Here is a 133,037-nt window from a genome sequence, read left to right as displayed (position 1 = left end):
TTGTTGTTGTTATCCTTCACTTTGTCTAAGATAATTTTTTCTCCTTACTAGTTGTGAGCTTTGTGTCTTCCAGACTCTAGGCTGTGAACTTCCCAACCTAGAATACCACTGGTTACTTAATCCTAAAACTCAACACCCCCTGGATGCTGCTGCCTTCATCTTTAATTCTCCCCTTCTCAATCTGGATTCAGAGAGTCAGGGCTAGCTCTACAGCCCTTGCCAGCTCCAGAAGAAGATGACCTCATCTCTTTGCCCCAAATGAATTTTGGTTTCCATTACTTGAGTGAGGAAAGATGAGGTTTGAGAAAGTTGCAAAGCCTGAGAAAACCTAAGGCTATCTGTCCTTGGTGCCACAAACAATGCTGGCCAATCTGTGGTCAGTAAACTGTAGAACTCAATGATGGGAATACCCCACCCCTACCATTCCTCAATTGTACCTCCAGACTATCATATTAGCATATAAACCTAATCTTTGTTTTTTTTCCTGCAAAATTATCCCTTTGACCTGTATGTGCCAAAATGTTTGTGGCTGCCCTTTTTGTAGTGGCTAGAAACTGGAAAATGAATGGATGTCCATCAACTGGAGAATGGTTGGGTAAATTATGGTATATGAATGTTATGGAATATTATTGTTCTGTAAGAAAAGACCAACAGGAGGAATACAGAGAGGCTTGGAGAGACTTACATCAACTGATGCTGAGTGAAATGAGCAGAACTAGAAGATCATTATACACTTCAACAACAATACTATATGAGGATGTATTCTGATGGAAGTGGATATCTTCAACATAGAGAACAGCTAATCCAATTCCAATTGATCAATGATGGACAGAATCAGCTACATTCAGAAAAGGAACACTGGGAAATGAGTGTAAACTGTGAGCATTTTGTTTTTGTTTTTGCTTTTCTTCCCAGATTATTTTTACCTTCTGAATACAATTCTTCCTTTGCAACAACAACAACAAAATTTGGTTCTGCACATATATATTGTACCTAGGATATACTATAAGATATTTAATATGTATGGGAATGCCTGTCATCTAGGGGAGGGGGTGGAGGGAAGGAGGGGAAAAATTCGGAACAGAAGGGAGTACAAGGGACAATGTTGTTAAAAAAAAAAAAAAATTCAAATCACTACTGATCGGAGAAATGCAAATTAAGACCACTCTGAGATACCACTACACACCTGTCAGATTGGCTAAGATGACAGGAACAAATAATGACAAATGTTGGAGGGGATGTGGGGAAATTGGGACACTAATACATTGCTGGTGGAGTTGTGAAAGAATCCAGCCATTCTGGAGAGCAATCTGGAATTATGCCCAAAAAGTTATCAAACTGTGCATACCCTTTGACCCAGCAGCGCTACTACTGGGATTATATCCCAAAGAAATACTAAAGAGCGGAAAGAGACATATGTTTGTGGCAGCTCTTTTTGTTGTAGCTAGAAACTGGAAGATGAATGGATGTCCATCAGTTGGAGAATGGTTGGGTAAATTGTGGTATATGAAAGTTATGGAATATTATTGCTCGGTAAGAAATGACCAGCAGGAGGAATACAGAGAGGGTTGGAGAGACTTAAATCAACTGATGCTGAGTGAAATGAGCAGAACCAGAAGATCACTGTATACTTCAACAACAATACTGTATGAGGATATATTCTGATGGAAGTGGAAATCTTCAACATAAAGAAGATCCAACTCACTTCCAGTTGATCAATGATGGACAGAGGTAGATACACCCAGAGAAGAAACACTGGGAGGGGAATGTAAATTGTTAGCACTAATATCTGTCTGCCCAGGTTGCATGTACCTTCGGATTCTAATGTTTATTGTGCAACAAGAAAATGATACTCACACACATGTATTGTACTTAGACTATATTGTAACACATGTAAAATGTATGGTATTGCCTGTCGTCGGGGGGAGGGAATAGAGGGAGGGGGGGTAATTTGGAAAAATGAATACAAGGGATAATATTATAAAATATATATATATATATATATATATATATAAAAAAAATAAAAAAATAAAAAAAAAATAAAAATAAAAATGAAGGAAAACAAACAAAAAAAAATTACCTATGCATATGTACTGTCAAAAGAAATGTTATAATTATAAAAATTAATAAAAAAAATTATCCCTTTGATTCTGCCTCTTTGCTAAACTTCTTTGCAACTCTAGCCCCATGTCAACCATCAGAATAAATCTTGGAGAGTGACTGAGTGTGTGAATTCTTTCTCCAAACCTATGTTACTCATCAAAGGGACCCTAATCTTGTTGAATTGTCTTTATTTATTTATTTATCTTTAATCAGAAAACCAAGTTATAATGTCAAAATCCAGAAGTTATATTTCCCCAATAAAAGTACCCCTATAAAAGATACTGTACACACTTTTTAATTCTTTTTAGGGTACTAATCCCTTTAAGGATTTGTTCACCAGTCAGTAGTGTGATCCTTCTCCCTTACTAACTCCTTTTTGGTGTTAGTGCATTTGCTAAGCTATCACAATAGCTAATGCTTATTAAGATCCTAAACTTCTTTTGATGTGTTGAATGGTGTTTTGGACTGAGAGAAACTAAAGAATTGATCCCTAAGGCAAAAAGGGAGAAGGCTCTGATAGAGATCAATTTAGCTCTTTGGTCCCACCCTCTGGGCAGGTAGTCCTGTCTGAAATCCAAGTTATATCAAACCCCTGAGACCCACTCTGAAAAGATTTCAAGCAGTCTCACTCTATCTCATGTTTCTCCTTCCCCCATGTCATATGGTATTTCCTAACTCCACTATGTTTCCACATGTCCCACTTCTCCATAGCTAGCTAACTCTTTTGGGGTGCTGTGTCCCTTTCAGGAACTTGTCTTTCATATGCTCTCCCAAATCTATTTCATATTTACTGTTCCTAATGTCTATTGCATCCCTGATACAGAGCTAGTGGTATGAGACTTGGGATAGGGAATCTCCTCTGGTTGACACAGGTCCAATGTGAAAAAATCACAAACCCAAAAGTTTGAGGCAAAAGGAAATTGCTACCTCAGTGGCAAGGTTATTCCTGAGAAGGGGATATCTTCACCATGGGTAGGCGTCCTGGCAGGCAGCCTTGCCAAGAAGAGAGCTCTATTGGCAAAGCATAATCTTGTTTCGGGCTTCTGCAGAGATTTGGAGTTCAGAATTATCTTTTTTTACAAGTGTAAGGCTAGGGTTTCCATTCAAAATTGAATGAGAATCCCTTAATATTGTCAATGACCATAGGCCTAGATTTCAAGTTGAAAAGAGAGTACTGGGAGTTTCAAGCCACTCAATAGGAATATCAGGCAGAGATCTCCAACTGAATAAGACCACTTGACTGGGAGTTCCAGCTACTGGGAGTGGTCCTATAGAGGGTGCAATGTACTCTTGCTAACATGAAATGGAAAGTCATCCAATTTAAAGTAGAGGTTCTACTAAAATAGCAAATGCTGTTAAAATTTCAGATTTTATTATAGCTGTTTTCCCTAAAAAGTTGCCATTTCTGATGCTTTAATATTGATTTTAAAAAAATTTTCATTGCTAATTGATTCCTAAGAAATGATAGATGACAGATCCATTTTTTTAAGAATGGAGAAAATATAAGAATATTTGCAAACAGAAGGAAGCAGCAGTCACAGAGAGGTTGAAGATTAGTGAGGGTCACTCTGCTGGAGAAGGCATGACAGATGGAATCACTTTTATATGTAGAGAGGATCAGCTAGATAAGGAAAAGGGATACACTTTCTGAAGAGCAGAAGTAAAGAAGAGATAGTGATGGAAGGTATTTGATGATGTAAAATGAGCAGAAAGGAAGAAGATCTGGGAGCTCTTAAAAAATGGCTTCAATATTTTTTAGTGAAACATGAGGCAAGATTATTGGTCCCCTCTGATGGGGAATATTCCAATAGTGATGAGGTGTGAGAATTGAGGGTAAAAGATCCCCTAACAGCAGTGGGATCCCCTTGGCCAGTGGCAGGTTTTGTGAAAGAATTCGCAAATCCCAATAAATACAGGTACGAGGTTTGTGGCAAAGAATGTTTTTTTTGTTGTTGTTGTTGTTTTGTTTTGTTTTACTCTAAGAAAACATTTCACTAAGAAGACAGTTTTCTTATTGGGCAAATTCCTGATTAGCAATTAGTGAAAATAAGTTTACATTGAGAAGAAAATATTTTCATCAGTGGGCTAAGTCCAAAAGGACATTTAGCAAAGATTGGTTGACAAATCCTTGATTATATTGGGTTAGTCCTGGCCTGGAGCTGGGGAGCAATTTGAGTGACTATGCCCCAGGCTGAAATTTCCAGAGGCTGGGAGGGTTTGAGAGTCAGGACCGCCCTTCCCCCCCAAAGGGGACACAGTTTATATCAATAGAATGTTTTAAAAGATTTGGAACAGCTGCTGTGGAAAGTGAATCCTTTAGGGAGGTATTTGCCTTACTGCACTGAGAGCCCAGTTTGGGTGGTGGGCCTGGTAAACTGGGTTTCATGATTTTTTCTAGTTTCTTTTAGCACTATGTGAGAGGAGAGGAGTAAAGGCAGCAAATAATTAAAGTAATCCAAGACAGAGGCTTGTCAGGACAAGGGATGAGAAAATTGGGGGGGGGGGAAAGATAGTGTAGAGTTGAGCTGATTCAACAAGGAGTCAACATTAGGGAAGGGAGAAAAGTTGAGGATGGCACCAAGATAGCTAAATAGTGCTGTGGAGATATGTGCACACATGCTTGTGGCAGCCCTTTTTGTAGTGGCAAGAAATTGGAAACAGAGTGGATGCCCATCAATTGGAGAATGGTTGAATAAGTTATGGTATATGAATGTTATGGAATATTATTATTCGGTAAGAAATGATCAGCAGGATAATTTCAGAGAGGACTGAGCAGAACCAGCAGATCACTGTACACAGCAACAGCAAGATTATATTGATATATTGATGGGGGCGGTAGCCCCTTTAAGATTACTTTTCTGATCTCCAACTTCCTTTGGGACCGATCTTTGATTTACAAGATCTGGTCAAAACCACCCTTTTGTATTCCAAGGGGAGAGATCCTGATCTGAGCTAATTTGGGCTGTACCCAGCCCCCATTCTAATGATCTGCTCAGGTTTCCCAACCCCCACCTCAAGGAATCAACTTGGACTCCACCCATAGGCCTCTTCAAGCAAATAAAAGAGCCAAGCTGGAATCATCTCTTTGCAGAGAGTTGAAACATGTAAGCACCATGCTTTGCATCACAGACTCTCTGTCCCCTGCTTTTGGTATATTTCTTCTTCTGTCTAATACCTTTTACTAACCAGACTTTAACCTTACTTCCAAACCCTTACAATAAACCTTTTTTTTTTTTCTTTATTAATCTAGGTTTCTGGGCTTGTAAATTCATTTACAGGGAACTCTCGATGACACTAGACCTCATTTAACTTTGTATCCTTACCCCGAATCCAAAGGCGTTGCAGGGGAATTCCATTTGACTCCCTGTACTCCAAACCTGCCACTAGACCACAATTAATACTAAATTTATTTAGGTATCCCTTATCTAGACCTAGGACATTTGGTTAAACCTCATCATATATGATGATCAATTCTGATGTACATGAATCTCTTACAATGATATGATTCTGACCAGTTCCAATGGTCTTGTGATCAAAAGGGCCATCTACACCTAGAGAGAGGATGGTGAGAACTGAATGTGGTTCACAATATAGCATTCTCATCTTTTTGTTGTTGTTTGCTTGCATTTTATTTTCTTCATCATTTTCTGGTTTGATTTGATTTTTCTTATACAGCAAGATAGCTGTATAAATATGTTTGTATATATTGAATTTAACATATATTTCTATCATATTTAACATATATTGGATTACTTGTTATCTAGGGCAGAGGAGTTGGAGAAGAAGGAGAAAAACTGGAACACAAGGTTTTGCAAGGTCTAATGTTACAGAATTATCTATGCATATGCTTTGAAAAATAAAAAGCTTTAATAAAAAAAAAAATTAGTCCTGTGGATAGAATATTAGCCCTGGAATCAGGAAGATCTGAGTTAAAATCTGGTTTTATACACTTTTTAGATTTGTGACCCTATAAGAGTATTTGCTTCAAGGATTATTGTGATCAACAAATGAGATAATGTATTTAAAATTTTTTCAAACCTTAAAGTTCTATATAACGTTTCCCTATTATCTAATTCAGAGGATAAAAATCAGTGCTCCTATGATATTCATTGGTACCTCTTTTCTCTATTCTCTTGCAAATTTTTGTGCAATCTGCATGGATAGTCAAATGGTATCAATATTGTGTTTTAGCTGCATCCCGCTAGAATTTTGAAAAGGTTAGGACTAGTTCCACTGAATATTGAATATTGGAGCATCTAAACATACCTACTTTTGCTGTGGGAGAGTGTTTGCTTCAGAGTCATAGTGTGAGAACACTCACACAAGATTCTCTTTAAGTCAAAGCTTTAATTCGTAAAAAAAGTGGGCAGGTCAAGTAGCACAGGTTGGCAATTAGGTTTGGGGGAAAAAAGCTTATAATAATATTGCTGTAGAAATGCAGAGGTTGTTAGAAAACAGTATCTTTTTAGATAGTAGCCCAGCCTCAGGACCTACTGAAAGCAAAAGTACTCAAAACATCAATGTGGTTGCTTGAAAATTATGGAAGCATTCCTTATGTGGCTTTAGAGAGTCTAAACATGATTCTATCAGTGATTTTATCTTATTTTATTTTATTTTTTCTGAGGCAAACGGGATTAAGTGACTTGCGCAGGGTCACACAGCTAAGAAATGTTAGTGGCTGAGGCCAGATTTGATATCAGGTTCTCCTGACTTCAGGGATAGTGCCCCATCCACTGCGCCACCTAGCTGTCCCCTCTATCAGTGATTTTAAAAATTGCTTATGTTAGTAATTTTCATAAGGTAGCCTAGAATCTAAAGTCAGGGTCCACCGGGACCTCTACACTTTCCATCAACATCAAGCTCACCTTATTGTATTCTAGGCATAGATAGTTTTTAATCATTCAATCTACCATATCAAAATCCTATCAAAAGTTTTCAAGTATTGTTAGGAAATATCTTATAACACTTATTTATTTATTCATTCATTCATCCATCCATCCATTCATTCATTTTTTGGCTTGTTTATTTATTATTTAATTTTTATTCATTCATTCACTCATTCATTTATTTGCTTATTCACTCATTTATTTGTTTGTTTGTTTATTATTTATTTTTGCTGAGGCAATTGGGGTTAAGTAACTTGCCCAGGGTCACACAGCTAGGACGAGTTAAGTGTCTGAGATTAGATTTGAACTCAGGTCCTCCTGACTTCAGGGCTGGTGCTCTATCCACTGTACCACCTAATTGTCCCATAAAATTTATCTATAAATGGATGTAAATGATGTAAACTTCAGATATACTTTCTTAATTTTTACCATGTCCCTTATAGGGGCATGATACCTCCTAAGTTCCAGGGGTTCTCAAACTATGGCCCGAGGGCCAGATGCTGCCCACTGAGCTTATGGGCTGAGGGGCGGAGACAGAGTGTGAGCTTTTGTTTTTACTATAGACTCCAACAGTCTGAGGGACAGTGAACTGGCCCCCTATTTAAAAAGTTTGAGGACCACTGTGAGATGTTGAGAAATCCTGAACCTATTTATCCATCTTCATATTGTTCACTTCTTAATCCCTCACTAGGCAGAACCTGTATTGAAATTTGGGTAGTTCATTTCTAACTCCACACTACAAATCCAGAAGACTCAAGATCTTCATACCCTGCATCATATCATATCATTATAATAATATGTATATTAATTATATATACATATCCATATTATTAAGTCAATAGCATATGCTTTAGCAGTTATCTATAAAATGAAATCAGTCAACTAGCATTTTTTTTTTATATTGAGAAGATGTAACAGTAAATCTATTTAGATTGTTCCTTTCTCATGATTCACAGTATCTTGTCCCCTTTGATGGAGGACTCACCTGATTTTACCAAAGGGGAAAACTCTTACAGGCTCTAGTCACTTAAAGTCTCCCAAACCCAATTCACCCAGGCTTCTCACCAGTTCTTGCCAAAGGAATAGAACTCTTATGGACTTGAACCCCTGGAGTTTCTTGCTTACCTCACACAACTATTTGAAACTCAGCAAGTCCAAATCAGAACTCATTTCTTTACCCTTAAACACATTTTTCTATTTCTCTTGAAGTCACTACTATTCTTGCAGTCACCCAGATTCATAACTTCAGAATCATTCTCAAATCTTTAACCTTCTTTATCCCTCAAATCCAATCAGTTCTCAAATCTTGTCAAATCTGTTGAGGGCGGTAGCCCCTTGATATTCCTTGTTCTTCTGTCCTTATCTTATTTACAGCACTCTCAGGAACCTCCTTACATCACTGCATCTGAATGATTGTGCTCTTGTATAAAAGAGAGAACTCAAAAATCTACTCTTTGCAAAATGGGCCTTGTACCATGCAGCCATTTTGCCCACTGGCTCCCCGGTGTTTCCATTCTAATCAATAAAGACTATGTTTCCATACAGCATTAAGTAGCAAATTCCTTTGCTGCCGAACCAGCCCTTGGTTACTTTGGGAAGGAAGGAGAGAGAGGAAAAAAGGAACTGACCCATCTTTGTTTAGACCACAGTTTACTCCTCATCAATTTACTCCTCATCAAAATCTACCTCCACAATATTTTGCATCTGTTCTCTTTTCCTTATATACATAGCCATAACCCTAGTTCAGGTCTTCATTATCTTTCTCCTAAACTATTGCAATATCCTCCTAATTGGTCTCCTTAGTTCTAATCTCTCTCTTTTCCAATTTATCTTCCCTACAGCTGTCAAATTAATATTCCTAAAGTACAAGGTCTAAGTTAAAACTCTTCCATGATTTCATCAGTGCATTGGGTATCCACCATAACAGATAAAATTTTTTTCTAGGCATTATCGAAATACATAATCTTCTTGGAGGTCTAAGAAATTTTCTCCAGGTTTTTATACCAAAGTAATGTGAATGCTGAAACCAGCTTATTCTCTCCCCTTATCAGGAAATGCTAAAACGCTTATGCTGGAAACTTAGTTTCATAGACTGTCTCCAAGGCAGTCTCAACATCTCAATACATCCTTGTTCCCCCCTTTATTCCTCGTCTTCCAAGGTTATATTTCCCCTATAAATAAGATGTGCTTATGATGAAGATTTTTGCTGAATCCTTTCCAGGACTAAACCTGTTATAGGGTACTCTCCACCTCACAGTATCTTTCTTTTAATGGTTTCTTCCTCCACTTAACTGTGAGTTCCATTCCCCTTTGTTAATTCGCATAATTTTGTAATCTGTGATGGATGTCTTGTCATGATTGTTGCATGTCTAAAACTGAACCTCTATTATGCTATTTTCAGATAATATTCTTTTTTTTTTTTTTTTTTTTTTTTTTTCAATTTATTACTCTCCACTCATTTCTACTTACCACTTCTGGTACTTATTTTACCTCATTCAAAGGCAATCTGATTTTTTCCAAATTCTTTTTTTCTTAATTTTTAAAAACCAGTTAACATGTACATTTTATTTTAAACACATTTCCTTATGAATCACGTTGCGAGAGAAAAATCAGAAAAACAAAACAAAAAAAAGTAAGAGAAAAAAAATAAGAAGAAAAAGAAAAAAAATTTGATCATAGCATGTGTTGATTTACAGTCCATCTTCATAGTTCTCTCTCTGGATGCAGATGGTGTTTTCCATCCAAAGTTTATTGAGATTGCCTTGGATCACTGAATCACTGAGAAGAAACAAGTTTTTCATAATTGATCAACACACAACCTTGCTATTACAGTGCAGAATGTATTTGTGGTTCTGCTTGTTTCCCACAGCATCAGTTCACGTAGATCTTTCCAGGCCTTTCTAAAATCAACTTGCTCATAATTTTTTAATAGTAATATGTCATTACTTTCACATGCTATAACTTATTCAGCCTTCCCCAATTGATGGGCATTTACTCATTTCCAATTCTTTGCCACTACAAAAAGAGCTGATACAAACATTTTTGCACATGTGGATCCTTTTCCCTCTTTATGATTTTCTTGGGAACCACATCCAATAATGGCACTGCTGGGGCAAAAGGTACGCATAGTTTTATGTTATGTTTTTAGGCATAGTTCCAAATTGCTCTCCAGAATGGTTGGATCATTTCACAACTTCACCAATAATGTATTTAGTGTCCAAGTTTTCTCACATCCCTTTCAACATTTATTATTATTTTTTTCTGTCATCTTTGCTAATCTGAGAAGTCTGAGGTGGTATCTCAGAATTGTTTTAATTCACATTTCTCTATCAATAGTGATTTAGGGCATTTTTCATATGATAGCTTTAATTTCATCATCTGAAAATTGTCTGTTCATATCCTTTGACCATTTCTCAATTGGGAAATTACTTGTATTCTTATAAAATTGACTCAGTACTTATATATATATATATATATATATATATATATATATATATTAGAAATGAAGCCTTTATCAGAAACACTAGAAACATGGTGTATACTTCCTTTTTAATCTTGTTTGTATTAGTTTTGTCTATGCAAAAATTTTTTACTTTAATGTAATCACAATTATCCATTTTGCATTTCATAATGATCTCTACTTCTTCTTTGGCCATAAATCCCTTACTTCTCTGATGATCTGATATGTAAAATTATCCCTTGTTCTCCTAATTTGCTTATGGTCGCTCATTATTCCCAAATCATGTACCAAATCAGGTATGATGTGTGAGATGTAGGTCTATGCCAGTTTTCTGACATTATTTTCAAGTTTTCTGTCATTAAAAGTGGTTTGCCATTTCTTTTTCCAGTTCATTTTACAGAGGAAGAACTGAGGCAAATAGGATGAAGTGACTTACCCAAGGTCACCCAGCTAGTTAAGGATAGGAGGCCATATTTGAATTCAAGTCCTTCAGGACTAACACTTTTATCTTCTATACCACCTAGCTACTAAAAGCTAAATATCTCTGTATTGTCAAAAGTTCTGATAAAGGCCTTATTTCCAATATAGATAGAGAATTAACTCTAATTTGTAAGAAATCCAGCCATTCTCCAATTGATAATTGGTCAAAAGATATGAACAGACAATTCTGAGAGAAAGAAATTGAAATTATTTCTAGCCATATGAAAAGGTGCTCCAAGTCATTATTAATCAGAGAAATGCAAATTAAGACAACTCTGAGATACCACTACACACCTGTCAGATTGGCTAGAACGACAGGGAAAGATAATGCGGAATGTTGGAAGGGATGTGGCTGACTAAACTGTGATATATGAATATTATGGAATATTATTGTTCTGTAAGAAATGTCCAGCAGGATGATTTCAGAAAGGCCTGGAGAGACTTACATGAACTGATGCTGAGTGAAATGAGCAGGACCAGGAGATCATTATACACTTCAACAGCAATATTGTATGATGATCAATTCTGATGGACGTGGCCCTTTTCAACAATGAGATGAACCAAATCAGTTCCAATAGAGCAATAATGAACTGAACCAGCTACACCCAGCAAAAGAACTCTGGGAGATGACTATGAACCACTACATAGAATTCCCAATCCCTCTATTTTTGCCCGGCTACATTTTTGATTTTCTTCACAGGCTAATTATACATTATTTCAAAGTCCGATTCTTTCTGTACATCAAAATAACTGTATAGACATGTATACATATATTGTATTTAATTTATACTTTAACATATTTAAAATCTATTGGTCAACCTGCCATCTGGGGCAGGGTGGGGGGAAGGAGGGGAAAAGTTGGAACAAAAAATTTTGCAATTGTCAATGTTGAAAAATTACCTATGCATAAAAAACTATAATAATAAAAAAATCTCGGTATTTTTGTTATAACATTCTTTCTGTGTTAGGGCTAAGAAATTCTCCTTTATTAAATGTTCAGTGACTTGTGTTGTCTACACACACACACACACACACACACACACACACACACACACATATATGTAAGTATTCCCCCCCAACCCAGGCAATTGTGGTTAAGTGACTTGTCCAGGGTCACAGAGTAAGAAAGTGTTAAAGATTTGAACTCCTGACTTCAGGGCTGGTGCTGTATCCACTGCGCCATCTAGCTGCCCTGTTGTCCCAATATTTAACCCTAACTAAGGTGTTGGCCAGTTTAGATCTTAGTGTGCACAAAAAGAAAAAAAATGTGTAATGATATGGGAAAGGTAGGCTGCAGTCAGGTCATGAAGGGAATTTACATTGGATCTTAGAGGCAGTAATAAGTCAGTCCATTAGAAAGAAAGAAGTCATGGATAGTTCGTTAATCAAATTTTGAGGAGAAAAGACTGCTGTAGAGAGACCATATGAGCCAAGCATTAATTCAAAAGATTATTTCATATTAAGAAGACATCATGAAAATGCAGAGAGGACACCCTTAATCTATCTTTCTATGGAAGTGAGAAGTTTATAGGTATTACACATTACATATATTTTCAGACTTTTTCTATGTATTAAGTAGTCGTGCTAACTCTTCTCTAAAAATATTGTTTTATGGAGGCTGTCTGGGAGAGGCAGGAGGAGGAAAATTTTAGATAACTTTGATCATTCAGGAAAAACAAGATATTAATGATATAAATTGTGCTCCCCTTTAATCTTTGGAGGGCCCTGAAACTTTGGCCCCCTTTGGGGGAGAATTCCTGAGTCTCAAATTCTCCCAGCCTCTTGGATGGGAGATGTTGGCCAGGGGCATAAATCATCACCCTCTCTAGAATTGGAGATTAATCCCTCAAACAGCTCCCAGGGTTCAAACTTCTAGTTAAGTAACCTTATTCAATTGTGAATTGAATTGAAGGCCCAGGCCTCAGAATGGTAATAAAAGACAACTCTGAACCCTAAATCTTTGCAGAAGTCCTAACAGGATCTTGCCCACTGCTGAAATTATTTTTTTCTCAGTGTTATATTCCTAACAGAACCTTGCCCACCAAGAAGGCTGTCTTCCTAGCAAGCTGTCTTCTTGGTGTAAATAAATCCCATTCTTTACCACAAACCTGTCATTGGAATTTGTATTCACAAACTTTTTTCTTTCGAAAAGCCTGTCACTGGTCAAGGGAATCCCATTGCTGTTAAGGAATCACTCACCCTTCATTCTCTCTCTTTTTTTTTTTTTTAATTTAGAATTTTTTTTTTCACAGTATATATGCATGAGTAATTTTTTTTTAATAATATTATCCCTTGTATTCATTTTTCCAAATTATCCCCCCCTCCCTCTACTCCCTCCCCCCCCATGACAGGCAATCCCATACATTTTACATGTGTTACAATATAACCTAGATACAATATATGTGTGTAAATACCATTTTCTTGTTGCACATTAATTATTAGCTTCCAAAGGTATAAGTAACCTGGGTAGATAGACAGTAGTGCTAACAATTTACATTCACTTCCCAGTGTTCCTTCTCTGAGTGTAGTTGTTTCTGTCCATCATTGATCAACTGGAAGTGAGTTGGATCTTCTTTATGTGGAAGATATCCACTTCCATTAGAATACATCTTCATACAACATTGAAGTGTACAGTGATCTTCTGGTTCTATTCATTTCACTCAGCATCAGTTGATGTAAGTCTCTCCAAGCCTCTCTGTATTCCTCCTGCTGGTCATTTCTTACAGAGCAATAATATTCCATAACCTTCATATACCATAATTTACCCAACCATTCTCCAATTGATGGGCATCCATTCAACTTCCAGTTTCTAGCTACAACAAAAAGAGCTGCCACAAACATTTTGGCACATACAGGTCCCTTTCCACTCTTTAGTATTTCTTTGGGATATAATCCCAATAGCAGCAATGCTGGGTCAAAGGGTATGCACAGTTTGATAACTTTTTGGGCATAGTTCCAAATTGCTCTCCAGAATGGCTGGATTCTTTCACAACTCCACCAACAATGTATCAGTGTCCCAGTTTTCCCACATCCCCTCCAACATTCATCATTATTTGTTCCTGTCATCTTAGCCAATCTGACAGGTGTGTAGTGATATCTTAGAGTTGTCTTAATTTGAATTTCTCTGATCAGTAGTGATTTGGAACACTCTTTCATATGAGTGGATATAATTTCAATTTCATCATCTGAGAATTGTCTGTTCATATCCTTTGACCATTTATCAATTGGAGAATGGTTTGGTTTCTTATAAATTAGGGTCAGTTCTCTATATATTTTGGAAATGAGACCTTTGTCAGAACCTTTAACTGTAAAAATATTTTCCCAATTTGTTACTTCCCTTCTAATCTTGTTTGCATTAGTATTGTTTGTACAGAAACTTTTTAGTTTGATATAATCAAAATATTCTATTTTGTGATCAATAATGATCTCTAGTTCTCCTCTGGTCATAAATTCCTTCCTCCTCCACAGGTCTGAGAGGTAGATTATCCTCTGTTCCTCTAATCTATTTATGATCTCATTCTTTATGCCTAAATCATGGACCCATTTTGATCTTATCTTGGTATATGGTGTTAAGTGTGGATCCAGATCTAATTTCTGCCATACTAATTTCCAGTTTTCCCAACAGTTTTTTCCAAATAATGAATTTTTATCCCTAATGTTGGTACCTTTGGGTTTGTCAAATATTAGATTGCTATAGATGTACCCTTTTTTGTCCTTTGTATCTAATCTGTTCCACTGATCTACCGGTCTATTTCTTAGCCAATACCAAATGGTTTTTCACCCTTCATTCTCGAACCTCATCATTAACACTTTTTAAAAAAGAAAATGAAAAAAAAATGATGCAAAAATAAGGGATGTTAAGCATTTTCTTAAAAAGAAAAAAAAAAACACAAAGGAATCATATTATTCCATACTGTTAGGATTCTTACAAGGTGCTAAGTCACTGGAATGAATAGAAACAATAATTATCTAATTTAGCATGGTTGATCTGATCATACAAGGAGATATTATGGGCCAGAACTTGAAACAAAGTGCTTAGTGGAATTGAGGAGATGATGGTTAAATCTAGTTTAGCATTGATTTAATCCTTCAACAAATAATGGTTTCTTCATGATATAATGATTGGTAAATACTCAGTGTGGGGCATGTAATCGAGGAGAGGGATTTGGAGGAGGACTTTGGGAGATTCAGGAAGTCTCAGGGGCAAGGAGGACTTAGGGAGAACTTCATGGAACTTCGGGAGATTCAGTCAAGATTCATTCCCACTTCCACCTTTGTGCTGGGTGGAGACATTGGGAGGATGGAAGGCTGAAGCTGGTTGGAGACATTCAGACAAGAGCTCTCAGGAACCAAGGAGAGAGGAAGGCCTCCAGAAAACTAGCTGAGCCCCAAGTGAAGGAGATAAGATTTTGGAAAAGACACAATAAAGGACTCTTGGCTGCATTTGGGATTATTGAACTGAACTGAAACTAAGGTTTGCCTCCCAGAAGCTCCCCAAGAAACCTGCACCCAGAGAACAATCACAATTTAGAGAAAGAGAACATTACACATACTAACTTTACCTCAAAATGAAAGAATTTAGTTTATACGGGAAAAAGAGTGTTGACTTCAAAAATACCTCCTTTTATGCCTAGTGCTTCTGCTGTGAGGACCTTTAGAGCATACAAAGGCAAAGCACATTGTATTTAAGGATGCTAGTAGCCAGCCTTGATGAGGGCAGGGTAGCAAAGGAGAGGTGTGGCAGGAATGGGTGAGAGTTTCCTTGTTCTCCAAGGCCCTAGTCCCGGGAAGTAAATTCGCTTATTCAAAGGCTGTGATTAAAAAAAAAAAAAAAAAAAAAAAAAAAAAAAGGCTTTTATTGTTAAAGAGACACCAAGATAAAGGCTTTCTTGGCAGGCAGTATCATTCTCAAGAGAGAAGTGATTTGCAAAGAGGCATTTTCTGAAGGCTTATTTTATACAGGAATCTAAGAATAGGCAAGACCATTTGAGTTTGTATATGGAAAGAGACATTCTCTGGAGACTCATCTTCCTGTCTCCAGAGGATGTGAAGCCATTTGAGTTTGTATAACTTTTTGTAGGTGATTTTACATATCTTTTTTTTGTTTGTTTGTTTTTCTGAGGCTGGGGTTAAGTGACTTGCCCAGGGTCACACAGCTAGGAAGTGTCAAGTGTCTGAGACCAGATTTGAACTGGCGTCCTCCTGAATTCAGGGCTAGTACTCTATCCACTGCATCACCTAGCTGCCCCTGATTTTACATATCTTTATAGGGCTGTCTCAGGTCAGAGTTTTGTTCTCATCAGCCTGTCAGGTACAAGCTCAAGTTCTGTAATGCAGGCATGTCTACTTGTAGGCCAAATATAAAGTGTTTCAAAGGTCTAAAAAAGCAATGGGCACACACCCAGCTAAAAAACACCAGTTTTTGGTAAGTCAGCCCTAGATCATTTTGTCAGAGGCTTCATATGGGTCCATTCAGTGGCTTTCAGTGGTAGCAAGAGGCAGACAGTTCTACCCCTTTGCAATACTCTGCTGGTGATATTCTTATCTCATGATGAAGTTAACTTTGTTGTTTCCCTAACCCTTTGTTTTTTTCCAGGTGTACATTTCATCTACAATTCCATTTCTGACCAGGTTTTCTGTAGGCTATAACAGACTCCCGGCCTTAAATTTGCATTGCCATTGGAAGTCAGTTTCTTGCTTTGTGGTCCATCTGTGAAATGTTCCAGAGTTAGCTGAATTTGAATTTGTCAACCTGGCCACTCTCTGGACTCAAAATCAATCTCACAATAGTTTTTTGCTCTACATTCATTCTGAATTGCTCCATGCTCATTATGAATCATCTATTTCTTATTAGCTTTAACACACATGGGGGGCCACTTAGAGTGCCAGGCTTAGAGTCAGAAAGACTTATCCATCTCAGTTCAAATGTGGCCTCAGACATTTACTGGCTATATACTGGCTATGCGACCCTCAGTAAGTTTGCCTGTTTCTCACCTATAAAATGAGGAGGAACCAACAAACTACTCCAGTATCTTTCCCAAGAAAACCTCATTTTTGAACAACAATTGTTATAAAGTTTCTTTTTAATCTCACAGTCCTTTGCCCATGGGTTCCTTTCTTATTTTGTCCATTTCTCCAAGTTATACCTCTCCTTTTTGTACTAGCAAATATAGTAGGTAGAGTCTTTATCCAAATATCAAAGTCACCTTGCAATGTCTGGCCCCTGCTAAAATTGTCTCTTTAGTCTTCACAGGCATTCTTACCATGTGATCTTGAAGCAGGTTGTGGTCCCTTTAAGAAATTATATTTCCTACAGATCTATGATCCTTTTCAGATTCTCAGCTTCTCCTGGGCAAGACATATTCCCCTAGATAAGTTATCTTTCTAGGTTGCCAGAGCCTTTGATTCAATTAGAAATCCTGTTCAAAAAGCACCCCTTTGAAGTGTTGTTAATTTCAATGGAGATCCAGGCTGTCCCAGCCCCCCACTGGGTCTAACCTGTTTGGGCTCTCCCAGCCCCCACCAAAACACCCAATATAATAGCTTCCATCAACGAAGGTCTTTTACAGATGGGCCTAGATAGCTCACTCAGCTATCAGGATCCTTCTATGTTATGGGCCAAAACTTGAAACAAGGTGCTAAGTGGAATTGAGGATACAGTGGTTAAATCTAGTCTAGCACTGATTTAATAATACAACAAATAATGCTTTCCTAATGATATAATGATTGGTGTGTACTCAATGTGGAACATATAAGGAGCTCAGGGTCAGAAAGAAAAAGCGCACTAAAAGCTTTTGGAGGCTGAGACAGATTCATTCCATCTTCAACCTTTGTTGTGGTTGAAGGCTGAAGCAGAAATCCTTGGGAGTCTGGGAGATTCAGAAGCCAGAGAAGGCAGTCGGGGAGAATTAATGAAGACAGAGAAGTGATGGCGGCTGTCCTGTGGAGAACACTGAAACCAAGATCCGGAAGGCCTCCAGAAAACTAGCCGAGCCCCAAGTGAAGGAGATCAGATTTTGAAGAAAACGCAGTGGTCCTCAAACTTTTTAAATAGGGGGCCAGTTCACTGTCCCTTAGACTGTTGGAGGGCCAAACTATAGTAAAAACAAAAACTCACACTGTCTCTGCCCCTCAGCCCATTTGCCATAACCCAGCTGCTGCATAAACGTCCTCAGCAGCCGCATCTGGCCCACAGGCCATAGTTTGAGAACCCCTGAAAGGATTTGGACTTTAACACCTGGCTGCTCTTGTGGTGATTACTAAACTGAAACGAAGCTCCCAGAGACCCCAAGAAAACCCCAACAAGAGAATATTACATTTTAGAGAATGTTATACTTCTGTCCACTGAGAACTGCATTCTCAGTACAAAACTTCATTTTCCCATAGAACTGCCACTATAGAACTCAGTCTCTTGGTAAAGTAATTTCTATCTAACAATAAACTTTCATTTTTGCAACTAATAATTCGGGAATGAGTGAATTCTTTCACTCCTAGGAACGTGACCAATTTAAAGGGGATTCTTAACAACTCATAGTCTCTTTTATAATAGGAGCTTTGGCTACAAGCTGAATGAAGGGGGCTAGTGGGTGGAGTTCTACAAGCTGGTTTCAGCTTGAACTGAATTTGAATAGAATTCAATGAGTTTTAGGACTGAACAGACCTCAACTAGATAACTGAATGAAACTGTTTGTCCCTCAGGTGGGGTCCCTCACTGAGACAGAGTTGAAGATTTTCTCCAAGGATTTTTAGAGTTTCAGGGTCCCTTTTTCATGCTGAGACTGACCAAACAGAGAGATGCACATAACTAGAGTAACCCTAAAGATCAATATCAATTACTCATGTCACCATTGCCTCATTACTTGTTATGCACATATAGTAATAGGTACTGGATCTGTAATATATATCCTTGATATAGGGAGCTCCTAGGTGAGAGAATTCCCTTTACCAGTGCAGGTTGACACCTTAGTCTTAAAGAATGGTATACAGAAACAAATGACTACTAGACTTCCTTTTGAGGCTAGAGGATAGAAAATATGAAAGATCACTCTACTATGCTGTCACTCATATAAAACAATTTAAAAAACTAAAACCTTGCAAATGATCTTTGAAAAGTAGTTATTCATCTGAATGATGTCAAGTTTACAAATTATTTATAATATGCCATTACTATTTGTGCAAAGAACTAAGGATTAAAAAGACAAAAAATAGTCCACCATCCTCAAGGAGTTATTTCACAAGGGTAGGGGGACAACATGCAAACAACTAGGTACAAACATTATAAAATTTACAAGCTAAGTTGAAGCTAATTTTATAGGGAAAAACTATAAGATTAAACTATAAGATAAAACCTATAAGATTAGCTTCAACTTAGCCAGCCTATATATATTTTTTAAGTAGTGGGATTTTAACAGGGAACCAGGAGGCAGAGATAAGGAGCATATCAGACATGGGAAACCACCAAGGAAACTATAGTTGTGTAAGGAGATGAAATGTCAAGAACAGCAAGGCCATTGCCATTGGACCAGAGTATGGAAAGTAGAGCTGGAGGATAGAACTCCTCCTCAGATGTTCTTTTTGAGGAGGGGACCACTAGCCATCTCTTTCTTTTCCCAATTGGCTGCACTTCTCAGCATTTTCCTTTCATGGCCAACATTTCTTCATTTTGCTAGATCTGGATGGCCCTGGAACGAACACCTCATCAGGATTCTGCCCCCAGGGCCTCTTCCTGATTTGGAGGATGAAAAGCTTCTCCCAAAATATCAGGTACTCCCCCATCTCAGAAGCACCCCCAACTCCCACCCCTTCATTTAGCTCCCTTTGGTGTGTTATTAGATTGTAAGCTTCTTTGGGCAAGAAGCTTACATTTCTTTTTAATGTTTGTACTCTTAGGATCTGGCACACAGATGCTTAATGTTTAATGATTGACATGGGAGATGTAAGAAACCTTAAACTGTAGGAAGGACTCAGAAAAGTTTTAAAAGCCAAGCAAAGGATTTTTGTATGTAATCCTGTCTTAACAAGGAGACATTGGAATTTACTAGATGGAGTGACATGGTCACACTTATGCTTTAGGAAGATCTCTTGAATGAAAGATGAACAGAACTGGAGTGGGATAGAGATGATAAACTGGCAGTTTATTATTTCTGCCGATAGAGAAGACCTAGAAATTATTCTAGACAATAATCTCCCTATCTTTTAAATGTTACCTTCAAATGCATTACTTAACCTGAGCACAAATTTTAATGTCAAGTATTAGGTTAACATTAACATGAGTTTGCATTTCTGAGATGTTGGCACTAAGTAAACCTTTGGGGAATGTGCTAGGCGAGAAAAAAGCCTAAGACTAACAGCTATGATGGTGCACATAGAAGTGAAACAGCTAAGAACTCCCATTTACCCAAATGATTAAATTTTTAAAAAAACAAAAAACAAAACAAAACAAAAAACATTTATGTTGCTGCTCAGATGTTTTTGTCGGTTGTGTTTGACTCTTAGTGACCTCATTTGGAGATTTCTTGGCAGATACTGGAGTGACTTCTCCAGCTTATTTTACAGATGAGGAAACTGAGGCAAAGAGACTTGCATAGGTCATACAGCTATTGTGTCTGATTAGATTAGAACAGTCTTTCTGAGTCCAGGCATGGTACTCTATCCCCTAGAAACCACTCTAGGTATCCAGGTTTATGGGATCTGCCAAAGACTGCAAGTGATTTTGTATTGAAAATATTGGATACTAGGAATTGAGAAACTTGATCAATAGTTCCAATTCTGGAAAACCGAAGTGGCTTAAGTGGATATATTGTCAGGCCTGGAGTTAAAAATCTATGAGCTCCAATCCAGCCTTGGATACTTGCTAGCTGTGCGACCCTGGACAAGTCATCCTATTTGTCTCACTTTCCTCATCTATAAAATGAACTACAGAAGGAAATGGAAAACCAATCCAGTATCTGCGAAGAAAACCCAAATGAGGGCCACAAAGAATCAGACATGACTGAAATAATTCAACAATGGTAAAAATAGTAGTTCTGCCACTAATTCTACCACCTAACTCTAGCCTTTAAGTCTTTTCTGGATTTGTTATTTTTTATTATAGCTTTTTATTTACAAGATATATGCATGGGTAATTTTTCAGCATTGACAGTTGCAAAATCTTTTGTTCCAACTTTTCCCCTTCTTCCTTCCTCCCACCCCCTCCCCCAGATGGCAGGTTGACCAATACATGTTAAATATGTTAAAGTATTAAGTTGTATACACAATATATGTATACATGTCCATACAGTTATTTTGATGTACAGAAAGAATCGGACTTTGAAATAATGTACAATTAGCCTGTGAAGAAAATCAAAAATGTAGGTGGACAAAAATAGAGGGATTGGGAATTCTATGTAGTGGTTCATAGTCATCTCCCAGAGTTCTTTTGCTGGGTGTAGCTGGTTCAGTTCATTATTACTCTATTGGAACGGATTTGGTTCATCATCTCATTGTTGAAAATAGCCACGTCCATCAGAATTGATCATCATACAGTATTGTTGTTGAAGTGTATAATGATCTCCTGGTCCTGCTCATTTCACTCAGCATCAGTTCATGTAAGTCTCTCCAGGCCTTTCTGAAATCATCCTGCTGGACATTTCTAACAGAACAATAATGTTCCATAATATTCATCTACCACAATTTATTCAGCCATTCTCCAATTGATGGGCATCCACTCAGTTTCCAGTTTCTGGCCACTACAAAGAGGGCTGCCACAAACATTCTTACACATACAGGTCCCTTTCCCTCTTTTACTATCTTTTTGGGATATAAACCCAGTATTAACACTGCTAGATCAAAGAGAATGCAGTTTGATAACTTTTTGAGCATAGTTCCAAATTATTCTCTAGAATGGCTGGATGTATTCACAATTCCACCAACAATGTATCAGTGTGTCTGTTTTCCCACATCCCCTCCTACATTCTCATCTTTCCCTGTCATTCTAGCCAATCGGAGAGGTGTGTAGGGTATCTCAGAGTTGTCTTAATTTGCATTTCTCTGATTAATAATGACTTGATTTGTTATTTTATTGATAAAAAGTTTTGAGGTGAAACAAAGAGGCTTGGATGAGATGACTTCTGAAATGTGTTCCAGTTCCAAGATTCGGGAATAAAATTTAATGTCCAGTGAAATTTTAATATTAATTTTTTTTTCCTAGTCCAAATTCTTCCCACCCCTTCTAGACTATTACTACTTAACCACTAGATGTCAGTAGAATCCCAAGGAGTTAAGTGAGTATTATTCATTTTTAGGCAGTGAAGATGCTATCCTCATTTTTAAAAATTCCTACTCATTCCTGTCATCAAAGAAATGTTTCCACACATTTTTTGGTCAAAATTAGTAAAACTTTTATTTAAACTTTAATAAAATAAACAGACAAAAAGCAGCATCATGCTGCCTGAAAAGAGCATGTGACCCCCCCATGGACAAGTAAGATCCCCTCCTCTTCAGGTTTTACAATCTCTTCTTTCCCCACTTCTACCAAACAACCTTAGGGCCCCCTCCTGAGGACAGGGCTAGGGGCAAGTCCTGGGTCACTCTTTCTACCCTCAGTCTCTAAGGAACCGGGTGTGGGGAAGATCAGAACAAATAGATGATACCAAGAAAGCACAATCAAAAAACCAAATGGAAAAAATACCCATCTAGAATAAGATTAAAAATCAGGGTAGGAACTGGAAGGTCATTGGGAGTCATCTTGGAAGTGGCAGGGAAAGAGTGAAAATAACTTGGTTTTGAACTCTCCCATCTTCCAGCTTCCAGCATCTCCAACACCCCCTCAGTTTTCCTCATCACTGTCGTCGGGGCTGATGGCTGGGCTGGTAAGGCTATAGGTAGGACTAGTTGGAGAATAGCCAGGTGAGGTGGGAGAGTAGGTAGAACCCTTGGGAGAGGTGGGTGAATAAGTTGGGCTGGTTGGCGAATATTTGGGGGAAGTTGGTGAATAGGTGGGGGAGGTAGGGGAGTACTTGGGGGAGGTTGGAGTATAGACTGGTGAGGTTGGTGAGTAAGTAGGAGATGTAGGTGAATATTTTGGGGTGGTAGGAGAGTAAGTAGGGCTAGTGGGCGAATACTTGGGGCTGGTGGGCGAGTACTTGGGGCTGGTGGGCGAGTACTTGGGGGATGTTGGTGTATACTCTGGAGAACTGGGGCTATAGGAAGGACTGGTTGGGGTATACTTAGGTGAAGTGGGACTATAGCTGGGGGAGCTGGGGCTGTAACTAGGAGAGCTTGGAGTATAGGTTGGGGACTGTGGTGTATAGCGTGGGCTTGAGGGAGAATAGCTAGGTGAGGTTGGAGAGTAACTGGGGGAAGTAGGAGAGTAGCTGGGGGAGGTAGGACTATAGTTGGGGCTTGTAGGGGTATAGTTGGGGCTGGTGGGTGAGTAGCTAGGAGAAGTTGGACTATAGCTAGGTGATGTTGGGGTATAGTTGGGGCTGGTAGGTGAATAGTTAGGGGAGGTGGGGGAGTAGCTGGGAGAAGTTGGGGAATAGCTGGGAGAAGTGGGGGAGTAGCTAGGAGAGGTAGGGGAATAGCTGGGAGAAGTGGGAGAATAGCTGGGAGAGGTGGGAGAGTAGCTGGGAGAGGTGGGGGAATAGCTGGGAGAGGTGGGGGAGTAGCTGGGAGAGGTGGGGGAGTAGCTGGGAGAGGTGGGGGAGTAGCTGGGAGAGGTGGGGGAGTAGCTGGGAGAGGTGGGGGAGTAGCTAGGAGAGGTGGGAGAGTAACTAGGAGAGGTGGGAGAGTAGCTAGGAGAGGTGGGAGAGTAGCTGGGAGAGGTGGGACTATAGTTGGGGCTGGTTGGAGAATAGCTGGGAGAGGTGGGTGAGTAGGAGGGAGAAGTAGGAGAATAGGAAGGACTCTGAGGGGTATAACCCCCTGGAGACCGGGGCTCATAAGCTGGAGATGTTGGTGAATAGCTGGGAGACATGGCTCCACCTGTGAGAAAGGAAACAAGATAGATGAGCATAAACAAAATGCTGACCCAGAATGGATATATAAAGATATAAACTTGGATCCTGATGTTCACTCACCTGGTGAAGGGATATAAGGGCTTGAAGGGCCTGGAGATCCTGGGGAGCCAGGTGTAGGGGACCAGGCTGGGGAATATCCAGGGCTAAAGCCACTAGCATCTGATGCAGCACTAGGGGAGAAGCCAGCAGCTCCAGGAGTCATCCCACTCCCTGCATGCAGAAAGAAACACACCGCCCCCCCCACAAAACTGAGGTTAGGGCCAAACAAAAGTAAATTCCACAAATTCATTCATCAACCACTGCTTCCAGGCCTCTTTCCTCTCACAATTACCTCTCCATTAGCTCTCTCCCATTACCATCACTTTCCTAATTCATTCAAAAATAGATTAATTTTATATAGGGATCTATTAGGGTGTGCACAGCCTAGAGAAATTTATTCAATCCTTTCTCTGGGTTAAAGGTACTCACCAACACTAGGGGACCAGGCTCCATAAGCAGGGGTGGCCCCCTGGTTCCAGGGAGTCATGGCAGGAGACATCCCCCCCATAGGACTGGGGGCTGAGCCAAAGAACATGCCAGTAGCTGTTAAGAAACAAAATAAAAATGTCAGGTTCTGAAGGCCTGATGTCACTTAGGCCTTTTGACCCAAATTCAAGTGTTTTATGGCACCTCCAATGGAATGGCCCCAATACTTACGTCCAGCTGCTCCCAGGCCAGGAATGTTAGTGGGGATCTCCATGCCATACTTGCATTTCTCAGCATCCAGTAAGAGATCAAAGCAGCCTGTTCCAGCAGGGGCCAGCTGGCCAAGCATGATGTTTTCAGACACACCTTTCATGGGGTCACTCTCTCCATGGGCTGCAGCCTCCATCAGCACATCCACCTGACAAAAGGGCAAAGAGAAGGTTAAGAGCACAGGACTGCCAGCATTGTCACAAAGCATAGGCCCCAAGTCCAATCATCTCCTCTAGACACTAGGATCTCTCTTCTTCCCTTTTCACAACCCTCTCACTACTTTCAAGACTTCTTGCCCACCTTTCATTCTACCTTTCCCCAGAAGTATCGGCTATTACCGTCTCTTCAAAGGAACACTTCATGAGGGGTCCTGTATCTTGTCGGTTGACGCCATGCCGGGTAATGGCCATCAAATGCCCACGGCAAGTCATGGTGTCACAAAGTAGGGCCAAATGGCGGTAGTTGACATATGACCCATCAAAGGAAATCACATGATAGAGTTCCCGCTCTAATGCCTTTCTCACAGCCTCAATGCCTAGCACCTGTTAAAAGACAGACAGTTAGGATTAAAAATTATACATCTTGGGACAGTTAATTAGTATAGTGGATAGAGCACCAGCCCTGAAGTCAGGAAGACCTGAATGATCTGAGTAAAATTTGAAATTTGGCCAAAGATACTAAACACTTCCTAGCTGTGTGACCTTGGGCAAGTATTTAAACCCGCCTGCCTTAGTGCCCTCCCCCAAATTATTTATCTTCACAATTTACCATTTCACTTGTATCTTTATGTCCCCATTATCTTAGTACAGTGCCCAGCATACAGCAGGCCATTTAATAAATGCTTTTTGACTCATCAGCTACCTGGCTCTGTCTTGCCCTCCTTCCAAAGTGGTAACAGGAGACTCAAAACTAAAGAGACTCCTATGTAAATAGCAATAAATGACAACTGGAAAACTGAGTAGTCACAGGAGTGAAGGAGAGACAACATCTATTTCATACCTCTTCTTATCATGAAAGCCTTCCCTGAGGCAGAAGTAATGGGGAAGTATGAAATAAAGGAGGAAGAGAAATAAGACCATGAAAACCATTTGTAACAGGAGAAAAAAAAAGTTTCAGCCATGGCAAAGAGAAAGATTAGACTTTGGATAACTATCTAATGTAACGACATAGTTTGATATCTTTCCTGAGCCAATACCAACAGAGGTCCTTACCGTGAAGATCTCCACAATATCATTGGATGTGGTGCGTACAGGATCCACATCCTTCTCACTCAATACACGCATCAGACTCACTCCATCTGTTTCTAGAATCCATTCCTGCAGTGCTTTGAACTCTCCATCTTCTGTGATAATGATCTTCTTCTTATTGTCTGTCTGAGGCAAGTGCATATATACCTAGAGAAAGAGGGCATGAGATTAAAAGGTGATCAGCAAGGAAAAAATAACAATAAGAGGTATGTGCCTAGGTTAGAACCTTGCTGATTTGTTCGATGCCCTGCAATGTCATATCCGTCAACATATTGGACTCAATGCAACGGAGAAAGACGTCATCATCCATCTTATCCACCACTTCTTCTTCCTGTGGAAAGTATAAAGAAAAAAGATAAGTTAGATCCAAATGTTCTGGTGTTATTCTAAACTGCAATCCTGATATCCAACTTTCTAAATCTCCATGCAGGCCCACAGAACCCTTACCCTACTCAGAAACCTAGAGTTTCTTCAATCCCTGTTACCTCTTGCATCTTGTTTTCATCACTGTTCATGATTCGAATTCTGAGTACCAGCTTCTCTGCATTGTCATCATTGAAGATGCAGTTTAGGTCATCACCAAAACCTGTTAATATGAAGTTTTTTGCCTCTATTTGCTTTTATTAACAGAACTCTTTGTATCTCTAGTTTATTCTTTAAGTGACTCATTTCACTCCTCTTCCTGTCCCTCTTTTTTCACAGAGCACGTATAAAATTAGGTTTTCTTTTACTTTCTAGAATCCCATTTCAAATGAAGTAAACAAGTAATTGTGAGAAAAATTGGAATGGGGCAAAAAACTGAAATAAAGGGTAAGAAACTAAAGAGTAGAAGAAACTATTTTAAAAAGAGCTGAAGAAAGAGATAAAACTAACATTTCAATTCCATTAGCAGGACTTGTAAAATAAAACAGGAAGATTAAACATCTTCTTTCAGACTAGAAGTCAATGCTCCAGGATCTCAAAGATAAGGATAATGTCTTCTACTTGGAAGGGTCTAACCAGATTTCAGATGCCAGCAGCTCTAACTATGAAAGGTGACAAGGCTGAATTGATCACTGCTTTCCAAGCTTACCTGCATTTATTTTCTCAGCAATCTGCTCCATAGTCAGTTTTCGATCTGTCATGTGTTTACGGTCCAACTCTACTCGAAGTAACCAGGGTGAAATTCGGGCAACATCAAAGTCAGGCATTTCATAGTAGACATTGACCCACTCCTGATCCTCTGCTACTACTGTGCTTTGGGGATTAGGATCGTAGTAGATGGCAGTGTTAGCTGTTACCTTCCTCAAAGTTGTGTGTTCCAGTCGGCACAAGATATCCTGGACAAAGTGTAGGCACATGCATGACTACCATAACAGAATCAGTTTTATCTACCACCAATGTGGAAAAAGAACCAGATACTCAAAGCCTAGAAATGTTATTACACAGAACCCATGAGTGAAGCCAATATCACATTTGATAAGGCCTACAATGGCCACCATTGTTGGAAGAAATTCCAAATGCCTTTTATAGCAGTTGGATTTTGCCATCCCTCTAATGCACTCAATGGTTTCCCTGGATTCCCAATCCTACCTTGGCTCTCTCAGCATCACGGGCAGATTGACCCAACAAGAACACAGTGAGTGAGGGTGTCTTAGGCTTCTTAGAAATGTTGATAAGTTCCTTGAGTCGGGGCACACCCAATGTTACATTCTTGGCAGACACACCAGCATAGTGAAAAGTGTTCAAGGTCATCTGGGTGGCTGGCTCCCCCAGGGACTGGGCTGCCAGAGCTCCCACCATTTCTCCAGGATGGGCCTGATGGATGAGGAAAAATCAATGTGAACAGGATTAAATAAACTAATCCTTCCTTCATATCTCATTAGCAAGTGAAGCAAGAGGATGTAGCTTTTCACTCCCTCTTCCCTAAATTCTTCAAGAAGCTGGGATAGAAACAGAAAATGTGAGGGGCTTAACAAATAAAAGCCTTCATAGTGTGTTCCCCAAGCACATTTTTAGCACTTGATCTTTCTAGATAAATCTTCACTTTTAAAGTTGTTTGATACCCAATTGTAAAACTTTACATGTAGTCCTACTGAATATCATATAAACAAACTCAACCCCATGCTTTAACTTAGTTAACACTATCATCCCTAGCTTAGCATGATTTGTAAATTTAAGAAATATGCCTGAGCATATTTACTCTGGCCTATAACCTATTTTTGGATAGCCCTCAAGCTGGTTTTAAATGGTTTCCCATTTTAAAATAAAAATTTTATCATGAACCATACACTAAAAGGGGTTGTGTGTCAGATTTGGGCATGGCCTACAGACTGTCAACAGTATTCTCCTTACCTATCCAAACTTAGTATTAAAACAAAACAACAACAATAACAAAAAAAAAACAAAAACAAAACAAAACAAAAAAACCCTCTTAAAAAAAGAAATAATTTTATACTGTCATGAACTGCTCTTGATGAAGCCATGCTGGTTCTTTGTAGTCATTGCTTCCTTTTTAGTATGTTTGCTGACCTTGTCAATTATCTATTCTAGAATTGTCTCAGTAAATCTAGTTTCCTCTGTTCTCTTCCCCATTTTGGAAATTAGAACACATGTCCTTTTGACAATCTTGTGATATACCTCTCTAGTTTTCCAGGCTCTTTCAAATATTATTGACAGCTACTTAGCAATTCCATTTACATGCCTTAAGTACATAAGGTGTCCCTTCACTTGATTTAAATATTGCTGTGTATTCTTACTCCTTATTTATTTTAGTTGTTGACAGACATTTTTATTCTGTCATTTCCCCTATAAATGGCCATTTTCCTTAGTAGAGAAAACAAGCACAATAAAAATGAAACCACCTTTGTTGTTAGTCATATATGCATACTTATTTTGGCATATCTTTGATCATCCAAGATTTTTTTTTTTTAAGCAGTCCAACAAAAGTGACCCAACATATTATCCAAATCAAACAGCATATGCACTATTCCATCAATCCCTACTTTGGTTGGGGGAAGACAGAGGAATATATTGGGACATGAAGACAAAGTAAAAACAAAGGATCTCAATTTTTAAAAAAAAATCCCTTAAAATGTGGTTAAAGGAAGCCTTTGTCCTAGAGATCCCAAAGAGAAGGGTAGCACTCACAATAGCCTGGTTGAATTTGGATTCAATCTCCCCTAGTAACCAGTCGAAGGCTTCCCCGCTGAGTCTGAACTCCTCTGCCATGCGCCTTGAGCACAGAGTGGAACGCAAGTGAATATTGAAGAGCAGTGTGGCATTTTCCTGTGCCTGACGGCTCAGAGGGTCTTCTCCATTGACAATCACCAATTTCTTACTCAACTCCTTCACACCTGAAGTTAAGAAAAAAGTAGATCGAGACTGGGACACCTGTCTTCCAGTCCCCAGCTTAACTTATTTATCTCCATTCAATATCCCCATTTTTTGTTTCATGAGTCTAGACATCTGGTTTCACTACTCACCATCAACAACCTTGATTGGGTGCAGATCCGAGGGGAGGCGGGGGTTTATGTGGAAGATTTTCTGAGCATTCCAAATCATCCGAAGTAAGTTACACGGAAGAACCACCTATGAAGAAAAGGGTGGTAGTAGCAAGATTGTCAATGAACTGAGCTAAGATTAGTTGCTAGCCCTCAGCCAGATTCCTTCATGCCGTATTTCCCCATTTCAACCTCTGCTCTCACCAAATGTACCATGAAGTCACATCTTACCTTGCTATCTCCAGTAGGGAAGATGACTCTCAGTACTTCCCTGTCCTCACGCATTCGCTCAAATTCACGCTCCAGCTCATTCTGGATGTGGGCATTGCTCAACACATCCTTAACTAATTCTTCTTGCAAAGTACGCCGCAATGCTCGCTCATTGGTATAGTCAAAACGGAACCTGTGGGGTAAAATCAAATACAAAGAGACTAATGCACTCTAGTGCTCAAGGAGTTACAGGGCAGCCCATCCTAAGAGATGGGAAAACTGGCATTATCAATACCCTGAGCATTCACTTAGCAAATTACTCTGCCTCTATGGATATGGATAAAAATTTTTTTGTTCAACATCTTCCTACTGCATAGTAATGGCATGACAAACTGGAATTATCCTTATGCCAAGTGAGCTGCAAAGTATAAGGCATAAAGACTTAGGATTCCATAAGGAGACACATCACTCAAAGAGGAGGTTAAATGCACAGATTGAAAGAAATTTTAAAATGCTCTTTAGAGAGAATGAACAGAACCAGGATGACCACCTGGTCATACATCAATATAAAAGAAATCAACTGTAACACTTCAGAACTCTGGTTAATAGTCAATCTTCACTTCAAAAGACTGATAATGGATCATGTTTCATGTTATCTAGAAAAGAGTCATAATAGACTAGAGATATGAAATGAGATACACTTTCATACATAACCCAATATATTCCTTTTCTTCTTGACTACTGCTTATAACAAAGGAATGTGGGGATTTGTTTGTGACTGGACTTATATTTTGTTGTTAAGGGGAGCATCTGGGTGAAAAAATCTCCTTTACCACTTAGATTCTCAAAGAGCTGCCACTGTGGCTAAGTGATTCAGTCCAGTCCCTACATAATGGTGGAGATACACTACATCATGCTGTCTTTACTGAAAGAATGATAGTGACGTGTTTAAAAAGTGTAGGGAAGTGAGAAATTATTCATAAAGAGATAAACACACAGAAGAGTTTTATTAATATTGTTAAAATACCTTTAAAAAAGTGAGTGTTACTTCAACAATAATGCTATATGAGATTTTAACATATTTTAACATATATTGGTCTACCTGCCATCTGGGAGAGAGGGTAGGAGGGGAAGAAGGGGAAAAGTTAGAACAGAAGGTTTTGTAAAGGTCAATGCTGAAAAATTACCCATGCATATTATCTTGGAAATAAAAAACTGTAATAACAACAACAAAATCCAATACTAAAAGAGGATCAATTCTGATGGAAGTGGCTATCTTCAGCAATGAGAGGATCCAAATCAGTTCCAATTGATCAGTGATGAACAGAACCAGTTATGCCCAGCGAAAGAACACTTGCAAATGAGTGTGGACCACAACATAGCACTTGCATTCTTTCTGTTGTTCTTTGCTTACATTTTTGTTTTTCTTCCAAGGTTATTTTTGCCTACTTTCTAAATCAGATTTTTCTTGTACAACAAGATAAATGTATAAATATGTATACATATATTGTATTTAACTTTTAACATGTTTAAAATGTATGGAACTGCCTGCCATCTAGGGAAGGGGGTAGAGGGAAGGAGGTGAAAAGTTGGAACAGAAGTGTTTGCAAGGATCAATGTTGAAAAATTACCTATGCATATGTTTTGCCAATACAAAGATGTAATAATAATTTTTAAAAATGGATATTAATACAAGTTTTTTCCTATATAATCCTCTTTTCTCTTGGACTTTGTACATTAAAATGTTCATCATGTTTGTTTAAATTCAAAATAAAAACAAAATAAAACAAACAAACAAAAAAAAAAACCCAAAAGGCACTCTAATAAAGCATTACTTCATTCCATATCTATTCAGGAACATTGGAATCCTGTTACCACTAAGACCTTCATTTACTCACTTTTTTTCAAAAGCCTTATTGGAAGGCTTGAGGGTTGCTAGATTCTGGAACTCAACACTTTCACCAGCCAGTCCATCTTCACCATAACGTAACTGTACCACTTGGTTGATAGAGTTGCGTACTGTTGCATCATATTTTACCATCACAGACTCCATTGATTTGATCAGACGTCTCTGGATGTAGCCTGGTCAAAAAGAGATTTTTCTTCTTTACTACTGCTTAGGAATGTGGGCAATTGTTGGTGACTGAACCTGTTATTTTCTTGTTAACATAACCTGTATGTTGTTGTTTGTTGTTGATAAAAAAGGCCTAAGGTAGAACCAGCCTTATGTGCTTAGGGACTCAATTAACCAAGCCCAGGGTATGATAGTGTGTCTATCACATCTTTACATTAGGCTGAGATTAGAATAGAATATTCATCCTCAAGCCTCCCCAAAGTAACAAAAAGGGCATATTTTTGCTCTATGTTGTTATATGAAATCCACAGTTAAGCAATAGCTTCAAGTTACCTCTGAAATTTTTCTTATGGGCTGCTGGGAGCTAAAGTCCCTGGGTAAAAAAAATTAAAATTTTTCATGGGGAACTTTCAGTCTGCCTCAAGATTTCTAGATTAATTGAAGGACTCACCAGTTTCAGCTGTCTTGACAGCAGTGTCAATAAGCCCTTCACGCCCACCCATAGCATGAAAGAAGAACTCGGTGGGTGTGAGACCAGCCAAGTAGGAGTTCTCAACAAAGCCTCGGCTCTCAGGACCATAATCATCTTTGATGAAGTGGGGAAGGGTCCGATGTTTGAAGCCAAATGGAATCCGCTTGCCTTCTACATTCTGTTGTCCCACTACTGCAATAACCTGAGGATTGAGTAAAAAGAGGTTACCTTCTTTTAAGAATAACTATGTTCCCTGGGAAGCGAATGTAAATTGTTAGCACTAATATCTGTCTGCCCAGGTTGCATGTACCTTCGGATTCTAATGTTTATTGTGCAACAAGAAAATGATATTCACACACATGTATTTACTTAGACTATATTGTAACACATGTAAAATGTATGGTATTGCCTGTCGTCGGGGGGAGGGAATAGAGGGAGGGGGGGCAATTTGGAAAAATGAATACAAGGGATAATATTATAAAATATATATATTTAAAAAAAAAAAAAAAAAAAAAGAATAACTATGTTCCACTTCTCTTTAATCCCAAATTTCCCCCTTTTTCTCCAGCTGCCTATATTTTGTCTCTTTCCCTTATATCAATACAGTCCTGTCACCTATGAAGAGAAAAAGTATTTCCTCACCTGGGAGATATTGATTTTGGAACCCTTTGCTCCTGATACAACCATGGATTTGAAGTTATTGTATTCAGACAGGGACTTCTGGGCAGAGGACCCAGTTTTATCTCTTGCATCGTTAAGGATTCGGTTCACCTGATTTTCAAATGTTTGTCGAAGAGTGTTTCCTGGTGTTGGTTCTAGTTCATTGTTATGTGCCTTCTCAATCACCTAAGGAAATTTTTTTAGGATTTGGGGAATAAGAAAGACAGGGAATTAGGGATATGAAGAGATGCCCTGGCATTAAAACAAAACAAAAAAACCCCATTTATCTTTTTCTCCCTCATTTTTCTTCTTTTTTGACTCAAATGCTTAACATCCCCGTCATTTCCAAAGACTCGCTTCTTCCTTCGACTTTCTCCTCTTACCTCTATCACATCTTGCTTGGCTTTCTTGATGGTGTTTTGAATGTCCTGGTAAGTCTTGGCATCAGCGATGGAGTCCCCAATGCCAATGGTATGACCTAAGGTTCATGAGTAATATCAGAAACAGTTTCCCCACATGGGGTAGAAATGAGCTATACAGTCTGAGGGGTCAGTATGAAGGATTCTTTTAAGACTTCAGATGGGTATGGAACCCAAGAAGAAGCTGAGAAGAAAGAGGTATATAAAGAGAACTAATAGCAAGGAGTGGGAAAGATAACATTAGATAAAAAAGCACTGGTTGGAGCACTGCCTCCTGCTCCCCATCCTTACCTTCTATGAGAAGCCAGTTATTGATGACTGTTTGAATGTTGGAATAAAAAAGACGGGTAGTGTCATGGCCCATCTCTAGGTATGAGATGTGGACAAGTGAGCCAGCTGATGTGCCCAGAGATTTCTTGCACAGAATACCCATGATGAGCTCCCCATTCTCCACTACCACCTAGGAACAAACCAGTCACTTAACAATTTGGTCTCCCAACATTTTCAAGCCCCACACTTTTCATGAATCCCAATATACTTGGCCTCACCTTAGTGTCCCCAGGAGAAATGTGCTTGTAAGGGCCACTGTCTTCATCATCAGGATGAGTGCTGTGAGTTCGGATACAATTGATGTGCCCAGGCACTATAAGGGAGAAGATCTGTTTTCCTGTCCACAAAGGTCGGGGCTTTAGGATGGCAGGTTGGGGTACCTTTCCATCCCATGTTGAAAGGAACATTAATAGGTTCATCACTTCACCCTGTAGGAGAAGAGGAAGATCCAAGAATTATCTAAGGTTTTAATCCACAGGTCTAGAACCCACAAGCTTTACCCCAAATTTCTGAGCCTTCCAACTATATCAAAGACAGGCATTCTGAACAAGGGCAGTAATCAAAAGTAATAAATGTCTGCTGACAAAAAGCCAAACAAGAAGGGAAAGAAGAAGCAGTGATAGTTTTAAACTCAAGATCGATTCAATTATTTTAAATCCAAGCCTTATATTTTCATGGCAGCTCACCCTCTCTAGGAAGACATCTCTCTTGGTGAACTTTCGCACTGCTGTAAGGGTATCTTGCACAATGCCCATTACAGGTCGGTTGCTCTGGGGTGTAACAATCATTCGGGGCACCATGGCCAATTCCTGGATTTCTGCTCTTGTCTCTAGAGACTGTGGTAAGTGCAGGTTCATCTCATCTCCATCAAAGTCTGCATTGTAAGGCGTTGTCACACTGGGGAAAACAATTGGATTAGGCCCTAAGCCTAACTCTAACATTTTTCACCATTCCTAATGTCTACTGGATTTAAATATCTGATCCTTGGACTGACCTGAGATTCAGGCGAAACGTGGACCAAGGTAAGATGCGGACTCTATGACCCATCATGGACATCTTGTGCAGTGTTGGCTGCCGGTTGAAGATGACAATGTCCCCATCACACATATGACGCTCTACCTGAGGAAGAAGATGGGAAATTTGTCAATAAAACAGTTATCATTCTCATCTCTACAGACTCATACTTTTTTCCTTCATTGTACTTCAGTTCTGTCTCCTTCATCTCTATCACCCATTACTCATAACGACCATCTAATGCTAGAATCTCCTAATATGCCTAATGTGTCACTAGGTGAAACAAAGTAATTCTCAATAACCTTCTAGCACTATGAACTATGGGAATTAGGGCCATTTCTATAAAGTATCCCAGTTTTAAGTTGAGGAAAATGACAGAGGCATCCAAGTACCTTGTAGCCAGTTTGCAGGTGAAGGTCACTAGGCTTGGGGTGGAAGCGCAGATCAATGCGGTCACCATTATCTCGGATGATATATTTGGCTCCAGGGTACTGGCTGTTTCCCCTCCGTACCAGCTCTTGAAGTCTGAGAATAGGGGGAGATATGGCTCAGATCTAAATGCCTCTCTGTTCTCTAACAAATAAGATTTCCCTTTCCTAAGGATAAACCCCCCACTAACACCTCCCTAATTCCATATGCTTCCCTATCCATCCTTGTTTTGCCCCTAAAAAAACACACTACGTAAATCACACTGGATATTGATAAGTTTCCTAACATGTTCTTAAGCATTTATTTTAAAGTACCCATGACCCTAATCTTCATAACTCCTATGATCACACCTGTCAATGTTGAAGGGGGTGACAATTTCTGCAAAGGTCATGTTGGCAGCAATAGAACGAGGCACGCCTACTTGGTCAATGGAAAGGTTAGGATCAGGTGTGATGACTGTTCGAGCCGAGAAGTCCACTCGTTTCCCCATCAGATTACCACGGACTCGACCTTCTTTGCCCTTCAAGCGTTGTTTCAGGGACTTCAGGGGCCTACCTGACTTCTGCATTGCCTGGAAGGAAGAGATCAAAGTAGGGGGAATGAATACAGAAATCCTTATTATCTCTCAGTTCCTATGTCCTAGTAGTCCTATGTTCTGTGCTTCCTTCCCCAATAATCAAGCTCTTTGCCAACTTCATCCAGTCAGTTATTTTCTAAATTCCTTTTCTATAGTCTCCCAAGGTGATGTGCTTTACTCACTCTGGGCAGGCCAGGCAATTCATTGTCCACCATGGTGGCCACATGGAACTGGAGCAATTTCACATCCTCAGCAATCACATGAGCTGCTGCTCCATTCTGTTCATTCCGCCTCAACTGATTGTTGATCTTCACAATGTCAGCCAACTTGTGTGTCAGATCATCCTGGAGAAAAGTAGTACAGGCTTAAGGCTTAAGGAGACTCAGGCATCAATAAGTTCTCCCATCACTTTTTTTCTCCCTGCTCCTCCTTTCCTATAACATTCTAACCTGGTTACGGGCAGAACCCTGCATAACGACAGCAGGCCGCACAGAAAGAGGGGGTACAGGAAGAACGGTAACAATCATCCATTCGGGTCGAGCATAGCGTGGCTCCATTCCTAAAACGAAACATTCTTCATCTGAGATTCGCTTGAAAATTTCATGTACACGCTCAGGACTGAGGAGGATTTTCTTTTCCTGTGAGTCCTCATTGACATGCTTCCATTCTGCATACAGCTCCAATCCAGTGCGCCGAATTCGAGGTTGGTATCTCCCACATCCACCATGGCCCTGCAGGGGGAAGGAGAATTAAAATGGGCCAGATCCAAGTAACACTAACCTAACTATCTTGGCTTTTCTTCTGGGCCTATGACTATCTTGTTTTGTTATTCACCAGTCTCACTATTTCCCCCCTTTCTCTCTAGATTTGTCCTTCCCTTATTCCTCATCATTTTCCTCCTCCATACACAATTAGCTACATTCTGTCTCTTCTCTTTTCCCAAAGTCCTTTCTTCCTTCGGGGCTTTCAAAAAGTAGTTGGTACCTTCTCTTTGGTCAGATCTTCATCACCTTCAGGCTGTTCTACTCCAAACTTATTGTCCATTTCCTCGCCTCCCTCGCAGATATTCTTGCCTTTGCAGAGGTCATAGACGTGGGTGAGTCTTTTCTTTGGTTGTCCTTTTGATTTACCCAGTATATCTTTGATTTTTGGATTATTCTGAGGGTGAAAAGAGCAAGGTAGTCAAGGGACTGCATTGTCATCACTCCTTTCCACCCTTGCCTTTGAGCCCACTCCCCTACTCACTGAGTCCACAAGCAACTTGGAACAGAAGAAACAGACACAGCGCAGAACTTTCATTGTCTTCACCAAGAAACCCACATGGAAAACAGGTTTAGCCAGCTCAATGTGCCCAAAGTGGCCTGGACATTCTGTCATGTTTCCTGTAGAACCAGATAAACTCAGCCTTTTCAATTCACTTTCGTCTTATAAAAGGCCTTTGAAAATCCTCAGCCTGTTTTTTCCCCAACAACCTATATACATACACAGCCCAGTAAGATCCCTTTTCTTTTAAACACCCAGTTCCTGATTTTCCACAACTTGCCTGCACATGTCTGACAACGTCCTGTCCGCTCAATCACTCCTTGTCTAGGATCCATCAGTCCCCCAAGTTTGGGGCGTCCCCCCTCTGTTGTCTCAGGATACTTGATGCCACCTTCTGTCACAGACATTCGTTTCTGGGGGGAAGAAGAGAAAAAAATAATTAAGATATCTGGAGTTCCTGAAGCAAGGGCGGACAGATGTATTAATATACAATTTCTGCATTAAGTTCTTTAAAATAAATGAGACCTGGGACCTGAGAGAAATGAATAAGCACTGATTAAAGCACTCACTAATTGCAAAGCACATAAAAAAAGATAGAAATTGGTTAAAAAAAAAAAAAAAAAAAAAAGGCAAGCCTTAGCCCCTTCTCTTTAGGAGAGAGAGAGCGAGCACTCTATCTAGGAAGGTCTCAATAAAATACCATAGTCAGAAACTATTAGTCACCATTAAACCCAAGCATTTGAACACATCAATCTTTACATTTATTGTCTCTTCCTTATGTTGAACCAACTCTGAATTCTTTGTTTATATGTAATCTAATCATATTGTACAATCTAATATAGTTGTTTTAGTCTATTTGCTAATATTTAAAATTTTTCTGCTAATAATGCACATTAGGATTATTGTTAAGGTTTTATTTTGTCTCTCACAGGTATAAATATATTTAACTATTACAGTAAAGACTTTAATAATTGGAATTCTTTTTAGACTGTCCAACTATTTTTGTAAATCCATGTAGTTCTGAAGTTTTCTCCCCCTTTGGGACTTGACTTGTAACTTGTCCAATTTTTCTTTAAATAGTAGATTTCTTTCCTTTATCTGAGCATTTTTCTTAAATTTTTATAAGCATGCATTCATTTCCCCTGAATTATCAAGTAACTGAGCAAAATAGTTTTACAATTTCATTTCCTTTTCACTTGTGAATTCTCTTTGTCCCGTTATATTTGCTTTTCCCCAACAATCAGATTAACTTAATCTATTTTATTAGGTTCTATTCCTCACCTCTAAAAGCTCCTTTAAAAAAAAAAAAAAAAAAATCAGTTCAGTGAGTTTTTTTGCTATCAATTTTATTATCACTTCTTTAATTTGCAGAATTTCTATTTTGTTCCTTAGTTGAGATGTGTGTGGGGGGGAGGGGAGTTGATTGTTCAAGTTTTTTTAAATCTTGTCTCCAAATCATTGATTTATTCTTCCTTTTTTTCCTAAATGAAACATTTAAATCTAAGATTTGTCCTAAAAAATGGTTTTAGCTATATTTATCATTTTTTGTATGACATCTATTGTTATTCATGACATTTTTCTTGTTTTTATCATTTTTTTGACCCACAAATTCTTTAGAATGCAAATTTTTATTTTAAATTCCTTTCAATTCCACTTTATAAATCTTAAGAGACTTACAATTTCTAATTTTTCTAACATTCTAGTCAGGTTATTTAATCTTGTAGTTAGGTTTGTTGAAATCTACAAAGAGATACAGCAAGTTTCCCCTCTACTATAGTTATATTTCTTCCAATTCCATTCATTTTTCTTTTAGGTACTTAGCTCTTATGTTATTAGTATTGTAAGTACTGATATAAATTCAGATATTTTTGCCTAGCCTTATCTGAAATCATGATTACCTGATTTTTTTTTAGTTCAGTTAAAACATGAAATGATTGTTTCAGTTGCTCTTTTTAACTATATATGAATCTTTTAAAGTATGTTTTATAAATACATTATCAAGATTAAAGTCCAAGATAAAGTCAATCTATTCAGATAAATGGTTTTGATTGTTAGTTGTCTATTTCTTCCATTCAGTTTTTCTCTTTGCTCCTACCCCTTTTTTTCACAAATAAAGTGGCCAACAGAATTTGATACTTATGAGCTTTTAAGTCAATTGGCTCTTTCTTGGTCTAATATAGCTCTTCTCTTTCTTTTGGCTTGACCCTGATCCCAGGTTTTTATTTTCTTTCTATCCTTGACCCTCCTCTATAACACTAGAGTTTGTTTTGTCAATGACTATTCCCTTGAAAACCTTGCCCTGTTATTCTGCACCTCTCTCCTGTTCTCTCCTATTTTTAAATATCAAGATTTTTACATGTATGGTAGCATGGGGATGGGGGGAGGGAATGACATGTAATTGTATTCAATATTCTTCACCCCCATGTACCTCTGTTATATTTTCCCTTCTTCCTTTTTTCCCCCTAGGTAATAATCTTATTCCTCCCATTTCTAACTTCTAGTATATTTTCCTTTTTCTATGATCTTACTGTATGATTTTTAGTATTCATTTGTTTCTTAATCCTCTAACAGCATATAAACAACTCATCCTTGCATAGCCCCTTCCAATTTAAAAAAAAAAAAAAAGTTTCTCTTGGCTACTATGTACTTACTCAGTTCTAACTTCATCAGGAATGTTTGGAAATCCTTTCTTTAAAGGTGTTCAATTTTCTCTCCTTGGCCTGAAGTCCAGATCAGTTATTTTTTAAAATATTACATTATATTTGATTTTCTCTTTGTTTTGGTTTAAGTAGTTTTGGTCCACTCTAATTTTCAATGTATTCAAAAGTCTGAAGTAAGTTTTCCTACCACTTATTCTAAGGTGTCAATTTTCCTAGTTTCCTCTCTTCTGGGTACTTTTATAATCTTCAGAGTCAGGTGTGGTTTTTTTTGTTTTGTTTTTCCTTAAGAGGTTCTACTGGGAATTGTGGGGTTGTTACTCCTCAAAGTTTACCCCCTGGACATTTTAGTCCAAGGGATTTCTAAACAGCAACCTAGGTTTTAAGTGATTCACTAATCTCAATAGCCTCAATATCTAGATTAGGGGAATCAGCTTCTGCTCCCCTGAATGGCAAGGACAAGCTCTGGTTGTTCCTGAATATGGTAGCTAAGACCAGACTGTCCCTCCTTCTGTATTAATTATTTAGCCTTGTCTCCTGCTGTGTATGCCTAGGTCCCTGGATGCCACTTAGGCTCCTCAGTCATTATTAGGGGATTTAGGTGTCTCTTTCACAAGGATCAACTATGGTGCATCTTTTTTCTTTTTCCTTTTGCTAAGAAACTTGACTCTTGCCAACTATCTCAAGGGTTGTTCCCAAGCTTGATTCTGCTCTGGACTTCCCTCTTGCCCCAACCTCCTCCATATTGAGTTTCTGCCTAACAGTTCACTGTCACTCCAGGATGATTGATCTCTGCCATTTTCCCATGCATGCTAGATGGAATCTAGAGATAATTATTATTTTTCAAATTGGTGCCTTAAAAAAGTATTTTATTTTTCCAAATACATGTGAAGATATTTCTCAATATCCATTTTTGTAAAACTTTGTGTCCCAAAATTTTCTCCCTCCCTCCCTTGCCTTCCCCCTCCCCATGACAGCAAACAGTTTCATACAGGTTAAACATGTGCACAAATTGGTATCTTTTTTTACCAGGATTGGGATGTGTATGCATACAGTGCAGGTAGGCAGTATAGTGGCCTTTTTCCCATAATACCTCCTGTTTGATTTTATCATTATTCTTTCAAGTACATTTTGAAAAAAAAAATATATATTTTTTTGTAAAGCAATGGATCTTAAGTGACTTGTCCAAGGCTACATAGCTAGTGTAATGTGTATGAGATCACATTTGAATTTGGGTCCTCCTGACTCCAGAGTCAGTGCTCTATCCACTGTCCCTTTATATAACCTATATAACCTTTATTGGATTATTTATGGGAGATCAGGGATACCCTAACATCCTGCCATCTTCTCATAATTCCTAAATAATTTTTAATTATAAAATATAATATACAACAAATATAAACAAACTGAATAAATGATCCCAAAATAGAACATTATTCAAATTACTTATTTTGATTAGAAAACAAATATAATTTTGACAGAATAATTTATTCTGTGTACTTATAACCCATATATGTTCATAGCTTTTTACTATCAGAAATGAAGCAGTTGTGACTAAAAACATTTGTATAGTTTTCCCTCTCTCCTGGAAATATTCTTTTGGTCATCTTGTAAGGAACATTTATAGAAAAACCATCATGAAAATATCTGAAGATGACAACATATGAGAAATAAGGCGGTAGAGAAATTTTTTGAGAAACTTAATTAGAACCTCTAAATTAAGTCAATATGTATTCTAATACTCAGTGACTTTCATTCAAAGCAAGACTACCAAAAATATGTGGGAAAAGTTAAGGAATAAGAAATCAAAGAGGTCAAAGGTTTCTAGATGATAGAGAAGGAATATAGAAAGCTCCATACCTATATACTTCGATATCTTTGAGAAGATAATTGGAAGGTACTAGACATGGGTGAACACCAAACATCACAAAAAAGGAAACAGATTATATCTTGACAAATAACTAGTTACTGATATGATAATTATTTCCTATTAGCTATCTTTATATAGTTGGACCACCAATTTAGAGCAAAGATTAAAATCTATTCTAAAGTTCATGAATAAAAAAGACAAGTAAAATAAATTCTAAAATTCAAGAATAAAAACAGGTGAGGCTGAGCTGACTAATTTGACATATTTTTCTACTAAGAAAAATGTGAAATAAGAATAGATATTGCTAAGTTTAACCAATGTAAATCAATTAGCACTAAAGAGCCTAGAAATTGCCTCAGATAACAAACATTTGATTTCCTTGCCATGCAGATACAAGAGTAACATTGGCTCTGAATAAAAATATTTTAAGATTCCATGGAGGAAGGTTGTAAGTAGCATCATTTCTTAAAACTACAAGAATTAGTAGAGGGGAAAAAAGTTTACAGAAAGTTTGGAAAATCAATGCAGAAAAATTATTTTAGGGGCATTATCAAATGAAAAACTAGAAAAACAGTTTTTTATTTTTTTAAATGGGAAAGATTTATAAAGATTTTTATGATAAACGATTTTTTTCATCAAAGAACCTGGGTCCAAGACTTAATGTAATCACTACATTCCAGCACTTCTGCTTAAGGAAGAGAAAGGATACTAACAAAAACAAAGTCAAGGAAGAACACTTAGCCTGGAGACTGAGTATACTCAGAACAGGAAGAATACAATTCAGAGTTGAAGATCAACACCCAAGCAAAAAGTAGATACCAAAAAGCTAGAAAATGATCTGAGGTCTTGTTACCAAAAGAATGTGGGTTAATTACCTTTAACCTATATATACAAAAGAATCCAAATGGAAGAGGGAGTCTCTCTATACACTATGAGGTCACACAGATGTTTCTGTTTGCTGATGACATTGTGCTAATTGTGCAGACTGTGGAGGTATTTTCTAAATGAGATGATCCACAATTCAAAAAGTTCACTCTACTTATTCATAAATAGGAAAAAACAAAAGAGTTGATCAGTACACACACATAGTGTACCGATCATTGTTCAGTGAATTGGGCTAGAAATTAACAGGGGAGAAGACTGAAATTGCAGTCCTTTAATAACTCCAAATTCCTCCCTGAAACCAGTGTCCATCTTTTTAAAAAACAAGATGATGATACTGTCTGATTGGGACAGGTCCAAAGAATTAAAAGGGGGAGGCCTCAAAAGGTAACAGAGATGAGTAGGCTACTTTAACATTATCACTAATTGAGGAATAAGCAGTTAAGTAAATTACTTAAGTTGTTTACTTTTGATAACACCATTAAATTGTATTATGTTTGGCTTTCCTGCCTCCATGTTCACCACATTCCCTACAACTGAAATGTCCTTTATTTTCCTTCCTCCTTGTCTAAAATCTTTTTTTTTTTTTAAATCCACATGCTCCATGAAGCCTTCCCTGATCCCCATCCCCAAACTAAATTTCCCCATCATAATTAGTACTTTTGCTGAAACCTCTTAGTTATTTTATATTCTAGAAATTCCTACCATACTCCCTTCACAAGAGTGCACTCTTTTCTCTGAAGAGCCGCAGCGCTCCTTTATTACTAAATAGTAGCTTGGAGATTAAGTGATCTACCTATGATTATAAAGCCTGTGTCAGAAACAGAATTTGAATCCAAGTTTTCCTGTGCTTCTCAGATCTTGCCTTACTTAAACTTTAAATCTCCCTCACAGATAACTCTGCTCCACCCACAATTCTTATATAGCAGGTACTTTATTAAAGCCCAGCAATACATACACACACATATTGTCTCCAACAGCATGTAAACTCTTGAGGGGCTTTATGTCCTGTCCTGTCTTCCCTAGCTTCAGTTTAAGGATCCCTTTTTCTAAGAGACTGGAAAGGATAAAGAATTACATTTTTTTGAAACTGTTTGGATGCTACAGAGCTTTTAAGGGTCTTTGGGGATTTCTGGTTAGAGAAGGTTCTAGACTTTGCCCCTTTCCTATTTATGAGAACATGGCCTCCCCTCCATCTCCAAAACAGATTACTGACTAAACTTGTAAATAAATTGGAGGTGCATGAAAAACATTGAACATTGGAGGGAAGCAAGAAGACACATAGGGATGAGGTGAAAAACACTGACTAGGATCTATCTATACATGAAGTCCAGAAAAGATGCTGGCACTTTAAGGAGAGGAGAGTGAAAGGAGAAAGAGAAGGGAGTGTGAAAAAAAGTTTGAATTCAAGCTCAAACGTTCCCTCAACATCAATTCAGGCAGTTATCAGTTATGCAGATCTGTCCATCCTTATATAGCACTTGTCTTTCCATTAATTTGAGTTTGTGACATTTATGAGGATACCAGAATTTGAAATCCTGCAATTGGGCCACACAGATCAGTCTAGATTAAGAGATAAAATAGCATATTAGAGGACACCTAGACCTTCTCATTTTACAATGAAGAAACTAAGTCATAACAGTTAAATAATTATCTAAATAGATCTGATCATGCCATTTCCCCATACCTGAAAAATTCCAGTGGTTCTCAATATTTCAAGGATCAAAAAGTAAAAATTTCTGTTCTGCTTTTTAAAATCTTCAAATCTGGTCCCCATCTATTTCCAGCTTTCTAGTTATTCCTTTCCTCCGGAACTCTTCAATCCAACAATCTGGCATTCTGTTTTTCCCCTCCCAAAGGTTATCATTTCTTTCCTCCATATTTTGGACTGGCCATCCCCATACCTGGTATGTAATCTGTCTTTTAATTCATCTCAGAAAAATCCCCACTCAAGATAAAAAGTTCAAACATAAAGCCTTTCCTAATTGCCTTCTCTCTTTTTCACCATCTTTTTTTTGCCACACACTTGCACATGTATTTGTCTCCCCTATTAAAATGTAAGCTCCTTAAGAGCAGGGATTTTTTTTTTTTGTTATCTATTTTCTAATAGCACAGAGTAGGATGTTAAGTAAATGCTTGCATAAATAAATAAAGTCTTCTGACGTTCCCACGAGTCATATAGCCAATTATTTCTAGTGAAAATTGAATAGATTTTACATAGTTTAAAGATTTACAAAATGCTTCATATTCTTTAGTATCTTATTCTTGCAACAATCCTTCAGTAAATAGAATATCTAGCCAAAATATCAACTCTATTACAATCTGTATCTTAAAAATTTGATTGAAAATAGATAATTGACTTGTCCATTATCACAGTTAGTTTAAGAGGCAAGGCTTATGAGGTCTTTTTCAATTACATTATAGGACAGGAACTGCCCTGACCCCAGAACAGTGCTAGTGGCACATAGTTAGAGCTAAAGGAATTGATTCTTTACTCCAAAGCTAGCCTTCTAGGTCATACTGCCTCTCAAGAGGGAAAACAAAACAAAACAAAACACAACACAACACATTAGTATTATTCCCATTTTAGAGAAATCATTCAAGACCTGGGATTCTGAGCAACCTGGATTCTTGGAAAAAATAACTTTATTAATGCTTGAAGAAGATATAGACCTAGAATGCCTCCCCTTTAAACTCTCAAACATCTCAAAAACAAAAATTTCCACCATCTGAAGACCTTCTTATATAAGTCTCTTATTAAACAGGACCAATGATGCCTCCTTGATCTTTTGGGGGCTCTGCTCCAAGTACAAACTCAGCCCCTGACAGCAGTTATAGTTTTATGGATTCAAATCTCCATCATTTTCCTAAACCCCAATTTACTAACTTCATCACACGATAATCCCTTTCCCCAAAAGCTAATCAAATAATACTAACAGATGCGACATGAGATGTAATGCAACCCAGACACTCAGTTCTGAGAACGTTTCCCAATTTAACAGTTAACTTTACAAGCACTCATCCCACCAATCAACTTTAGAAGAACTGCGCTTGATCAAGTCTTTGATGCAATATTTCCTGGGCTAAAATAAAACTACTTTTATGGCAACTCTCGTACTTTGCAGAAAGATATATTAAGGTTTCCATAAAAGGCTAAAACATGTTTCGATATATGCCCCGCCACAACCCGAGGCTAAGTCCCGAGTAAGAGGTGTTGCTTACCAGTTCATCTGGACTGAGGACTCCGAATTGCACGCGCTTGATAGTTCGTAGTGGGCATGCGCTATCCCCAGAGGGAGGTCCCCCACCGTGCATGGCTGAGGCAGGCCCGCCGCGCAGGCGCAAACCTCCCTACAAAAACCCGGCGCTGCCTCTGCCTCGGCGCCCAGTACCCGCTGGGGCGGCCACCGGGTAAGACCTCCTGGGGTCGCGAGGAAATGCCAGCAGGCGAGGGAAGGAGGACGAAAAGGACCTAGGAAGTACGAAAAAAAGCAAAAGGAACCTTCTCTCCTTCCCTTTTCCAGGGCTTTTACCTCCCTCCCCCCAAAAAATGCTTTTAAGGGGCTAAAGAAAAATCCTTGGGACAGAAAAAGGAAATATTAAATAAGTAACCGGGCTCCTTAACGGCCGAAGCGACAGCAGTTTGTCTCTTCGCCTTCCGGGAGACCATTCCTCACCAACCGTCCCAGCCGCGCTCTCAGCGCTTCTGAAGAGAGCGCCCCAGAGCACCATCCTTTATAGACTCGGCCCCTTACTTCCCCCGCCCCTTCCCTTCCCGCCCTCCTTTGCGCCAGGAGGCCGTAAGCGCGGATACGTAGGGGGCACGTGCTTTGGACGTTAAGCCTCTCTTTCCGGGCCGCACGTCTTCCTTCTGGATAATATTAAATTGGAGGGGGAGGAAAGAACTTTTTGTAGTCTCATTGTGGCTACCTCCATCCCCGTCCCCGCTTCTTCTTCCCCTAAATATTACACCCTCCATTGTTACAATATAAAAGACCAATGGATACCATTTTTTTCCTACTCTGGAACATGTTTTATCTTCATTGAATCGCACCTACTTCCTCTCACCATCAGGACCGAAATTGGTCTATTCCGTGAGCGCTAAAGTAGGCGCGGCCCCACTCAAACTCCACCCAGATAAAAAATGGCCAGGAAGGCTGTAGTCGCCTCTCTTCCCCCTGCCCCGCCCACCTCACGCTAATGAATATTTAATGATTCGGTAGATGTTTTGCCCGAGATGGCTGGGTTGATTCGGCAAGTCCGGAAGTTGGCGGCTTTGGCGTAGGGGCCTCGGAGGACAAGCGAGCCATCGCTACCTCGGTTTCGCCTGGAGACGCGCGCGCCGAGCCGGATCTCCCAACCCCTTACGACACCAGGAAAGGCCCGCGGCTCTGGGGCCTGTTCCACAGCGAGGAGTCCAGGCCTATTCTACCAAATGTCCTTTCCCATAACAGTATATGAATCCTGAGGTCTATTATTAGGTGATGGAGATACCCCAGGGGGCTCCCTTCTGTCACTAATAAATTTTATTTTTAGGAGACAGCGATGGATTTGCGATCCACAAATAATCAGGATCACCTGGAGAGGGGTTGGCTGATTCCTCCCACCCCCACAACCCCAAAGCAGAGATGACGCCAAGGGCTCCCCTAGATTTTTCCTAATTTGAGGTCAGCATTGTGTCTCTCCCACTCGAGTTTTCCAGGTCAATCCGTAGCAACTCTCTATCACACATTCCCCACCATGACCTGTCATTCTCCCTTTGGGTTCTCTCTTCCCCAGCCTCATTGGAAATCACCTGCCTATTTTCATATAGAAAGTGTGCCTTTCATCTCTTATCCTACCTGGAAAACCCAACTAATACTTGCCTTCTAAGATCCTTCCTATTTACCTCCCAATCCTACTGTTCCAGGTCTGCTTTGTCCCTTATATTCCTTTAAGCCTCTCTTCCGAAGGTCCTCCAGAGTCAGTCTTTGGTTTTCAGTAATTTCGATCAAGTTTCCAAGATTGTCTTGTTCTTTGACTCCCAATTACTAGTGTAATTGAGAGTTACTTTCTCCTCTACATTGAGTCCTAAGCCCCAACTTTGTACCCCCCAACACACACACACACACACACACACACACACACACACACACACACAGCCTCATTCTTTAAGACCCTCTCCTTCCCGATCACAACTGAGATTCTGAGCAGTGATGATGGCAATGCTACCTAATACAACACCTGCCCCCATGATGTCAAATGGTGTCACAGCCTCACAGAGTACATAGTATTGCAGCATCAGTGCCACCACCACCTCAGAATGTAGCACAGCACACACCAATGCTGGGTGGGCCATGGTGACAGCATAGCTGGCACATACAAATGAAACAAGGGCCAGAACCCCAACAGCCCAAACACAGCTCCAACTCAGTGGGTCATGGGGTATCACAGGTGTCTGCAACAGGAAAAGCCCTGGCAAGGCCCCCATCAGCCCTACTACACCAAACAGAAATGCCACAGTCAGTAGGGAGGAAGGGAAGTCCAGGGATCTGTAAACCAACAGCCCCAGGGCGAGGGCAAGGCCACCCAAGACAGCCAATACATAGCCGAGGGCTGTGTAGACCCCTTCTGATCCCTTCTGTAGAGTGCCCAACCCTGGGCCCACAATGATAAGTAAGCCCAGAGTGCTGCCAACCAGGCCACACCAGTCATAGCTACTGAGTCGCTGACTCTCCAAACACAGGGCAAGGAGTGTAGAACAGACGGTGGAGGAGCCTTTTCGGACAGTGGCTGCATTGCCAGCAGGCACAACCAGGACAGAGGTGTAGGCACAACCAATGCTGAGGACGTTGAGGAGGGCATGGAGCCAGGCTCTCTGTCGATTACCTGCAGGCCCCAGCAGTGGACAGCCTCGAAGTCTGAGGAGAAAGGCGATGGGAAGGTGGAAAAGGCATCGGCAAAGAAGAAGTTCAAGGGAGGGTAGATAGGAAGCTTGATAGGCCATTCTGGAGAAGGGCCCCACAAAGCCTGCAGGAAGGCCTCCACCCAGCAATGCCACAAGTAGCCCCTTGGTGGCATCTGTGGGGCGGCATCGTTGGTGCCAAGGTAGGCTTTTGTTCCTTTCCTCCCCTGGTGGAGAGGGGGATGGTGATGGTTGGGTGAAGTCATCCAGTGTCAGAGAGGAGGGGCACATGGCAACCTGTGGGAGAGGGGGAATGGAGGGGAGACAGGAGAGAGCAGGAAGGATGGAGAGAGGCAATAGAAAGGTCCTTGGAGTACATGGAAATAGTTAGAGTTAAGACCTTTTTGGACATGGAGAAACCAAGGAGGGCAATTCTTCCCTTCTCTTCCCCACCCCCAAATTCTCCAAGGTCTATGGCAATAATGCTGTAATTGTTGTATTATGAAAGCACTAAGGGTTGGAGTAGGGATGGGATAAAGTTTGGTATCCTGGGGGACTCTAAGAGTTGGAAGATCCTAAAGGATGGAAGGTATTGTGATGCTATATGATTCTGATTATTATCATGAAGAAAATTAAAAGGATGGTCCAAAATGGTAGTGCATTTTGCCTCCTAAAATGAGTGGCATGTTCAATATTTTGCTGTCTTGGTATAGGAGGGGTCTGGATGTCACATGTGTATCTGTGATGTCGTATGTGTTCCAGGGACATCTTGTGTCTGTGTACAATCTGATTCAGGGATATGTCTATTATATTGGAGTCCTAGATAGTAGAAGAACTTAGGACTGGGGGAAGAGGGAAAGCAACCCCAAAGGTGGAGATTAGATGTTAGCATGCACCCTACTGGGCCCTCAGACTCACCATGGCTCTCTAGACACCATAGTTTGCTTTCTGCCTTCTGCTGCTCTTCCTGGCTTCTCAGAGCTCCAGCCATTAGCCATTATGACCTCAAGGAGGGGATCAGGTTCTCCCATGGAATCTTGGAGTGGGAGTTGGGGGTGTCATCCCTGAGAGACAGGGTATCTTTTGTCTCTCTTTAACTCTGCTCTATTCACTATTATTTCCTGTGTTTTATCAGGTTTGTTTCTAATTGTGACTATCTTTTTTTGTGTCAATCTCTGAAGCGACTTCTCATCTCTTGTGTATTGTCATTTCTGAACTCTAAATGTTGTAGATCTCTATTTGCTGTCTTTCTCCTTGAGACTTCATCAATCAACAGAGTGCTGCTGCTTTAAGTCATTTACTGCTGTTCCCAAGTTTCTGCAAGAATGAGTATTATTACCTGTCTTTTGAAGACTACCATTGAGTCTTTTACTTATGCTGTTTTTCAGCTTCTGACCCTCTCATCTTTCTATGGCATAATTTTTACATTTGTATAAGTTGATTTTTTTTTTTTTGGCTTGGGTATTTTGAGTTTCTCAGTCGTCTAGTATATTGATCATATGTATGGATACTTATCCTGGTATATGTTGTGTGTAGACACACATGTGAATCTTATATTTTGTGCTTTGGCTGACTGGAAAGTTGTTTGGAATCTCACTATGTCCTGATGTTAGGAGGAATATATAAGTGTCTTGGTCCAATCTTCTAGTTTTCCCCTCCCTCCTCCACCTCTCACGATGTGGGAGTTATTTCCTATTCCTATTATGTCTTTCTGCCCTGGCCTGTGAAGCATTCTTAGAGTCCTCATTTATTTTCTGTGGACTGCATACCAGTGTTCCTCAGTAGTGATATGTATATTTCTAGAATACAGCTGATTACAGTGTCTCCTATACCATGTGTGTGTGACTGCATTGCTACTCCATGCATCTTTCTCCTTTTTTGTGCATTTTGTCTCCCTGGCAGAGTTGTATTTCCATTCCTGCTGGTGGTGCATTATATGAATCTTGTATTATGTATTCTTTCTTCTGTCTGCCACCCCCTTCCTTATGCTGTATTGTGGCCCCCTTTCAATACAGAACTGTATTCAAGTACTTTGTTTTGCATCCACACAAGTGCTGCCTGGTACATGTACCCTTTGCTTACTGGCCTAGCCTGGTGGAGAGCAGTTACTGTGGGTATTGCTGTGTAATGTTGTTAGGGGCACAGCTGTCTGTCATCACGAGTAACATGTTACATTTTCCTCCCAGTTGTAGCACTGTGTCCCTGTGCTTGTTGTTGCTGACCCAGCTCGCTGGGGTGAGTGTGTGGGTTGTGTATGCTCAGCGCCCCCCCCCCCCCATCCTCTCTCTCCAGGCCAGGCAGCAGTGTCGGCGGTGGGGGACGGTGTGTCTGAGGGGGGTGCTGGGGGGGTGTTTCCGGGGGGAGGGGGACCGATGATGTCAGCGGCGGCGGTGGCGGCAGCGGCGGCAGGGCCGGGGCCGGGCCGGGCACTGGGGGGGGGTGGGGGGGGTGGGGGGGTTGGGCCGGAACCGAAGTCAGAGCAGGAGCCGGAGCAGAAGCGAGAAGTGGCCTTAGCCGGAGTGGCCGGGAGCGGCCAAGGCGATGAACTGGGCCTGGCGGACGAGGCGCCATCACAGTCAGGTGGGCCGGAGCCAGGGACGCCTGGGCCCCTTTCCCACGTCCCGCCTCACCTTACCCCGACCGGCCTGGGCCTCTTTCCTCGGACGCGGACGCGCACGGCCGGCCCTTCCCTAGACTCAAGGCCGCGGGGCGCTGAAGGATTGTGGGCCCCAGATTAGGGGGGTCCGGGCGGGGAAGACCCCGGGACCCCCTCCAGGCTCCGCCCAGGGCGGCGCAGAACTCTTGCTGCGAGCCCGCTGAGAGCACCCGCCTCCCTTCCGGGGCACTGCCAACGTAGACCCCGAATTAGTGGCATCTGGTGGGCAACCTCTCCACTGGGAACGAACTGCAGGGATGTCTTTGTGCCTAGGTCGTGGGGGCTACTGGCCCTTCCACTCAATAAGGGGCTGAGGAAGGGTTAATTATGCAACCTAGTCTCTCTCCTCCCTCTTTCGTCCCCCTCCTCCAAAGGGGATAGGGTGGGGGTGGGGCGGGGCCGAGTCTAGGCTCTGCTTTCTGCTGGGAGTGTGATGGCGTAGTATCCGAGAGGGAGGGAGGGGATGCAGAGTTAAGAGCCTAGGATTGGAGTTGTGATGTAGGGGGATAAAAGGCTAGTAAGCTGTGGGGGTCTTTTCGACTGGGATGTTAAGGATGTATGGTGGCTGGGAGTGTACGGTGACTCTTGAGTTGTTTTCTTCTGGGCTCTTAAGATTTGTTGGGTTGGGAAGAGGTATAGGCTGGGGGGAGGGGTCTATTCACCCTCTTTCCTACCTCTCGCTACGAGTGGGGAGGGTGAAGTTGTGTAGAGTGCTTCGTGGCTATATTACGTGGGTCAGTATAAGTGACGTTATCAAACATAGTTTGTTATAGAGAGACTATGATGTTGCTATATTACCATGTATATATATATGTATGTCTCATAGCTACGTGTTTGACTGACTGCAATGTATGCCTTGTTTGATTTCTCTCTCCGTGAGTACATAAGTACATAAAATCAAGGATCTACAATTAGAAGGGACTTTAGAGGTCATCTAGCCCAACTTAATAATTTTCAAATAAGTATACCTAGACTCAGAGAGGTTAAGTACAGTATCTGGCATTTAATAAAGGTTTATTGATTCAGATAAGTTGTCCAGGATCAGGAAATAAATCAACGAGTCAATATTCAAACAACTTCCTTTAATTCCACCATAGTGCTTTTCCTGGCACTATATGATCTCCCTCCTTGCTCAGTGTCTCCTGTTTTAGTCATATGTAAATATAAATCTTACATATTGTAGTCAGGAAATTGAAAAACTTGCGCAAAGTAATACTTGAACCACTTTGGAATGTTGGATTATGTCGTGTGATATTCTGTGTGATGAGATAGACGTGTTGTGATTCTGTGCTCCTAGGAAGTACGCATTTATTATTTGTTGTGTTTGTGTGTTCTTATCATATATGTCCCCTTGTAGTATAATTGATATACCTAGGATGAAAATAATGTTTGCTAGGTACACAGAACTTTATGGTTTGCCAAGTGAGATAATATATATTATTTCATTTGCACTTCTCAGAAGTTTAATGAGATATATAAAAGGGTTATTCCCAATTTATAGATAAGGAGACTGAAGTTTAGAAAGGTGACTTATCCCAGTGAGTTTATTTTATTTTACCAACTCAATCAACAAGCATTTATTAACTATCTCTATGTGCTAAGCACATAGACACTATCCTCTAGATATATATAGAAAAAAAAAAAAAGCTAGTCTGCCATCGAGGACCAAAGAGAGGAGATAATATGTATGTTTGTGTAAGTATATATAAAATATATAGGTGGCATTTGAAATGAATTTTGAAACTAGAGATCGTAAGAAGTGGGAGAAATGAGGTGGGGAGTGCATGAGCAAAGGGGATAATAAAAGAGTGTAGAGAAAGGAAATATCTTGTGGGTATGGGACAGCAAAATCAGTTAAGCTATAGTTTAAGATTTGTGGAGGGAAATAATAGGCCTGGAAAAATTGTATGTGAATGGAAGAGTTTTAAAGCAGATAGTCTGGCTAGAAAGCTATTACAGTAGTTTAGGAGACAGTTGAGGAGGGCCTGGACTAGGGCTACCAGGCTGTGGGAGTGGAAAGAAAATATAATGGAGAGATATTGTGATAACACAATGATTCTTTGCAACATTTTGGATATGTGAAGTGAATAAGAGTAAGAAGTTGGACACTGAGGTTGCATATCTGAATGACTAGAAAGATAATGTCTTCAACAAAATTGTGAAGGTCAGAATGGGGATGAATTTTGAATGGGAACTTGGAAGATTATGATTTTGGACATAGGTTCATAGATAGAGAGCTAGAAGTGACTGTGAGGCCATTAAAACCAACCCTTCTCATTTTACAGATGAGAGTTCACTGAAGCAAGAGCTCTCACAGGGTCACAGAGATAAGTAGTTGAAGTAAGATTTGAACCCAAGTTTTTCTTGACTTCAGGTCCAGTATTCTACCATTATACCTTGCTCCTGAATAGGCTGTGTTGCATTTGAGATATCTACTTAACATTCACTTTGAAATGGCCAGAAGTTATTGGCATAAAATTAGAGTTCAGGAAAGAGACTGATATTAGAAATAGAAACACAGATCTGGAGCTTTTCTAGTTAGAAATGCCACTTAACCCCTTATATGCCTGTAATTCACTCCTTCCTCATTTATGATGCTTCAATCCTTAATTTGTTTCAAAACTCAATTCAAGTACCACCTTCTATATTGTCTCATCTGACATGGAAGAATGTTTTTAGGCCAAAAGACAGACATTAACTTGTACTCCCCCTCCCCCCCCCCCGCTTTATTTTGTATGTTCTATATGGGTATAGTATCTCCTCCTATTAAAGTAAACTTTTTATCTTTATATCTCCATTGTGGAGGTAGGTGCTACAGCACAGTTCTGATACAGAATAGGAATTTAATAAATGCTTGTTGGTTGATAGATATTCATTTGGAGAAGGAAAGTAATTAGGTTGGTTTGGGTGTGTGCTTCTTTGGGAAGTGCTTTTTGGGCTAAGTTTTGTATATATCTCTTTGTTGTATTATTCTTTCCTTTTGGTGTGAGAATATGTGTGTGTATGTTTTTAAAGAATGCTGTTCAAACATAAGATATGTGTATAAGGGAAACAATGAAATAGAGCTAAGTGTTATTCATGTGACTATAGTATTACCTTTGTATATAAAGTGCTCCCAAACTTACCTGTGTACATACTATTGGGACTGTTATGTATATTCGGGCCTCTCAGCTGGTGAAGACCAGTGGATTTTGGAGAAAGAAAGTTGGAAAGGAAGTTTGAGGTTGGGATAAGGGGGAGAGATGGGGGAGTATATGTGTGCATGTATGTATGTATGTTAGTATTTGTAGGCCTCTGGGTTCATAAGCATACGCAGTTTATATCAAAGTGGAGGACACAGAATTGAAGTTTTCTAGTTCCTTTTAACTCTGTGACTATCTTACTTTGTGTCTATAAAGTCTCTTCTGAAAAATAATGAGCCATAATCTTGAGCATTTAGGGACAGGAAAGGGAATTCACTTCCTGATTAGAGTATGTATTTTGGGTCTTTGGATTGGTCTTCCTCATTTAATTATATATGTACTGTGGGAGTGGTTTATAATGAGAGTGAGTGTGTGTGTGTGTGTGTGTGTGTGTGTGTGTGTGAGAGAGAGAGAATGATGGGTCATGAAAGGCATGTATGAAAGTGTATGTGGTGATATCTGGGTTTAGACACATTTGATGTGTCTCTAAATAATGGTGTACATGTATCTTGGGACAGATGTTGGAGAGGATATGTTGGGGCAAATCTGCAATGTGAGTATGAATGTGTACTTGGTATGCCTATAGGAGAAGAGTATCTTGAATGTGAACAGCTGTATGAACCAATGTAGTGTAGAAGAGGAAAAGCACAGGACTTGCACTGACTCAGGAGACTTAGTTCTTACTTGGTAGCTGTTTAACTATAAATAAGCCACTTACCCAATTATAAAATAGGGATAATAAAGCCTTGCTTACCAACTGCAGCAAAGTTTTTGTGAAGGTAAAATGAGACAAAATATTATGAAAAGGTCTTGTAATGTTTTAAATATTATATATAAGTCTAAGATTTTACTAACTTGCACATGAAAGTATGTGCCTTAGTCTATATCTGTCATAGAGACTTCCAGCACCAATCCCCATTCAGGCATCCCTATCCTAGGAAGAAAACTTCAAAATGTCATCAGAGACTTTGCTTATAATAAATCTTTGCTTTCTTAATCATTTTCTTTTTTCTTCAGTACTTTCTTACTGTCATTACCATCTCTCCCAGTTTTAAGTACTCTGTCCTTTAAGGACCAATTTAAAAAATTCTCTTTTACAAAGCATACTTTCAATCAGTAAATCAGCACATTAAATACTATGGGTATAAAAAAATGAAAATAAATCATTTACTTCCCTTAAGGAGCATAATATTATGCCAAAGGCCCAACAATACATTCTATGAGGAGATAAAATATGAATTACACATAAGTATAAACAAAATATGTGCAAAACAAATAAAAAATGTAATAAATTTAGGTGTAACAACTCTTGGATAGCCCGAGTGAAGTTAGATTAGCTTTGTAATACATTATGATATGATTATCAACTACCATGCCAGTAACTACTACTGGCTCATTTCTTTACTCTTTAAGGCAATCAAAGATTTATTTGCTTATAATTTTCCCCCTGAGGCAATTGGGGTTAAGTAACTTGCTCAGGGTCACACAATTAGGAAGTATTATGTATCTTTGGACATATTTGAACTCAGGTCTCCCTGACTTCAGGGCTGGTGCTCTATCCACTACACCAACTAGCTGCCCCTTGCTTATAAATTAATAGAAATGCATATCATTAATTCTTTCTGAACCTCTACCACAGTTTATAAATTGGATAAAACTCTTTTCCCATAAGCTTTCCTTCTCTTCCCCTCCCTCCCCTCTTCTTCCTTTTCTTGTTCCTTTCTCTCTCTCATAGGCTTGCTTAAATATCAATGCTATTGCCTATTCAATTTATTAAGTGATTAACAATGAAAAAAACATATTTAGATTTTTCAACAATATATCTGCTCTAAGAAAATAAGATCATCTGTAGCTGCTGGGTTTTTTACTGACATTGGAAACAGAGTCCCACCATTCAGCTCTCCCAAAAGGACAGTATCTTATCAGGGTGTAGATGAGTTAAACACAGAATGAGTTAAAACAAAATTCTCTCAAAATGTTTCTATAATTTTCCACAAAAATATTGACTAACTCAGTCTTTCAGGAAAGATGGTCTCTCTTGGTAACTCTCAGTCTCTCTCAGATATAAGTTAACTCTAAATGACACTTAAACTGTAACTACCCAACAAGATCCTATTTCCTATGGTAACAATATCCGAAAGTGTCTGTAACTAAATTAGAATTACACAGGTAAATTAGCTGGGAAAATCAAGAAAGGTGTCATATAGGAAGTAGTATTTGAGTAGAACTTTGAAGGAAGATAAGAATTTTAAGACACAGGTGGGAGATGGGGACAGCTAGTAGACAGAGATGGGAGAAGATGACTCATTTGTGAGAAGGATGAGATCAGGTTTAGCTGGATTGTAGGTGCATGGCGCAGTGTAATAAGGCTTGCTCAAAAAGTAGGATAGAGCCAAGTTTGGAAGGGCTTTGCAGCCTCTGCCAACAATATGGCCCGCTTTCCTCACCTCTTAGTCTTAATCCTACCCTTCAAGATCTAATTTTAGTACCATCTCTTCCACAAAACTTTGACTACTCCCAGGCTTCATATTTGTATTTTCAGAATATTAAGGTGCCCAGATCACAGTAGGTGCTTAGTAGGTTTTTGTTTATGGTAAGGAAGATAAGTAGGCACCAAACAACAGCTGTCATCATGAGGAAAAGTGGTAAATAGAATCAAATTGAGCTGGCTTGAAGTTGGCAATTTATCCTATCTCTCTCTGCACATAGAACAAAGGTTCTGTGCCAATTCTTCCCTGGTGGCTCTAATATGAATACCTTTCTAGTTTTCCATATTTTCACCTCTGCCTCCTTTTTAAAAATTCACTAATCTTAGTTATCTCTTTGGGAGACTTCACTCTATGCCTTATAAGGCACTGCTAAATTCTGGTGAAACTAGCAAAATGGCTTCATACCATGACAAGAACACGTTTATTTTTTCCTTCACAAAATGGCTGTAATACTTAAATTGCCTATTGCAAGGAGAATGTTATTTGTAAAATACTATATCATGGAACATAGTAGGAACTTCTAGTAATATTCCTCTAGTTTTACAGATGAGGAAACTAAGGCTCAGACACAGTGACTTGACTCAAGGTCACATGAACCAGCATTTGAACTAAATGTCAGGAGCAATTATTTTAATGCCTTTTGTATATTGGTTTTCATCTCATATACCTTACTTGGGAAAAGTGGGGAGGGAAACAGGGAGAAGGCTAAAGGAACTTGAAATTTTGAAAGCTACTTTTAAGCCAATATCATTCCATATATTGCATTCCACTACCAGTCCCACATGTTCCCCCACCCCTCTTCAGCCTTTTACCTAGAGTTGATAAGAGAGTAGTTAAAATTTCTCTTCCTCATGCAATTTCCTCTGGTAAAGAGTCAAGAAACAGGCTAGTAATTATGGATATTAGAAGATAGAGAAGGAAAGCCCAAGTAGGATATGATTAATCACAGATCCATATGATAAATTAGGTTGAAGAAATTCAGATTCCTTGTAGATTTAGAGCTGGAAGAAAATTTAGAGATCATTAGGCTAATCTCTTACAAGTGAAGTTGAGCCTTAGAGAGTAGAGGTAATTTGTTCAAGGTTACATAAATTAGTGGCACAGCAAGAATTAATACAAATATGTTTATATAGGGCTTTAACAATTTGGAAGCCCCCCAAATTACTAAACTCTGCACATTTTTTGAAACATCTGTATCTTATATCACAAAAACATTAAAGAGAAAAAATAAATATACAAAAACATTTATAGTAGCTCTCTCTCTTCATGGGAGCCAATTACTTGGAAATTAAAAGAATGTCCACCAAGAGGGAATATCTAATTTTATTGAATTGGATATGAATATTATTGTGCTGTATGAAATGATGGACAAATTCAGAGGAAAATGTAAAGAACTATGGATATAGAGTGAAGGAAAAACTAGGAGAACAATTTATATGATAATATTGTTCTTTGAAAAAATTTAGAACACTGATCAATGAAGTGATGAACTATGAGGCTAAAAAGAATGAAGATAAAACACAACTCTTACCTGAGAGAGGTCATGAATGTAAACGTAGAAAGAGGCATATATTTTCAGACATGGCTAATGTAAGACTTTGTTTTGATAAATTGTATAGCTTTTTATTAAGTTCTTTAAGTTTATATTCTTTCTTATTCTGGAGACTTTTTAAAAAAGAAACGTTCACTTGGGGATAATAGAAAAAACATTAAAATTATCACTTATTAAAAATATATAAATCATTTTTAAAAGCAGGAAAAATATGCAGAGTTCTTAGTAAGATGACATTTTCATAACCACACAAAGACAGAACACAGACCCCATTGCACTTATTTTTAAATTTTTTTAATTAGAACATTTTACATGGCAAAGCAAATTGCATCCTTGATGCTCTACTCCAAAAATTGCTTTTCATGTATATATTAAGGTGATACAAGATCACAAGATAGATGAAACAGAGATGAATTCGTGTTCCTTTGATTATACGGGTCATACAATCAAAAGATAAAGCAGGAAAATAATGTATACTTGCTAAAGTTATTTGCTGATTATAGAGGATATCCTGGGAAGAGTTCAAATGGAAGAGGAGGGATTCCTTATAGATGGTAAAGACCTCCAGATGTTCCTGTTTACAAATGACATTGTATTGATTGTAGCTTGTCCCAAAATACTAGAGTGTAATGTCCCAGCTAGTTCTCTGGAGGATCTTGAGATCAGCTCAAGTCCTTGGTTGTAGTGGGGGAGTGAAGGAGTCAGGACAGCTACCATGTAGCTGGTCAAAGATGGAATCTGAAGTCTTGTGTCTGTGGCTAAGAGAGCTGTGGCTGAGAAGAGTCAGTCTTCTGTGTCTGAGACTCCCTTAAATACCTCAACATGATTACATCACTACAACACACTGAGTGTGCACAACTTTTATATCACCATACGAAGTACTAAGTATATGCTTAACTATAAGCACCATGGTGACCTAGATTCAAGTACACTTTTCAGAGTTCTGGCCCTCTACACTAAAGAACGGAATTCTTATTGAGATTCAAAGTTGCCTAACAAATTACGTAGGAAAAGCCACGTGGGTAAGAATATTTATGATATATACTTCAATTATATTCAGTTAGTCCATCAGTTAATATATCTCAGAGAAATAGGGCAACATTGAATAGTCACCAGTAAACTAAGCACCTTCTATTTGCCAGGTATTGTGCTGAGCATTTGGGATTCAAAGAAAAAAAGCAATCCCTGCTTTCAGTGATTTCACATTCTAATGGAGGAACTGAAAATTGAGAATAATTGAAACAATTTTTACTACTTCCAAATTGCACATTAAATCATGTCTTTTTAAAGGCCTATTTTGTTTGTAGGAGTTATAAATAGGAAACCTAATGCTACACTGGTATCTATGGAAGATTGAAAGACTGAATACCTCCAATATATTGCCTAGGTCTTTTTGTGGTAGATTTACATGAACAGTATGGACCAGAAATGAAAAAACATGGATGGATTGTATTTTATACTTGTAGAGGGAGTATCCACCTTTGATGAGGTCCCAGACACACTTAAGAATTTAAGACCTATTAATTGTTTTCCCCTTGACTCAAATGCCTGACAGATGGTACAAGTATTTTTCAGGTGAAGAAAATTATACTCAGGCCCACAAAAACTCAATTTGCCCAAAGATAGGAACAGTGGTATCCCTGTCCCATTAACACATTGCATACCTATCAAAATATGTGAAGGTGATGATGGCTATTTATAATAAGGTGGAAATTCGGGTAATACCTGCTTCCAAAGGAATATAGAGAAGATAAACTTGATAAGCATTCACATACATAATCTTTTTCTGTGTGAGTGAAAGTATGGAAAACTCCCCTACTATATTTAGATTTAGACTTGGATTTTATTCATGGCTTTAACATGTACCAGATCTGTGACCTTGGCCAAGTCATTTAATTTATCCAGTTGTTAGTTTCCTAATCTGTAAAATGGGCATAATAACGTACTACCTGTCTCAGAATTGTTAGTGAAGGTCAAATGGAACATTTTGTAACATAAAAATCTCCAAGTCAATATAGCATTTATTCAATAAATATTTTTGAAGTATGTAATGTGTAGAGCTTAAGCTGTTTTAGGCACTAAGAGAGAGATATAATATGAAATCTTTGCGAGGATAATCTAATATTGATATATCTAAGTGCCTCTGTCTCTGCTCCTCTACTAATTAAGGGTTTGTTCTCTTTTCTTGTCCTATTCTTTCGATGCTTTTCTGTCTTTCTTTTCCCATCTAAAAGTGTTATGTCTCTCTTGAAAGAGACTAGAGAAGACTAGGCTGTTTATGAGAAGATGTGTGTGTGTGTGAGGGTATGTGTGTGTGTATGTATTCATATGTTTTATAAGGAGTTTCTAATTTTTAACATTTAATTTAACAAATGTGCAAAAAGCTGCAAACAAACATATTCAGGGAGTATTTTAAGTGTGTATATGTACATTAGAGAAATTGTATATGAGGATGTTTAAAAGACTTCCAAAAGATATTTGTATAAAGACAGTATGTCTCAGTGAGAGCGAATGAGCGAGCTCTGGACTGAATTCTAGCCCAGAATTCTACCACTTAGTAGGTATTTGATCCTGGACCTCAGTTTGATTATATGTAAAATGGACATAATAAACCCTCCTTGTGAGGATTGAATAAGATCATTTGTATGAAAGCATTTTTCATAATAAGTATTATAGCACATAAGGGATCATTATGTTTCAAGTTTATGTGGTGTTCACAGAATCTTAAGTTTTCACGGAATCTTAATGTAGTAAGGGCAGGTATTATTTTGTATAGTCAACATCATAAAGCTGTTTATTATAAGTGACAGATCCAAGATTAGAACCCAAAGTAGTTCCTCCCCTATATCTCTATGAAATAAAGAGTATATGGATTTGCAGGTGTGTGTAATCTATCAGAGTACTTGATAATGGAGTAAGAACCAGACTTATATCAGACTTGAAATTGTATCTTTGGGAAGAGTAGAGAATAACTGAACTGAAATTTACTGATTGCCCTATTATGAAAATCTTTATGGTAGAAAAAGTTTCTAGCTTTGTGGTTTATGTGAACATCAGCTTTAAATCTCATAATTGGGTATTGAGAAACAGCCAACTGAAACCTGGAACCATAGAATTCTAGAACTGGAAGGGACTTATGGGAAAGATTACCAATCATCTTTGATATTTAAAGGAACCTATTATATTAAAGGCATCATATAGATCTCAAGTTTTCTTTAATACTTGGTTAGCATTGTGTAAATCAATTTGGGCTGTATAGGTGAATCATTATAGGGCAATGAGATGGTAATATGGGAATTAATAGACTAGACTTCTTTAGGCCAATAATTTTACAGAATGCAAATGAACTGTCTTCAAAACTTTTGATTAATAATGAGACTCTACAAATGAATTGTCTTATTTCTTTGGGGCCAAATATCAGTTTTATAGGTCATGCAAATGACCTGGCTGGAGCTACCTTTGTAGAAAGGAAAGTTCAAAAATGAACCAGCCTGTCTACTTTGATCATCCCTTCCCCTCACCCATTCTGTAGCTTCTGCCCTTTCATTCTCTGCTCCCCTGCCATCTTCCATAAGATTCCATTGATTTTTTCATCTGTTTATTTTTCCACAGAAAATTGAGACCAGGCTGAAGGAACTACCCCCTTCACTCCATGTTGACCTCTCCCTCAGGTAAAGGCTATGATGGGGGAGTTTCAAGACAAGGAAGTGGGCATATAATCCTGCTATAAGACCTTGAATTTGGATAGGGAATTGGTGTAGGCGAGGAACACTGTGCCAAATGGGCAAATGAGTATTTTGTCTAAGGATTAGAGAGTTATACAAAATGAGGGTCATTGAAACTTCTTATTTATTATTCCTATCACCAAATAATTGTGATTTCAGATATTCATATTTTCCCTTATTCTCTGACCTCCATGGCTTTTGATTGTCATTGCCCTCCTTGACCCTCATCCCTTGTGACTTCACGAACTCTTGACTATTTCAACTACTTAGCCTCTCTAAACACCCTCTCTTTCTGACCAACATCCTAATAACTGCATTTAAATATTTTAAATATTTAAAGAATACTGGATTTGTCAAAAGTCCTGAGTTCAAATCCTGTTTTTGCTGCTTGCTAATTGTGTGATCATGGGCAAACTATTTAACTTCTTTGAACTTCTTCTATAAGGGAATTAGACTTTCATATAACCATCAGCCTGTCTACTTTGGTTTCTTGGACCCCCCAATGTTGGAAATTTGATTCTTCACCTTTGACCAGATGCTTCAGGGAACTTCTCCCCCTCCCATTTGCCCTTTGATTCACAACATTTGACCTTTTCCAATTTATTTTCCATTAAATTTGACCTTTCTTCCTTCTTGACATTTAATTTCCCCAGTTTATTACAATTGATTGCTATCTCCATACCCTTGGCTCTATTCCTGGATCCCCTGGTATCCTATCCCTCTCTGATTTAACTCATCCTCTCCCCCATTGTCCCAAAACCTTCTGGACAGCTTCCTTCAACCCTAGATTGAATCTTCTTTGCCCTTCCCTCTTCCCTCTGCAGGCTGGCGCCATGCCCCCTCCTGCAGAGGTGACAGACCCGTCCCATGCCCCAGCTGTGCTGCACCAACTCAATGAACAGCGTCTCCGTGGCCTCTTCTGTGACGTCACCCTCATTGCTGGCGACACCAAATTCCCTGCTCATCGAAGTGTCCTGGCTGCCTCCAGCCCCTTCTTCAGAGAGGCCTTGCTAGCTCAAGCTCCATCACCACTGCCACCTGAGACAAGGGACCCTGCCCCAAACCCTTCTGCTTCTTCTGCTTCCGCCTCCTCTTCCTCCTCCTCTTCCTCCTCCTCTTCTTCTTCTTCCTCTTCCTTTTCCTTTTCTTCTTCCTCCTCCTCTCCACCTCCACCATCCTCCTCTCCTACAGCTTCACACCCACCCCGGGTTCTAGAATTGCCAGGAGTCCCAGCAGCCGCCTTCTCTGACGTCCTCAATTTCATCTACAGTGCCCGACTGGCGCTGCCTGGAGGTGGTGGGGACGGGGCAGCTATGGCAGAAATTGGGGCTTTGGGACGGCGACTAGGGATCTCACGACTTCAGGGACTCAGTGAAAATGGGGATGCTTGGGTTCCTCCTGCTCCACCGCCCCCAGGTCCACCTGAGATTGATAGTTTTGCCACTGGGCCTTCAAAGGAGTGGCAGGGGAGTGGAAGTGAAGTCCCTACATCTCAGACTTCCCTACCCCGGCGGTCTCTTCCCTGCCCTCGCTGTGGGAAAAATTTTATCCATGCTAAACGGTTGCAGACACATGAGGCCCAGTGTAGGCGAGGGACAGGGACTCGGGGAACAGTAGGTGGGCAAGGGGATGGAGGCTCCCAGGAAGAGAGCCCAGAAACAATCCGAAATTCATCTGTTTCCCCCAGCACAAGTTTTCGAGGGGGTCCAGAGCATGTGGTGAAGGTAGTGGGTGGTCATGTGCTGTATGTCTGTGGGGCTTGTGAACGCTCCTATGTGACCCTCTCGAGTCTGAAGCGGCATAGTAATGTGCACTCATGGAGGAGGAAATATCCCTGCCGCTACTGTGAAAAGGTGTTTGCCCTGGCTGAATACCGGACCAAGCATGAGGTGTGGCACACAGGGGAACGGAGGTGAGTTACTTGGAACCTCAGATTTTGGGGGTGGGAACTAGGGAAAAGAAACCTGAAACTAAGTTTATATTTCTACATCCAGGACAGAAGCTCAGCCTATATAACCCTGAGATTACTTTCTAGCTAATCAGGAATTCTGAGATCCTGGGGGTTCTGTCTTTTTAAGATTCTATTTTTTAAAGAGAGCCTTTTTGGGACCTGGATTCAAAGCCTTAGGGATGTGTGTGTGTGTGTGTGTGTGTGTGTGTGTGTGTGTATTTTACAAAATGAAAGGATTGGACATAAAGGGTCTCCAAGGTCTCTTCTGATTTTAGAAACTGATATCCCTGAGAGATAATGTTCCAGACAGCTAGAAGTATGTACAAACAAAAAAGGAATCTGAAAATCCTAACCTCTGGGTTTAAATGACCTGAACCTGTTTTCCATGTAACACTGTTTCCTGTTGACCTGTTGCCTCTATCTAGGTACCAGTGCATCTTCTGCTGGGAGACATTTGTCACCTATTACAACTTGAAGACTCACCAGCGAGCTTTCCATGGTATCAGCCCAGGCCTCTTGGCCAGTGAGAAGACCCCCAATGGTGGCTACAAACCCAAGCTGAATACTCTCAAGCTATACCGCCTTCTCCCCATGCGGTCTGCCAAGCGACCCTACAAGACTTATAGTCAAGGAGCACCCTCTACCCCTGCTTCTGCCCCTTTGTCACCAGAACCCACTCCATCTGCATCGGCTGTCCCCCCCCATCCTCCCCAAAACACCCCCACCCCCACCTGTCCCTCCTCCACCTCCCACCACTGCCCCTCTACCTTCCGTCATTGCCTTTGCCCATCCAGCCCCTTCAGTAATTGTACATGGGGGCAGCAGCACAGGAAGTAGCACGACTGGCACAACTGGAGCTCAGGCTGCCTCAGTGATTGCCTACACAGCTCCACCCAGGCCTCCTAAGAAACGAGAATACCACCCCCCTCCACCCCAGCCAGCAGTAGCGGTGGTCACAGCAACACCATCCACCCCAGCTACAACCACACCAGGGGCCACTGCAGAAGAGAACAAGGGTAGGAACCTCCGGGCAGGAAAGACTCTGACATACACAGCCAAACCAGCTGGTGGGGGGGGGGATGGGCCCTTCTGGGGGGCTTACCTGGGGTGGAGACTCTTCCCAACCTCAGCCCCCACCACCACTGTGCCAGATCACAGTTCGAATAGGTGAGGAAGCTATTGTCACTCGAAGAATTTCTGAAACTGACCTCCACCCTGGAGAAGCTAGTGGCCTTGAAGGAGAAGACAGTGAAGAGGAGGAGGAGGAAGAAGAGGAGGAGGAGGAGGAGGAAGAAGAGACTGAGGCTGGGAGTGAGGACCAACTCTGGCGGCCATACTATTCCTATAAACCTAAACGGAAATTGGTTGGCACTGGTGGGGGGAGTAGCGGGACCAGCAGCAGTAGCGGGACCTCCAAATGCCGCCGCTCTCGATGGAGAAGGAAGTTTGAAAGACGAGCCTGGGAGGAGTCCAGATCCACTGAAAGCCCTTCTGGACAGACCAGCAGTGAGTGGAAACATCAGTGTGGAGACTGTGGCAAAGCTTTCTCAGCCCTAAGGAAGCTGCACAAACACCAGGAAGCCCATGGTAATGGGGGCACCCAGGGACCCCGGGCTGGCCGGAAGCCTTTGACCCGTTTTGCCTGTTCCCATTGTCCAAAGGTGTGTAAGACAGCAGCTGCCCTGAGCCGCCATGGGCAGAGGCACACTGGGGAGCAGCCAGGGGGTACCCCTACACCTGTTATTGCCTATTCTAAGAGCAGTGGGGGAAGTGGGACTGGATCAGGACTGGGATTAGGTGACAGTGGGGTGAAGGAAGAGGCCCCTCAGGAAATGCAGGTGTCATCATCCAGTGGTGAGGCTGGTGGAGGAGGGGGAATTGGTGGTGGGGGCCCTGAGGCTGCCTCTCTCCAGGATCCTGTTATCTCAGGAGGAGAAGAACCCCCAGCAGTGGGAGATGGGAGCTATCCTCCAGTGCAAGAGTTCCCTTTGGCCCTGGTTGAAGATAAGCAGGAGGTTTCAGGTGGGGGGGAGAAGACTGGAGCTGAGGGATTGATTGGGGAGGGTGTAGAAGGGACTGCACCTGCCAAAGTCACTTTCTACCCTGAATCTTACCCACTGGTATATGGTCCTCAACTCCTTGCTGCCTATCCTTACAACTTCAGTAACCTTGCTGCACTCCCAGTTGCCCTCAACATGGTTCTGCCCGATGAGAAGGGTGGTGGTGCCCTACCCTTCCTACCTGGGGTCTTCAGCTATGCTGTGAATCCTCGGGCAGCACCCCCCACACCCCCTCTTCCTCAGTCGATGCCTTCACCAGTTCCCCCCAAGGGAGAGGGGGGTGGAGGAGGAATTGAGAGGGCCCAGAAGGGAGATGTGGGATGAACTCATTAGTTGGTTAGCCCCTTCTACCAGAAACCACCCTTGCTTTCTACCTACCTTCTTTCTTCCTGCTCCTGGCCCACTGTCCCTAGCTTGTCCCCCAAGTCCCCTGGAGATCTCTAGTAGCCTCTGTGCTATAATTGCTAATATGAGAGGAATGCAGGGAAAAAGATTCCTGAGATCTCTTGGGTTGAAGCTGATTTGGGGCTTATAGCAATTTTCCCATTTCAAGAGAAGTGATGATTGGTGAGTCTCACCACCTCTTTTTCTCTTTTCCAAATCTCCCCCCAAATCTCCCCCACCCCACCTGCTTCACCATATCAGCCCAGGGTAGTCCCTATGGGAAGGGTATCTTAAAGTATTAATGTAGTTACCCAGATCCCTAGCTCCTGGAGTGACATAGATAAATGTGTGTGTACATAGACATATGTGTGTGTGCACACATATATTCCCCCTCAGAAATGCCACTTGTGGTTTCTAGATCTAAGGGGGAATACCACCTCTTACCTTGTAACCTACTTTCCCTGTACTGTTTCCTTCCTACCACTACAAAAAAAACAACAAAAAAAAAACTTTTCCCCCAGCACATTCCATAGTACTTTTCCCTCCCCACTCCAGTACAGCTGACAGGGTAGTATGGCTCAATGCCAGAACCATTGTAATACCCATCATCTGCACACCTAGGGACCTTCTGAAATAACTTCTGTGCTGCTGGGCAATGTTTTATCCCTATTCAGAGCAATAGTCATGTTCTGTCCCCCAAATTCAATGTTGGTCATTCCTAGACTCAAGTGAAAAGAATTAGTTGCTGGTTGAGTCATATAGGATCCTGGCTCGCTCTGCTCAGCCAGATTGGGGGGAATGGGGAATAATAGAAATCACTTCCATTTTTTTGGGTGATGATTTCACCCAGACCAGAACAAATATCGAAAACTATTGGAGTAATGTCTGGGTATGGGAGGTACTAAAATTTGCACATGCCCTCCTGCCCTTTCAACTCTTTTTCTCCTAATGTTATATCCACAAATACTGGTATGGATCCAAGTGGAATTGTCTTATTTCCCAGGTTGTGTATTAAAGCACCCCCTCTCAACTCCACTATTCGGAGATCCCTTTCCATCCAAAAGAGCACATTACCCTTAAGGGATGGGGGGGAACAAGGGACCTCCAAGTAGTCCCCAAACTTATACTTTGCACTAGTGATACCCCATTAAGGGGTACCCTATTCCCTCTTAGTAAGGAAAATGGGTACTATTTCCCAATCCCTTGAGCCCATGAAAAATAATCTAATCTCATTTCCATGCTGGGGAACTGGAGCTAAAAATCCTATTTCTGTTCACTTCTCAAATTGAGCCTCCCTCTGTCTAGGATTAGGTGAAAGATAACTTCCCCTACCCATGTCTAAATGAAAACACAAAACAAGGAGAGTCAGGTAGGGGAGTAAGTTTGATGGGTGTGAAGTAATTTGAAAAAAGCAAAAGCTGCTTTCTACTTAAAATGGCAAAAGTCAGGGGTCAAGATAATAGACCTCAGCATGCTCAAATGCTAACATCAAAACTAATGACTCCTAGAGGCAGGTAGATTTGGAGTATGGGGATTCTTCCCCCAGTTCCCAAACTGCTTGTTATTCCCCTATAAGCAAAATGATCAGGGGCATTGGGGTAGGAGAGAATACCTGCCTCACTCCCCGTATATTGAGTATCATTCCTCTCTGTCGTCCTCCTCTCTGCACTTTTTTTTTTGGTCTTGACCAAAATTCAAGAAAAGAATTTCCTCCTGAATGTACCAAGTCCCAATGTTTAAGGAAAAAACAAAAAATACAGCAAAACATTCCCCCCCCCCTCCCTTTCCCCAAAAAGATCTTGTTTTTGGCACTTTAGAGAAAAACTGTGGGAAACTACATAATAAAAATATATATCTACACACAAATATACATATATTATGTGTATGTATATGTATATATATATATATATATGTATATATATGTATGTGTGTATAAGTATATACGGGAATCACAAGAGATTGAAGAATACCTGGAGGCAGAGAGGAGATGCACTAAAGGGCCTCTCCCTCCTCTCTCCACCTTTATATTTACCCTTCTCCAGAGAAAGGAGGGGAGAAAAGAGAGTTCAGGACTCTTGAGAAATGATCAGATAACTTATTTCAAAATAGATTGACGTTCCAAACATAAAAATTATGGAAGAATTAAAAGTCCAAGAATTTAAAGGTTTGGCAATGTTACTATTTGAGAAAATCCAGATTCTAGGATTTTGAAACTTTGACTAAATTAAGATCATAGGAACTTGGAAGGGCTTTCTTTAGAATGAGGCATCTTGCAATTGTGGAAATATCAGATATTGTAAATTTTAGATTGAAAATGATTGTGATCCCTGTTGTGCCAAGCCCTTTTACTCCCTCACTGAAAGGGAAGCCATTGTAGTAAAGAGGGGGAAGGCTTCTGGATCAGTGCTGCGAAGAGAAAGGAAAGATTTAAGATAATAGAAACTTTTTAGCTTTATATTTTTAAGGAAACAGACTTAGAAAAACTGATTATATTTATCTTTCCACATCTGTGTGTGTCCAATTCTCTACCTTCTAGGTCAATAAACAGACAAAATGGACTGTGCTCTGTAATAGGGATGCCTCTTGCACTTATTTCCATTGGAAGGGATGAGGGGGACTGGGATTTAGAGTTTACAGGAGAAGATGGAAGATGCCACACCTTCCACTAAATCCTAGGAATTACTTGGAAATGGAAAACTTATTGTCTGTAAAAATGCCTCCCCATACCATTTCTTTCCTAAGGGCTTGTGGGTCCTTCCCATATAGGTCCTTCACTCCTAGACCTTGAGTAAATTGCTGATTGCAGCCAATTCCTAGCAGCTCTTGATGACAAAATACCACTCACCGTTGCAGTCTCTAAAACTGCTGGGAACTAGGAAGTCCTAGCTGAGTCTGAAGAGTGGTTCTGGAATGGGATTAAAGACACCCTCTTCCAATTCTCTGAACTTCCCTTATCTAACTGTAACTTTGATATTTGGATCATCCTCTCTTTTGAAAAAAAGAGAAATAGATTAGTTTCAATTTCTCCTAGCTTGAGGATCCACCACCCTTTCTCTCCCTTGCTTTTCCCTGTTTGATTTTGTTTCTCCCTACTCACCTTATTCTGTAAATGTCCCTCATCCTGGCCTCAGAAATAAGACTGAAAAAAGTTTAGGATTCCCTCCTACATTTTGTCACCAGCAGGTTTAGGATTTTGTCAGCTGCTCTTGTGTGATCTAGTGTCATCTAATCTGAGCCCATAATAAATAGAGAATTCTAACCTAGGAAAAGCTTTCAAGGACAAAAAGATGGTGGCAAAATTTCAGGCATAACTGGATGTAATAAAATTATTTTGTGTGCTACTCAAAAAGTCATCTGATAAGTAGGTACTTGCTTAAATCACCCACTCCCAAAGCTGCCTACCTTGGAAAGTTTAAAAAAAAAAAAAGATTAATTTGTTTTACAATATACAACAAACATTTATTAAGCACATACTGTATGCAGAGTCTGGAATTGGGCCGGGAGCATGAGATTTTTTTTCTTTTGGCCAATATTTTTTTCAATTATATGTAAAGATAGTTTTCAACATTCATCTTTGTAAGATTTTGAGTTCCAAATTTTTCTCCCTCCCTTCCTGTCCTCCACTCTCCCCAAAACAAGTTTAAACGGCAATCTGATAAGTTATATATTGCAATCAGAGCATGCAAGATTTAAAAGGGAAAAAAAGCTGGGACACTTCCCAGTAAGGAGTTTTAAATTGGACTTTTGGATCACGACAAAGGAAACAGAAGGAAGACAATCCAGGTACTGGGTTTCTGCGGAAGATTCCACACCAGCTACTCTCGAAGCTCAAGGGAAACGTTAGGGAAAAGGGTCGGAAGGGGGAAGGTGGTAGGAAGCATCCAGGAAAATAATGAGTGTCCCCACGCTGGTGAAAATAATGAAAGTCCATAAGAAGAGTCGGTCCACCACCATAGCCACATATTGCCAATCCTCCCTCAGCTGGGGGAAGGAAGCAGGGGGGGAGGAAACAAAAGTCAACCACAGACCTAGATTACTAACTCGGGTCACCCAACCTGCAAGGAACTTCCTTCCCCCTCCCCTACAATTACAATCCAGCCCCCAGGGGGCGGGACCTCGGGCCAAGCGCAGGACGAATCAGAAGCCGGCAGCGTGACCTAGCTAGGAAAGGGGGCGCGGAAAAGGAAATCCGGGGATTGAGAGCTCTCTGCGACTAGACGCCAAATCTCTCTCTTTACGGATGGAAACTCAAGAGGAACAGACAAGTTACAGGACTTGGGTCACACTGCTAGTAAATATCTAAGCCCAGAATTTGCGCCCAGGATTTTCTGGTTACAATTCCCCTGTATCAAATTGTAAGAGCTAAAACCAACGAAACCCGCCATCCTTTTTTCTCCCTCCCTTCCTCCCCGCCCCGTTTTCCTCCCAGACTTACTTCTTCGTAGTCCTCTTGATCCTGTAACTGACGAGCGATGTAGTTTATGGAGGTCACTACGTCCCGCAGCTCCGGGGGCAGCTTTGGACTCTCACTGGGAGCCCCGTTGATAAAACGCCGAAGGTCAGGCGGGGAGAGCTCAGGTTGAAACCTGGGAACGTGAGAGTTTTATAGTTAATTTGGACAGCTGCCCAAACCCAACTCCTTCTGAAGTTTCCCCGCCCCTGCCTTTCCCCCGCTTCTTTGGGGATCTATTTCAGCAATCCATGCGCTCCCTGTAATGACCTTCCACTTAATCGCGGAGGAGCTCTGGACATCCCAAAAAGTCCGAAGACGATGAAAAGAAATAGCTTTTTTGCCAGCCCTTCCTACACGAAAAACCACAACACCCACGATTCCATGCGGCAGTGTCATTGGTTCTTCGGACAGATTCTAATGCAGTACTTTAAGCATCTTTTGCACTGTCTGAGTCAGGACAGGGCTCACCTGTTAGTTTTAGAGAAATCTCCTGGAGGCTTCCGGATGAAATATTCATCAGTGGCTCGACCCCAGCCACTGCCTTGAGAATCCCTGAGTGCCAGGATAGGAGGTTCTGGCTTCAATGTACGCTCTACCTTGGGCCTCTTCAGACCCAAATACCGGGGGAGTTTGTGGATGAAGATCTAAAAAGGGATAGAGGGTGAGAACCAATCCCAGGGCAGTAAGCGGTTTTCTGTACTTTGAAGACAACGATAGATTCACGGGGTGGAGGAAGAGGAACAGAAGGAACAGTAGGATCTTGACCATAGTGACAAGCCATTCCATTTTCTAGCCAAACTGCTCTCCAATTTTATTCTGCTTCTATCACCATTCCTGAAAGAACTCCCTCTTCTCACCTCTTGCCTTTTAAAATTTACTCTTCTAAGGCCCATTTCCAAATCTCTTATCATCAAGTTATTTAATTCAACCCCTCATTTTACAGATGAGGAATTGGAGTTTATATAATAGTCACATGACAAGAAGTGGAATCTGAACCCAGGTCGATGCTTTTCCCACTACATCCAGATGTTTTTCCCTAAATTTCTTATGCCACATGATTTAACTCCCTCATCCATCCACTTATTTTCTAACATTCTATAGAATGTAAGCTATTTAAAAACAGGAGTTGTTTCGTTTTTGTTTTGTATTCTCAACACCTAGACACAGACACTCTGCTTGACAGAGTTGCTTAATAAATGCATTGCTGATTGATTATAAACTCCTTGGGAGCAGGGATTGTGTTATTTAAAAGATCTTAGCTCCTCTGTTACCTAACAGAAGGCATAAAAATGACTACTTGTTTAAATTAATTGGATGTTGGCCTTATATCTTAAAATTGATGCTCTCCTACTGTCTTGGATGGCTTTACACAAATTGAGGAGGAGGATGACCAAATCCTAAGGATGGAACTTTTTGTCTCTGAGGAAGAGTCCCTTTTACCTGATGAACCCAGAGGGGCATTTGGTGGGTGTGAGGGGATCGGTGATGCAAGTTGAGGACAATGACACTGAGTATGACTGAGAAGGTGACCAGAATCATTGTGAACATGAGGTACTTGACAATGATAGGAACAGCCAGGGATGTCTCAGGAACCTTACTGGCCAGCAGCAGCAGGAAAACGGTCAAGGTCAGCAAAGCAAAGATTGAGAGTGTCATCTTCTCCCCTAGTTTGTGAGTGGGAAATAGACTCAATTAATTGGGTTAGGCCACCCCATCCCAAGGAAATTATGTAATTTTCCAGAAGGAAAGAAGAATTTTACATATAAAAGAACTCAAAGTTTTAGCTCTCCTTTCTCTTTCTTGGACTAAGGATGCTAATGAAGGGAATTCAGAGAGAGTTGGGAGGGAGAAAGCAACATTGGTCTCACAGGGAATATGAAAGCTGTGGAGTCCTGTAGTAAGGCCCAATATGTGGTAGTATGGTGGAGAGGCACTGGGACATTCAAAGTGGGAGAAGCTGACCCAATAGGAGGGAAAACAGTATTTGTGAGCTGGATTTACTTGTTTGGATTATAGAAAGAGGATCCTTGAACAGATTTGAGAGAAAGGTTAATTTGGGGAAAGGGGAGAATCTGGAGTGTGACAGCTGACAAGATGACCCTAAATATTCTTTTCTACCTCTTCTCTTCCTCCCAACTCCTAGATTCCTCTTACCAGCGTCTGGGGGTAGGTAGAAGACAAAAATGGCAAGGAGAGTGATGAGTACACAGGGAATTATGACATTGACCAGGTAAAAGAGTGGCTTTCGTCGGATGATGAGATAAAAGGTGACATCCTGGTGCTCTCCTTCCTTCCCTCTTTGCCCCTCTCCTGAGGGGCCATTCAGTCTTGAAGATTTATGGATTATTTCCCACTGGCCATTCTCTGGAGAAGGGAGAAGGTAAAGATTTATCAGTGACAACTGTTTGGTTTTATTGTGTGATAACTTCATAACAAATGTGTCCTAGATTTCTCCCACCAACATGTGTGTTCTAGCTGTTCCATTTAAGTAGGAAAATCATATCTGTACCTTCATATGGGCCATGCGCATGCATATGTGGTATATGTACCCAGTGCATGTACCACCGTATCCCTCCCTAATTATCTGTGCCAAGCACAAACCGATGAAATTTCCCTCATGAATGTAGATCTCGCTCCTCTGCTGTCCATCCAGATCAAGCCCCGGGCTTAGGCTGAGCTGAGAGCTGTCATAACTATAAGAACTGAAGACCATGGTGCAATTCTGCCAATCGAAGGGGAAGTAGGTGACCTGAAGCATGAGGGAAGAAGCATCAAAGAGATATTCCCCAGCTGGTCAAGATGAAAAGTACAAGTTACTAAGAGAGGTGGTTGGTCTGAGACTAGGGGCCATCAGGAAGGGTCACTTGGAAGAAGAGAAGTAAAGCACTAGGGAAGATCACTGGGACTATCATTGGGAGGGACTGGGAGCTTGATTACTGAAGGACTGTGAATCATTGGAGATAGCCCTTGGGAAAGTCTTGAATTTAGTAGGGGGAGAGTAGAATTTGATGGGGAAGGTCACTTGGAAGGGATTGGAGATTTATTGCTAGATCATTGTTTAACCCAATGAAGAAGGGGCCAGAGGTCAAGAACCTGGATACTACAGCTGCTGTGGTAAATGGCAGGGGGCAGCCAATGCACGGAGCCATCTGAAGTCACCAACACATGAATGTTTAGAGAGACATCGAAGTTTCCATCATTGCTTGAGGGAAAAAGCCAGATCAAGAAGGTATATTTTTACAGTTTTTACCTTGGGACCCTCCCACCTGCCCAGTCCCTTGGATTCCCATCCCCTCACCTCCCAGTGATCATGTGCCCCCCCCACCCCCTTCTTCTACTTGTTCATGAGCACTATATCTGGAAGCCACACGGAGTCCGATGCAATCCTCAACGACTCTATTCCCTCGTGTTCTGCAGGGTTCCAGCTTAGTCTGTAATCAGTCCATACCTAGAGATGTGGAGCATGATGACTTAGCCATTGTTGGGGTGCCAATTTATGTCATATTGTAAGGTTTTTGGAGACAGGACCTACATTTTGTGGCTCCTCTAACTTCAGGTATGGTACTAACTACTGTAATTTTTAATAACTCACATTTATATGGAGCTTTAAGGGATGAAGCCCATTCCTCACAACAATCCTGCTAGCTAGAAAGTACAATTATTATCCGCTTTTTAAAGAAAGGAAAACAGGCCCAGAGATGAAGTGAAGTGTTGCTGAATATGTAGTGACACAACTAATGTCAGAGCTTGAATTTGGATTCAGATTTCCTGACTATAAGGCTATTGCCCACTAGACGCTTAATAAATATCAGATGAATGAATGGCCCGGTGGGGGTGGAGATGGGGGTGGGGAGAAAAGGGGAGCTGTTGGATGCTTGGATCATTTTAGTGCAGAAGTTCTTAATCTTGCTTTGTCTCATGTCTCATGGACTCCATTGGCAGTATGGTAAAGCCTATGGACTTTTGTTTGTTGCCGACGTTAGTAATTTTCAATTTCATTTGAAGGTCAGTGAAAAATGAAGATTTTTTTTTTTAATCTTATGATAACCTGAGATATCTCCACGGACCCCCATATTTGTAGACCACAGGTTAAGAGTCTAGTCCAGGCTAATAAGGAGGCGATTAAGGCATTGGACAGGCCCTCCTCCCCCTACTCCTTCCTGAAACCTTCCTTCCTCTTGGGTCCACTCCGTACCAGGTCCACATACACTTTGGTGATTAACTCCTCGTCTTTCTCGTTCTGTAAGGGAAGGAGTTAATTGAATGGACTAAAGGAGAGAACCAATAAAGGCGAACTTCAGAACCCCTTAGAATCCCCTTGTTTATTTTCCACTAGACCACTCAACTTTTCCATTCCCGAACCGCCTCCACCGCACCGCCCATTTCATGGATAGCCTCGCCCCTTGTCACTGGTCACGCCAGCTTCAGACTCCACCCCTTCTACGTACATTTAGAAATGATCCTTAAGCTCCTCCTGCTGGTTCCCCTCCCCCATGAATCCGTGAGTTCTGTTTCTAAATCCTAATCTTTCCCTCTTTGGGCTGAGTGCCTTCTGCTCTTATCCCACCTCCAACCCCAGCCCGATCCCTCTAGCTCACCAAGCTGATGATCTGCGCTAGAGTTAGGCCGATGCTGACGGGCACGCGGTCTCTAGGGTCCCGGGCGGGCCTCACAGTGCTATCGTAACCCGAGAAAAGCTTTTCCAGGAGCTGACCCTCGCCCAAAGTGCCGCTTGCCCCTAAGAACAGGACCACGAAGGCCCCCAGTCATCACACCTGCAGTCTCCCCTCTCAGTAACCTAACTCACCCCAGTACCCAAAGTTCCCATTATTTACCGTCCATGAAGAACAGGACCCCTAGGGCTCCCAGCAACCACACTCCTGGGGTCATGCTTTCCACTGTCCTCTGCTCTCCCTAGACTGGCTCCACAACCCAAGTGAGCTGGGATCCGGTGGCAGAGGAAATGACTAGGAGTTTAGGAATGTGCACCTGTTCACATGTCTGCAGCTGCTGGGACCCTAGCTCTAAAACTTTTTCTGTCATGTCGTTTCTTTTGTCCCCTGCTCTGAACATTAAAAGTAATTTTATCTCCTGCTCAGCTACCCTTTCCCAATCGAAACTCCCAGTTTTCCCAGTTCCAGAACAGACATAGAAATTGTACAAATTGCCTTTAATAGAGGAAATGAGCAAGAGAAAGACCCTTGTTCTTGGAGCAAGAGGATTCATGGGCAGTTGGTGTCTGTGATAGTAGGGCATTGGATGGGATTGAGGTTTCATCAATCATGTAGTAATCTGGGGAGGTTGAAATAGATTCTGAGAGATAATCCCTCATTCAATATTCTTTCTCCTAGTGATTCCTATGTGTTGCCATCATTGCCTTAGTTTCTTCCTGATGTTCCTAGGGAATTGGAGTACAACTCCCCTATTCCCCTGTACTCCTCAACTGATTAGGTCTATTCTCATTTTAGGCTTATTTATTCCATCTGCCAAGCATCCCTTTCTTTGGTTCAACCTAGTTGAAGTGTGATTTACAACCACATTCATTATTTCAATATTTTTTCCATAATTCCAAGGATTTGTGATCTCAGCAGTTTGAGCACTCCACTATAAATTACAAACCTCCTTGCAATTTAGCAAATAGCCTTTGAAACTGGCCTTACCTGCAAAGTTCATCAGCCTGAATACAACTTGACAATTTGAACAAACTCTGTCTGGGGCATACTTGAAGCCTTTCAAGATTGGTTAAGATCTTCCAAAGATTTTGATTCCCTAGCAAAATTCTTAGAAAACCCAGGTTTAAAATTTGGGAGAAATGAGATTTAGAACCAAAGTTCCCTAACATTTCTTGACCAAGATAAGAATGTTATTGCTGATTTAGATGGTTCCTTATTTGTTCTTTTATGCACAGCTTGGACCAGTTGGCTCATTATCCTCTTTCCATCACAGCCAGTGACAATTTCATTATATTTATGGAGGACCCCTAAGAAGTCCCTAGTGAGGTAGCTAAGTATTCATATTTCCATATAATAAGAATTTGTTCTCATAGTCTCCACCTCCAGATGTTTTCCTCCCTCTCACCCAAGGGTCTCTGTGCCTTCACCCTGAAAGTTCATTAAACAGGAATTTTGCCATCTCCTTACCCTTAGACTCCCCAGTCCTTTTGCCCTGCAACTAGCTATGTTTAGGGAGAGATTGAATCCTAAGCTTTAGAAAGTGCATTTAAAAAGAGGATGGATTTGGGTTTTTTCCCCTATATGGAAGAATAAGGTTTTTTAGAAAACTTTCTACAGACAAAGGACATGGGTTTTGATCCATATGTAATGTAATCTTTCTGGACCACAAATAGCATTTATGGTATAAGTGTGATCCATTGTCTAGAATGCCTCCTAGTGCAAGCATGTGGCTATTCAGACTCTAGCTCCAACTAAGGAGAGGGAATAATTTCAGCTATAAGCTAGAACCCTAAGTCAGTAGAACAGATTCTAGAACTAGGTGCCTGCAGGCCAGATGTCAGGATAGTGATAGTTTACAGTGGAGCTCAGTGAAGACCAAGACAATGTCTATGCTGTGTTCTTGTTGTGGGGTTCTTCCATATCTAGATCAAGAATCAATCTTTATCAACATTATTAATCTTCAATGACTCAGAATAGCTGATACCGTAATAAAGACGATTTTGATGGCAAATTGACTCTGGGTGGGATCTAGATTTCGGAATATATCCAGAACAAAGTCAGAAATCTGGGGGAAGGGAGGTAATCCAGAGTAAAAGAACTGTGCTCTAGTTGACTGTAGCTCTGTGGTTATGTAAAATGGCAAAGGACCCTAGAAAACAGGTTTTGTCTATCCTTATTTAGTACCCACAGCTTCATCTCTCAGGAAGTTTTCTGAAAGCTTGAGTAGAAAATGAAAAAAAAACAAAAAAACATATTAATTAGGCCCCTTAATGACATAGCAATGTTTCAAATCCTCTGTAAGGGTTCTTTGATACAGAAAATTGTCAGAAAAGCAGATCTTACTAGAATTTCAGTTTTGCAGCAACAGCCCAAAAGTTACAAACAATACATAATCTTTCTGATAAGGCTGGGTTACCTATAATGGCCACACTTTTGTAGTCCTCCCTACATTGCCTAAGGAAAGTTAGAAATATTTTAAATTAGGGATTTATGGCTTGTGGCAGGGGAGTGGCAAGGAAGGAATGCAACAGGATGAGAGACCAGAATGACTAGCTCAGTCTGGGATCTGTATGGCTGTCTTGATGGAAGACTTGAGGGGTGGTCCCAGATATCAGGGTTATGTTTCAGGAGGCAAAGAGGCTGGAGGAGGCTTGTCATTTGCAGGCGATGTCTCAGGTACATTGTGCAGGGAAGGCTCCCGGTACATGGCCACTGTGAGAAGGATGGAACAGAGAAAGAGAAATAGTCAGGGACCAAGAAACACAGAAATAAGCAATGGAGAAATATAAAGGAAGATATTACCATAGCCTTTTTTGATCAAAATGATAGATAGATTAGATGATCTTTAAGGATCCTTCTAATTTTAAAACCTATAATTTTCTGGTTCTATGAAGATGCCACTGTTTTGATACTTGGTTGACTTCTTTCTGTGTTGCTACTGTTGACCTCTATTTCTACTAATTTCCCTCCTCCCTCCAAGTGGGCCCTGGACAGAGCACATCTTAGAATTCGGAAATAATCTAGTTCAATTCTTTTCCCCCTCCCTTATCTTGTATACCCCATTTTAAAAGCATTTAGTATTTATAGATCAGCCCTTCTCACCCCTGCCCCAACAGAGTCTGTCTTTCTATTATCATTATACAACTTTTCTGTCACAATATAAAATGTTTTCATTGAAAAAAAAAAAAAGCAAAACACATACAAACAAAAGCAGAAGCTTTGCCATACATAGTAATAAAGAGCATGCCTCCCTATCATGACAAGACTTCCTTTTGTTACGACCTAGTTTGAAATATTTGATATATAACCCTCCTAGGATGTGAAGATAGACAGGATCTTTTCTGTGGTAGTGGAAATGTATTTGACATGACAGACTCTCTCATCCCTGAGATGTTCGTACCTTCGAGGAGCTTAGGCACAAAGTGGGCAGCCGCTTTGGTCTTCTTGACTCGATTTCCCTTCATGACATGGCCCTCCTTGTCCAAACCTAAATACCAGGCTCGGCCTGAACGACGCTGGCGGTAGAGGGCAGAAGCGTAGAGGACATAATAATTCTCAAAGACGCACTCCTTAAAGCGACACTCTGCTGTAAAGTGTGGCTTGAGGATAAGGTCACAGAAAGAAAAAAACAAAGGCAGAGAAGAAGAAAGAGAAATTGATATTATTGTGCAAGAGGCTGATGTTCCTCAGGCTTGAGCCTCCCCTTCCCCCTTTGAGAAATGATACATAAAATCTACATATGGAATCAAATCCTCTAAGTGCTGAGGGCATGAAATAAAAGTGAGCTCTTTGAGCCCAAATGCCTGTAGATTTGAGGGTGGATTTCTGTGTGTTGCTATAGCTAATTATCCAACCTGACTCCTATCCCTCTCACTCTAACTAATCCCTTCCTTTTCCTCTACTATAATAGTTCTCTAAGTGTGGTCTGCAGATCCTTGGGAGTCCTTCAGTGAGGAGAGGTCTCAAGCTCCCAAACTGTTTTTATAATAATGCTAAAAAATTATTTGACTATTAAAATACACCTTGATTTTTCAACTTCTTACCATGTGAGGATATATTGTCTTCATATAGTTTATTTTTATTCTTTTTGGTGAGGCTATATTGTTTGGTGAGGGTTTTGTGACTTGCCCAAGGTCATACATCTAATAAGTGTCAAGTATCTGAGGCCATTCTGATTCCAGGACTGGTGTTCTATCCACTGTGCCACTTAGCTGCCCACTCCACTTTAACCAAAAAAAATCACAACAAATTGAATACAAAAGTATATAAGAAAATCTAGTTGTTTTCTATTAAGCCAGACATTAAAGAGATTTGCAAAAATATGTAAAATAATGCTATTTTTTCACTAAGTTTTTTATGTTTTGGATAATGTAGTTATTTTTCAAAAAAAATTGTCATATCGATTAACATATGTTTGATATTCACCATATCAGACTCTTCATGACCCCATTTAAAGTTTTCTTGGCAAAGATATTGGAGCGGCTTGCCATTTCCTTCTCCAGCTCATTTTACAGATGAGAAAACTGAGACAAACAGGATGAAGTGACTTGCCCAAGGTCACAGAGCTAGTATCTGAGGCCCAATTTTAATTCAGAAAGATGAATCCTGTAAAATCAGATATCAGGCCTGGTGCTTTATCCACAACCGCCTAGCTGTCCTAACATGTTTAACATGTACTAGGTTTAGTTTTACTATTTTAAATGAATTAATAAATATCTTTTAAAACTTATGTTTTCATTTTTAGCATGTTAAATATTTATTGATGTAACCCACACAAACAAAAACTCTTTGGCTTATTAATAGAAACTTTTAAGATTGTAAAACAGAAGCAAAAAGTTTGACAACTTGTACTCTAGTGGATTCCCGGCTCCAAACTGGAGGGGAACAATAGGAATAAAGAAATGCTTGGGCAAATAACTAACTTCCCTAGTCCTCCGTTTCTTCACCTGTAAAAGGAGAGGAATGGAACAGATGGATGCTAAAGTCCCCTCTGGCTTGAGTTCTAGGATTCTATGATATTTTAGTCCAACTTCTCTTTTTGTTGATGAGTCTCAGAGAGTGTAATTATTTGGTCAAGGAATGCATTACTGGCAGAGTTATGGAAGAACTCAGATCTCTCTTTCCACATGCCCTGTCTGGCTCTCCTAGTCATAACTAAAACTGGGCATATAGAGAGATACTGAGAGAAGAGAAGCCACATGGGGTCCTGGCATGTAGTTGTGAGGATGTCCTTTGCAAAGACTAAAGAAATCTGGAAATTATCTCTCTCAAGAACCTCTTGTGAGGTGAATGGATATGATGAAGGTTATTGAGACAAGAGCTCAAAAATGGCCCAATAGGATATGGGAAGGAAAATCTTAGGAAAAAATTAGGGGATTCAGAAAGGGAAATGATTTTGAGACTGATGACTGTTGTAGAGTGTCTAAAGGATCTGAAGGATTGAGAAGAGGGTCAATTGTGGGATTACCAGGGAAAGTGACCGAGAGAAGGGTCCCAGCTAGGTCTTTCACCAGGACAGAGGAAAGTGAGGAGAGTCTCACCGAACTGTAGAGTAGCCCCTCAGCATTCATGGCTACATAGTGCCCCAGCTTGGTGCTCTGGATAGTGACAACTCGGAGACCCACAGGGATCAGGTTAAACTGAGCTGGAGGGTAGAATGAGAGTTAGAGAGCCAAGGCATCTAACCTCTGACCCCTCAATCCTTAGGATGTCTTGTGCCCACCTCCTCAAAAAAACTCAACCAACCAAACAATAAAACCCTGAGCCTCTCATTATTTCACCCTACCATCAGTTCTATTCCAGGGACAGCTACTCTACTCTGGCCCATCCCCACTCATGGATGTCAATAACAGAAACAAGATTGGAAAGTTACTGGGTAGACAGGGAATAAACTATTTCTTCAGGGGCCCGGTTGCCAGTGCCTTAGAGTACAGTGAGAGAAGAGAAGCCCTAAGCACGTCTTTCTTCCTTTCTAACTCTCCCCATTCCCCAAATTCCCTTCTCCCCCTCACTGAAGGAGCTGGTATCCTCTTGTGTCCCATTGATGCTCCCATCTGGATTGGCCTGGAGATAGAAACCTTGACGGCAGAAAAGCTTTGTGATGATGCCTTTGAGCTGGGGTTCTAAGGAGAAAGAGATAGGAAGAACTTGATATTAATTTTAATAAAGATTTTTCTTTCTAAGTTTGATCCTAGAAATGGGGGGGGGTGAGGAAAGTGGGGAAAGTAATTAGGGAGAACTAAGGTCAACGGCTCTTTCATAGACCCATTGAATATAACCCTTTAGCTTTGGCCTTTCAGTCTCCTGGGGAATTTTGCACCCTGTCCCTGCCCCCACCATTGGCTCTTAGTTTAATTTATTGAAATTTATTAGTAGTTTAGTTCCTACTCAATAGCTGAGTTGGAGGGGGAGGGGAAGGATTTATGATAAGAGGAAAAGACTTTGTCACTACAAAGAACCACTAGTTTTTGTAGTGGGTAACCACAGATTGTACGGTGGGGGAAGGGGGCTACATAAGCTATGGGGGAAGGGAGTTGACTGCTGGAATTAGGTTCGCTGACTCAGCACCTGATGCTGCCCAGCCTGGCTTGGGCCTCTGCCGTCTGCCTGGTCATCTGTGCCACTAATCAGCCTGCCACAAGCCTGTCTTTCTGGGGAACCAGAAATAGGGGAATCCAGTCCTTCTCCAATCCTTATTAGCATTAAGGACCCCGGACTTCCAAATGGGGGAGGAAAGATTATAGTAGTGCACACAAAGGATGAGTGTAACTGAAAGACTGTGCATAAATGTGTGGAAGGGCTAGAGGGGTGTGGAATAGAAGGGCAAAAGGGACATTTCCAGAGGGTGGGCTCTGGACTGTACCACAGAAAAAGGCAGAGTGGGTGGGAAGAGGAATAATTAAACGAGAACTTGGGGTGGAGGTTGTTCACTACCCCTCTGTAATTAATTTGGAAAAATGGGGAAGGGAGGACAGGGAAAGCTCCTCTTTTTGAGACATGGTGGTCTCTTCTTCACCCCTTTTTCTCACAGTATAAGTCCTCAAAGGGAATTTCATGTAGTACCCCCTGCTCATCTGCGAGTGGTACAGTCCCAAGCAGTCTTTCCAGTCCGAGTCCCCCACCCCACCTCATCCCTCTAATTCCCCCACGTTCTGTTCTGAAACCTGGGTTCTCGTGGGGAGGGGCAGCCAGTCCAGCGGTGCCAGGGCTTTGTGTTCTTGAGGGAAGCAGGAGTTAGGGGTGTGAAAAGAACTAGGGAGGAGATTCCAAAAGACATTCCTGGTTCCGTCCCCTGGGTGTGAAGGAGGGGAAAGGGAGAGGACACAGTAGAATTCTGAGATCGGACAGGGAGAGCAGAGTGGGGAGCGGGGGAGGAAGCTAGGAGGCAGGGATGGGGGAAGGGCTGATCTGCAAGGACACCCTAGGGAGAGTTCGGAAGGTTGTCTCAGAACCAGAACGAGAAAGATCCAAGCTAGAAATCGGGGTAACAAAATAGTAGAGGAAGGCGAATGGGATGACCAGCTAAACAGGGGAAAAAAGAAAAGGGCGTCGCAGAATCGAGGAAACCAGGTTGTGTGACCCAAGCGTTCTGAGTCCTCGGTACTCTCAGTTAGGGGCTTTTAGCAAAGCAGCAAAAGGATAGGAAGAAAAATGCACATATAGGGCCAGGCAATGCTGAAAGGGAGTGGGGACACTGGATGCTTGAGTTCCTAAGAGGATCGGGATTTAAACTCCGTTAAAACCCTCACTTTTCCCTTAGCTTTAGAGAGTATCAGGATTATGTGGGTGCAGAGAAAGGAAACTGAGGAGCAGCAGAAAGGGAGAATATTTGAAATTGTAGTCTCCTCATTGCCCATTTCTCAGTAGGGAGTTTTCGTCTATCTTATCCAAGAGTCAACTAAGCCCTCTAAAATATTTTCGTCCAGCCTTCCCTGGTTCTCCTCGCTCAGCTGCTCTCCCAGGTATCTAGTTTTTCTTTCCCGAGATTTCACCTTTATTTTAGCTTTCACCTCAACCTACTCAGGAGCCCCAAACCCCAACTGTTATCACTCACCCGGTGCCCTGTCCGGCCGCGCCCGTCGCCCCCCACACAGACGGACCTTGGAGAGCAGAATCAATATCTGTTTCTGACACAAGGACTTAGTACCCCTCGGACACACTCGCCGTTGGGCTGACACCGGTCGGCTTGTCCCAGGGTCTCGTACCTCTCTTTTCTGCCGGATCAGACTGCTGGCCAGCGCCGCCATCTCCAACCACCTTCCCTCCGTTTAGGGGACAGTCGAATCTCCCTATGATGTCCCTTAACTCTGCCACTCTCACAAAGGAGATATACAACCCAAAGTATATGGAGGTTCCTTAATAGGACACAATCCTCAAGCTAGCTCCCAGAATGCTCTCACCCCAAAAATGAAAACAAATTTATCCCATATACTCCTCCTGCGTTCCTGGATTCTTTGCCGTCAAGTAGTAGTACCCCAATAAGCCCTCCTAAGTACCTCAAAAGGGACCCTTTCAATTGCCCTTTCCCCCTGTAATCCCTTAACTTGAAGGGAATCCTTAAACTCTTCTTGGTTCAAGCTTTGCGATTGCCCAGCTCTTGGAGTCAATCCCCTGGGTTCCCCTTCCTCGTAGCCCCAGCTTTTCTCTCCTTTCCTTCACAGTCCTGGCCTTAAATCGATGTAACTCCAAGGTTCTGGGTTTTTCTGCATCTCTCCATATAATCTCTGCTGCCCAGACTTTGTAAACCTTAATTCACTTTGGGAAATAATAGAAATGAATCTCACAACTCCACCTAGTCAGATAAAGAAATCTAAAAGGGTGAGGACTACAACATCCCAACTCTTCTATGGCGAGCAGCAACACTTGGTGCAGCAGCTGTGAGGTTAAAGGGAATTAGGGGTCCTCTTTGCCACCCTTTAGTCCCCAAAGTGGAATGTATCTTCTACCTTTTCTCATCACTTCTCATCAAAACCTATAGCTCAGAACTTCTGGGAGGTTCCATTTGCGAGGGTCCTGAGCTTCTTTCCAAATCATCCCCTTTTCATTAAGTTAACACTCCACCACCTCAAACCCCCAAAGACCCTAGTTGCTGTATCCTCTAAACTTATCCTTACCTCTACTTCCCTGGCGCTTTAAAACATGCCCTTCCAGCTCCAGCACCTTAGGGGTTATCAAGGTGCAGTGGGCATGGGAGGTCCCTTCTTACATCCTGTCACCGCAAAATAATGAGTCTTTAACTTCACTCTGGATATCTCACAAAATATTATTGGGGAATCTTGATGCAGTCTTCCAGAATATGGAGCTATTTGACCTCCAGCTAGCTACTTCAAAGTGTTGCACCCCACTTTCTCCTTGGTATTCCCCAGACTAAGTTGTCTTTTGTACTTCCTCCCTCGCGGTGCTGCACTCCCCAGGATCCCCTTTCACGTTCCTAAGCAATTACTTGCACCCCACTTTCTTTCCTGAGACCCCCAAACCTGTCCTGTTGATCCTGCTGCCGGCAGTGATGGATGGCTCAGGCTCTCATTCTCTTCCCTCACTGTCCCCCTGTCAGCAGAGGGTTCCCCGCGCGATTCACCTCGATGCTCTCTATCCCTCCCCCCAAGGAAATAGGGGTGGGTTCACAGGGAGTCCCCAGTCCTCCGATGGCGGCACTCCAGGCCTCAGCAGCAGGATTGACTGGAAAGCAAACCCAAGCAGCAGAAGCAGTAACGGCAGCCGTAGCGGCAGCCGCAAGCTCGCGTCCTGCTCCCCCACCTCAGCCCAAGAACCCTACCCGAGGGCGGGACAGGGGGCGGAGACAGCATTAAAAAAAGGGAGGGGGGCGGTGGAAAGGGACTCCTGGATCCGTTGGAGGACCTGGAAATGGAAGTGGTTGGGGATATAGGGAGGGAACAAACAAGCTAGTCATGACTCCCAGGAGTGGGAACAAGGTGCAGAGTTTTGACTGGGGGGGGGGGGAGGTCTGCATGAGAAAAGGGGTAGGGGCTAGCTGAAGATAGAGCTTTTTAGCGGGGGGAGGGGAGTGCATGTGGAGCAGAGATGGGGAAGGAACCCATTGCCAGGGGGTGGCAAACTGTTCTATTTCCAACCTAACCAATTGGCCAGGCTCCATCTTTCCTCTCTCATGCTGTGTCAGCATCTCCCCTTCACCCTTTTACTTGGCTTCCAGCTAGGGTCATAATTAGAGAAATTCTAAGAGAGGTTGTGAGAGGGCAGGAATGGAGGAAGGAATGAGGAGTCCCTGGATCAGGGTCTCGATGGCAGATGTTTTGGGGTGGAGGTGGTGGTAGTGAGGACGGGATTAAGCATTTTTTTTCGGGGCAGAACCAAGACATCCAGCAGACTCGGAAAATTCGAGGACTAGGTCTCCCCGAATGAGTTATGTCACTGGTTGGAGAGAGACGGGAATGAAGGTTGAAAAAGAAGTAATTCTCCATCCAGCCGCATTTATTTTAATGCCCCCCCGCCCACCACCCCGCCCCCCTTCCGCGCAGTCTTGGCCTCCTCCACCGCAGTTCGGAGAGCCCCCGCAGGGTCCCCCCGGAGTCGGGCGAGAGCCCCGGCCAGCTCCGTGGCCCTTTCCCCGGCCGCCAGTTCCTGTCCTTCCAGAAAGTAGTGGGGCAGTGCCCCAGCCTCGAGCCCGCGACTTAACTCGTCAAGCAGCCCCAGGCAACAGGCCCCGGCATTCTCTGGACGCCCCAAATAGAGGGCTGGAAGTCGCTCGCAGGCCCAGTAGAGCAGAGTCCGCAAGAGGTAGGGAGCCGCGCAGCCGGCCCCGGCCACCAGGGGGCGCAGCAAGGCCTGGGCAGCTGCGTGTGCTTGGAGCAGAGGTTGGGGGATACGGGCTTTGAGCGCCAGCTCCTGGCGGGCAAAGCAAATCCGCCAGCAGAGCCCATCCTCCTTTTTGGCTCGGTAGCCCGGCACAAGATAGTAGGAGGTAGGGCCAGCGGCCACGGAACCCATCCAGGCGTAGGTCCGGGTTTTCCCCGGCCAACCGGCCACGGAGACCCCTGGCACCAAATCAAAGAGTAAGAGCCGAGAGGGAGGGCCTGGAGTGGACAGAAGGATAGTAGTGACCCCCGCATGGCGGGAGGCATGGACCAGGCGTAGGGCACCGGGGTCCGGGGTCAAGGAGACAGCTACAGCAGATAGCAAAGAAAAAAACCAGGCAGCCACTTGGGTGGGGCACAAAGCAGGCCAGTTTTCCTGGGCGCCCCGCCCCTCAGGCTCTTGGACTGGCTGTCCAGGGAGTTGCTCTGTGACGTCACTGTGCGGATCCTTCAGTAAGTCTATTTTTTCCGAATCCCTCAAGTCACCGCGCCGCTCCTCCGCGGGCGACTTGGGATCGAAGTCTTCCAGCAACGGCGGGAACGCCGCCGCAGTCTCGGACATTGTGACATCACACGGAAGCTTCTCCAATGGGCACGCCTCTTTTACTGTCCCCTTCCCGCCCAGCCCCGCCGGGGCGGAGGGCCCTAGGCAGTCGTGCCACGCCTCCAGGATTGAGGCCCCGCCCACCGGCGCTTGAAGGCGGAGCCACGCACTGCCTGACTCCAGCTCAAGGTAGGGCCTCACTCCTTCACAGTCCAGCCAAAGCAATGGTATCAGGAGTGTGAAGGCGGCATCGTAGTGGGGCCCCCGGACGTAGGGGCCCAGGGATCCGGGCCCCAGGTCGAGAGAGCCCTCGCGGACCCCGCCGCGGAGGAGCAGAAGCTCTGTTCGCTCAGGAACCCGGGGGTCCCGGCGGTGGATGAGACCTGAGTATAAGGGGTAGAGGGTCAGTAGAGACTCTCTATAGGATAGAAACCAAGTGTGGAAGTCCTGGAAAGAGGACAGGAGGGACCAAAGGTGACACTTACTGAGCAGAGAGAAGACAAAGTCCTTAGCCCGGAGGAGGTCGGCCCCGGGCTTTGGCCCGCTGTGCCAGCTCTCTTGAACCTCCAACTCTTGGATCAGTTGAGTGAGCTCCTGCAGCTGAGCTCCAGAGCAGAAGTCTAGGTCCGTGACGGGACGAGCAGGGGCTGGGGGTGGCGGACCCCACCAGGGGGTGCCCCCCCAGACCGCGGAAGCCATATGGGGGCCGAGGCTGGGCACACGACGGGGTGGGGGGAGAAGGGAAAATGGGGCTCAGTTCATTCTAAAAACCTGGTTCAGACCACCCACTCCTTCCTCTTCAACCTAACCTACTCACAATACTAGGAACTCCTATGCCCAGGAGATCTTTATTTAAAAGTAAAGTGCACAGATATTCTCAGTTTTCACCCTTTCCTCAAAGTATGTCACTAAACCCCCTTCCCCTCAACATGCAAACTCTCAAGTCCTCTAAGTAGCAGTTAGACATCTGACAAGCTTTTTTTTAAGCTGTTTTACTTCCCACCCCTACCCCAGTTTCAGCCCCGGATTCACTGCAGTCCAGAGCCAGAAACTTTTTTTAATCAGCCTTTAATTGTTCCCTTCGCTTACCGGCTTTGGGTGGGGAGGAGTTGATGGCAAAGGACTTCAGGCGACCGCCGGGAGGGAAGAGCGAGCGGGAGAAAGCTTAGGAGAAAATCTTATGGGTAACTTCCTTATTTCCACTTGGACACGCCCCTTTTACCTGAGGTTACACCCCTCTCTGCTTGGACTGTTCACTCGGAAAGTTCTGGCCCCACCCCATTCCTTGGTTCCTCTTCCCTAGCTACAGGATCCAAAGACGTTTTTGAATCGTCCTAGAAATTAAAGTCTGTCATCGTTTTTCCCTCCCATTCATCCAGTTTTTCCCAGTAAAAACCATGTTCAGAATTTACTTTATAGGAAGGCTAGGGGTGCATGCTAGAACAGATCTGGGTACCGAAGTCATTCATGGGAGGTCTCTTTTCAGGCCAGTTGTTCCTCTGCTGCCCCCTACTGTCTAGTTACGGTAGTGTCCTAGACAGATAAACTGAATTTTATAGTTTCCAGGGACCTCCGAAGCCATCAAGTCCAACTCTAACCTCAAATACAATTCTCATTATAAAAATATTGTCCAAGTAATCATCGAGGCTACGGTTGAGGGTCACACAGCTAGGAAGTGTTAAGTTCCTGAGACCATATTTGAACTCGGGTGCTCCTGAAATCAGGAGTGGTGCTCTATCTACTGCACCACCTAGCTGGTAGTATGAGGTAGTAGTAGTCCAGGTAGTCCATTCCAATTTTAGACTGCTCTAAATAGGAAGAGCGCCTTGGTGGCACAGTGGGAGAATACTGGGCCCCAAAGTCAGGAAGACTCCGAATTCGGCCTCAAACACTTATTGTGACCGTGAACAAGTCATTTAACTCTGCTTGCCTCAAAATTACTTAAAATGAACTGGAAAAGGAAATAGGAAACCACTCCAGTATCTCTGATCCTTCAGCCAAAAAAAAAAATTATGTATCCAAAAGGGGGTCACAAATACTTTGAAATGACTAAACAATAATTAGGGAGGTTTTTTTCCTGACATTAAGCATTTTTATAAAGTATGTTTTAAACTTCCATCCATTGATCTTGATACTGCCCTGTAGAGCCCAAACAAAACTAATCATCTCTTTTCCAGGTTAAAACATCCCCAGTTCCCTTAGCTGATTATTAGCTCAAAGTATCCTTCACACTCTTGGTTGCCTTTCTTTGGATCATTATAGTAATAATAAACTTATTATAACATTTATGTAGTGCTTTAAGGTTTGCAAATCACTGTGCACTTTTACATTTTATCCTCAGAATAACCCTGAAAGTTTACTTATTAGAACAATTTTGGAGGTAGCTATTTGTATCTTCATTTTGCAGGTGAGAAAAAGAGGGAGTCAGAGGTTAAATGATTTAGTATGGGTCATAACCAAATGTATTTGCAGTCATATTTCAAATCCTGTTTACCTTGACTATCTTGTGCTATATTCATTGTGCTACCTTGTTGCTTCTAATTCCCTCTATCTCATCAATGTCCTTCTTAACCAAACTCTTTTTTTTTTTATTCTTGGAAACTATTGTCTTAATGAATCCTAAAATCCCAGGATATTTTTGTTTGTTTGTGTGCTGATTTATCACACTCATTTTATAATCTATAAAGTTCCCACACCCCACAGTGAGGGATTTTACAATCCACTAATCCCATTCCCACCAAATTTTTTTCTGACAAATTGCTAGTATTTGTTTAATTGGTTGATGGAATATTTATCACTGTTAGATTGAACCAAGGCTTAATCTATTAAGAGTCTTGACTATCCTGATTTCAGTTATGCAATCCTTTCAGATATCTGTCACCTATAAATTTGGTAAACATGTCATCCATCCTAGGCACCGATAAAAATATTAAATTAAATATGGCCAAGCATATATCTCTAGGGCATTTCACTGTTGACTTATTGCTAAAAATTATAGAAACTATTAATGACTAAATCTGATACCTGAACCAGCATTGAATTGTTGGTATTAATTATCAACTTACACCTCTCCATCTCACATATATATGCCCTCTATTTCTGCCAGCTCTCCCCTTTTCTACAGTTTTTTAAGATATCACTGACTAGCTCAGTCCCTGGTTTCCCCATTATAATCATGGTCAGAACTAGGAAAACTGAGTGAACCTGGACATATCAGCCTCAGTTTTCCTGTTTGGATCTAGAGAGACAAACTTGGAATCAGGTTCAAATGCTTCTCAAATTGTGTGGTCATGGATATGTTTCAATTTCTGTGTGTCTCAAGCTATTTTCCAAGAGTTTTAAGTTACACAAAGTTGTCTTTTTTCATACGAGAAAATTGGCACACTAGAAAGGTCCCTTTAAACTCAATGCTTTGATAGAAAATCAAGTGTTTGTAATAAACTAGGGCTTGGGTTAGTCTCTACACTAGACCAGATGGGAAAGGTTAGGACCGTAATGTGCTCAGAGAAGAGGATAAGGTCCGCCAAAGTTCAGGGCTCCAAATAGGTGCTCTTTAATCTAGACACAGCTCTCTGTAAATTGTAATGAGAACATAAAGTACTTAAGAACATAAAGATTAGGATACTAATAGAAGCAGGGTGGTGGTAGGCAGAATCAGGCTACTGAAACAAATTGATGTTCACTATTGATGACCAGAAGTCCAAGTGAACTATTCAAATTAGTATCACAAAGAGATCTAAGAGACAAAGTAAAGGGATAGGCTACTGGAACTGAGAAAATGGAAGGATGATAGCAGGAACTCAGCAAATGGAAAAACAAGGGCAGGGCAGGGAACCCCCCAACAAAGGAAAATCACTGTTGTCTTCAGGAACGTTCAAATCCCATGTGCCTTCTGTGGTAGTAGTGTGGTGCCCAGCATTTAGTACCTTCTCTACCCAGATTACCTTTACCCTGTATGGATCCTGTATGTACCTGGTTATTTATGTGTTATTTCTGCACTAGAATGGATGCTTCCCCCCACCCAGGCAGTTGGGGTTAAGTGATTTGCCCAGGGTCACACAGTCCTCCTTACTTCAGGGCTGGTGTTCTATCCATTGTCCCACCTAGCTGCTCCTAGAGTGGATGCTTTTTGATGGCAAAATTGCTTTGCCTTTTTTTGCATTCCTAGAACTTAGCTGAGTGTCTGACACTTAATAAATGGTTAACAAATGACTTGACAAGGAGCAAGACTTGATATTCCTGTCCTTTTAGATTCAAAGGACTCCAAGTAGAAAACACCTACCAGTTTTAAGCAAAATCCTTTGGCTGGCTAAGGTCAAATTTGGTTCTATGCTATGGTTCATAGGATTTATAATAGGCAAGAGACAAAAGGGACCACAATCTATCTTTTACAAGTAGGGAAAGTGACTTGTCTAAGGTTGAACAGAGACTGGATTTTAACTCAGGTCTTCTGGCTCCAGAATCTAGGGATTTTTGTACTATCCTCATAGGGAAGAGGCTGCAGCTGAGGATTAAATAAGCACTTCAGTCAAGATTAAAAAGATTTATGTTGTGGGTCTAAATATCCAGATAAATATTTTGCTGTCTTGGAGGAAGAGAAAAGGGGGAAGGGAACAATCACTTATTAAGCACCTACAGTGTGCCAGGTGCTCTGCTTAGTGCTTTACAAATCTCATTTGGTTCTCCCTACAGCCCTGTGAGGTAGGTTATCATCCCCATTTTGCAAAATAAGCTGAGATAGAAGTCAAATGACTTGGTCATGGCCATATAGCTAATAAAGATCTAAGGCCAAATTTGAACTCAGGTCTTACTGATCTTGGCCCAGTATTTTTATCCACTGAGACTCATAGCTGACCTTTAATAAAGCCCTTTTAATACAGGGCTCTTTGGCCCAGTACTCTCTGTCTCAGAACTAAGACTCCCTAAGGAAATGTGGATGGCAGCTGGAGGATTCTGCCTTCTCAAAGGAAGCAAATGGAGCCCAGAATTGGGAAAGGGAAGAGAAAGTCCTGGACCTTGACAGATGAGGGTACTGACAGAATCTACATTTAGTGTGGTCTCTATGCTGTATTTTTAATAGTAGAGCAATCCCCAGAGCTCGGTTCATTGGGCCTTATTGTAGGATAATCTATGCAATTGAAAGAGCATTGTATTTTACACAATCACAGAATTTGAGAGCTGGAAAAGACATCATTGGCCATTTAGTTCAAACCAATTGATTTAAATTTGAGATCAATAGAACCACCACTGGCTCTGCTACTTACATGGGTGACCTTAGGCAAGTCCTCTGTTTCCTCACTTTGAAATCATGAAGTTCGATCAAATTATCTGTAAGTCCTTTCTAGCTCCAAATCCTATCATCCTATATCTTCCACCTTTGTGCCACCTCCCTCCCTCAGCCCCATAGAGGCCATTTGGCTGCTTAATATGATCCCAGTAAGATGGAGGTGTAAGAAAGGGCAGTTACCTCAAAGATCTGGTCCAGACAAATCTCTGATCACCGAGACTAATCAGGTTTTGGGCTTCACTGCACCTGAATACCACCATGCAAATCTGTTTCCTTTTTATACCTGTCCCTTTATTGCTGTGCTTTTCTCCCAAGTCTTCATCATGGACTGGTATCCCCAGTCTTCCTTCTGCCTTTCCTTGGAACAGTCAGAGGGGTTTCAGGGCCTTAGGAAGCTCTGGGGACATAGCTTCTGGCTTGTTCCTTGTTTAGTCTGAGTTGCCTGGCATCAAAGACCACATGGCCTGTCGCAAAACCAGATCCCTTATTCAGAGGCATCTGATGGAGGGATGACGGATTCTGCATGGGCATTTCCATAGACCTGTACCCCCAGTTTTGGTTCCATCTTTGGGGGCAATAGATCTGAGTGACAGTGGAGACCTCTGGTAATTTCTGCGTATCACAAGCCTTATCACCCTTTGAAACCTCAATAGTTTCTACAAAAACCTTTGAAGGTTGTTTTTGGTACAATTGAATCTGGCCAGGTAGGAGGATTTCAGAAGAACAGGGTGACCGGGAAGGAGTATGGCAGGAAAAAGTGGGGTAGTCAGAAGACTGTAAACAGGCAGAATTTGGGGAATGCAGAATCTTCCTCTCAGAATAACCTTTTTCAGTACGGGACTTGGAGTTACAGGAGAGTGTGCCCTTGTTCCTTCCTTCAGGAAAGCTGGCTCTCTGCTTCCTATAGTCTATGTGCTCCACAGGGTCGTCAACAGGGAAAGTGGGCGGATTGGAGGGCCTCTCCGGGGTCTGGCAGCCTGGGTTTTGGCCCTTCTCACTGAGCTCTCGAAGAGAGCATCCGCCTGTGGAAAGGGACAAAGCTTCCACAAATCCCCCCAACTGGCAGTTTGGGCCTTTCATCTTTCTGGCATCATATACCACATGGCCAGCTGGGGAATGAGGAACAGAGGAGGAGAGGAAAACCTGGCATGGCTTCTGAATGCATCTGGCAGATTGGGACTCTATTTCCTCACTGTTCCTTGAGCTTTGAGGCTTTTGGCCAGGGTAGAAAAGGGTCTCAGGGCGCAGGAGTGGGGTAGTACTCACTCCAGCAGACTGAGAATGAGTAAACTTTTCTGCCTTGGGCACCAACCCTTTCCCCTGCTTCCATGGTCCACGGGAGATCTTTGGGTCTCCAGAGTGGCCACATTGTGGTGGCAGCCATCGACACTTTGAGACCTTCTCATCATCTGTGTCTGGGGCCCAGTCCAGGCTGTGGGAAGGGTCCACCAGGCAGGTTTGATGCTGATGGGTATGGGGAGAGCCCCGAGGGATTAGGCTCTTGGGATCCATGGTGCAGCAGATGCAGGTTGGGTGGCATCGTTGCCGGTCTGAGAGAGGGAGAAGGAGAAGTTGGGGCTAGGGAAGGAGAAACCTTAGTTTTAAGGGAAATTTGGTTCATTATAGGAAAGGGGAGGAGGATAAGGATAGAGGACAAGGGAACAGATTCAAGTTGCCTCCCTAGGCCCCACACTCACATTTTTCCCAAAAGTGATGGAACAGTATTCGTAGGGAGGCTTTCATATGACGCCAGAGCTGGGGGTTTAGGGAGAAGAGAGGATAGAGGATAGAGTGAACAAGGGTAAATCCAGGTGACTGAACCTCCAGGCTCAAATAGCTATGTATCTTCTGGTTCCCATTTTTGTTAGTCCCACCTCTACCTCCTCCCTCCCCTCAAGGATCCAAAATATCCTGCCTCCCTCAGTACCCAATCTCCCTATTTTCCCTCTCCCTAATCCCTAGCTCCCCCCATCCCTTGCTGTATCTACAGGGACACTAGGCCTCAGCCTTCCCTGACCAGCATCACCGCATTCATTCCAACATTCAACAGGATCACGCTCCCCAGGAGTAACAGGATCGAGTCCCCCAGGTCCTGGCACTTCCTGGGGTTGGGTCTTGAGTGTACTTGGGCCCACTTGCAGGACTTGCTTGCCCATGTTGGGGGTCCCAGAGCTTCCTGGGGTGCCCCAGCCCCCACCCCTGCCCGCATACCCTGGGAGTTGAGGTTCCTGTGGCAGGAGATGGGAAGGTACCGGGTCACAATGGGAAAAGGAAGAAAGGTCACAATGAGGGTGGGAGATGAATAAAGGGAGCCCACATCAGGTCTCTCTCAGTTTTAGGCCCCTTAGGGCCTCCTGTTCCTTAGCAGCCAGTTCCAAAAGCAGCAGCTTCTACCAGGGCTTCTGGGCTGACTTATTCATTCAAATAACCAATTATAGAACCACAGAACATAGAATATCAGAGGTGGAAGGGACTTGAGGCACTATTTAGTTCAACTCCTTCAATTTACAGGTGAGGAGAACTAAGGTCCAGTGGTTTGCTAAAAGTCATAGTTCCTAGTGGCAGAGTTGAGATCCATTTGCATTCTTGAAGCTATGCTGTCCTAAGTTTTTAAACCAGTACTAGATGTTTTGGTGGCTTACTCAAGCTTGGGCTCCAGAGTCAGCTAATAGTTTTGGGGGTTTCTTGGGGGGGAGGAGGGAGACAGCAGAGAAAAGTCTCCTAGTTTGCTATATCTTAACCTTGAAGGATAGAATACTGAGATTTGGGAAACATCATCTTCTACAAGCCCAATAGATATATACAATCCCTAATGGAGGCAGAGGAAAGGAGCAGAGTTGATGGGGTCCTCTAAATACATTGGAGGATAAAATCCAAGGAGGAAGGGAAGGGGTTTTAGGACCCTAGGGTATCATTCTTGGCCAGTTCGGATGATCAGGTAAGAAATTATTAAGTCTTATTGGCAGGGGACATTGCCTTGCTTGCCTTCCTATCACTTGACTTAGTAACCATGGCTAGAAGGATGGAAGCTTGTGGACTGGGGAGTGGTCAAAGAATCAAGTCTTGGGTATAGCACCTACCAGACTCCCTAAGCCAGGGTCTCCTGACCTTCCCTACCAAAGATGGAAGCATGAAATCCCTGTTGGCCTCTTTATTCCCCACTCCATCTCTGTCAGTGTCTCTCCTGACATGGATCAACTGTCCTCAAAGTTTTCATTTCAGCCTCCCAGCCTTGGTTCTGTGTAGAGAGTGCCAGGATGAGGAGGGACCCATGCGGGTTTTGGTAGGAGAGCAGGAAATGGCCTCACCTCGGCGCCCAAGTCCTTCCTGAATTTGTCGCTTCAGCTCCTGGCTATCATACACTTGATAGTTGGTAAAGCCCCCTGGGTTCCTACTAAGGGGGATGAAGGCAGGTACTCGGCCTGGATCTGGGGCTGGAGTTCTGGTTGTCACACAGGCTGAAACATAGGACAGGGGTCGAGAGACCTCAGATATCAAGTTCTCATTTGGGGCAGAGCTCTGGTGGTTTTGTGTTTCATGGATGGGGAGTCTGCTGAAGGAAGGGGATGAGCCTAGTGTGATCCGGGGGGGCAATGGCTCTCCATGCTCTCCATCCCATCGTTTTATCTCTGACCTTTCTCGGCTGCTAAAGGGCAAATGTCCTGCTGAGACATGGGTCCGATTCAGGGGGTTGTTGTGTGCTGGGATGAGGGGCACTGTGGCACGCCGCACTGACTGTCTCGGTACAACATTCTCAGCATAGCTTTGGAGCTCAGGGCTTCGAGGTACAGATTGGGGAGTCTTGGAGATACTAGTCCCCCTTCCTCCATCACGGACCTTTTGCCTCAACTCCCAACCATCATAAAAAATCTGCCCACTTTGAGGAAGGGGTTTGTAAGTGCCAGGCATCCAAGATGGGTTGGGAGGGAACCTGTGTCTGAATTGTGGTGAAGTGGAACTCGGTCCTGGTTCCACGTTCTCCTTTAGGTTTTGAGGCCAGGTATTTGGAGGTGATTGATAATAAGTCTTTAGCCTCAACTCAGACTTTGCTTCCACCCTTCTGGGAGCCTTCTGGTCTTGAGAAGAGACACTGGTTCCTCTTGGACAGTAACTGCTCCAGTATCCCCTGTAATGCCTGATATTTCCAGGATGAGTTGTCTGCTGATAGTTGGATTGTTGGTTCCAGGGCTCTTTATTGTCATCTAAGTCTGTGTCCCAGGTTTCTTGGTGACAGAAGGAAGTGGGTGAGTTTGCAGGTGAGGGAGGAGGGGGTGGGGGCAAGGATGTTCGAGGGTGGTGATGATATTGAAGATGGCGTTGGCGGCCACGATATCGGCGACTGCGGCGACATGCCTGTTGGCTTCCCCAGTAACTGCCATGGCAACTTCCTGAGTGTTGATGACGGCAGCGATGTCGCTTGGATGCAGGGTGGGTCACATTTAGAGCCACGGGGTCCAAGGTGCAGTGGATGCACAGAGTTGGGACCCCTGATGGCTTCTTAATGGAAGGCTGGGGCTTCATGGGAATCTTACCTATTGGGAGTAGGGCAATGAAGTTGGGGAGGGGGATTGGATAGCTAAATACACAAGTTCCCTGTGGGAAGTAATTGTGTGGGATGTTGGGGGCCAAAGGGCCAGATTCTCAAGTCCCTTTGAGAATGCTTTGAGAAAGCAGGCAGGTGACAAGGACTGGGAATGTCAGAGGACATAATGTCAGAGTAAGGAAATCAGGGTCTCTTCCCAGACCCCACACTCACCTTTAGGTTGAAAGAAATCAAATGTTCGGTGTAGGGACCTCATGAGACTGCGCCAGATCTGAGGGATAGTGGTGGGGGTGGGGGATCAAAGAAGATAATGGGTGTAAAAGCGTATTTTGCTAAGGGTATTTTTGTTTAATAAAAACCCAGGCCCCTGTTCCCTCCCTGTCTCCTCTCCTCCCTCTCCCAACTCATCAATCTCCCACAGCTATTCTATCCCACTCTCCCAGTATCCACCCTTGTTTAGAAGCCCAGGTAACATCTGACCAGGGCCCATCCCTGACCAGAATCATCACATTGATTCCAAGGTTGAGCAGGATGATGAGGCTTAGGAGTAGAAGGATCAAGTCTACAGGATCAAGATTTCTTGTCGGCCTATGGCCAGAGTGCATCTGTGGCCCATGCTGGGCTTTCTCGGCCATGGTGGGGGGTCCCGGGGTCACCTGGCCCCACCCGGGGCCCTGCCCACAGCTCATACATGCCAAGAGCTAGGAGGCTAGTATTCCTGTGTGAAGGGAGCTGTGGTTCCTGAAGGAGATAAGGTTGGGTCATAATAGGGATAGGCAGTGGGGGTCACAATGAAGAGTAAGCTGCTGAGGGCTCTGATCCTTTCACTTGTTTATTTATTTGTCTTATGGTAGCTCCTGTAGGTGCCTTGATAAATCTTTCCATCTCTTCCCATTAATGTTGTCTTGAGCATCATTATTCTTCTCCTCAGGGAAGTAGCATTACCATCTTCCCAGGTATCAAAATTAGAAACACTTAAAATATTTCTCCTTTTCCTCTTGCATCTGTATATTTATTTTTCTTATTTTGCTGTTATATTGTTCATTTGACTATGTTTTGTGTCATTTTCATCCTATAGCATTGTGTTTATTAATAATTGTCCATATATGCTAATGCCCAGAGATAAGTTATACTCCATATATGGGCCTATTATTGCTGTTATTGCTGCAATAACTAAGCTAACTGCTTTGCTTTGTTAATTTACCATGCTTATTGATTTTGAGTGATTGACAAGCATATGTTATATAGTCTGTCGGTAGTGAGGCATATTGTCACTTTAGTATCCTCCTAGATGATGGTCTATATAACTATGTCTATTGCATTTACTGTTAATGTAGTTTTAGTTTCAGTGGTCCTGAAGGATGGTTACCTGTGATACCAAGAAAATCATGCTTATTGTTTTAAAGTACTCATGTTTGTGTTTATACTGTATTTTTATTTGCAGGTTTTGGACCTGCTCCAGTTGATCTTTGCAAGGAATTATAGAGTTTTGACTCAAAGGAGGAATGTAAGCCCTGTCCCACAGTCCTTTGCTATACAACTCTTCTCATTAATGGCAATGAATATTCACACCCTACATGAGAGGAAGGTGTGGAATTAGAATGGGGGAGCTTTAGCCTTCTCTGGCCATTTTTGGAACTCTTCCAGCTCTTACTCACTTTGGGCATTTCTGGCATCCAGCTTCAAGAAGGAAGATGTAAGATGCCTATCTTATTTCATTTTGTGGAAGGAAAAGACTTTGAGAAAAAATAGGAGAAGCTGGAAGTTCCCATCATGTCCTTATCCCCAGCTTTGCTACATTAGAAACTCACCCTTGGGTGAGATCCAAGACACTTTCTCTTGGTTGAGCTTAATTACTTTGCCTCCCAGAACTTCACTCTGTATTGTCTGGTATTTATTCTCCTATATATACTTTTCCTGATTTCTGTTTTGCTACCATTTGGATAAATAGGTGTCTTTAATATTCATTAGGTACACATCTTTGTGGTAGCTTCCAGCCCCAACTTCCTGACTTCTCTACTAGTAGAATTAAAATCTCCCTTGAAGAAAGGTGGGAGAAAAAGCCTTCCTTTTGTGGTTGTTGTTATTTTTTTTTTTTAATTGTAGCACTTTATATATTTTTTCTTTTTAAAGCTTTTTATTTTCAAAATATATACACAGATAATTTTTCAATATTGACCTTTTCACAGCCTTGTGTTTCAGATTTTCCCCACCTTCCCCCCACCCCTTTCCCTAAATGGCAAGTGATCCAATATATGTTGTACATGTTAAAATAGATGTTAAATCCAATATGTGTAAACATATTTATATAATTCTCTTGCTGCACAAGAAAAATCAGATTAAAAAAGGAAAGTAAATGAGCAAGAAAACAAAATTCAAGAGAACAACAAAAAGAATGAGAATGTAAATGTTTGTACATTTAGTTCCCACAGTCCTCTCTCTGGGTGTAGATGGCTCTCTTCATCACAAGATCACTGAAACTGGCATTTGTTGGAAAGAGTCATGTTCATCAGAATTGATTGTCTTATAATAGATGTTGCCCTTTATAATGATGATCTGGTTCTGGTCATTTTATTTCAAATTATGTTCATGTAAATCTTTCCAGGTCTCTCTAAAATCATCTTCCTGATCATTTCTTTTAGAACAATAATATTCCATAACATTCATATACCATAACTTATTCAGCCATTCTCCAACTGATGGGCATCCACTCAGTTTTTAGTTTTTTGCCACTATGAAAAAGTGCTGCCAAACACATTTTTGCACACAGGGGTCCCTGTCTTCCCTTTAAGATCAAAGAGCCTTCTCTTGAATCACACAGCAATACATCACCCAGTGCTGCAGGTAAGGAAAAAAAGCCCTTATTATAAGGCCTCACCACATGGGGGCACTCTTTCTATATATGCTATATCTGTCTTTCATAGTACAATTCTGGAAAAGATCTCTCATCTCTGACAATAATGGCTGCCAAACTGGATTGCAAAAGTGTTGTAATATCAAGAGCTGTTGGTAATACACGGGAGCCACCTAACAGTGGGTGCTGGAGATCCAATCCAGACTGGATCTCCTCTTGTGAGAGGATGATACAAGAAGACTGAGAGGCAGTTGCTGTTCTCTGACTGAGAGGCTGTTGCATTGTTTGACCTCCCTCCTCTTCCCTCTGCCTCCAGTTTATCTCATTCCCAGTCCGCAACACCTGTGTCAGCAAAGGCTGCCCTGTAACTCCTTCAGATGTTATGATTCACAGCTGTGGAGGCTCTCAGAGAATTGACCTGTCCCTTAACACAAAAGCCCACTCTTCTCACTCTCACCTCTTAAAATTCCTAGTGTAACCCCCTCCCCCTTTAAAACCATTTCTCTAATCTGTACTTATATTTGGTTTGGAGGCCACTTAATACTCTCAGAGTTCTGAGGGCACCCAGAAGTTTTGGGTTTCTAGGACTACTCATAACTCCCCACTAGTGTGATTCCCATTTATCCAGATTAAGTTAATTAGCTCATTAAAAAAAAAAGAGAGATATTTACTAGGAAGACCAGTTGTTATAGAACATTTTCCCTAAAACTTGAGGCACAATCTCCCACAAGTATACACAGTGGCCATGGGGAAAATGCAGTAAAACTTAGAGTACAATGGTAATGATGCACATTCATAGAATACATAAGACATGTCTTCCAATCCCGGGCCTGGAAGTTCTTTTCTATCTTTATGGAATCCTCATGAAGTGTCCCTTAGGAGTAGCTCTCTACTTGCTACATACCTACCTCCCAGGATCCCTACCTTTCTAGAGTTCAGGGTCAGTATTTCTTTCTGCCATGAGGGGTAGCATTCTTTGATGTTCAGGGTTATTCATCTTCAATAGTCTTGTTGGTTTTGCCACAGCTACTTTCAGTACTGTTAGCCAGTACCATTCTGGTAGTCACTGCCAACACTGCCATTTAGCTTCAATGGAACACACCTCCCACCCTTTCAATCAAAAAAAGGCTTTGCCTGCATATGTACACCTTGAAATTGCTGCTTGGTCATCTCTTCAGAGAAGAAATATTAAAGAGATAGGGACAGACCTACATTCATGATCATTGTCTGGGGGGATTCAAAGCAACCACCCTTCTCTTCCCTGATTCTAGACTAGAAAGCAGCTCAATGTGGTTTTGCACCTCTCACCAATTCAAAGGAAAGAGACTATTGAAAAGTATGTCATCCCTTTTATAAACTCGCTCTATTTTGATTCAGAAATCCCTGAAGTATCAGTTTTTCCAGCTTCATAGCTAATTGTTATTTTAAAATATTCATGTAATTTTGTTTTTATTCTGTATGTAAACACTAGGATCATATGTGAAATGGTAGGTCTCTTACCTATAGTTTGCTTTTTCTTTTTAAAATATGAAATATATTTAATATAACTTTCAGAGTAGTTCTACTTATTTGTGATTCCTTTTGACTTTTTTTCTTACAGGGAGAGAGGAACCCTATCCCTATTCCAGTTTCTTCCCACTCTTCTCCTTAAAAACAAATGTGTGTAGTCAAGCAAAACAAATACCCCTGGCCATGTCTAAAAATGTATATTTCTCTTTGCATCTTTAAGTCCCTTACTTTTTCCTTAGAATCCTCTAAATGTTCATGTCCTGGGACAAAACCCTGGACTCTTCTTTTTTTTTTTTTTAATTTTATTTTATAATTATAACATTTTTTGACTGTACATATGCATGGGTAATTTTTTTACAACATTATCCCTTGCACTTACTTCTATTCAGATTTTTTCCCTTCCTCCCCCAACCCCCTCCCCCAGATGGCAGGCAGTCTTATACATGTTAAATATATTACAGTATAATTTAGATACAATATATGTGTGTAGAACCGAATTTTTTGTTGCACAGGAAGAATTGGATTCAGAAGGTAAAAATAACAGTTTACATTCATTTCCCAGTGTTCCTTTTCTGGATGTAGCTGGTTCTGCCCATCATTAATCAATTGGAATTGGATTAGCTCTTCTCTATGTTGAAGAAATCCACTTCCATCAGCATACATCCTCGTACAGTATCATTGTTGAAGTGTATAATGATCTTCTGGTTCTGCTCGTTTCACTCAGCATCAGTTGATGTAAGTCTCTCCAAGCCTCTCTGTATTTCTCCTGTTGGTCATTTCTTATAGAACAATAATATTCCATAACATTCATATACCATAGTTTACCCAACCATTCTCCAATTGATGGACATCCATTCATCTTCCAGCTTCTAGCCACTATGAAAAGGGCTGCCACAAACATTTTGGCACATACAAGACCCTTTCCCTTCTCTAGTAGTTCCTTGGGGTATAAGCCCAATAGTAGTATGGCTGGGTCAAAGGGTATGCACATTTTGATAACTTTTTGGGCATAATTCCAGATTGCTCTCCAGAATGGTTGGATTCTTTCACAACTCCACCAACAATGCATCAGTGTCCCAGTTTTCCCACAGCCCCTCCAACATTCATCGTTATTTGTTCCTGTCATCTTAGCCAATCTGACAGGTGTGTAATGATACCTCAGAGTTATCTTAATTTGCATTTCTCTGATCAATAGTGATTTGGAACACTCTTTCATATGAGTGGAAATAGTTTTAATTTCATCATCTGAAAATTGTCTGTTCATATCCTTTGACCATTTATCAATTGGAGAATGGCTTGATTTCTTATAAATTAAAGTCAATTCTCTGTATATTTTGGAGATGAGGCCTTTATCAGAACCTTTAACTGTAAAATTTTTTTCCCAATTTGTTACTTCCCTTCTAATCTTGTTTGCATTAGTTTTGTTTGTGCAGAAACTTTTTAATTTGGTGTAATCAAAATGTTCTATTTTGTGATCAATAATGGTCTCTAGTTCTCCCTTGGACACAAACTCCTTCCTCCTCCACAAGTCTGAGAGGTAAACCATCCCATGTTCCTCCAATTTATTTATGATTTCGTTCTTTATGCCTAAATCTTGGACCCATTTTGATCTAATCTTAGTATGTGGTGTTAAATGTGGGTCCATGCCTAGTTTCTGCCATACTAATTTCCAGTTTTCCCAGCAGTTTTTGTCAAATAATGAATTCTTATCCCAAAATTTGGGATCTTTGGGTTTGTCAAAGATTAGATTGCTATTTTTATTCACTATCTTGCCCTGTGAACCTAACCTATGCCACTGATCAACTAGTCTATTTCTTAGCCAATACCAAATGGTTTTGGTAACTGTTGCTTTATAATATAGCTTTAGATCAGGTACACTTAGACCACCTTCCTCTGACTTTTTTTTCATTACTTCCCTTGCAATTCTCGACCTTTTATTCTTCCATATGAATTTTGTTGTTATTTTTTCTAGGTCATTAAAATAGTTTCTTGGGAGTCTGATTGGTATAGCACTAAATAAATAGATTAGTTTGGGGAGTATTGTCATCTTTATTATATTCGCTCGGCCTATCCAAGAACATTGAATGTCTTTCCAATTATTTAAATCTGACTTTATTTTTGTGGCAAGTGTTTTGTAATTTTGCTCATATAATTCCTGACTCTCCTTTGGTAGATATATTCCCAAATATTTGATACTATCGACTGTTATTTTGAATGGAATTTCTCTTTGTATCTCTTGCTGTTGGATTGTGTTGGTAATGTATAAAAATCCTGAGGATTTATGTGGATTTATTTTGTATCCTGCGACTTTGCTAAAATTCTGAATTGTTTCTAATAGCTTTTTAGCAGAGTCTTTGGGGTTCTCTAAGTATACCATCATGTCATCTGCGAAAAGTGACAATTTGATTTCTTCATTTCCTACTCTAATTCCTTGGATCTCTTTCTCGGCTCTTATTGCCAAGGCTAGAGTTTCTAGTACTATATTGAATAGTAATGGTGATAGTGGGCAACCTTGTTTCACTCCTGATCTTACAGGGAAAGGTTCTAGTTTATCACCATTACATATGATGTTTACTGAAGGTTTTAAATATATGCTCCTTATTATTTTAAGGAATTGTCCATTTATTCCTATACTCTCAAGCGTTTTTAGTAGGAATGGATGTTGGATTTTATCAAATGCCTTTTCTGCATCTATTGAGATGATCATATGGTTTTTATTAATTTGATTATTAATATGGTCAATTATACTAATAGTTTTCCTAATATTAAACCAGCCCTGCATTCCTGGTATAAATCCCACTTGGTCATGGTGTATTATCCTGGGGATGATTTTCTGAAGTCTATTTGCTAATATCTTATTTAAGATTTTAGCATCAATATTCATTAAGGAAATTGGTCTATAGTTTTCTTTCTCAGTTTTCGATCTACCTGGTTTAGGTATCAGTACCATGTCTGTGTCATAGAAGGAATTTGGTAGGACTCCTTCAATCCCTATTTTTTCAAATAGTTTACATAGCATTGGAGTTAGTTGTTCTTTAAATGTTTGGTAGAATTCACCTGTAAATCCATCTGGACCCTGGACTCTTCTTATGTTACAGCCTTTTTAATGGATGTATATCAATTTAAGAGATTTCTAATAAAATGCCCTAGGGATTTATCCACAGTTCTATATTGTTTAGCATGTGCATCAAAGACATAAAAGAAGGTGGGGTGGTGAGTATGTTTTGGCTCACTTAGTGTCAGGGAAGGCTCCCTCAAAGTTCTAGGATATCACTTCTTTAAGGCCATCAGTGCAAAATGCCACCAAATGTTGTCCTATCACTGTTAGCTAATTGCTAGAGTCCCAGTTCCATTTAACTCATAAGCATCATAGCTTTTACAAATGGATATTTATTTTGAAGACCTAGCAAAAAAAGTCCAAATATTTCTCCTGCAATATAAGGACAATACTTTCTCCTTTATCACTTCAGTCTCTAGGGAGAGGGAGTTCATTCTTCATACAGTTGCTATATAGCATTGGTCCTTATCAAGTTTATTTCAAAATCTGTTAGATGGGTCATTGTTTATATATGCTGGGGGCATATGAGCTAGGCAGGCTACCTTTACCATGGGCCATAGATAAAGGAGTAACAATTCAGGCAGAAATCCAATCAGAAAAGTAGCTTAAAGCCTAAGTAAGTATTGTTCTGAAGTCAATTAAAGAGACTGACATTCACTCAAGGGGTAAGCCAACCTGAATCTGGCCTTCCTGCCTGCTGGTCATGGTCTAGATTTCTTCATTGATTGGCCAACAAAAGGTAACAGGCACAGCTCACTTGGTCATTGTTTTGGGCCTTGAGTGCCTCAGAGTGAATATAAATATAAAAGTAATACAATTATTATTTTGATTAAAAAAAAAAACCCAGAGGGTCTTCCCCTCTCAAAATGATTCTCTTTTTTACTTTTGAGTGGGGGGAAAAGGAGAACTAGGTGAAAAAGTTCATTCTTCACCTCATTTCTTTCATACCTAGCCTTAATCACTGAATGGGTGGTTGCTTCAATCAAACAGACCTGTTAAAAAGCTTAGCTTTAAAAGACCAAGGTCTCCCCACTGTGCATCCAGGACCTTCTTGAGTCTTCTTGATCTATATTTGGTCATTAGACCCAAATGCTTCCAGAGGAGAAAGCAAGGCTGTTGACTTTGCATTAGTCCTCCCTTCTTCCCTCAAATCCAATTCACTTGATGTCTACATCTCTCTGATGTCATGGTAACTCTCATAGACCAACAACAAGTTGCAGAATGTCTACCTATGTTCCAGTGTTGGTACAATGCATCTCCATGTCCCAAAAACAGTATTTCCACATGTGGGAAATTGTATCAGCAAGAAAAGCTCTGATGCCCTCTGCTTGGAATCTCTATATTATATTGTTTGTTCTTAAAAAAAACAACACATAATTAATACTCTTACTTTTTAAATGCTCCCACTTAATAATAATAATAATAATAATAATAATAATAATAATAATAATAATAAGCATGAAGACATATTGATGAGGTTTAGACTTGGAGTATCCAAATAAAATTAGGGTTACTGGTAGTCAGGCAGTTAAATAAGGTCTAAATGAGGTCTAGTGGCAGCACAAGGGTAGGGAGTTCTGGGATTCCCTTTTGGCGGTGCAAGGGTCCCCTGTAAAGGAATTACAGACCCAAAAACTTAGATTAATAAAAGAGATTTATTATGGGGATTGGAAGTAAGTCTAGTTAAAGAGATAAGTGAGAGTAAAGAGAAGGGGCACTGGAAACCATATTCCAGTAAACAGAGGCTCCTTAGGATGCCAAGCATGGAGCAGGCATGTTTGGAAACTCTGCAAAGAGAGGGTTTTAGTCTGGCTCTTTTATAATAGGGGGTTTTGTCTACAAGCTGAAGGGGGCTTGTGGGTGGAGTCCCAAATTGGCTGCTGGCTGAGTTTCAGCCAGGGTTAGAATTTGAATTGAATTCAATGGTTTTGGGACTGAGCCAGTACCACCCAGATAACGAAGATGAAACTGTTTGTGCTTGGGGTGGGATCCCTCACTGAGGCAGAGTCAAGGGAGGTTTTCTCCTTTAAAGATTTTTCAGAGTTTTGGGGTTCTCTCTTCAATATGAACTGATGAAAAGTGAAATGAGAAGAGCCAGGAGATTACATAGTAACAGCAAAATTGTACAAGGATCAACTGTGAATGACTTAGCTATTCTCAGCCATACAATGATACAAGACAATTCTGAAAGACTCATAATGAAAAATGTCATCCATCCATCAATTTTTTTTTGGTGAGACAAAGGAATTAAGTGACTTGCCCAGTGTCATGCAACTAGGAAGTAATAAGTGTCTGAGGCTGAATTTGAATTCAGGTCTTCCTCTATTTAGCTACTCCAATGCTATCCATCTCCAGAAAAAGGACTGATGGAATCTGAATGCAGATTGAGGCTTTTTTTTTTTTTTCTTTATTATTCTTGGGTTTTTTTTTTTTGATCTTTGTTTTCTTTTGCAACATGACTAATTTAGAAATAAGTTGTTCAGGGTTGCACATGTATGATCTATATTGTTTGCCTTCTGGAAGAGTGGGGAGGTAAGAGAAAATATGGAACTAAAAATTTAAAAAAGGAATATTTTAAAATTCTTAACATGCATTTCAGAAAAAATAAAAAATAATAAAATGGTCCTGTTTATTTGTGGTTTCTTCACTGTTTTCTCTATTTCTCTATATGCTTAAATTTTTGAAATATTTATTTTTTTCTTTTAGTATCATTGATGAGATTCGGCACATGGGAGGAAGTTGTGGAAACCTCCTTTTGGCAGTGCAGGTCCTTCGTAAATGAATTTGCAAACCCAAAAAAGTTAAACTGGCAAAAAAGGTTTATTATTGGCATTGGGAAGTCAGCCTTTGCTAGAAAGACTGAATTCCTTGGTGGCAAGGTTCCAACAGAGGGATATAAAGTTTCTAGTGGAAAAATCCTATCCTAGCAGAGAAATCCTGGCAGGAAGGTAAAGAGGTCATAGTACTGTTAGGGAAATAGATGAGAAAGATAAAGAGGGAGTAATGCTGAAAAAGAATGTCATTTCAGCAGGCAGAAGGTTGCTGCCATGCCAAGGGGGGGAGAGAGGTTCCTTAGAATATGGCATGTTAGGTCCTCTGCAAGGAGATGGGTTAAAGGAAACTTGTTTTATGAGTACCTCTTGGTGGGGGCTAGGAGCAGTTTGAACTGGAATCAGAATAGAAAATTTGGAATTGAATGAGTGTCTCTGAGCTAATAGCTCAAAAATCTCCAGTTTGAGCTAAACAGGAGTGGTCCTGCACTCAATCCCTCCCATCCAGATAACAGAATGAAACCACTTTATCTTGATTCCCTGGAGTGGGTCTCTCAGGGGAGAGCTTAGTGTTCCCCCCAAAGTCAAAGAGAGAAAAAAGTTTTGGGGCTTCCCTCATCATTATCCTCCATTGTCTCCCAATTAAAAACAGGGTGTATGATGAGTAATTTAGTAAAACATCTATATAGAAAACATCCAAAAATGTATGTTTTCCTTCATACCTATAATTCATTATTTCTCTGTCAGAAAGTTGATCAGAGTTTTTTAAGTCTTTGAAAATTATTTTTCTTAGCCTGGAGAAACTTATATAAACTTTGCTGAATGAATTGAATAGAATCAGGAAAACACTGTACAGAGTAACAGCAGATTTATGTGATGATCTACCATGAAAGATCATCTTAGATTTACAGTAATCCAAGTCAATTCCAATAGAATTGGGATAGAAAAATGCCATTGACAGAAAACTATGGAAACTGAAAGAGTGAAGCATACTATTTTCACCTTTTTGCTTTTTGCTTTTTTTTTCTCCTCATGATTTTTTCCCTTTTGTTTTGATTTCATTTCACAACATGACTAATATGGAAATATGTATATGTATAACCTATATTAGATTGCTTTTCTGTCTTGGGGAGAGGGTGGGGAGAGTGGGGAGGGAGGGAAGGATAAAAAAAATTGGAACTCAAAATATCAAAAAAATGAATGTTGAAAATGTAATCAGAAAATAAAATACTATTGAAATAAATATTTTTCTTTATAATGTCATTATGTGAATTATTATTCTTACTTTACTCTTTAGTTCATACTTCCTAGGTGGTTTTCATCATTTCTTAAGAGTAAAATAATATGCTATTACATTCATAAAATATAACTTGCTCATATATTTTATTTCACATATTTATTCCTCAATTAATGGATGCCCCCTTACTTTCTAGTTAATTTCTTTTTTCTTTTTTCTTTCTTAAGGATCAGAAAGTTTATTTGGCTTGTGACTGCCATTTACAGTATTTTCTTTTTTAAATCCAAATCTCCCTATCTCTACCTGTTTCGCTGTTAAGTCTGGTATATTTATATGCCAAACTCTTTTTAAGGATGTGTGTGTGTGTGTGTGTGTGTGTGTGTGTGTGTGTGTGTGTGTGTGTGTGTGTGTGTAATTAATATACTATTGTCCCAGTTCAGCTAAGAATGGGCTATTTGATGTTCTTCCAGTTATTTCCTTCTCAGTGTTTATAAAATTCTCACCCACTCCAATTAAGAGAAATGGTAAATTTCATCCCTCCCTTCTCTCTATACCATTACATCCAATTTACCCTCCATTTTATTTTCTCTTCTTAAAACCCTCACAATAGAACCAATCCATTTTCAGATCCTGTTTTTCTTTCTTAACTTCCTTAACATTAAGGATGTGAAGGAATATTTTTTTTCTTCTCTTATTAGAATATGAACCTTTATTCATAATATACTTCCTTCTAAATGCTGAAATAAATTTATCTTTCTAAGTTTCTCTTGATTCTTGTGTTAACATTCAAAATTCTTCCTCTGCTCTATTTTTTTTCCTCTAGTTGTTTTTTGATATATTATATTCCAAGATTTCTTCTTTATAGCCAAGCTTCTAAAGCCTTATGTGAATCCTGACTTAGCTCCTTGGTACTTCAGCTTTTTCTTTTTCTTTCTTTTTTTTTTTTTTTTTTTTTTTTTTTTTTAATTATTATAGCTTTTTATTTACAAAATAAACGCACAAGATATATATCAGCATTGATGATTGCAAAACCTTTTGTTCCAATTTTCCCCCTCCTTCTCCCACCCCCTCCCCCAAATGGCAGGTTGACCAACATGTTAAATATATTAAAGTATAAATTAAATGCCTTATATGTATATATGTCCATACAGTTATTTTGCTGTACAAAAAGAATTGAACTTTGAAATAATGTATGTACAGTTAGCCTGTGAAGAAAATAAAAAAATGCAGACGGACAAAAATAGAAGTATTGGGATTCTATGTAGTGGTTCATAGTCATCTCCCAGAGTTATTTCACTGGGTGTAGCTGGTTTTCTTCATTATTGAACAATTGGAACTGATTTGGTTCATCTCATTGTTGAAGATGGCCACGTCCATCAGAATTGATCATCATATAGTATTGTTGTTAAAGTATATAATGATCTCCTGGTCCTGCTCATTTCACTCAGCATCAGTTCATGTAAGTCTCCTCAGGTCTTTCTGAAATCATCCTGTTGGTCATTTCTTACATAATAATATTCCATAACATTCCATACCACAATTTATTCAGTCATTCTCCAATTGATAGGCATCCACGTAGTTTCCAGTTTCTGACCACCACAAAGAGGGCTGTCACAAACATTTCTTGCACATGGGGGTCCCTTTCCCTTCTTTAAGATCTTTTTGGGATATAAGCCCAGTAGTAACACTGCTGGGTCAAAGGGTATGCACAGTTTGATAACTTTTTAAGCATAGTTCTAAATCACTCTCCAAAATGGCTGGATTTATTCACAATTCCACCAAAAATGTATCAGTGTCCCCGTTTTCCCACATCCCCTCCAACATTCATTATTATTTGTTCCTGTCATTCTAGCCAATCTGACAGGTATATGTGGTATCTCAGGATTGTCTTAATTTGCATTTCTCTGATTAATAAGGAGCACCTTTTCATATGGCTAGAAATAGTTTCAATTGCTTCATCTGAGAATTGTCTGTTCTTATCCTTTGACCATTTATCAATTGGAGAATGGCTTGTTTCTTATAAATTAAGAGTAAATTCTCTATATATTTTGGAAATGAGGCCTTTATCAGAATCTTTGACTGTAAAAATGTTTTCCCAGTTTATTGCTTCCCTTCTAATCTTGTCTGCGTTAGTTTTGTTTGTACAAAAACTTTTCAATTTGATATAATCAAAATTTCCTTTTTTGTGATCAGTAATGATCTCTAGTTCTTCTTTGGTCATAAATTCCTTCCTTTTCCATAGTTCTGAAAGGTAAACTATCCTATGTTCTTCTAATTTATTTATAATCTCATTCTTTATGCCTAAATCATGAACCCATTTTGACCTTATCTTGGTGTACGATCAATGCCTAGTTTCTGCCATACTAATTTCCACTTTTCCCAGCAGTTTTTGTCAAACAGTGAGTTCTTATCCCCAAAACTGAGATTTTTGGGTTTGCCAAACACTAGATTATTAAAGTTATTGACTTTTGTCCTTTGAACTTAACTATTCCATTGATCAACTAGTCTATTTCTTAGCCAATACCAAATGGTTTTGGTAACTACTGTTCAACTTTTTTTTTTTTGACTATTTTGTAGCATTTCTTTTTGACACAAAAGCTTTGGAAGATATTCCTAGAACTTTTTTGGAGGGGACTTTTTAAAGGAGTTGATTAGAACATTCTTTTTATTTTAGCTTTCTTCTCTGATTCTAAAAGATCTAATTAGTTTTTGTTTATTATTTTTTTGGTCAAGACTTTTTAAAAAATATTATGGTTTTTTAGGGAGTCTTTTGATTTAAATATTTTCTCCCAGAACTATTTTTAAATCAGTTGCTTCTGATAGTAGCTATCTTAATTTTTTTTTAATCTTTGATTTTTATTTTAAATTTTTTGGCCATATCATGGATCATTTATATTTGTTCTATTTTATTTTTTTAAGGTTAAGATTTGCCATTTTTTCAAAGTTATTTGTTTTCCTAATTCTTTCTTCTAGAAATTTTATTTCATTTTTTAAATCTCTTGTTTCATGTTGTCTAGGTATCATATAGTCCTTATGGAAAACCATTATTTTCCATTTGATTCTCTGCTTTTAGTTATCATAGACTTAATCTCTCTTCCTACATAAAGATAAAGCATTGTTAAGTGCTTCTCTGTACCAGGTACTATGCTAAATGTTTGAAATACAAACAAAAGAAAAAACAATTCTATCTTCAAGATTATATTCTAATCAAGAAAGAAAAAATATAAAAGAACTAAAAAGAGTGTGTGTGATAATATTAATTTGTCATTTTCCAAGTTCATATGCTATCAACAGGGATCAATTTCTTCTATCTGAATTTGACACCACTGCTTTAAAGCAGGGATTCTTTTATTCTTTGCCTTTGCCTAGCATATGTTAAACACATAGTTAATAAATACTTGTAATTAGTAAATATTTGTTGAATAATTAATTCTCATCTTCAGATGTGTCTTATATTCTTTTGATATTATAAAATCTCCAAAGTGGATCTTCCCTGATCCAACCCTGCAATAAAGGATTTCAAGTTTTCTTAGTGTTCATTATTATTGCTATTCTCTGCAGTGAATAGAAAGGCTATTTAAATAGTAAATGTTGAGAACTAGCTCACATACAAAACCATTCTACTAAAACTAATACTAGTAGAATTATTCCAAATAAAAGACAAAAATATCAAATAGATTTCCTGGTCCTATACATAAATAGATTCTACTGTAGTCTCAAAGGCAGATCCCCTCAGGTTCTCTAAACACTTGAATTCCTCTTAGCCATCCCTGCTTCATATCTGGTGGTAATTTGAGTCAGGTACCAAATGTATCCTTCCCCTTGAAAATAATAATTTTTCTGTAGTGTATACACTTGGATTGTACTGCTTGATTGATAGCATGACTCAAAGGCTGAGCCTAAACCTCAGCTGGTATCAGACATTTGAATGAGGGAATATTACACTCCCTAGCAGGATCTTTCATAATCCACAATCCATCCAGCATTTTCTTGATGGACCAACATCAGAAATGGTCAGAAAAAAAAATAATTAGTCATTAATTTCAAAGTGCCCCATTTTCCAATTATTTATTTTTTTAAAATTTAAAATATTTTATTGTGAAAAATGCTAATCATCATCTGAACCTTCAGTAAGATATAATCTTTATGTTGGTAGAGGATCTTTCCATGATATTGATGGCTGCTGACTAATTAGGATGATGATTATTGGAAGCTGAGGTGCATGGCCATTTCTTTCTTTTTAAAAAATGATAGCTTTTTATTTTCAAAATATATGCATAGTTTTCAACATTTACCCTTGCAAAACCTGTGTTCCAAAATTTTCTCCCTTCCTTCCCTCTACCCTCTACCCTAGATAGCAAGTAATTCTAATATAAGTTAAACATATTCAATTCTTCTGCACACAATTCCATATTTGTCATGCTGCAGAAGAAAATCAGATCAAAAAGGAAAAAAATAAGGAAAAAAGCAAACAAAAAAAGGTGAGAATACTATGTTGTGATCCATATTCAGTCCCCACAGACCTCTTTATAGATACAGATGGCTCTCTTCCCTACATGTCCTATTGGAAGTAACCTCACTGTTGAAAAGAGCCATGTCCATCACAGTTGATCATCGCATAATCTTCTTGTTGCTATATACAATGTTCTTTTGGTGCTGCTCATTTCACTCAGCATCAGTTCATGTAAGTCTCTCCAGGCCTTTCTGAAATCATCCTGCTGGTCATTTCTTTTCTTTTTTTTTTTTTTATTCATTTTTCCAAATTATCCCCTCCCTCCCTCCACTCCCTCCCCCCAATGGTAGGTAATCCCATACATTTTACATGTGTTACAATATAACCTAGATACAATATATGTGTGTAAATACCATTTTCTTGTTGCACATTAATTATTACCTTCCGAAGGTATAAGTAACCTGGGTACATAGACAGTAGTGATAACAATTTACATTCCCTTCCCAGTGTTCCTTCTCTGGGTATAGTTATTTCTGTCCATCATTGATCAACTGGAAGTGAGTTGGATCTTCTTTATGTTGAAGATTTCCACTTCCATCAGAATACATCCTCATATTGTTGTTGAAGTGTATAGTGATCTTCTGGTTCTGCTCATCTCACTCAGCAACAGTTGATTTAAGTCTCTCCAAGCCTCTCTGTATTCCTCCTGCTGGTCATTTCTTACAGAGCAATAATATTCCATAACCTTCATATACCACAATTTACCCAACCATTCTCCAATTGATGGACATCCATTCCTCTTCCAGTTTCTAGCTACAACAAAAAGAGCTGCCACAAACATTTTGGCACATACAGGTCCCTTTCCACTCTTTAGTATTTCTTTGGGATATAATCCCAATAACAGCAATGCTGGGTCAAAGGGTATGCACAGTTTGACAACTTTTTGGGCATAGTTCCAAATTGCTCTCCAGAATGGCTGGATTCTTTCACAACTCCACCAACAATGTATCAGTGTCCCAGTTTTCCCACATCCCCTCCAACATTCATCATTATTTGTTCCTGTCATTTTAGCCAATCTGACAGGTGTGTAGTGGTATCTCAGAGTTGTCTTAATTTGCATTTCTCTGATCAGTAGTGATTTGGAACACTCTTTCATATGAGTGGAAATAGTTTCATTTTCATCATCTGAGAATTGTCTGTTCATATCCCTTGACCATTTATCAATTGGAGAATGGTTTGGTTTCTTATAAATTAGGGTCAGTTCTCTATATATTTTGGAAATGAGACCTTTGTCAGAACCTTTCCTTTTAAAAATATTTTCCCAATTTGTTACTTCCCTTCTAATCTTGTTTGCATTAGTATTGTTTGTACAGAAACTTTTTAGTTTGATGTAATCAAAATCTTCTATTTTGTGATCAATAATGATCTCTAATTCTCCTCTGGTCATAAATTCCTTCCTCCCCCACAGGTCTGAGAGGTCTGCTGGTCATTTCTAATAAAACAATAACATTCTATAACATTCATTTACCATAATTTTTTCAGCTATTCCCTAGATGATGGGCATCCATTCAGTTTCCAATTACTTTACACTACAAAATGGTCTGCTGTAAACTTTTTTGCACATGTGGGTCCTTTTCTCTTTTTTATGATTTCTTTGGGATACAAGTCCAGTAAAGACACTGATGGATCTAAAGATATGCACACTTTGCCCTTTGGGCATAGTTCCATAGTTTTCCAGAATGGTTGGATTAGTTCATAACTCCCAGGTGTTTTTTTACCCTGAGGCAATTGGGGTTAAATGACTTGCCCAGGGTCACACAGCTAGGAAGTGTTAAGTATCTGAGACCAGATTATGAATTTTAGGACTGATGCTCTATCTACTACAACAGTTAACTGCCCCTATCTCAGGTATTTCTTTAGGTATATGGGAAAGCACTCAAGTTTCAAAAAGGCATATGGGTTTTGAATACCTTCCCCAGAATCCTAAATCACATCAGATTCAATAGCAATGTGCAAAATTTTTTTAATGGTACCCTTTTAACAGTTCATAGGCATACCCCAAACAACAAATAGTCCTTGGTGAGGGCTCATACAGAATTCCTGAATTCAGAAGCCATCTAATTTAGCCCATAAACAAAAGGAATCTTCTCTATAATATACCTGACCAGGAGTTATCTGCTCAACGACCTCTAATGAGGGAGAATTCACCACCTCCCATTCTACTTTTTGACCACATTGCTAGGAAAAATTTTTTTTCTGACATCAAGCTTATGTTTAGTTCATTGAAATTGCCATCTATTTTTCATATTTTTGTCTTTTTAAAAAAATCTGTTTATTCTTGGTGAAGAAATCATTTTGTTGAAGAAAATAGCAACAAAAGGATTAGATCTGGGGCTATGCTTTAATTGATATAGGAAATACCTGGATGAGGAAACTCACTGACCCAATAGAGGTCAGCACCAGCTCTGCATAGCAGTTCCCTAGAGAATTAAAAAGGTCATTGGAGAACCCAGGTCTTCTTGAGTTTCTTAATATAGGTTAAAAAAAAGGCAAACACAAAGAAATCCCTTATATTCATTATCTTCTAGTGGGTGCATATTTTTAACACCCACACATTACTTTTTAAAAATCTAAGTTGATTGATGAGTTTTCTGTACATTAAAATCAATTCCTTTGGACAATATCATTTTTTTTTTCTTCCTCACTGGAATCATTTATCATCTTCAGAATTTCATCCTTGAACTTTGTCCCATTCATCCTGGAACTGAGTTCCCAGAAGTATATTAGCATATGCAATTCTATCTATTTGCTAGAACTCCCTAATTAATAAGAACTTCTGGGAAAACTGGAAAGCCATCAGGCAGAAATTAGTCTTAGACTAATATTTTATACCATATTCCACATTAAATTCAACATGGATAGTTGACAGAATATAAAAGACCACCACATAAGAAAAGTAGAAGAAAAGTACACCATATATCTTTTACAGGTATAGATGGATAAATTCCTAACCAGACAGTAGATTTACAATTACAATGACTGTTACATCCCTATGGACTACTCTAACCTGGTAGCTCCCCTTAGAGCTACTCTTAATGCCTGTCCGTTGATGGCACGACTAGGCCACACTTACCTGTCTTCGGGCACCAACCCGGATCCCATAGAGACAGACCACCAGGAGGTAGGGGTGAAGCGAAAGAGAACTTTATTTTTAGATAGCATATATTTATACCCCGCTGATTATATGGGGGAAGGGAAGGGGGTCCTCTAGGAACCTGGCATAATGGGATTGGCCCGAGAAGAAGGAGGGAGGCGTGCTAGGCTTTGAGAGCACTAAGGAGGGAGGTATTGGAATCAGACACCGCCTCTTGGGGCCATGCCCCACCTCCACGTAGGACTCACCTGCGCCTCAGAATCTCTCATCCCTCAGGTCCTCCCACATGCCTTGAACTGTATTCCTTGCTTCTAGAGGCTTTTTAACCCTTACAAATGGCAAACTATTTTATTTACAACAAATAATTGTAAATGACAAAATATAAAATACATATCAGTACAGGCTAGAATGATAGGGAGCAGAGTGGATAGAGTTCAGGGTCTAGAGTCAGGAAGACATATCTTTCTGGTTTCAAAAACCCAGAAAAGTCTAAGTGACTTCAAACTCTTACCAGCTGGGTGATCCTGGGCAAGTCAGTTAACCCTGTTTGCTTCAGTTTCCTCATCTATAAAATGACCTGGCAAAGAAAATGGCCAACTATTCCAGTATTTTTGCCCAGAAAATCTCAAATAGGGTTGTAAAAAGTCAGACATGACTGAAAAATGACTGAACACAACAATTATACAAGTACAAACTCTGGGGCTCCATACCTATATCACAATTTTATTTTTAGGTTAGGTCCCTAGATGAGAACTGTACTGGCTACTTTTTCCTTCAGAATTCTAAGAATAACATTATAGGACTGAACATTTTTCTAGAACCAATACCTCATGAGCTCCCATTGATTATCAGTTGATATCATTTAGCCAACTAGATTCAGTTAGCTTTTAGAATTTTATATTTACTAATATGTTTAAGAACAGTGAGTTTAAACATTCCCTCATGAGTCTGAGACACAATCTCAGAATACTACAGATTCTAGGGGAAAGTGGGTTCAATTTGAATATTCACAGGAAGCCCAACTCTCTGAGGTCTATCTCCTATTATGTAAGCAAGCTTCCAGTTTGACTGCTATTTATAATAGCATTCAATTCTAGCTATAATAATAATAAATAAGATTCACTTGGAAGAACAAAATATTTAGGATATCAAGGGAAATAATGGGGGAAATGGTAGAAATTAAGAGAAAATGAATGAGATCAGTGCAACAGACTATTTAAGGGAGAATCAGAAATAATGAAATTCAATACACTTAGCATTTGATAAACCCCAAAACATAAATTACTTAAGAATTTGCCCTTTGATAAACGTTACTGGGAACTAGAAAGTACAATTAGAAGATACTAAACTTATTACAAAATAAATTCAAAATAGATCTGTGATATAACTATTAAAGTTGTTAAAAGATTACTGTTAAAATTAGAAAAGAGACAGACCATACATCATTCATACTGGTAGGAGGTCTCTACTACAAAGTGATCAACGAAAAAAGAAAAAAACCTATATGTACATAGAAGCATGGAATTATGAGCTATTGATACAAAATAAAGTAAGCCGAATGAAGAAAACAATGTTCACAACTCTTAATAATTTAAACAAATTTAAACAACTGAAAAATAATTAAAACTGAGTATTTTGGAATTTAAAGAATAAGTTTGGCCGCCTTCTTTCCTTTTACTCCTGATTTGCAAAGTTTAAGGTCAACATAGGACAAAATATTAAAAAATTTTTGAGATGTCTATTAGTTTGCTGAATTTTTTTCCTCTTCCTTTTATTTTGTTTTTTTTATTTTTTATTCTTTGATATAAGGGATGGCTCCTTGGGAGGTAGGACAGGAAAGGTTTTAGGAAGAAATCTATGCCATGTAAAAACAAAATATATCAATAAGATCTATTAAGAGTAAATCTGATTCCTCAAACTGTACAGTACATATCAGACTATTCTTCTCCTTTATCACAGAGCAGTCATTTTCTCCCAAGGTTCTAGTCCCAACAACAAATTCTTCTCTGTTCATGACGATCAGATCTAAAATAGAATTTGCCCTTGTTGATTCCTTTATTAAAGGATGAAATTATCACCAAGACGAAGCAATTGTTAATGGCTCTGCTTTTGGTCCAGTGAGAACTCTAGCAGATGTCTAAGCAATTGAAGCCCCCTACACTACTATATCATGTCTCTGACAGGATTGTAATCTATTTCTCAAACCCCTTATCTGTTTCCTAGGTGTTCTGTAGTACACTCCAATGATAAAATTAGTTATCTTTCTCTCACTTTTGACCTTCTCCCAAACTACCCTCATTGTAATTTACTTCATTTGGTTCCTGGATTTGTTCACATAGATAGATACTTATTCAATATACTATGTTATCCTTTCCCACTCCACATACCTTTTTACTTATCCTGTTTCTTTTGAACAAGGTATAAACCATACATGATCGTGGTTCAGTCATGGATTCATCTCACTACATATTAGTAAGATATCATATACATACATATATATGGTTAAGTTTACTCCCTTGAGTTGCACATTTGTGAATAGACACATTTGAGCCTGTGGATATTACTCCTGGTTTTTTTGCGGGGGGGAGGATTTCTGTCCTTTGAATTTCTGGGTGTCATTTTCCTGATTATACACTTGTAGTACAATTTGATTCCTTCTGATTACAGGGTGGAGGTGGAACGTGAAAGACACTTCTCAGAACCTTTTTTTCATGAGAGCACTCAATCTCTTCATTTCCTACTCAGTCAGTTGTACTCCTTGGATTTTTCCATCATGTTTTGAGCCAAATATCTTCTTCACACCCCCTTTTTTTCTCTTCTTCAATATGTCCACATATTCCCCTTTTCCTACTTCCTTTTATGACTTTTTTTTTTAACCATTAGAATATAAACTGCTTAAGGAGAGGGATTGTATTCCTAAATACATAGCTTTATATATATATATATATATATATATATATATATATATATATATATATATATATATATATATATATATATATATCTTGTTGACAATTGACTAGTACTTTATTCCTAATTTTTTTTTCATTATTATCCTTAAGATTCTTGACCTTTTGTTCCCTCCATGTGAAATTTGTTATCAGTTTTCTAGCTCCATAAAATATTCTTTGGGGAGTTTGATCAGTACAGTACTGAATAAGGGACCCACTCATGAGCAATTATTGTCTATCCAATTTTTAAAGTCAGTTTTTATTTCTAAAAATATTCAGTTAGTCTTTAGGTGAATCTTGAAAGATACATTCCAAAGTATTTGATGGCTTCTTATTTTGAATGGAATTTCTCCTAGCTCTTCTTGCTGGGTTTTGTTGGTTATTTATAAGAATGCTTCTAACTCATTTATTTATTTTTTTGTTTGGATGATTTTATTGCTGAGAATAGTTAAGTCATTATGATTATCATATAATCATTGCTGTGTACAATGCTCTATTGCCTTTGCTCACTTCACTTTTCATCAGTCCATGTTAGTTATGAGGTGATGCAGGCCAATTCCAACAGATTTGTGAAGGAGAAAACCATTTGTATCCAGAAAGAGAAGTATGGGTACTGAATATGAATCACAATATAGCACTGAAATTCATCTTTTTTGTTGTTTGCTTTTTTTTTCTCTCATTTTCCCCCCTTTTTGATCTGATTTTTTTCTTTGTGTGTATAGCATGATAAATGTGGAAATGTGTATGGAAGAATTGCATGTGTTTAACATATATTGGATTACTTGTTGTTCGGGGAGGGAGGTGAGAGTAAAAGAGAGAAAAAAATTTAAAACACAGAGTTTTGCAAAAGTAAATGTTGAAAACTATTTTTGTATGTATTTTTGTTTTCCCAGATAAATTGTTACTTTTTCTAGCTCTATAAAGTAATTTCTTGGCAATTTGGTTGGTATAGCACTGAATAAGCAGATTAATTTAGGTAGAAATGTAATTTTTAGTGATTGAATCAACTTCCATCTATTCAATTATTATCTCTATCTGGTAATTTTCAAATTTATTTATTGACCCCTAACCTCTCTTTCTGCTGATCTCCATACTCCTAGCTTTAATTGTTTATTGAATATCTTGAACTTGATATCATATAGACATCTTGAACTCAACATGTTCAAAACTAAACACATAATCTTTCTTTTCAAACCCTCCTCTCTTTCTAACTTCCCTGTTATGTTGAGGGCACCATTATCCTCCCCATTATTACCCAGTCTCCCAACTTAGGTGTCATCCTTGATTACTCATCGTCTCTCATCCCTCCCCTCCAATATCCAATCCAAAGAAAAGGCCTGTCAATTCTAACTTTATAATAACTCTTGAATATCTCCTCTTTTATTTTCTGATGGTGCCCTCAACCTGGTGTAGGCCCTCTTCATCACACATCTGGACTATTGGAATAGTCCAACTTCTGTATGAACTGCCTGCCACAAGTCTCTCCCAACTCTTAATTCATCATCCACTCACCAATTAGAATGATTGCTAATTGTGTATAGTTCCCACTTTTCTTGTCCTGTCTTCTTTTATTTTTTTTCTTCTCTATTACAGTATGTTTTAGCAAGAAATATATTGATTCATATATCATATAGAATTGAAATGAGGAAGTGAAGCAAAATTTGTATGTTTCAAGAAGAGCAAGGGTTAGTTATCATGGTTTCAGTTAAGACTACAATAAAGTTTTATTTTTCTTCCCAGGTTATTTCTAAATCTGATTTTTCTTGTGCAACAAGAGAACTGTATAAATATGTACACATATATTGGATTTAAGATATACTTCAACATGTTTAACATGTATAAGATTGACTGCCATCTAGGGGAGGAGATGGAGGGAAGGAAGGGAAAAGTTGGAACAAAAGTATTTGCCAGGGTCAATGTTGAAAAATCCTATTTAAAATAACTGTAGCTAATATAAAATATTTGGAAGTCTATCTGCCAAGGCAAAGCCAGAAATTATGTGAACACAATTATAAAACATTTTTCAAACAAATAAAGTTAGATCTAAATAATTGGAAGACCTAAACTAGATAAAGATCCAGTAAAGGTGACTGAGAACAAGTGGGTCAGATAGGTAATAGAAGAACCAAAGAAGAGTAGTGTTTAGAAACTAAGAGAAAAAAAGGTCAAGAAAGATGGAGATAGGGGCAGCTAGGTGGCACAGTGGATAGAGTACCAGCCCTGAATTCAGGAGGACCCGAGTTCAAATCTGGTATCAGACACTTAACACTTCCTAGCTGTGTGACCCTGGGCAAGTCACTTAACCCCAACCTCAGGAAAAAGAAAAGAAAAGAAATATAGAGATTGCAAAAAGACCAACAGTTGTAACAATTAAGAAATCTTTGATAATTGCAGAAAAGAGTAGTTTTAGTTGAATAATAGATTGGAAGTCAAACTGAAGAGAATTAATAAGAATGAGAGGAAAGGAAATAGAGGCATCTATTGTAAACTGCCTTCTCAAGTTAGTGGGAAAAAAGAGAGGAAAGATGTGAGAAGACAGCTAGTGGGGATTTGTGGGTCAATTGAGGGGTTTTGGATGTTGGGAGAGACATGAACACGTTTGTAGGCAATAGGAAAACAGCCAAGGAGAGACTGAAGAATTTAATGAGAAAATACAAATGTTAGAACAGGCAATCTGGTGGGATGGAATGAGATAAGTAGTTCATGTAGAAGGATTTGCTTTGGCAAGGAGAAGGGCAACCTCATAATGTGTGACAGGTGTGAGAAGGAGTTGGTAGCAGAAGGCATCTGTGTGATGTATGAGACAGGGAGCTCTCTGTGCAATGCCTTAATTTTTTTCAGTAAAGTATGAGGCAAGTCTTACCTTTAACATTATCTATCTCTTCTCTTTTCATCTGAAACTAAGTTGGCTCTGTTATTTGCCAAGGCCAATTTGTATATATCCTCTCCACTCCTTTCTCCCGCATATTATTGCAACCTCAGTTATCATTCTCTCTTTATCTAGTTCCTTTCCTATCACCTTCAAACATTACTAAGTCTCCTTAAAAAAAAATCATTAGTTGCTAACATCCCCAGAAACTCTTATTCTAATACTCTACCTTTTTCAGCCATAATCTTAGAAAAATTATCAAACTGATTCAATTGAGCAAAATTTTTTTTCTGAGTTATCCATTATTTCCCACCAACCAACCATAAGAGTGAATACCTGAAATTCATAATAGTTTTGTACCTAGGTGACCAGGAAGTCCCTTTCTGAATCACTGTCTTGAGTAACTCAATGAAACCATAAACTATGCCATGTAGAATTACCCAAGATGGACAGGTCATAATGCAGAGTTCTGACAAAATGTGAATCACTGGAGAAGAAAATGGCAAACCACTTCATTCAGATTTTTGCCAAGAAAACCAGTGGACAATACTAAAATGGTAGAGGCCATTAGAAGATGAGTCCCTCAGCTAGAAAGATGTCCAATGTGCTGCTGAGGAAGAGTAGATTATAACTACAAGTAGCTCCAGTGCTAATGAAGAGACTGAGCCAAAGCCAAAAGGAGATTGAACTGTGTATGTGCTTGGTGATGAAAGAAAGTCTGATACTGTAAAGATCAGTATTGCATAGGAACCAAGATAAACTGGATATGCTCAAAGAAGAGATGAAAAAATGAAATGTAAACATATTGGGTATCAGTGAACTAAAATGAATGAGAATGGATGAATTTAATTCAAATGATCACTACATACATTTCTGTGGGCAAGAATTCCTCAGAAGAAATAGGTTAACCCTCATAAAAGAATGAGAAAAGCAGTATTGGGATATAATCTCAAAAATGGCCAAATGATACCTGTTCAAGTTCAGGGCTGTTCAATATCACAGTAATATAAATCTATGCTCCAACTACTGATGTCAAAGACGCTAAAATTGATAAGTTTTATGAAGATATACATTTTCTAGAAACAACACCAAAAAAGATGTCACATTCTGTAATGTTCTTGTTGGTTTTCTGGAGGTCTTGGAGCAGCCTTCCTTTCAGCCAAGTAATCACCACAAGAATAGCCAGGTGTTAAAGTCCAAAATCCAAATTCTTTATTGTCTCCTAGGATCTGGTTTAGCTTTCTTGAGAGCCTTTAAGACCAGCCTTGGTCTCATCGGGGGAAGTGCAGGCCACCAGCCACCACCATGGTATGAGATGAAGTGAATTTGTCTTTGAGTCTGTCCCAGCTAATATGCTCTATTTTAATTACATTATCATAGATGTGAATCTTGTAGAACTATATTAAGTACTAAGTACATGTACTGAACTAGACCTATTAAGCACCATACTAAACTACATAACCATTGTCTTATCAATTCCACTGACTTAATACCTTGTAAGAATCCTTGTTTCAAGTACAAGAGCTCTGGCCCAGAACAACATTCATGGTGGGGGATTAGAATGCTAAAGTTAGAAATCAAATTGGAATAACAAGTAAGCTTGGCCTTAGAATACAAAATGAAACAGGGCAGAAATGAACAGAATTCTGTTAAGATAACTCAACCACCCCAAAATATGTGATCACCATCAGATGGTCAATATAGAAATCAGATTAATTATATACTTTTCAGCTTAAAATGGAAAAGTTCTATAGTCAATTAAAACAAGAGTTGGGATTGCCTGTGGCTCAGATCATGAGCAGCCCCTTCTCCAACTCCTCCTGCTTCTCCTCTTCTTTCTTCTATTCATTCTCCTTCTCCCTCTTCTCCTCTTCCTCTTATTTCCACAATCTTTTGGTTTTATTTTTACTTAATAGTATTTTATTGTTCCCCAATTACATGTAAAATAATTTTCAGTATTCATCTTTATGAGATTTTTAAGCTCCAAATTTTTCTCCCTCTTTTCTTTCCTCCCTCTTCCCCAAGATAGCAAGCAATCTGAATCATTATTCATGTATATATTATGCATTATAATTATACATGTATAATCATGTTAAACATATTTCCACATTAGTCATGCTGTGAAAGAAGACTCAAAAAAAGGGGAAAATCGCAAGAAAGGGAGGAAAAAAGAGAAAATAGTAAAATTATGAATTGGTAGTAAAATTCAGACTTAAATTGAAGAGAGTAGGGAAAATCTATTATATAGATATATATAGGCATCCCTTATGAATATAAAGTGGAGATGATGGATATATTGAAGGGATTAGATCTGCTAGATAGACTGCCTGAAGAATTATAGACAGAATATAGAAATATTGGACAGGAGGATCAACAAATAATATTCCAAAGAAAAAGAGCAAGAAAGCAAATGGCTGTCTGAGGAGGCTTTACAAATAATTGAAGGGAAAGGTATACCTAACTGAATGCAGAATTCCACACAACAGCAAGGAGAGATAAGATGGTTTACATAAATAAATAATGCAAAGAAGTAGATGAAAACAATAGAATGGGAAAAACAAGAGATCTATTCAAGAAAATTAGAGCTATCAAAGAAAAGTTTTAGTGGCACAGTGGATAGAGCACCAGCCTTGAATTCAGGAGGACCCAAGTTCAAATCTGTGTGACCCTGGGCAAGTCACTTAACCCCAGCCTCAGGGGAAAAAAAAAATTAGAAAAAAAAAAGTTTTAAAAGAAAAAAGTTTTAATGGGCATGATAAAAAACAGAAATGATAGGAATTTAACAGAAAAAAGGAAAGATTAAGAAGAGGTGGTAAGAATATACAAAAGACCTACATAAGAAAGATCTTAACATCACCAATAACCATGATGGTATGGTTACTGATCTAGAGTCAGATATTCTAATGCATAAAGTCAAGTGCTTAAAAAGCATTGTTAACAATAAAGCTAGACTAGAATTCCAGCTGAGCTATTTAAAACACTAAAAAATGGGGGCAGCTAGGTAGTGCAGTGGATAGAGCACCAGCCCTAAAGTCAGAAGGACCTGAGTTCAAATCTGAGCTCAGACATTTCCTAGCTGTGTGACCCTGGGCAAGTCAATTGCCTCTGCAAAACAAACCAAAAAAAACACTGTTGACAAACCCAAAGATCATCCTAACTTTTGGGATAAGAATTCACTATTTGACAACAACTGCTGGGAAAACTGGAAATTAGTATGGCAGAAATTAGGCATAGACCCACACTTAACACTGTACACCAAGATAAGATCAAAATGGGTCCATGATTTAGGCATAAAGAACGAGATCATAAATTAGAGGAACATAGGATAGTTTACCTCTCAGACTTGTGGAGGAAGAAGGAATTTGTGACCAAAGAAGAACTAGAGATCATTGTTGATCACAAAATAGAAAATGTTGATCACATCAAATTAAAAAGCCTTTGTACAAACAAAACTAATGCAAACAAAATTACAAGGGAAGCAACAAACTGGGAAAAACATTTTTACAGTTAAAGGTTCTGATAAAGGCCTCATTTCCAAAATATATAGAGAATTGACTCTATAAAAAATCAAGCCATTCTCCAATTGAAAAATGGTCAAAGGATATGAACAGACAATTTTCAGATGATGAAATTGAAACTATTTCCACTCATATGGAAGAGTGTTCCAAATCACTATTGATCAGAGAAATGCAAATTAAGACAACTTTGAGATACCACTACACACCTGTCAGATTGGCTAAGATGACAGGAACAAATAATGATGAATGTTGGAGGGGATGAGGGAAAACTGGGGCACTGATGCATTGTTGGTGGAGTGGTGAACAAATCCAACCATTCTGGAGAGCAATTTGGAACTATGCCCCAAAAGTTATCAAATTGTGCATATCCTTTGACCCAGCAGTGCTACTACTGGGCTTATATCCCAAAGAAATACTAAAGAAGGGAAAGGGACCTGTATGTGCCAAAATGTTTGTGGCAGCCCTTTTCTAATGGCTAGAAACTGGAAAATGAATCAATGCCCATCAATTGGAGAATGGTTGGGTAAATTTTGGCATATGAATGTTAGAGAATATTATTGTTCTGTAAGAAATGACCAGCAGGATGAATACAGAGAGGATTGGAGAGACTTACATAAACTGATGCTGAATGAAATGAGAGCAGAACCAGGAAATCATTATACACTTCCACAACAATACTATATGAGGATGTATTCTGATGGAAGTGGATATCTTCAACAAAGAGAAGATCTAATTCAGTTCCAATTGAGCAATGATGGACAGAATCAGCCACATCCAGAAAAGGAACACTGGGAAATGAGTGTAAATGTTTGCACTTTTGTTTTTCTTCCCAAGTTATTTTTACCTTCTGAATCCAATTCTCCTTATATAACAAGAAAACTGCACACATATATTGTATCTAGGATATACTATAACAAAATTAACATGTATAAGACTGCTTGCCATCTAGGGGAGGGAGTGAAGGGAGGGGAGGGAAAAGTCAGAACAGAAATGAGTACAAGTGATAATGTTGTAAAAAATTACCCAGGCATATGTTCTGTCAATAAAAAGTTATTTAAAAAAAAAAATCTTGTTATCAGGCATTCAGGGCTAGATTCTTTGAGAAGATAGTCTCATTCAGCCCTGGAACCAAACCATGGCTCCATTTGGTCCCAGTAAATCACTCCATTTAATAAATTCTGTATTGAATACTCTCTAATAAATAAATAAAGAAAGAAGAAAAAAATAAAAACACTGAAAGATGATGTTGTTAATGCATTTGCATTCAATATGCCAGCAAATTTGGAAAACACAACAGTGGGCACTGTATTGAAAAAGATCCATTTATTGAATAATTATGCTCATTTCATATGCCAGCAAGGTTATGCTTAAGATTCTGTAAACCATATGAATATTATGGAATATTATTGTTCTGTAAGAAATGACCAGCAGGAAGATTTCAGAAAGGCCTGGAGAGACTTAAATGAACTGATGCTGAGTGAAATGAATGGGACCAGAAGACCATTATATGTTTCAACAACAATACTATAAGATGATCAATTCTGATGGACATGGCCTTCTTCAACAATAAGATGAACCAAATCAGTTTCAATAGAGCAGTAATGAACCAATTACACCCAGCGAAAGAACTCTGGAACATGACTATGAACCACTACATAGAATTCCCAATCCCTCTATTTTTGTCCGCCTGCATTTTTGATTTCCTTCACAAGCTAATTGTACACTATTTCAAAGCCCGATTCTTTTTGTACAGCAAAATAACTGCTTGGATATGTATACATATATTGTATTTAACTTATACTTTAATATATTTAACATGTATTGGTCAACCTGCCATCTGGGGGAAGGGGTAGGGAGAAGGAGGGAAAAGTTAGAACAAAAGGTTTTGCAATTATCAATGCTGAAAAATTACCTGTGCATATATCTTGTAAATAAAAAGCTATTAAAAAAAAAAAAAAGATTCTGTAAACCAGACTTCAGCAACAGAGAATTACTAGAAAAGCAAACTGTTTTTTGAAGAGGTAGAGAATTAGAGACCAAATTACCAACATTCACTGACAAAAGAGTTCCAGAAAAACATCTACTTTTGATTCATTGACTATCGAAAAGCCTGATTCTATGGATCCCAACAAAATATGGCTAGTTTTCAAAGAGATGGGAGCACCAGATCAGCTTACTTGTCGCCTGAGGAACCAGTATATGGGCCAAAAAATGAGAACCAAACATGGAACAACTGATTAAAATTTGAAAAAGAATATGACAAAGCTGTATATTTTCCCCTTATTTATTTAACTTAGCACATCATGTGAAATTCCAGGCTGGGTGAATCAAAAGCTGGAATTAAGCTAGGAGAAACATCAACAATCTCAGATATGCAGAAGATATCATTGTGAAAGTGAAGAAAATTAAGAAGATGGGGATGAAAAAAGGAGAGTTTACAAAGCTGGCTTGAAGCTTAACATCAAAACAAACAAAAACAAAATGCTAAGATCTTGGCAACTGTTGGTCCCATCACTTTCGTGGCAGAGGGGGAAGAAATGGAAACAGTGTCAGATTTTATGTTCTTGCTCTCAAAGATCACTGCATATGGTGACTGTGGTCATGAAATTAAAAGATGCTTGCTCCTTGGAAGGAAAACTGACAAATATGGATAGCATACTACAAAGCAGAGATATCACTTTGCTAACAAAAGCTCATAGAGTCAAAACTTTGTTTTTTTCCGTACGAATAAGCTGAGAATCAACATTTTTGAATTGTGGTGTAGGAGGTCTTTTGAAAATCCCTTGGATATTAAAGAGATCAAATCATTTTATATCAAAAGTTAATTCAGGATATTCACTAGAAATTCAAACACTAAAATATTGCCACATAATGAGAAGATGGGACCTATTGGGAAAGACCCTAATGGTGGAAAAGATTGAAGGAAAGGGGTGTGTGTGTGTGTGTGTGTGTGTGTGTGTGTGTGTGTGTGCAGAGAATGAGATGGTGGTAAAGTATCATGGAAACAACTGACATGAACTTTTAGGGATGATAGAGGATAAGAAAGGCCTAGCATTCTAGGATCCAGAGTCAAACATGACTGAAGGACTGAACAAAAACAATAATCAGGAAGGGTGTCAATAGGACAAACCTTTAGTCCCTTGAAGCAATCAGGTTCTGAGGATAGTTTCAATAGTTTTTTGTTTTTTTAATGTATTACATTTTAATTTATTTTTGCTAAATGTTTCCATCTGAATCTGTTTTTTTTGTTTGTTTGTTTGGTTTGTTTTGGGTTTCAATACTTTTAAAAGAAAAATTTGTTAAACTTGTACAGGGAAAAGTTCTTGAATATTGTTTTTACTATACTTTAGTCCTTGTTGGTAAGGTCCTTAAGGTACTCCAGAGTAGAGAGGGCTCCAACAGACCACATGCAAACTCACAATATTCTACTGAACTTTGATTCAGTGCAGCTAAACCAGATTAAAATGAAATGGGAAATATTTAACAAAATTAAAATACTATAACATTAATATATGGTTTTCTCAGTCAATATAGTTCATAGGGATCCATATATATATATATGTCTGATGGCCCCCATCTTTATTTAACACTGTTTTCTAGAGGATTTTCCACAGAAACATAGTGAGGCTTAATAAATTAGGAAATATATGTAAAACATTTTGCCAACTTTAAAGTGCTACATAAATGTTTATTATTATTATTATTATGTCTGGTGACAACTTCATTCCTTGGGCCTTCTACTGACATTTAAATTTCATCTACATGAACATTTTCGTAAGTCCAGACAATCAACAAAACAATAAATTAAGCGTTGATTTGTAGCAATGTCAATTTGAGATGTAAAATGCTCACACTGAAAATTTAACAGTTTGGCTCTTGAAAACTTCTTATAGCACTAAGATTTCCAGTATTCTGCCAGCAGTACCTCCAGTACTCACTGAAGCCTCATATAGAAAGTACTAAAGAAGAAAGAGAAACTAAGATGGATATAACAGCAAAAACAAACCTAACAATTGGAACAGCTCCCTAAAGATGATGATTGAATCTGCCTGAATTCCAGTAATATCTGAATCCTGTGTCTAAATGAGAAATACATATAATGGGTAATGCCAAATATTTGACATTAATAGTATTTTTAAAAAGTGAACATAAGTGGGAGTGACACTAGCAACATCAAAAATATAGCAAAGATGGTGGAACTTCCTTGTTTAGTTGTTTCTAACTCTTCACAACTGCTTTTGGGGTTTTCTTATTAAAAATACTGGAACAGTTTCCCAATTTTTTTGTCCAGCTCATTTTATAGATGAGAAACTTAGGTAAACAGAATTATGTGACTTGCCCAGGGTTACCCATCTAGTAATCAGATTTTAACTTGGGAAGTTGAGTCTTCCTGACTCCAGGCCTAACTTGGTTGAATTGTGATAAAATTTAGACAAGTTGCAGCTTGAGTGAGAAATGATGACATAGCTGCCATGGGGTGCCCTCCCTAAACGAGAGGTCTGGAAAGAACTCTCTGGTGTTCACCCTTCACCTTCTCCAATCAGATGATCCCCAGTATTACTGGGTATTGAGAGAACAAGTAAGTTTCAGAATTGATATTATCCTGTAGAATGATGAGTTTCTGGAGACCACAATGAATTCCAGGAGTGCAATCTATGAGAAAGAAGTTAAAGACTTGCAAAAACACTTTATATAATATTTGAGATTCAGAATGCTTCTAGTGGTGAAGGGACCCCAAAACTCAAACTCCTTGAAGGAGAAAATCTTCTTCAACTCTTCCTCCTCAGTGAGGAATATCGCCTGAGGGAAACAAGACAAACAGCTTCATTCTGTTACCTAGGTGGGGGTTGCTTCAGACCTGAGCTAAAGATTTCCAGCCCTATTCAATTAAAGATCTTTTACTCTATTCTATTCAAATTTAGCTGAAACCCAGCTTGCAGCCAAAGACTTCCTTACAAAAATGACAATTAAAAACTCATTTCTTTGCAGGGGTTCTGATGCACCATGCTATGCCATGCTATGCCAAGGAGGCCTCTGCCCACTGGAATAATATTCTTTTCCAGTGCTACCCTCTCTTTACCCTCACCTATTTCCCTAACTAGACTTTATAACTCTGTCAGGATTTCTAACCTTAACTTCCCAATTCCTATAATAAACCTTTTATCAACCTAGTTTTTCTGATTTGTAAATTCCCTTACAGAGAATCTCTGCACCTCCAGAAGGGGGTTCCCCAAAACTCCCCTACCCTTTGTGCCGAATTCCAAGGGGGTGTAGGGGAGCCAAACCTCTCCATTTAGTTCCCTGAACCCCAAACCTGCCACTAGACTTTATCATTCTCCCTGACCACCAGAAACCCTAATCTCATTTTGGTTCCCTAAATCTAAACCTTATCATTCCCTACAAAAGGGAACCTCCAAACCTAAACCTTATCAGTGGGAGCCCATTAAAACAGAGAAGGGCGAAAAATTCCAAGGTCTGTATTGGAGGCCTCTGTGTCTATCATAAATCACTTCTCCATGAATGGCACTAACACTGGAAGAACACAGGCAAGTATGATTTTTAATGTACCATTTCCATTTAAGGCTAGAAGCACCGTGTGACCTTCCAGACTTGCCAACCTGTAATAGGCAACTCTGGACAAAAGATAGTTGTATGATCTTGGGTTATCTGTTCAGAAGCAGGTAGGACCCAGAATCAAGCAACTGTTTTTCAAAAATAGTATGGTAAGTGGCCTCTTTGGTGAATTGCAACTTAAAAGCCTAAAGGCTGCTCATTCTGGCTCTCTTTTGGTGTCTGCCAAAGAGACTATTCAGTCTGATCTTTGTGGATAGACACCTCTATGTTGAAGATATCCACTTCCATCAGGGATAGACACCTCTAGATAAAGGTAGGCCTTCCATGATTATGAGAGCCCAAGGGGAGAAACTATTAAACTAGTTTAGGTTGTTTTGTTTTGTTTTGTTTTTTTTAATCAGGCAATTGGATTAAGTGACTTACCCAGGGACATATAGCTAGTTAAATGTAAAGTATCTGAGGGGCAGCTAGATGCCAGAGTCACACAGCTAAGTGTGTAAGGCCCATTTTATCCATCACTTAGAGAAGAAATATCTTTTACCCGCTTTGGGGGCCTGATATTCAATGTTAACTACGTGGGTAAATCTAAGGGTTTCCATTTAGCACTACTCACAGTAACACAAAAGGCTCTGCATGGAAACTGATTTCCAAGCATTTTGTGTTGTACCACAGTTCCCTTTTAATGTTCTGACCCAGTTTCCCTAATTGTCCTACCTCAGTTACTCTGCCTCATGCTATAATCATCCCCTCTTAATGTTTGATAGGATAAAGGTCTTATATTTTAGACATTAGAATATCAGGAGCTTCTTTGGTACCTCCCTTCATTACATCATCCTAGGTGCCTCCTTCCATTATGTCATCCCCATCCTAGGGGCCTCCCCCCATTAGGTTATCCCCCATCCCAGGTACTTCCCCCATTATGTCATCATTCTTGTTATCCTATAAAAGAATCTTGTATCCAATATTCAAGGTTGGATTGGACCAAACCATGGATCCATTTGGTCCCAGTAAATCTCTTTCAAATAAAATATTAAATACTCTCTAATCTCTATCTTGCCTCAGTTTCTCCAGCATTACATAGTATAACATTTATCTCTGAGTCCTGTTCTTTGGCTTCTCTGAATGATTGGGCAGGAGCTTTAGAAGTAAATTTAGCCTTGTGTGGGGCTGTAGAGCCTCCATTCTCTAGTGCTGACCTTCCCCATATGGTTTTATGACAATCCCACAAGTTCTTTCAAGCCCGTTTCAGGAGTCATGTCCAATGCTCCCTCTCAGAGATAGTGTTATTGTATTCTCCCCATTTCCAGATTATCTATTTATACTGACTTTAGTATTCACCCAACTCTTAACTATTTAGACATCTTACTCAAATCTCATCTATTTATCAGCTCACACATGGTGTCATTCTGGTGGGGCTCTATGCAGAAGATTCGATATAATTGTGATTCAAGCCACAGGCTACGTGTGGGGTGGCAGTATATCCAATCTATCAAACTAATATCCTTTAGGAACTTCACTCCTTCTAAGGGGGGACAGACTGGAAAAAAGAATTTGTCTTTATGGGACTAGGTACAAATAATTGCCCATCTCAGTTGCTAAAAAGAGACAAAAGGCAGTCCTCATCTGAAACCCTTAATAAATTGAGCTGTTCTGTAATAAATCCTTAGATAACCTGCCCAAGCCAGTGGAACTCAAGCTGAGTGTCTCAGCATTGGCTCCATTAGACCTGGCTTTCAGGAGCCAATTTTTTTTCAGGTTGAGAGGGGAGTTCTGAAACTCTAAAACTCCTTGAAGGACAGATTGTCCTTGAATCCTGGCCTCTGTAAAAGATTGGGAGAGAGTAGCACCACTCCCATTGATAACACTCACTACTGATTAAGCTTCCTATTGAATTAAAGAGACTCATTCAATTATATTCAAATTCAACTCAAGCTGTACCCAGCCCCATCAAGAGCAACTCCCAGCCAAGGCTTATAAAAAGAGTAATCTTAAACCCTCTCTTTGCAGAGGAGCTAACATGCCATCTTTGGCATAGAAGCAAAACTCTGCCAGCTGGCATGATATTCTCTTTCAGTGTTACCCTCTCTTTATCTCCATCACCTATTTCCCTAACAAGACTTTATATCTCTCTGTCAGGATTTCTCTATTAGAAACTTTACTTCTCTGCCAGAACTCCTCCACTACTTTACTGTTCTTTCAGGACCTTGCTACTAAAGAATTCAGCCTTTCTATTCATGCATAGCAAAGACTGACTTCCCAATGCCATTAATAAACCTCTTTTCCCAATCTAAGTTTTCAGGTTTGTAAATTCCTTTACAAAGGATCTCTGCATAGCCAGAAGGGGGTTCCCAAAACTCCCTACCCTTTGTGCCAAATCCCAAGAGGGTGCAGGGGAGCCAAACCTCTCCATTTGGTTCCCTTAACCCCCAACCTGCCACTAGACCTCATCATTTAACTCCCTGACCACCAGGAACCCTAATCTCATTTGGTTCTCTGAATCTAATCTCATCATTTGGTTTCCTGACCACCCTAAATCTAGACTTCATCAAGGTGACTCATCAGGTTTCTGTTTGAACTCCTGCAACTACACTTTCTGTTCCCTCAAGGGAGGGAATTCTTCTCTTCC

General features: G+C 40.1%; 8 protein-coding genes across 14 annotated transcripts; 1 reads left to right on the top strand and 7 right to left on the bottom strand.

Moving 5' to 3' along the window:
* Window positions 1-22,282: 22,282 nt before the first annotated feature.
* Window positions 22,283-45,956, bottom strand: POLR2A (RNA polymerase II subunit A). The gene is made up of 29 exons (XM_074311801.1): window positions 45,471-45,956; window positions 37,120-37,252; window positions 36,822-36,958; window positions 36,561-36,734; window positions 36,026-36,307; window positions 35,759-35,920; window positions 35,350-35,570; window positions 34,963-35,095; window positions 34,551-34,675; window positions 34,243-34,453; window positions 33,775-33,984; window positions 33,518-33,686; window positions 33,191-33,285; window positions 32,790-32,993; window positions 32,127-32,349; window positions 31,500-31,683; window positions 29,623-29,794; window positions 29,374-29,479; window positions 29,039-29,244; window positions 27,482-27,706; window positions 26,982-27,228; window positions 26,395-26,495; window positions 26,136-26,240; window positions 25,874-26,056; window positions 25,001-25,204; window positions 24,624-24,810; window positions 24,396-24,509; window positions 23,988-24,137; window positions 22,283-23,892 (listed from the first exon to the last, which is right to left on the bottom strand). The coding sequence occupies exons 1-29, from the start codon at window positions 45,561-45,563 to the stop codon at window positions 22,736-22,738; spliced, it is 5,913 nt and encodes a 1,970-aa protein (XP_074167902.1). The 5' UTR covers window positions 45,564-45,956; the 3' UTR covers window positions 22,283-22,735.
* An 803-nt stretch (window positions 45,957-46,759) lies between these two features.
* SLC35G6 (solute carrier family 35 member G6) lies at window positions 46,760-49,119 on the bottom strand. Its single transcript, XM_074311813.1, has 2 exons — window positions 49,051-49,119; window positions 46,760-48,429 (listed from the first exon to the last, which is right to left on the bottom strand). Exons 1-2 carry the CDS (start codon window positions 49,051-49,053, stop codon window positions 47,392-47,394), a joined length of 1,041 nt encoding a protein of 346 aa, XP_074167914.1. The 5' UTR covers window positions 49,054-49,119; the 3' UTR covers window positions 46,760-47,391.
* A 1,204-nt stretch (window positions 49,120-50,323) lies between these two features.
* Window positions 50,324-66,223, top strand: ZBTB4 (zinc finger and BTB domain containing 4). Its single transcript, XM_074311802.1, is given in 6 exon segments — window positions 50,324-50,367; window positions 61,624-61,682; window positions 62,561-63,648; window positions 64,113-64,368; window positions 64,370-64,755; window positions 64,757-66,223. Coding segments are annotated over 4 exon segments (3,036 nt in total). The 5' UTR covers window positions 50,324-50,367; window positions 61,624-61,682; window positions 62,561-62,569; the 3' UTR covers window positions 66,072-66,223.
* A 3,341-nt stretch (window positions 66,224-69,564) lies between these two features.
* On the bottom strand, window positions 69,565-75,551 carry CHRNB1 (cholinergic receptor nicotinic beta 1 subunit). Of its 3 annotated transcripts, none has more exons than XM_074311808.1 (11): window positions 75,420-75,551; window positions 75,183-75,322; window positions 74,780-74,824; window positions 73,923-74,032; window positions 73,678-73,786; window positions 73,186-73,333; window positions 72,739-72,948; window positions 72,025-72,248; window positions 71,053-71,228; window positions 70,567-70,717; window positions 69,565-70,112 (listed from the first exon to the last, which is right to left on the bottom strand). In XM_074311808.1, the coding sequence occupies exons 1-11, from the start codon at window positions 75,472-75,474 to the stop codon at window positions 69,972-69,974; spliced, it is 1,509 nt and encodes a 502-aa protein (XP_074167909.1). In that variant the 5' UTR covers window positions 75,475-75,551; the 3' UTR covers window positions 69,565-69,971. The 3 variants fall into 3 exon arrangements, with proteins under 3 accessions (XP_074167909.1, XP_074167911.1, XP_074167912.1); XM_074311810.1 differs by having other exon boundaries at window positions 72,178-72,248; XM_074311811.1 differs by having other exon boundaries at window positions 74,752-74,824; window positions 75,420-75,518.
* Window positions 75,552-77,519: 1,968 nt separating this feature from the next.
* FGF11 (fibroblast growth factor 11) lies at window positions 77,520-83,631 on the bottom strand. Of its 2 annotated transcripts, none has more exons than XM_074311814.1 (5): window positions 83,311-83,631; window positions 81,269-81,379; window positions 80,798-80,901; window positions 78,658-78,856; window positions 77,520-77,969 (listed from the first exon to the last, which is right to left on the bottom strand). In XM_074311814.1, the coding sequence occupies exons 1-5, from the start codon at window positions 83,501-83,503 to the stop codon at window positions 77,875-77,877; spliced, it is 702 nt and encodes a 233-aa protein (XP_074167915.1). In that variant the 5' UTR covers window positions 83,504-83,631; the 3' UTR covers window positions 77,520-77,874. The 2 variants fall into 2 exon arrangements, with proteins under 2 accessions (XP_074167915.1, XP_074167916.1); XM_074311815.1 differs by having other exon boundaries at window positions 78,658-78,772.
* A 2,057-nt stretch (window positions 83,632-85,688) lies between these two features.
* Window positions 85,689-87,833, bottom strand: TMEM102 (transmembrane protein 102). Its single transcript, XM_074311803.1, has 3 exons — window positions 87,723-87,833; window positions 87,119-87,345; window positions 85,689-87,016 (listed from the first exon to the last, which is right to left on the bottom strand). The coding sequence occupies exons 2-3, from the start codon at window positions 87,330-87,332 to the stop codon at window positions 85,707-85,709; spliced, it is 1,524 nt and encodes a 507-aa protein (XP_074167904.1). The 5' UTR covers window positions 87,333-87,345; window positions 87,723-87,833; the 3' UTR covers window positions 85,689-85,706.
* A 4,356-nt stretch (window positions 87,834-92,189) lies between these two features.
* Window positions 92,190-94,147, bottom strand: LOC141566771 (spermatid maturation protein 1-like). The gene is made up of 3 exons (XM_074311812.1): window positions 93,938-94,147; window positions 93,618-93,675; window positions 92,190-93,470 (listed from the first exon to the last, which is right to left on the bottom strand). Exons 1-3 carry the CDS (start codon window positions 94,127-94,129, stop codon window positions 92,308-92,310), a joined length of 1,413 nt encoding a protein of 470 aa, XP_074167913.1. The 5' UTR covers window positions 94,130-94,147; the 3' UTR covers window positions 92,190-92,307.
* Window positions 94,148-95,056: 909 nt separating this feature from the next.
* Window positions 95,057-97,183, bottom strand: SPEM2 (SPEM family member 2). Of its 4 annotated transcripts, XM_074311807.1 has the most exons (4): window positions 96,961-97,181; window positions 96,677-96,734; window positions 95,229-95,378; window positions 95,057-95,158 (listed from the first exon to the last, which is right to left on the bottom strand). In XM_074311807.1, exons 1-4 carry the CDS (start codon window positions 97,150-97,152, stop codon window positions 95,139-95,141), a joined length of 420 nt encoding a protein of 139 aa, XP_074167908.1. In that variant the 5' UTR covers window positions 97,153-97,181; the 3' UTR covers window positions 95,057-95,138. The 4 variants fall into 4 exon arrangements, with proteins under 4 accessions (XP_074167908.1, XP_074167905.1, XP_074167906.1 ...); XM_074311804.1 differs by having other exon boundaries at window positions 95,057-96,452; window positions 96,961-97,183; XM_074311805.1 differs by having other exon boundaries at window positions 95,057-96,452; window positions 96,973-97,183.
* Window positions 97,184-133,037: the final 35,854 nt, after the last annotated feature.

This window comes from Sminthopsis crassicaudata, chromosome 4, assembly GCF_048593235.1.
Source record: "Sminthopsis crassicaudata isolate SCR6 chromosome 4, ASM4859323v1, whole genome shotgun sequence".
NCBI classification, from domain to species: Eukaryota; Metazoa; Chordata; class Mammalia; order Dasyuromorphia; family Dasyuridae; genus Sminthopsis; species Sminthopsis crassicaudata.
The sequence above is the reverse complement of the archived record's forward strand: the minus strand, read 5'-3'. Positions and strand labels throughout refer to the sequence as shown.

Excerpts from the sequence above, each read along its gene's own strand:
- POLR2A (XM_074311801.1), bottom strand. The coding sequence starts at position 45,563 with ATGCACGGTGGGGGACCTCCCTCTGGGGATAGCGCATGCCCACTACGA. Across the intron at positions 36,735-36,821 it reads CCAAGTTGCTTGTGGACTCA|AATAATCCAAAAATCAAAGA; the intron begins GTGAGTAGGGGA and ends TTTCACCCTCAG. Across the intron at positions 24,138-24,395 it reads AGCCTGGTCCCCTAGTGTTG|GGAGTGGGATGACTCCTGGA; the intron begins GTGAGTACCTTT and ends TTCTGCATGCAG.
- CHRNB1 (XM_074311808.1), bottom strand. The coding sequence starts at position 75,474 with ATGACCCCAGGAGTGTGGTTGCTGGGAGCCCTAGGGGTCCTGTTCTTC. Across the intron at positions 72,949-73,185 it reads TCATGAGGGAAATTTCATCG|AGAATGGCCAGTGGGAAATA; the intron begins GTTTGTGCTTGG and ends TCCCTTCTCCAG. Across the intron at positions 72,249-72,738 it reads CTACCTACCCCCAGACGCTG|GGGAGAAGATGACACTCTCA; the intron begins GTAAGAGGAATC and ends CTCACAAACTAG.
- FGF11 (XM_074311814.1), bottom strand. The coding sequence starts at position 83,503 with ATGGCGGCGCTGGCCAGCAGTCTGATCCGGCAGAAAAGAGAGGTACGA. Across the intron at positions 78,857-80,797 it reads AGGGGCTACTCTACAGTTCG|CCACACTTTACAGCAGAGTG; the intron begins GTGAGACTCTCC and ends CTTATCCTCAAG. Across the intron at positions 77,970-78,657 it reads TGTGCCTAAGCTCCTCGAAG|TGGCCATGTACCGGGAGCCT; the intron begins GTACGAACATCT and ends TCCTTCTCACAG.
- TMEM102 (XM_074311803.1), bottom strand. The coding sequence starts at position 87,332 with ATGGCTTCCGCGGTCTGGGGGGGCACCCCCTGGTGGGGTCCGCCACCC. Across the intron at positions 87,017-87,118 it reads CTTTGTCTTCTCTCTGCTCA|GTCTCATCCACCGCCGGGAC; the intron begins GTAAGTGTCACC and ends CCTTATACTCAG.
- LOC141566771 (XM_074311812.1), bottom strand. The coding sequence starts at position 94,129 with ATGCGGGCAGGGGTGGGGGCTGGGGCACCCCAGGAAGCTCTGGGACCC. Across the intron at positions 93,676-93,937 it reads GAATGAATGCGGTGATGCTG|CTCTGGCGTCATATGAAAGC; the intron begins GTCAGGGAAGGC and ends CTAAACCCCCAG. Across the intron at positions 93,471-93,617 it reads CCATCACTTTTGGGAAAAAT|ACCGGCAACGATGCCACCCA; the intron begins GTGAGTGTGGGG and ends TCCCTCTCTCAG.
- SPEM2 (XM_074311804.1), bottom strand. The coding sequence starts at position 97,152 with ATGAGCTGTGGGCAGGGCCCCGGGTGGGGCCAGGTGACCCCGGGACCC. Across the intron at positions 96,735-96,960 it reads GAATCAATGTGATGATTCTG|ATCTGGCGCAGTCTCATGAG; the intron begins GTCAGGGATGGG and ends ACTATCCCTCAG. Across the intron at positions 96,453-96,676 it reads TGATTTCTTTCAACCTAAAG|GTAAGATTCCCATGAAGCCC; the intron begins GTGAGTGTGGGG and ends TACTCCCAATAG.